Below are 144,179 nucleotides of genomic sequence, written 5' to 3'. Positions count from 1 at the left end.
ATAATTGATTGTAGTAGGAAAAAAAAATGGAAGCCATAGAATTATTTTGTTATTTGGTAAGCAATGATTTCATTTAAAAACCAGTTCTTCATTAAGTTCAAACCCAGATGAATGGGATCTGAAAGGATGCTTGGCCTGGATGCTCTTCAAAATCATGTTTAGACAGAGATAAAGTCCCTAGATACTCAAGGTAGGAGCTCCCTGAACTTCATATTCCTCTCCTGAGACATTGTGAATTATGTTTTAGGGCTTTTCTTCTTTGGAGTCAACAAATTGCCTATCTTTGCTTAACTATTGAGGTTTGGGCTTCTGTTATTTGCAAGAATTGACCTAGTTTCCCAGATTGCCCAGGACTCTCCTGAATATAGTTCTGGAAAATCTCATATCTCAGGAAACACTGCAGTTGCAGTAAAATGGAGATGGTCAGTTATTCCACTTGCTACCAACATGTTCTGGCTATTTTGCTTCTGGATTTCTTGGGATGTTCTCTCTTCATTCTCCCAAATGGGTTCCTAAATGAACCACCATGATTATTTAACTTAACCACATGGGATTCTGAGTACATTCCCCACATATATTTTGAGATGCCATCCTAACCTTCACTGGCTTCCATTCTCACACATGACTCCTGCTTCACTTTTATTCTTTAACGAACACAACCCCTATTCCCTAATTCACAAGCACCTCTAAGTCAGAATGACACTATTAACTCTGTCTCTGCAGATCAGATTACTTGTGTGGCTCATAGTCAGATCAGGCAACTTGTGTGGCTCATAGTCATTGATAACAGAAGCATGAAGCACTTTCTAGCTATCTATTATTACTCCTGACTTAGTATTCTTGTTCAAAGTTGAAGGTCACCTTCTAGGAAGTTAAGAAAGCAAAACAGTTATTACCATAGGCTTTTTTCCCCCTTTCTATACAGATTTTTCCACAATACCTTATGTAACTAGGAGTATATCTTAAGGATTCATTAAAGAAAATGAACAACAGGAATCTTAATCTGAGGTGGATCTTTGTAGAGAGCAGGCTGTGCTTTACTTTGAGTTACTTCATGCTGTATAGACCACTAGTTTTCAGGTTGTGCCTAAACCTAAGTTACGCCACTTTGGAAAGCAATAGTTTGCCATATGCTACTTGCTACCCCGTTTTGAGTTCATGTGCTGAGATGGAATGACTCTACCCTTTGTTTGTACAAGTGAACAACCATCATCTGCCTGGAACAACCATAAGTCACAATCTAAGTCACAATAAATAATTTAATCATGTTAATAAAAATGAACACCTGTGGACTTATCATATTAATCAGAAGCACATGGAAGCACATGGATGCATGGGCATATCAAATTTGTACTGGAGAAACCAGGCCCGGGATCTGATCAAACACATCAGACCACTGAATGATACAACCCCTCACTCATCATGAGTCTTTTTTTTTAATTTATTTTTTTTATTGGTTGTTCACAACATTACAAAGCTCTTGACATATCATATTTCATACATTAGATTGAAGTGGGTTATGAACTCCCAATTTTACCCCAAATGCAGATTGCAGAATCACGTCGGTTATACATCCACAGTTTTACATAATGCCCAATTAGTAATTGTTGTATTCTGCTACCTTTCCTATCCCGTACTATCCCCCCTCCCCTCCCCTCCCTTCTTCTCTCTCTACCCCATCTACTGTAATTCATTACTCTCCTTGTTTATTTTCCCATTCCCCTCACAACCTCTTATATGTAATTTTGTATAGCAATGAGGGTCTCCCTTCATTTCCATGCAATTTCCCTTTTCTCTCCCTTTCCCTCTCATCTCATGACTCTGTTAAATGTTAGTCTTTTCTTCCTGCTCTTCCTCCTTGCTCTGTTCATTCATCATGAGTCTTGCCCTGGAAAACAACAAACTTCAGAATCTCTGTCCTCAGGCTTTAGGGGAGTACAGTTTCTTCTACCTATGTTGACCACCCACAGCCAACCCCAACCTAACATCTTGGGCTAACAGTCGAACCTGAAAGAGAACCAGCCATACATCTGGAGCTTGGCCTGGAATAAATTCCTGTGGTTTGACAGTTCTGTGCCCTGAACAAGTTCTTTTATTGGTTCCTCATTTATCTGACCACATTCAGTGACTCTTTGCACTGTCTCTCTCTCTCTGCCTTTGCTCTCAGTTCAGCCTCCTGACTCCCTATGGCTTCCTTAAGCCTTTCTGTAACCAATATATGTAATTATGTAAAGTGTGATGTGTGTTTGTCCATTGTTCTCTGTGTGGCTCCATTTTCCCCATTACCTATCAAGCGGTTCATTGTTACCAAACCTCTCACTTTAAATTCTAAAGAGATAGGTCCTACTTTATTTAATTCACATCCATAATAACTATCAGGGAAAATCTTGTCTTTATAGACCATCCCTTAGGTTCCTGGCTGTTGTAGTAGTTAAATTCAAGCCATTACTGGTCCCTAATTCAGCAGCTGTGAACTAATTAGGAGTGGAGATCTTGACATGACTACCTACTGTACCGTCTCAGAAGCGTAGGCACAGCATTTTATCTTAGAAACAATAAGAAACCCTGTGACTGGCATACCGAAGAAGATGATAAAATCAGCATTGGATGAATCCACATAGATAATGAGATGCAACTCTAGCCTTTTAGATTATATATTACAAACAGCCAGAAATATTTGGGTTTGAACTTTAGCTTGTTTTTACCAGTTGACCTTATGCAATTTACATTATCTCTCTTGTTCTCATCTCTAAAGGGTAAGATGAGCATACTTGACTGTTGGGCTTGTCATGAAGATTGATTAATGCAGCCTACATGTGCACCTGGCACACAATAGGGCCTTCATAACTACTGGCTTCTAATGTGGACTCAAGTATTTCATTCTCCTATCTCTTTGTCCTCAGCCATCATAACGCACCATGACACAGCACAAGATGGGCTCTTCAATCAGCAATCAGCTCTCTTTTGGATGGAGCACAAACTGGTTGGATTTGGGCATCCAGCAGCCCTCCATCAGTCCTGAGTCTCTTATGTAATCCAAGCACATGATCAGAGATCTTATACCTTAAACCTGAATCATCAATCTCAGTGCTAATGGAATATAGAAAAACGCTTTCCCCTGGAAGATCACTAAAAGGTCACAGTCTTGTTTTCCCCTGATAGATTTTCTGTCATATTATATAGTAATGTTCTGTTGGGTGGTGAGATTACTGTCCTCTTGAGAATAATAGCCATCTCTGTAGCTGTTACCCAAGTCTCCAGCTGGGCTGTGAGTTTCTCCAGAGACGACGTTTGAATCACTGGCCTTTAATTTTTAACGAGTTTTTATCTTAAAGGAACACAGATGAACAAAATCAACTCAACCCTATCCCTCGGTTTATGGCACATTAGCCATTAATATTTCCAAAATTCCTTTTGTGTTGTCTTACTCCCTTCCTCAATCAGTTATTAATTCTTTATCTATATTACTTATTAATTGTATCCTTCATCCACAATCCCCTTTCCCATTCTGCTCCCCACCTTCGTCCTTGCAATGGGCACACGTAGACATAAAGTTCTTTCAAAGCACTTTAACACATTCACGTAAACAAAAGTGTGATAAGAGTTGTTGTATGTATATGTGATTTTTGCAAATAATGCTTATTTCACTAACTACACGTACGTTGATATATGTAAATTCTAATTCTTTAACTTTGGTGCTGAGATATGTACTATGTGCACATATAACTATCACTATCCATTTCTGTAGGGAAGGCTATCCACATTAACCTCAGAGCCTGGCTCTCACAACTAAAGTCCCTTTTCTTTTTTCATGGGAAATACCCTAAAGGAAGACTCCTGAGTCAGAAGGTATACAATTATATAATTTTTCCTGAGTGCATTACAGAAAGGCTCCATTAGTTGTTGATTCCCAAAGTTCACATACTCGCTAGCATTTAAAATGGTCAAGTTTTCAGATTTTTGGTTCTATCATGTCAATATGGTAACATGATGCTTAGTTTTTTATACCAAGATCATTAGCAAGGTTAAGCACACATTCATTCAGTTAAGAGATATTCTGCCTAGTTTTTCATCCAAAGGCTTTCTCATGTTTCTTGACCATTTTTTTTGTATTGAATTATTGGTCTTTTCCTTGCTGATTTACAGAAGTTCTTTGTATTTTCTATATGCAGAGTAAAGCAAAGCTCAATGCCATTAATATGTTAAGTTTACATTTGCTAAATAGAAATCATCAGTTCTGAATGAGGCTTGTCCATTTTCTTCTTGTCCGACTTCTTCTATTAGCTTAAATTTACTTTCTTATGGAAACGAACCTATTTGATAGTATTTTTATGTGCATCTGTAAGGTAGACACATACATGAACACATACTTGGCTCTGCTGGAAGGTCTAGGCTACTTCCATGGCTCCTGTCCTACTAGCACACTTTTTATTCAAATGGTTTTGTACTACGTATTATTACTACCACATATTGAGCTTTATTTTTGGAATTTGTTTAGTAAGTTATGAACTTCTATAATCCATTTCTTAATTTTCCACAAATAAGATGATTGCAAAAATAAAACCTAGCTATTAGAAATAATCTGTTTATATAGATTAATACCTGGAAAGATTATTAAAAACTTTGAAAATACAATTAAAGAAGACATAAAATGTAGGAGAATTAACATGAATATATTGGATATTTTAGTAAGGATATTTTAAATATGCAATATTAAATTTATATGAAAAATTCCTCTAAAATCAGAGTAAAGAAGGAAAACAAAGCATCTGTGTAAAAAAAATGAAGTAGGATAACATCCATTAAGAGATATTAAAAACTTATAAAAGTGGGAAAGTAGAAGGACTCTTAGAATATGAGTTCCAGTCCACAGAATGCTAAGTGCCTAAGTGCAGTGAAGCCAAGGAATAAAACAGAGTATTTACTCCAGGGAGTAAGAGCATGAAGCTTTTATACCATTGAGAAAACAAACATTTTCAGAAATTAAAAATATGATGGGAAAACAAAATATTTTACAGAAAACAGGACAGATAATAAAGAGTAGTTTCTCTCTCCCAAAGTCGTAAAACAACAAACAGATAAATGTTAAGAGAGAAAAGAAAAAAAATGACCAATTTGCAATTTGGGAGAACAAATATCCATATAGCTGGGGTTCCAAAATGTGAGAACAGATAAAACAGAAGAAAGATAAATAACAAGAAAATAATACTAGAAAGAGTTTAGGCATTTGAGGGCAGGAGTTTCCAGATCCGAAGTTCCCACTGAATACCTGATACTAGGTATAAAAGGGAATTTCATGAAATAAACCACTGTGATATTTCAGAACACTGTGGAAAAGAGCCGAAAATATGTTCAAAACATCAGGAATATAAACGGAGTCATTAAAATGTCCTCACACAGCAAATAGTGCCTTTACCTTGCTACTGAAAAAAAATTTCCTCATAGACTTCTATATAACTTAAACAATCAATCTTGCCTAAGGATAGAGTGAAAATAATTTTAGATAGTAGGGTCTTAAAACATATAGTTGCCATTGCAGTATATACTTTCTGAGAATTATTTGGTTACTGAAATGTGACATAATTTTTTTTAAAAAAAAGAGGTTAGTATGATATCTTTAAAAAATTGGTAGAAGCAGCAAAAAGAATTTCTAGGATGATGATAAGAAAAATCTTGAGGATGGCAATAGGTATTAAGCTTTCACTAAATTCAAGATTCCATAGGAAGATTATCTGGGAAAAATGGGAAGTTATTAGTGGTTTGGAAATGTTAGGAAAAAGTGCCTTTCTTTGCTAGAAATTTTTTATGTGGAAGGCTTGATCACCAGCTTGTGGTGCTACTGGGAGGTGGTGAGATCTTTAGGAGATAAGGCCTAACCAGGCTGGAGGCAGATCCTTCAAGGCGATGCCCCCAATGACCTAACTTCCTCAGGCCTTTCTCTTCCTCTCTTTTTGCTTCCTAGTCAACAGGAGGTGAACATGCTTCTCCACCATAATGTACTGTGTTACCTTAGGCCTAAAGCAACCATAGCCCGGAACCTTTAGAAGCATGAGACAAAATAAATCTTTGTTCCTTTTAGTTTGATTATCTCAGGTGTTTGCTGCAGTAATGGAAAGCAAATAACACAAGAGAAAAGTATTTATTTGATAAATTTGAACAACAATTTAATTTAAAATTCATTGACAAGAATATTATGGGAACCAGAGACAATTAAACATAAAAACCTAGATGAAGTGGGAAGTTTTGTGATAAAAAGTTAAAATGACAAATTTGATACCAGAAAAAAGAAAACCATTTCTTTAAAAAAATTGTAAAGACTAATAACAAGTGAAAATACTAAAATTGATCAGATTCTTCCCTGCCCCAGAAGGTGCTGAAACAGACAATATCATATCGGAAAATTCTACCAAAGTTCTGTTTATGTAGCTACTATTTTACACAATCTGTTTCAGAAAATAAGCTTCCAAACTCATTTTCTGAAGTCAGTTAATAACCTTCATACCAAAACAGAGCAAGTAAATTACCATCAAAGAAAATGACAGACTGATTTCATGGGTGAACATACATTCACAAATCAGAGATAGAATATTAGATAATGAAACCAATATTATTTTTTAAATTAATGAAGCAAAGTGATTGTGTAGTGTTGATCCCAGAAAAGTAGGAGTGCCATCAGAGAAGATTCAACATCAAGATTATTTATCAGAAAATCTACCAGTGCAATTTACTATCTGAGTGCATGTAAAGAAGAAAATCACATGGTTTTCTCAATACACTTATAAAAATCATATTAAAATTTTCAGTGTTTCTCACATTGAAAACCCATAGTAAATGAGACTTGGCTAATAATCTGTAAGAACAAATAAGAGCAACTAGCAAAATTGCCATATCAATAGGGCACCAGTGTATAAAAAAATGAATTTCATTCCTCTAAACTAGTAATAACTATTAAGAATATGTAATAGAACTGGGGATGTGGCTCAAATGGTAACGTGCTCACCTGGCATGCGCGGGGCGCTGGGTTCGATCTTCAGCACCACATAAAATAAAGATGTTGTGTCCACCGAAAACTAAAAAATAAATATTAAAAAATTCTCTCTCTCTCTCTCCAAAAAAGACAAATAATTTTTAAAAAGAATGTATAATAGAAATATTTAATTTGTAATAGAAATCATATTTATAAAATATTTAGGAAAACCTAATAAAAATAATTTATGAGATCTGCACAGAGGAAAACAATCTAAAGAACTGAATTTTTTAATTAAAGATTTTTGAAATAATTATAGATTCACCTGCATTTGTGAGCAATATTATATAGAGGGCTTCGTATTCTTTGCCCTCAATTGTATTTGGTAAAACTGTTACAATACAGCCAGGAAACAGACATTGGCACAATCGACTTACCAAATTCAGATTTCCCAAATTCATCTCATTTGTGTGTGTGTATGTGTGTGTGTGTGTGTGTGTGTGTGTGTGTGTGTGTGTGTTTAGTTCTATGCAATTTATCATACATGTAAGTTTATGTCTTTATGACTGTACTTAAGATACCCAATGGTTAAATTATCACAAAGGACCCTAATGTTGCCTTATATATCCAGGCTCCTGCCTCCCCTTCCCCATTTCCACTGCATCTCTAACCATTGTCACCCACTTACATAATTTTGCCACTTAAAAGATGAGATATAAGTGGAATTGCACAGTAGATAGTCTACTGTTATTGGTTTCCTGGATTTATCCAAGTTGTTGTGTGTTTATCAATAGGACATTCCTTTTTATTGCTGAGTAGTAGTCTGTGGTATGGATAGAACAGTTTATATAACTATTTGCCCAGTGAAGGAGAGTTGGTTTGTTTGGGGCTATTAAAAATAAAATTACTGTGAACATGTATGAACATGTTGTGTAAAGATGAGTTTTCATTTATTTGGGATAAATGCCCATGAGTGCAATCACTGGGCCATGTGGTAATCACATATTTGTTTGGTGTGTGTGTGTGTGTGTGTGTGTGTGTGTGTGTGTGTGTGTGTTTTGCAGGGAATGGAACCTGGACCTTGCGCATATTAGGCAATCACTATACCACTGAGCTACATGCCCACCACCATATGTTTACTTTCATTAAAAATTCCAAACCACTTTCCAGAGTACCTGAACCATTTTACATTCTCACCAATGATGAAGGGTAGCTTTTTAAATATTAGCACAAAAAAGTTATGTTAAAACTGCAAACTATGTGAAAGGGTAAAAATATAAAAGCACTTCTTACCTCATTTCTAATTACTGCAGTTAATGACTGCCAACAGTCCCTTGATTAGTTTCCAGAGTTATTTTACCCAAATGGAATCATATTATATGTGCTATTAGCTTCTTTATGAGTGGCTTCTCATATCTTTTCTATATGTACATATCTATCCCATTCTTTGCAAGGTTTCATAGCATCTAGTTTGTGGATATGTCATCTTTTATTCAACTTGGAGTTTAACAGGCTTTTATGGAATTTCTTATTCTTTTTTGTTAATAAGCATAGTACTATAATAAATATTTTAATCTACATTCTAAATGCATGCATTACTATATACTGCAAGATATATTATGAATTAGTAGATTAAATAGAATTCAAATTAAATCTTCTTTTAAAATTTTTTTAGTTGTTGATAGACCTCTATTTAATTTATTTATATGTTGTGCTGAGAACTGAACCCAGTGCCTCACACATGCCAGGCAAGTGTGCTACTGCTGAGCCATAGCCTCAGCCCTGAAAATTAAATCTTTTCCTGATATTCTTAAACTGTTCTCCTAAAGAGTTGCCCCATTTACACTCTCCACAATAGTGTATAGGAATAAATCTTTTCTTAAGCCCCTTAGACTCTGGACTTTATCAGAATTTTTAATCCTTACTAATTTGAAATACTGAATATAAAATCTGCTATGGTTTGGAAAGGCCCACTGTTATAGGCTTGGTCCCCCGCTGGGTGCTATTAAGAGGTGGCCTAGGGAGCATCTTTTGGTCATTGGGGAAATGCCCGCAAAGAAGATAGTGGGACCTTGCCTCTTCCTCTCTGGCTATGTGGTTTTGTTCCCTTCCTGTTCCCACCATGTTGGCCTGCCACAGGCCCAAAGCAAGGGGTCAGTAGACCATGGAGTGAAACCTCTAGAATTACAAGTTTAAACAATCCTTTTCTCTTTATAAGTTAATTACTTCAGGCATTGTTATAGAGACCAAAAGTCAACTAACACAAATCTTAAATTAAGTCAAGGTAGTGTTGAAAGATCATATTCCGAAGTCTCCTTTTCCTCCAATCACATAGATAACATATACAGGGAAACAAAATTTTAAAAATGTGCAGCCAGGCTGCAAAGCAGGAAAATCACATCTGAGAAACCTAGAAAAACAGAAACTAGAGAGCTGATAGAAGCCTCTGGCTCCTGGGAGAAATGGGACATGAGCCATGTCAGTGCTGTGGAATAATATCTTCATAGAGCTGAATGTAAATAACTATCAAAATAGAATTCTATATACAGTTACACTATTTTTTTCAAGGAATATGGGAAGAGTACAAGCCACAGCATCATTTTTTAATCTCTCCTGATTCCCCATAGGTACACAGAAATGGGGATAGCAACACCTCAATTCCACAGACAGCCTCAACAATAGAGCTAGATAACCCAGCATCCCTAAGAGTCCAGAATACAAGAAGGAAACACTGACCTCCCAAAGGCATGTGTAGCTTGGGTGTCCGAGAGTTCTGAGACCTTCAATATAACTATAAAGAGGGTTGTTAACACATGCTTGCCATGCATGAGGCCCTTGGTTCAATCCCCTGCATGCATGTGCATACACACACACACACACACACACACACACACACACACACACAATTAAGGCAGGGCCAATTTTTATGAGCAAGGAAATAGTACTTAGAAAGGGATCCTGCTTGGAAGTTAATGTTCTGCAGTTGCTGTCTAGATTCTTTTTCTTTACAAATAAAAAAAATGTTTTTTGAAGTGCAGGGGATAGAACCCAGGGCCTTGTGCATGCTAGCCAAGCATTGTACTACTGAGCTACACCTCCAGCTAAAGATTTATTCTTAATGATTTTATCTTTGAATTTGCCCAGTGGGACAACAGAGCATACACTGGCACTTGGAGGCTCAGCTTCTGTGTGATTCTATGTCTTGCTGCCTTTCTAGATGATTTCTCATCTTCCACTACTCAGCCTCTGCCTAACAACCATAATTACCCCATGGGACCTGAGGGAGAGTTCTAAATATGTGCACTCCAGGTGCTGAACTGTGAATTGAGGTTCCAGTGCCTATGAAAGTCTGTTTGCACTCAGCCCACAAGTATCTCTGTGTGCAACCAAGTGCAAAAATAAACAGCAGGTAAAAAACACCATTACAAGTTGGGAGAAAAACCACAGAAGACAATTTTTATCTTTTGTTTTCTTATGATTCCATTTTCCACTGAGCCCCCAAATTATGTGGCAAGCCTGGTGATGGTTTCTTTCTGGAAATTTAGAAAGGCCAACTTTTGAAAGCAACTGGAATTGGGAGAGGTTTTCTTACCTGTAAAGCAAGTGAGGGCAGGAGGATCTCAATTAAGTCTCAGGGGACCAGAGTAGAGTAGGTCCTGCAAACTCTCAGTGATAATAAACCAACCTGCGTTGTAGCACAAAGCTCCACAGTGAGAAAAAAATCACTGAGAAGAGCATCCAAATTTAGTTGCATAGGGACAAAAGAAAAAGAGAGTCCTAATACAGGTTTGGGAAGGTAGTATGGTTTGAATATGGTTTCTCTTCTCCAAAATTCATGTTGGAGTTTAGTCCTCATTGTGAAGATCAAGAGGGTGGAAAATTAATCCATCAATGATGCTTAGAGGTGGAAGTCTTTGGAAGGCAATTAGGATTAGGTAGGGTCATCAAGGTGGAGCCCCCATGATTGAATGTTGGTGGTTTTATAAGAAGAGATAGACTAGAGGATGAACACACACACACACACACACACACACACACACACACACACACACACCCGTCTGCTCTACCTCAGGATTCTGCCTGCAAGAGGGCCATAACCAGATGTGGGCAATTGACCTCAGGCCTTCAGAACCATGAGCCCAAAATAAAAAATCTTTTCTTTATGACTTATCAGTCATGGTGGTGTGTTATAAGCAATAGAACAGACCAAGATAGGAGGGGAACAGAGTCAGACTCAAAAAGCAAAATGTAATATTTTCTAACATTTCTCAAAAATAATAGCAGTGAGGATTCAAACAAAGAAGCAGTGAGTGAGCTCGTATGCACATATGTATTTGAGTGTCTGTGTGTGTGTGAGGTCAAATTCTGGGAGGTGGTTAAGCAGCCTTTGTCAGACTACTGTCTTTGCCTCAGATTCTGGAGTCTGATATTCCTGAAGAGCAGTTGGGAAAGGAAGAGGTCTGTACAGTGGAGGAGCAAGAACAAGCTGGAACTCAGGAGCCTGTGCTGGAACCTTGTAAAGACGGACTGAGACCTGTATCAGATCTTGCTACCACTGGTACGGGCAGTACTGGTGTTCTAAGGCAGCCATGGCTCTGTCATGGAGCAAAATTCATACTTGGCTCAGACACGGCAGACTTGCTGGGGAACGCAGAGTCTAGTTTCTGCTTCATGCCAGTATGCATGAGCTACCACATGGCTGTGGTTTCACTTCCTTCTTCCAAACCTCCCACAACAATCTCTCTATTCTAACAAATGGAAACAAAACCAATATAAGTGAAGGGATTTGTCAAGGAGACTCATTACAAAGCCTCCACAGTCCTGCAGAGCTCAGTATGATGGGAGAAAACCTGCTAAATCATGCCTCCTCTGGAAAGATTAGCACAAATTTCATGTAAAGTCAGCAACAGAAAAGAAAATAATCCATACAGAGTTTTTAATAGAAAAAAGAAATTAAAGTATACGGGGTACAAATGGGAGTTCATAACCCACTTGAATCAAAATGTGAAATATGATATATCAAGAACTATGTAATGTTTTGAACAACCAATAATAAAAAAAAGAAATTAAAAAGAAAGAAAACAAAAGATATTATAAGCATGCCAGATAGATATTTTACTCAAAGGCTTAGGAATATATCAATAGATGAAATCTATATCCTGCTATTTTAAAATAATTTATTAAGAAAATGGATACAAAAGACGAAGTAGAATAAATTAGTTGTTAGAACTCAGGAATAAAAGGAATTTAAGGATAACAGCATCTTATAAATAAACACAAGACAAATTCAAATAATCATAATAGGAACCAGACAAATGAGAAAATACACTCCATTTAATTATAATGAGTCAAAATGCACTCTACTGTCATGTGTAACTAATTAGAAAAAATAGGAAATATGTAAAAATAAAAGAATAATCATAATAGGGAATGTCTTAAAAATGTAGAAGAGAAAGCTAATATTTTTCAAAGAATATATATAAAGAATTTGAATGAAATTAATAATGTAAAAGACTACTACTACCACTAATTACAAAAAAAAAATTTAAAACCCCAAATGCACAAAAACAAAAAAAGCAAAATACAGATCAAAGGGGAGATTCAATAAAAGGGAATGAGAGAAATACTAAGGGTTGTAATTTTTAAAATATTTTGAAAACCAAAGGTTTGAAAACATAGAATAAAAGATATTTTGCATACTTGGGAAGGTCACCAGAAAACAATCAACAATACAGTTCTAGTACTGAGTTTTAAAGAAAAAGAAGAATTTGGGTATTCAGGAAAGAAAGAACATCCAATAGGAGAAATATATAAAAGAAAAAGAAAATGATACTATCATCAGACCTTTTAAGAGCAGCATTTTAGGCCAGAAGAAAGGAATACTATACTTCAAGATATTCAGATTTTTAATAAATGAGCCAAGGATTTTATATCCAGGCAAAATGACTTTGAAGTATAAAGGGAGCAAAAAAGTCATCAATATGCAAAACCTCAGAGAACATTTTCTAGGAAACTTTCCTAGGAATGTACAGAGAACAAGCTTTAGACAGTGAGATTACTGAAGAGACATTGGGACAAGGACTATGGTAAACATTAAATGTATATTCCTATGTAGAACAAAGATTAAATATCATATATGGGCATAGAGGAAAGCGTGTATGCGATAGCTATATGTTTGACAATGGATGTACGATTGAACTTTTTAAAAAGAGAGAAAATGAAAAAGAAAAACATCCAAAACCAATTTTAAATATTTATCTGTAGTCCTTTTGGTGACAATGATGCCACTGTTAGTCTGGATATGCTTTGATTGTAATATGAGATAAAATAAATGAGAAATAGATATATTGTTGCAATTCAATTGTCCTAATAACTGTTTTAGAACGAGGGGTTTTATGAACCAAAATTTAAGAGAGAAAAGCTTAAGAAGTAATCTGTAATCCTGAATTTAACTGAGTTACTTTATCATAAATAGAGATGAATGGACACATGGATGGATAGATGGATGGATGGATGGATGGATGGATGGATGGATGGATGGATGGAGAGATAAATAGATTGTCTTAAACCTACCCACCAAGGAGGCCTAAAAATAACATTTACAACCAAAAGACACCAGAGTTTCTTAGAGAAATGGTTGAAATAGCTTATTCCAGGCCTAGGACAGAAAATGTAGGAGATGAGCTCAGGATATTATATTGTAACAGAGGACAGGAGCATCGACATTGTAAGACTGTGTTTAAAGGACCTGGGAGTTCCATCTACAGAATCTCCATTCACCAAAGACTGGGAAATTTGAGCATCAGTAATGTTGTCTGTAATCAAAGCAGACTAAACAGATGTACATCTGTGAGCTCACTATTAGTGCTCACAGATGTACACCTATTAGTATAGATCCACCAAGATAGTATTAAATGCACAAGGGTTGGTTCATGTTTTTTTTTTATTTGAAATGAAATGCCCATGTGGGAGAAAACAGGAAGCGAGCCCAAGAAGTGTGGGAGAGTTATCAGACTTCAATATATATGTGCTCCAAGTGGGAGAAGGAGGGAGATGCCTGGGTGCAAGAGTCCTAAACTACCAGACAAGATGGTTTGGCAGGAGCATTGAGAACCAACTTTGAGACAAAGTTGGATGTCAAGGGAGTTCAGCATCTCCCAGGAACTGATGTCTCAGGAACATGAAGTAGGATGTCACAGGTATGGCCCCAGCACAAACAGGGAGAGAGATTTCATCACTCTGTGGCTGGGTTGAATATGCAACCTGATGTTGGAGGTCTGCCTGGTTGTAGACATATACACACGCAGGTGCACACATACACAGTTTTAGTTAAACTTATACTAAGGAGCCAGTTTTTTGTTTTGAAATCTTGTAAATAAAAGAAACACCTGTCCTGCTTTTATACGCAAATACCACTGAGAAACTAAATGGCAGACATGGGGATATATTTAAAGGAAGAAAGAGTTACAGAATTGGAGCATCACCACTTTTCAGTAGTTACAAGTTAAAGATCTAAGCATTGCCAACTAAAAACCTATGGCTGCTAGATACAAAAAAAAAAGTGATATAAGTAGACATTATATGCCTCTTGACAATGCATTCAACAGCATCAATGAAGTAATCTTCCTTCCAAAATGAAATCTGAGTCAGGTTAAGTTTATAGATTCAACTATTGATTGCAGGAAACCTAGAGGGCCAATAAAAATTCCATACTATACTATGGGAAGACCAGCAGCTGAATCTTAATTCTACAGTTTGATTTCTTCCATGAAATTATTAAGGTTAAAAAGATACAGAGGCGTAGAAGACATATTTTTAAAATCAGGCTGACTTAAATTACAGTGTTCAGGGCTTCTCACTTGAAAGTCACAAAATTATAATAAAAAGTAATCAGAGATCTCCTATAAACCCTGGTGTGGCAGTTACTTTTGTTAAAGGAAGTTGCTGCCTTTCTTGGGAAGGAAACTTGAGCCTCCTGAGGTGCCATCATATGGTCTCATCCATGGGTGGTTAAAAGGACATTCATCTTATCATACACCCTTAGGTGACATTTCATCTGCACTGTTTTCTGTATTCATATGAGTGATAATAACAAAATCAAAATATTAATGGAAAACAGAGACATCTATAAACATATAATAACAGAGCTTACCTATGAAGACACTGAAATGAATACTAAGGATGTATGTTCATAAGAAGAGTAAACATAGAATAAAGAGTGGGTTAAGGAATAATGTTGATAAAATTAAATACTGCCTACCTAAATTATATTGGCAACCTTAGCTAAACAGTAAGTATAAAAAGTAACTCTCAAGAACTACTTACATTTATTGTAGTTTGTAATCCTGATAATTGCCATTCTGACTGGAGTGAGGTGAGATCTTAGTGTAGTTTTGATTTGTATTTCTCTAATTGCTAAAGATGTTGAATATTTTTCATATATTTGTTGATTGATTGAATTTCTTCTTCTGTGAAGTGTCTGTTCAGTTCCTTAGCCCATTTATCGATTGGGATATTTGGTGTTAAGTTTTTTAAGTTCTTTATCTTGGAGATTAATGCTCTATGCGAGGTGCATGAGGTAAAGATTTTCTCCCATTCTGTAGGCTTTCTTGTCGTGGTATTGATTGTAATTATCAAGAATACAAATAACAATAAATGTTGGCAAGGATGTGGGGAAAAGGGTACATTCATACATTGTGGTGGGAATGCAAAATGGAAAGTGGTATAGAGATGCCTCATAAAACTTGGAATGGAACCATTATTTGACTCACTGCTTGGTTTGTTCTGAAAGGACTTAAAAGCATCATACTATAGTGATGCAGCTACATCCTGTTTATAGAGATAAACTCAAAATAGATAAACTATGAAACCAACCTAGGTGCTCTTCAACAGATAAATAAAAAATGTGATATATATATATGATGGAATATTACTCAGCCTTAAAGAAAGATGAAATTATGGCATTTGCTGGTAAATTGATAGAGCTGGAGAATATCAAGCTAAGGAAAATAAGCTAGTTCCAAAATACCAAAGTCCAAATGTTTTCTCTGATATATGGATGCTAATTCACAATAAGTGGGTGGATAGGGAAGAACAGAGTTACTTTAGATTATTAGGTAGAGAGGAATGAAGGGATGGGAGAGGGCATAGTGGTAGAAAGGATAGTAGAATGAATCAGACATTATTACTATCTATCTATCTATCCATCCATACAACCAGTGTGATTCTATATCATGTACAACCAGAAAAATGAAAAATTATATTCCATCTATATGTGATGTATCAAAGTGCATTTTACTGATATGTATAACTAGTTAGAATAATACAAAAGAACCACTTACAGGGAAGATGGAGGAAACACACACCAAGCAACCTTCTTATTCCATGGAATGGGAGTAGAAATCCTGAACAGAACTCATGGGCAGCAATTTGGGAATTTGGAAAAATAAATATCAGTAACAATATCAGAGAAAACTGCCAGAACACAAAGTATCAATGAATTGCTGGTGAGTTTAGCGTTATTTTCCTTGAAAAATTTCCAGTCTGAATTCCATGCAGTAAGAAAAACTAGAATTGTGCACTGTGGTGCAGAGAGTTCCAGTAAATATACTAAAGTTTAGACTGAAAGACCATAACAGAGAAATAGAGTGAAGGAAATCCCTCATTTTTTCCTTGCGCCCTGCCCCCAGGCAATTATGTAATGGGGAAGCAGTCACAGCAAAAGCAGCATCAGTGGAAACTTGAAGGAGTCAGATCCTCAAAAGAAGGAAAATTTTTTTCTAATGTTTGTTTAACAACATCTTCAAGAGAGCAGAATCATGTCTATAATCCTAGCAGCTCAGGAAGCTGAGAAGGAGGATCGCAGATTCAAACCATCCTCAGCAACTCAGTGAGGCCCTAAGTAACACAGCGAGACCCTGTCTCTAAATAAAATACAAAAACAGGCTGAGGATGTGGCTCCCTGAATTCAAATCCTGGTACCAAAAAATAAACAAGCAAACAAAAACCAGAATCAAACCTAGAAAAGTTTTTTTTTCTCTTTGGTCTGTGTGCTCTAGAGAATTTGTAATTGTGAAACTGAGTAGCTTCTGTGTAGAGGAACTTTAGCAAACCAGAAAATACTATAGATAGAGCAGAGTAGAACTCAGAAAATTACCCATAAAGTTGGACTGGATTCACATTCATGGATCTGATGCTAATCAGCATAAAAGACTAAAAGAGATGAGATGACCAAAGACCTGTACTCAGGCCCTTGACAGAACACTGGGTAGGACAGATCAAGGACAAATCTGAATAGCACTGAAGAGCTTAGAAAAATCTGTGGGATACCGTAAACACAGCTTATAGACAACTAAAGCATAAAATATTCTTCATAAGATTTACATAAGAGGCCTGAGGGTGTTGCTCAGTAGTCACAGTTATCTGGCATGTGTGAGGCACTGGGTTCGGTCCTCAGCACCAATAAAACTAAATAAATAAAATAAAGGTATTGTGTCCATCTACAACTAAAAAATATATTGAAAAAAAAAAGAGTTACATAAGAACCAGGATCTCACAACCTAATATTCAAAATGTGTTAGCATATAATTCTGCTTCTTGAAATTACTTTTATATAATTCAATCATAGTAGAACTATGATGTTAAAATTCAAGATAATATACTCTTTGAAGAATAGAAACTGGAATGTAGTAAAAGAAGGGCTTTTGGGGTGCCGGCAATTTTCATTTTCTGGTTTATTATTTTTTCAGTACCGGGGACTGCACCCAAGGGCACTTTACCACTGAACTACAATCTCAGCCCTTTGTATTTTATTTTGAGACAGGGTCTCACTAAGTTTCTTAGGCTGGTCTTGGACTTGAGATCTTTCTGCCTCTGAGTGACCTGGAATTGCAAGCATGCACCACCACACTCAGGCTTTTGTGGTTTTTGATGCAAGAATTACAAAATTATTACTTGATATTTGGTTTATAGGTTATACTTCCATTTTAAAAAATCACAAAATGAAACTTCCTGCAAAGGAAACATCAAATTAGATGGCCTTGCCAGTTAATTTTTCTCATTTCTCATTTCAGGAGGAAATAACACATCTAACACAATGCTTACACAAAGTCCTTCATAGTATAAGAAAATGGGAACTAATTCCCAACTCCTTTTAGGAGACCAGAATAATCTTGACAGCAAAACCTTCCAAGCTTATTATTAAAACAAGAAAATCTCAGGTATTTCTTTCATAAATGTAGATGTTAAGTTCTAAAGAAAAGATTTGCAAAACAAATTCAATAAAACACTAAAAAGCTAATAATAGGGCTGGGGATGTGCGTGCTCGCCTGGCATGCGTGTGGCCCAGGTTCGATCCTCAGCACCACATACAAACAAAGATGTTGTGTCCACCGAAAACTAAAAATAAATAAATAAATAAATATTTAAAATAAAAAACAACAAAAAAACTTATAATACACTAAAACCAAATGGTTTATTTTTCAGGACTACCAGATGGGAAAGAATTAGTAAACAGTGTGTCTGTAACTCACTCCTCCTGTTTCTCAGGCAGTTTTAATTCTGATCAAATGCCTAGCAAAGAGTGGTTGATGATATGTATAGCTATGAGGTAAATAAGAATTCATCAGGAGTTGTTAGGTACTGACTGCTGAACCAGGATTACTTTTAATATGATATACCTGGTTTGTCTATAGTATTTATTATAAATAAATCTGCAATTGATGGGCTACAGATCTGCACGGAATAATAGAAGTTAGTTACATAGGCAGAACAGGGCTGTCTGACTTGCAGGATTATAAAGACTGATGATAACCAAACTCAGCCACTTTCCTGTACTTTGTTCACTATGCAGTTAGCACTCATCTCTGTGGAAGCAGAATACACAGTGAGTAGGAAGGGGGGACTCAGGGAGCTGTTTCTGAAGAGTTCAGTGCCTCCCAGACACAAAGGCAGCATATGGTGCTGCTCTGGCTCCATATCTTCCACTAATCATCAGTAAAGTTTGGTGCTGGACAGGCCTTGAATTTCACATAAGTCCAACTGATAATGTGGGTGTGTGTATTGTATGTTAACAATTAAAAGTGATATGCCTTCATAATATTTTTTTTAAGAGAGAGTGGGAGAGGAGAAAGAGAGAGAGAGAGAATTTTTAATATTTATTTTTTAGTTCTCGGCAGACACAACATCTTTGTTGGTATGTGGTGCTGAGGATCGAACCCCGGCTGCACGCATGCCAGGCGAGCACGCTACCGCTTGAGCCACATCCCCAGCCCCTGCCTTCAAAATATTAACAGAAAAAAGGAGAAAGAATATCACCTTAACAGATGCTTAAAAAGTTATATAATTCTATACACATCCATTCCTATCTGAATAGGAATAGAAGGAAACTTCCTTCTTGTGAAAGAATTATCTAAAAAAAAATAAAGAAAAAAATAGAATCACATACACACACACATAAATAATACTACAGCTAATATTTTACTTAATGGCTGCTGTGAGTTGCATTTTGTTTTTCCCAAATAGATATGTCTAAGGTCTAATTAATTACTGGGACCTGTGAGTATGACTTTATTTTAGAAATAAGGTCTTTGCAAATTTAATCAAGTTAAGATGAGGACATTAAGGTGGGTCCTAACCCAATGCAACTGATTTCCTTTATAAAAAGAGGGGAGTCTAGGCCCAGACAGGCAAGGAGGGTGATGTGATGGCAAAAGCAGAGGCTTGGAATGATGGAGCAGAAATCCAGGAGCAGACAGGATTGCCAGCTACTGGTAGCAGCTAAGAAACCAGGAGGAACACTACTCAGAGTTGCACAGGGAGCATGCTGACATCTTGGCTTCAGACTTTTAGCTTCCTGAACTGTGAGATAACACATCTGAATATTTTAAGTGAACAAAGAAATTAATGTAGTGGTGAATTATTGAAGGCTTCTGCCTGAGACTAAGAATGAGACAAAATATTGTGCTATCCTTCCTACTCAACTGAGTTTGATGGTCCTAGCTAATATCACAGTTAATGAAATAGGTCAAGAAGAAGAAATGGAAGACTCAGAATTGGGAAATCAAACTTATATAAAAGAGCTAAAATTAATAAAAGTGTTCAGAACTTCACTGAATACAAGATATGCAAATATTCCATATATTCATGTATATGTAACAGTTACAAATGAATTTTTTCAAAAAATTATCATTTTTTGTAGTACTAAAAATTGAACCCAGAATGCTCTACCACTAAGGCTACATTCCCAGGCCTTTTTATGTTTTTCTTTTTAATTTTGAGACAACTAAGTTGCCAAGGCTGGCACTGAACTGTTGATCCTCCCTCCCTTAGTCTCCTGAGTCTCTGGGATTACAGGGATGTACCGCTGTGTCAAGCTAAAAAGTGTATTATTTCAGTAGAATCAAAATACATCAAATGTCTACAAATAATCCTTATGAAAATTTCCCCAAATATCTATATTCTAAACAATAAAGTGTTCTTGATAAAAACTAGGGAAGATAGAAATAAATGGAAGAAAACATTATAGATTAGAGGTCTCAGCATGATAAAGACTGATCTTTAATGATCCCCAAACTGGACTACAAATTAAATGGAATCCCAGTAAATTATAATACTATAAAAATTAAAATAGTAAGAATACCTCAGATAAACTTCAATAGAAAAAAAATGACAAATTTGTACTACCAGGTATAAGACCTATTAAAATGCTATTGTAGTTAAGAGAGTGTAATATTGATTCAAATATAAATAGATCAGACCCATATGTGTATTGTTATCTGATACACAAAGATGAAATAACACTGAAGGAAGAAAAATGTCAACTTTTCATTAAATGGTACTGGGTAAACTGAATAAAATAAGAAATCATATAAAACAATGAATCTCTATTCTAGCCATGGCACACATAAAATTTAATTTCATATAGGTGAAAAATCTCACTGTGAAAGGTAAAATCAGAGACCTCTTAGAAGAAGGATAACATATTTGTGACTTTAGGAATAGGCAAAAAGATCTAAAGTAGGAGGTATAGAATGTAAACTGTGGTTGAAAATGTTAAATATATGATGATAATCGTAAAAAGGATGGGAAAGGAAAATGGAATTTTACTATTATTAGGATTTTGAAGTTTACAGTAAATAGTACAGTAGTAAGTGCAGTAGACAGGCACAAGTTAATAGTGAATATTGCCATCCCTAGAGTGGCTGGTTAATAAATGCACAATACCATAATTAAATGCTAAAAGAGAAAATAAAATAAAATAGTATATAAAATTTTGTCTAACAACAAACAAAAAAGGTGGGGGAAAGTAGAAACAGAATTACAAAAATAGATTGAACATCTAGAAAACTTAATAAAATGCTAATCTACTTAACCACAGTTAACCTAACTAGATCAATTATTTCACTGAATGGAAATGAACTAAACACTCTAAGTAATATCTGAGGTATTCAGATTAGAAGAAAACAACACCCAACTGCATGCCATTTTGAAGGTATACTTTAAATATGAAGGTATGAGTTTCAAATAGAAAATTATGAAAAATAGTAAAAGTTATGCCATGCAAATAGCAGGCATAAGAAGACTGATGTGGCTATACTAATATCAAAATAGACTGTAAGAAAAGGAGTATTATCCAGAATTGAAAAAGAATATATCAAAATGCTATAAGAGCCAATTTGTCAGCATAACAACCATTCACACATATACACATACTAACAATTCAAAATACATGAAGCAAAACTGACAAAAATAAAGGGAGAATAGAATAAAAATCAAAGAATCTATAAAAAGTCAAAAATCAGTGACAATAAAGAATAGATAGAGCAACACTATCAACTTCTCTAAATGACTTTTCACCGAACAATTTCAGAATACTTTTCAAGTGCATATGGGATGTTCACCAAGCTAGAACATTTACCATATAATGAATTATAAGTAATCACAATAGAGTTAAAAGGGTTGAAATCATAGAGAATGTACTGTGAACACAAAGGATGTAAGTTATAAATATATAAATATTTTATATCTAGAAATGATGGAACTACTTGAAAACAAAATAACACACTTTGAAATAAACCATTGGTCAAAGAAGAAATCACAAGAAAATGAAAAAAAAAGGAAATTGAAAATTTGAATTTTAAAATGCTTACATTTCAAAGAAATTAGAAACCAGTTGTTTCAGTTTATATCTTAGAAAGTCTGTAAGGTAAGCAAATTAAACCTAAACTAACTATAAGGCAAAAATAATCAGAAGAGTAAAACTGAGAAAATAAAAAATGAAGTTGTGAAACAAAAAAGTTGTTGTCTGGAAAGGTTAATAATATTGATTCATCTTAGCAAATGTGATCAGGAAAAAAATGTGATCTTCAAAAAAGAAGACACAAATGACTGGAAGCAGGAATGAAGAGAAGATGTCACTATCCACATAACAACAATAATAAGAAACATAATAAGCAATCTTATGCCCAAAATCCAGTAACTTAAATGAAATTGACAAATTTCTTGAAAAATACAACTTAACAAAACTTTCCCAAGAAGAAATAGAAAGTTTGAATTATACTATATCTACTAAAACTTGAGTTTATATTTTAAAAAATCTTTATCAAAGAAAACTCCAGGCACATAGTGTCACTAGCCAATCTTACCAGATATTTAAGGAAGAAATAATATATTGCACAGGTGATTTCATAAAAATAGAGGAGAAGGACACATTTACCAATTTAGTTTGTGTGGCTATCATAATTCTTCTACCAAAATTGAACAATAACCACAAGAATTGGAAACTATAGAGTAATATCCTTCACTGAAATAGATGGAAAAATTCCTTTAAAATCTACTAATGAATTAAATTCAGCAGTAGTCAAATTCATAATTAAGGGAAACTGTGGTTTGATATTTTTCATTAATATTGAAAAAAGTTTTAAATTTACTCTTTCAATATGGCTCTTGCCTTATTTTCACTCTCTGGTTGATGAAGGAATCTTGCATTCCTGAAAGACCTGGGTGGGAGGAAGGCAGTCATTCAGGAATGTCCCTTGAATTCTTCAATTGTGATGAGAGGGAGAAATCAACTTTGATAGTTAAACCAATGGAAATTGCAGATTATTTTTGCAGCTGACATTATCCACCATGATCAAAAACTTTAAACATACTAATTCATAGTATTATCTCCATTGGTGGGTATAGATTTTCTGCCTATGGACTTTCCCTTCCTGTTGACTATGTCTCCCTATGATGTACAGTCTGTTTCCTTGAATGCTTTGTTTTTTATTTTGAACTCAGTCTCATGAATACTATGACTTTCTTTTGGAGTTCTGTTTGTGAAGTTATGGAAGTCTTCCTGCAGAGGAATCCTTAATCCTAAACTGGGTGGGTAGTACACATTTGTACTTCACATCTAAACCTAACACACTTTGGAGTACCTTCTTTCTACTAATGTGAGTCCAAGAAGAAAATATGTTTTCCCCAATTCCCTCAAAAATGGTTGAGGTTTTCTGGTTTCTCCTACGTGGAACAGGAAACTTTTTCAGGCTCTGGATTTATGTGAATATCTTTATTCCAGTGCCCCATCTTTCATACGTCCAAGTTCTGGTTGTCTTCCTGGAGTGTGTTAAAATTCCAGAGTCTAATCCTTGAGTATGTATCTTTGGTTTACCTCTTCCTGGGGTTATCATAGCAATATCAGTTTGTTAGTAACTATCTTGGAATATGTTTCTGACCCCTGTTTATAGAAGCTCAGGTATGTATTAATTTTCTGTTCTCTTTACCATTTCTTTATGCTGGGAATGGGAGTGAGGGTGGAGCCTGAGTAGCCCCACTGCTCTCCACTCATGATTTCCTACTCCTTTCTTCACTTTATCAATTAAAACAAAACAAGGCAAAACTGAATCCCAGAGACAGAGCTGAATGTAGTAAAGCTCACAGGCTTACTTATTGGCATGATGGTGAATAAAATTTTTCTATACTCACATCATTCTAACGTGTAAATTGAGTGGATTGTGCTTGTGGGTCCTTCAGGTTCCTAGCAAAGTACAGGGCATAAATGTTTTTGGACCAGTTGATCCACCTTAAAATGGTTTATTTCTAATATAGTTTCTAATTTTAAATAGTTCTAATATTATAGTTCTAATTATAGTTTCTGACATAATGGGGTGCCACCATGGTAAGGAATCATTTCTGTTTGGGAATTACATTTCTCTGGGCTCATGTTCTTTTATGGTGGAAGGCAGGGCCCTTAGACCTTGCAAGATGTGTGCAGGAGAATAAGTTGCACTCACATGAGGTGATGTGCCAGTGAAGATCTTCCAGTTGATGTCTCTGAGCTTTCTCTATTCTGTTGTTGGGTTTTAACTTCCTTGTCTAATACTGCCTTTGTCAGAAGGTTTTATCTTGCAGCTCATTCCTTTGGGAATGCCTAGGGTCGGGATTAGGGGGTTTGGGGAGGCAGATGCCACACCTGTCTGTTGTTCTCTTTCCTTGGCACAACACATGCTCTTTGAGAGACCTGGTCAGTTGTCTCACCTTCTATGAACGCTTCCACAAAAGAATCAGTCTTCCTTCTTCTGGGGCCTTAGAGCAGTTAAAGCCTATACTGTCGTGTGTATACATGTATCAGTTAACGTAAATTTTCTTCAAGAAACCTCATTGCAAGGACAATGTATTTCCTTGAAATTATGGGGGTCAGTACACCATTCCTACTACTACTTTAAACTCAATTACTTTTTTCGTGAGCCTTTCCCTAGTTCTTAGTGTCACTCTAAAATCCCGTCTTAGTTCAGAAACGCGCGAACATTGTTGCTGTTGCCTCCTCCACAGTTGGCGGTTTAGATGAGCTGTCTACTGGACAGCGGACGACAGCGCCCCCTACAGGGGCGCAGGAAACCCCGAATATTTGTTTCTCTGTAACCTGTTTCTGGGAGCGGGACAGAGACTACCAGAGCTCTCCAAGCCCCTCCCTAGTACCTCTCTTCCAGCCCCTTTTCATATCTTTTCAGAACCACACCTCCTCCCCCTCCTCAACATTCAGGACTCTCCCCCGCCCAGATCTCTATGGCTGTCTTCGCTGTAACTTCGTTGCCTTATTAATCCCACTTGGGACCCAAAAAGGCCTAAATAATACCATCAGGTTTTGGTTGTCAGTCCAACAGGAGTTGGAGTTAACTTTTCAATATTCTGAATCTTTTTTAAAGACGAATGGAAATAAATCAAGCTATCTAATGAGAATCTCAAAACATACATTTGCAGCTCCTCTCTTTTTCTGTAGATTGCCTTCCGCACATCCAGAACCCAGCCCAGAATCCAGCTGGTGATGTCCAGGGAATGGTTGCTAAAAGAATACCCGGGGCTTAAGGGATGCTGGAGAGGGCTTCCTCTTTGATCTGTCTTATCCTGTTGGAGAGACTTTCCTAAGCCTGGTTCCGTGTCGCTGCCACCTAGACGCTGATTTGGAGGAGGGAGTCTTGGATCCGAGAATTTTTCCGACTTTCTCGAAGTGGTCGGAGGCTGCTTCTGGTTGAGAGCAGGAGGGCGCACAAAGGGGACAAAGAACGCAAAGAACAGAACCCTGCGTTGGAGAGCCCCTGCCTGAGGCGTGATGCGGGGTCCGCTTAGTGGAAACTAGGATGGGGGTACCCAGAGCGTAAGCAGCTCAAAGTTCTAGCACTTTCACCCGGGCGCAGCAGTTCCGGAGGTAGCCAGGAAAACGCCAGGCCCTCCCCCGAGGGCAGGCGGGGAGGAGGCCGGGGGCGGGGCTCATCACGTGGAGAGGCGCGCGGGGGCGGGCGAGGCGGGGGCGCGCTCGGCTCTTTATAGGCGTGCGAGCCAAGCGGGAGAGGTGGCTCCGCGGCCTCAGGCGCAGGCCCGGGCTGACAGCCGAGAGGGCGGCGCGCCGGCTCGCGGCAGCTCTGGGAACCAACATGCGCGGCACCCGGGGAGGTGTCTGGCTGGCGCTGGTCGCGTCGCTCCTGCAAGGTAAAGCCGACACGTCTTCTTGTCCTCCACTCTTCCGCGGGATCCCGGGCGGCTCTTTGCGCTCCGCTCGGGGGCCAGGTTGGGTATCCCCGCCAGAGAGGGGCAGCAGGGCGCTGCCGGGGCTGCAGTTCTGGGCTGCATGGTTGAGCGGCGGGGGACGCGAGCAGGGGTGCAGGAGGGAAAAGGAAGAGGGGGGCGTGGGGATCTCTCCCCGGGCCTTTCCTGAGCAGCTTGCCGGTGCTCTTTTCTTCGTAAGTGTCCCTGCAAGGCGAGTTCCAGAGTAAGCTCTACAAGGAGCTGGTCAAGAACTACAACCCGTTGGAGAGGCCCGTAGCCAACGACTCCCAGCCGCTCACAGTCTACTTCTCTCTAAGCCTTCTGCAGATCATGGACGTGGTGAGTCCCAGCGCCGGCTGCAGGGATGCCATCTCCCTGTCGCCAACTCCTAGGGGCTGTGGCAGCACAGGGACTGCCAAGCAGTGTAGCTTGGCCCGGACTTCCTAGCTGGTCCCGAACGAGGCGGCCAGCAATCTGACCGCGACTTCAGTTTGCCACGGGCTGCCTTGGTCTCCCCGCCTGTTGTGGAGGGACCAGGTGAAGCTTTTTTTCATCGCCCAGGCTACCTGTGCATGAGAACTTGGGTCTCACCTTTCCCTCAGCTTAGAAACTCAGGGCGAAAGTATTCCATGTTAGGAATCAGTAGCAAGAACAGTGTGCGAATGGTCTCATTCAGTGTCAATTTAATCAGTTCTAGGCTTTTCTGCTGCTACTAGCATGTAGGTTTGTCCTAGGGCGAGCTGTGGATGTTTGGACTCCCCTCCCATTTGAGTAATGGAGATTTTTTTTTTTTACCTTTCTGGTGAATCTTCCTCTGGCAGTGTTCCTCGGAGAACTCAAGGCTCCACACCAGAGATTCACTTGTCTGTCCCTTCAGGCAGCTGCTTCCAGCTCTTATTGAACTCTTCTTGCTTTGCAGCCTTACCAGTACTCATTTCACTTGGCAAATCTGTGCACTGTTCTCTTAATTTTTCCTCTAGACTGCTTTGAATATTCAATATGCATTGGTATATCCTTCATACAGTACTGATACTTTTGCAAAATGTTTGATTCATTATGAATAGGTTTGCATGTCTGGTCCACATAAGGCATTGAATTCTGTTCTGGAGTGCCTGGATTAGGGTAGGGTGGGGCAAAGGAATAATGATATTCATGGAGAGGGAATGATACCATAAGAAAGAGGTGTGCAAGTTAGCCACAACTACAGCTAGAAAGTGCTAAAAGCCACCAGAAGGTTTCAGGAAGAGTGGCATAAGATGATAGTGACATTTCATAATCCTGCAAATAGTTACCCACATGGCCATGCTGATACGTATTTGTCATTTAATCTAGTTAAAATTGCAGTGACAAATGACTTCCTTCTGATATTACATGTGTGTCAAATGTGTACTTCTTCCTATAGGAAGAATCCTGTTTTAGATATTGAATGTATGTGTGATGATGTGGAAAAGTTATCTTGAGAGATTTAGGGGAAGATAGCTACTGTCACCTGGATTACTGGTTTATGAGTTAGTTGCTGTTTATGGAGCACAGGCTACAGAGAAGGAGAGAGGATAGGGATATCAAGTTAGGGAAACAAACTGAAAAAGTTGTTCTAGGTCACAGGGCAATGGAGGTGCAGAGGATTTGGGGTGGAAGAGGCATAGAGACTCCAGGGCATTTGTAAGATGTACTTGCTTTATAGAACAGCTCCTGTGTTACTTTAAGGAGCTCAGGATTTGTTCTTGGGATTTTGGTGCCTTTGGGCTTTGTTGATCTCTGGGTTGTTGATTTTAGGTAAATTTCTTGAGTCTCCTGAGTCTTGACTTTCCTGTAAATAGAATGGATATTTTAGCAATTAATGGGTTATTGTGAGTAGTTTAAGAATGTGGAGATAACTTTAAGAGACCCCACACTTGTGCACATTCTGTAGTCATTTCCATAGAAAAATGACTTGAGGAAGGGCCAGGCAGCTGAGCTAATATACTCCACAAATGGTACATGATAGGGTGAGAAAGGGAAGTCAGTCTCCCTTTCCCTACTTGCTCAGGATCTGCTCTGGTCAGGCTACCTCACTGTATGTTCCACAGCAGCCTTTTATGGGGTTGTCTTCATGCTATCTGGATAGGATGTGATGGTGTAGCAGCTACTTTGCTTAGGAACATGTGTAAGCAAGTGAAGCAGGCCTTCTAAGGCTATGGGAGACTGCTCACTCACAGAGAAGCTGTAAGCTTTTATATCCTGGGTATCCCTGCCTCTGTAAGAGACTCTTTGAGGAATGTGATTAATATGAGGCATTTCACCTTAGAAGAAGTGAAAGCATAGTTAGCATTAATGATGAGAAAAATTCTAAAAATTGTCATGTTTTTAAAAAAGTTAAAATAAAAAAATCATAATCACTGTGTACCCTGACCATTCCAGTGTTATAAAAACATGTGAAGATGACCATCAGCAGCCAGAGGTCATGCAAGGGGCAATCAGAGAAAGTCTTAAAGTCACCTTGGCTGTGGATCTAGCTGTGAATGGATTGAACTTCCCAACCAGGTAATGCTGTGGAGTGGCCTTAAGAAAACTACTTTAGCTTTATAAGCCCTGTTTTCTCATGTGTAAAATGAGAATAATAATATCCACTTCACAGGATTTTGAGAGGATTAAAAAAGTGAAAGTTCTTGACACACACTTATGATTCACTGAAGATTTGCTCTATCTTAATCACAGAATACTTACAGGGCAGGAAGTCCATGCCTAGAAAGGTGTGGTAGTCTGCCTAAGGTCACATAGTGATTCAAGAAAGGGTAGTGAGGAAAACCCACATCTAACTCACAGGTCCTTCTTTCTAAATCTGCAGCCTCCTTTGGACTGGGTAACTTATTTTGTGGAACAAAGTCAGCACAATCTACTTAAACTGACTGAACTGTAACAAATTGAATATGATTGTCCTAACATCCTGGATGAGAAAGAAGTCTCCAAATGAGACAAGGAAATATGCAATCATTTGTATTCTAGTTCTGCTTGGCTTTTCCTTGTTAAGAAACAAAGTCAGGTTTTTCCAGCTGAAATCTCAGCACCCTGGACAGAGACACTATGGTCCTCATAAGGGATCTATGTGGCAAAATCTTGGCTGATAAGGATTCTTGTTACAAATTCAACTCTAGGGGTCATTTACCCATCTGACTGGGCTGTTCTAGACCATAGTCATTTCCCCCCGCCCCCCCCATATTATTGTTCTACTTTTTGTCGGCAAGGAATTCTTAGAGAGCTAGGGAAATGGCATATGTTTTTACATATTTTATTTTCATTAAAGATCATTTACTCTTTTGTCAATTTATTCTACAAATTTATTGGGCTAATAATATGAACTTTGCTAGATTCTGATAATTTACAGATGAGCAAGGAATAATTTCTGTTTTCAGTGATCTCATTATCTGGCTTGGGATACTAAAAAAGTAAATCCAAGCTTACTATATTGATGAAATCTAACATAAATATACCGAGTGCTGCAGATCTGCATAAGGAAAACAATTATTTCCAACTATAGTGGCTGAAAATGGTTTCAAAAAGGAAGTGATTGGCTTTCTAAAAGTGAGTGGAGTTTGCCAGATGGAGAAAGTAGGAATGGCTTTCCAGGTAATGAGAACAGAGAGAGGAAAAATGCAGTGAAGGAGGCACACATTTCAACAAGGTGGGCTCCTGATTCCTGGGTGGTCTTATTTATTTATTTATTGTAGTTGGACATGATACTTTTATTTATTTATTTATTTTTATGTGGTGCTGAGTTTTGAGAAGTTCTAAAAGAGAGATACAGTATTGACCTGGTTACTGACAGCTTTACTGATCCTTTTATTTTGTGTTAGAGAAAACACCTAGCAAGATGGAAGTTATGATTTTTCTTTGGTAGAAGTGTTAATGTGTGAGATGTCTTGAATGCTTCTGCAGAGTTCACCCTGGGCTCTAGTCTGGGTACCTAAGAGAACAGGAGGAAGTGGCATGCCAAGCATTTCATGAAGCTGAAAGACCAGCTTGCTGTAGCATGTTTTCCTAGAAATGAAAACAATCTAAACCATGACATTTTTTATTAAATGTAACAAGTGTAAACTATTGATTACAGTAAAAAAGTGAATATGTTTTGAGGACAAAACAAGAGTCTTCAAAGGAATTGATAAAGCACTAGGTAGAGAGTGGGAAGGTGAATTCCTGAGTAGGGGAGGGAAGTAATCAGATCTGTGTTTAGATGATACTAGAACATTGTGTGTGGGATAGGTTGGAGAGAAGGGAGGAATGTATGTCAGAGATGAGGATGGGTCTTTTTTAGTCTGTTTTCTGTTGCTAAATTGAAATACTGAGACTGGGTACTTTTATAAGAGGTTCTTGAATTTGGAGGCTGGGTAGTCAAAGGATATGGTGCTGGCATTTGCTCAGTTTCTGATGAGAGCCTTGTATTGCTTTAATCTGTGGCAGAAAGCAGAAGGGCAAATAGACACAGAAGAGGCAAAATACCAAAGGTGACCTTTTTTAGAACAACCTGTTCTTGGGGTTACTAATCAGTCTCATGAGAATGTATCCAAAGAAAGCATACAGAATATCCAAAGAAAGGCATTAATCCACTCATGAGTGCTCTGTCTCCATGACTCAACCACCTCTCACTAGCCCTCACCTCCTAATAATGGTGCACTGAGGAATTAAAGTTCCAACACTTGAACTTTTGGAGACAAACTGAAACAACAACGGCAAGGTCAAACCTAAAATGATACTGTGGGAATGTGGAGAAAGGGAAACATTTGTTAAGTGAAAGTACCTCAATTATTCCTAAATGCATACTCTGACTTATGATGATTATTAATTTATTAACCTCATGGGCTTGTCACTGGGATGGGAATGAGATAGTACATAAGAAATCATTTTGAATTGATGCAAATGGAAGATTCTAAACTGCCAACAATTTTCATAATATTTCTCCTTTATTCTTGCCATTTGGTCAGTCACCTGGACACATACATCTAAAGACCTTTGTAAGAGCTGATTTGCATAAAATAAATGTGCATAGTTATGAAATCATGTCCAGAAGGCAAGGTTGTTTAAGATTAATAATATAAATCAATATATAATTAGGCACAAATATAAAACACATAATTATGCACAAATGATTTTTGAAATTTTTATAGATTTTGGATTGCAGGTCCACTTTTTGGAAGTTTTAATCACAGGACAGTAGTGATTAAACATTTAGAGTTTACCTAAATGCAGAAGGCAACAAAGTTGTGGAGCCCAGTATCCTAGGTATCCCAGTATCCCAGTATCCTTGTGGTTCCTCTGAACTCCCCTTGGTGGCCCTGTGCTCAGACTCATCAGATTTATGATTTTGCATTTACTCACTACTGTTTAAAAATGCTACAACTCTAAATATTATCCCATATTATTTATAAAGATTACACTTATAGAACACATTCTGAGAACAAATGCCTAAGGAAAATCTGGAAATTATCCCAGTAAAGTTATTTGTCCACACTTTTTTTCCCCTAGAAGTTCTGGGTTTATAGCAAATTTAAGAGGATGGTACAGAGGTTTCTCATATACCTCCATGCCCACACATGCCTAGCCTTCTTTATCAACATCCCCCACCAGTGGTACACTTGTTACATTCAGTGAACCTATACTGACCTGTCATTATCACACAAAGTTTAGAGCTCACATTGGGGTTTCACTGATGGTGATATGCATATTTATGGACTTGGACAAAGATAGAATGGTAAATTTCCACCACCATAGTGTTGTACAGAAGAGTACTTTTGCTGCTCTAAAAACCCTCTGTGCTATGCCTTTACATCTCTATACTCTACTCCAACCTCTGGCAGCTGCTGAGTACCTTTTTACTATCTGCATAATTTTGCCTTTCCCAGGATTTCACACATCTGAATTCATACTGTTTGTAGCCTTTTCAAATAGCCTTTTTCATCATCAATATGCATTTTAAATTCTCCATTTTCTATGACTTGATAGCTTATTTCTTTTTAGCACTGAATAATATTATATTATGGATATATCATAGTTTATCCTTTCATATAGTGAAAGGCACTTTATTTGCTTCAAAAAATTGGAAATTATTAACAAATTATTAATGAAGCTGTTATAAACGCCTGTATTCATGTTTTTATGTAGATTTAAGTTTTCAAATCCTTTGGGTAAATATCAAGAAGGATAATGACTGGAATGAATAGTAAGAGTATATTTACTTTTATGATAAACTGTCCGACTGTATTCCAAAGTAGCTGTACCATTTTGTAGTTCCATCAACAATAAATGAGAGTTCCTATTGCTCCCCATCCTCGGGAGTATTTGGTATTGTCACTGTTCTAGATTTTGTCCATTCCCATAGGAATGTAGTGATATCTCATTGTTATTTTACTTTGTGTTTCCCCTATGACATATGGTGTGGAACATCTTTAGGTTTATATGCCATCTGTATCTCTATCCATTCAGATTTTTGGCCCAGTTTTGAGTCATCATGTTTATTTCTTATTAAATTTTATGAGAAATATATATATTTGAATAACATTCCTTTACCAGATGTGTCTTTTGCAAATATTTTCTTCCAGTGTTTGTCTTGTCTTCTCATTCTCTTGACAATATTTTTCACTTAGCAGAAGTTTTTTTTTTTTTAATTTTGATGAAGTCCATCTTATTGACTGTTCTTTAATGGATCATACCTTTGGTGTTGTGGATAAAATGTCATCACCATACCCAAAGTCAACTAGGTATTTCTCCCGTGTTATATCCCAGGACATGTATAGTTTTGCATTCTACATTTCAATCTGATAAATTTTGAGATGTATTTTGTGAAGGTCTGTGTCATTTGACTCATTCATTCATTCTTTTGTGTGTGTGTGTGTGTGTGTGTGTGTACACATAGATGGTAGCTGCTGTATCATTTGTTTAAAAGCCTATCAGTTGAATATTTTTACATGGGTCTATTTTGGGTTCTTTATTCTGTTCCATTGATCTATTTGTCTTTCACCAACACTATGCTGTCAAGGCCATTGTGGTTTTCTAGTAAATACAAAGTTGGATATATTATTCCTTCAAATTTGTTCTCCTTCAATATTGTATTGAACTGTTCTGGGTCTTTTGCTTGTTCATATAAGCTTAAGAATCAATTTCTCAGTATCTACAAAATATCAATGGAATTTTGGTTGGGATTACAGTGTAATCTATATAGCACAAGATGGGAAGAACTGACATCTTGACAATATTGAGTTTGTGAAAATAAATTTATTCTCCATTTATTTAGTTCTTTTATATCTTCCACCAGAATTTTGCAGTTTTTCTGATACAGACTTTTGTACATAATTTTTAAAGATTTAAACCCAGATGTCTACTTTTGGCAGGCTTAAATTATGTTTTAAATTTCAAGTTCTTTTGTTCATTGCTGGTACATAGGAAAGTGATTAGATTTTGCATATTAACCTGTGTCCACCAACATGATGTAATGGCTTATTAGCTCCAGGAGAGTTTTTAATTTGTTAATTCTTTCAGATTTTCTACACCGACAATTATGACATTGGCAATAATGCAATTTTATCCCCCCCAATTTGTGTATATTTATTTCCTTTTTGTCTTATTGCATTAGTTGTAATTCCAGTATGATATTGAAAAGAAGTGATCAGAGGGCACATTCTTGCCTTGTTCTTGATCTTAGTGGAAAAGTTTGAATTTCTTACCATTAAATGTGTATCTAGTTGTAGGATTTTTGTATATTTTCTTTATCAAGTTGAGGATGTTCTCCTATATTTTTACTTTACTGATTTTTTGGTTGTTTCTGTTAATCAATGTTTATTTTGTGAAATGCATCTATTTTTCTGCATCAGTTGATATGATTATATGATTTCTCTTTTTTAGCTGGTTCATGGGATGGATAACATTACTATTTGAATGTTGAGTGAGCCTTGCATATCTGGAATAAATCCCTTTGGCTATGGTGTATAATTATATTTATTCATTGTTGGATTCAGTTTGCTCATAATTTTGTTGAGGATTTTTATATCTGTTCATGAGCATGTAGTCCTCATTTCTTATAGTGTCTCTGATTTTGTCATTAGGGTAATACTGGCCTCATAGAATGATTTAATATGTAGTCTCTCTGTTTCTGCCATTTGAAAGAGATTGTAGAGAATTGTTATATTTTCTACCTTTAAATGTTTAGTAGAATTTGCCAGGGAACCCATTTGGGTCTGATGCTTTCCTTTTTGGAATATTATTAATTATCGATTCAATTTATTTCATAAATATAGGTCTGCCCAGATTGCCTATTTTTATGTGTGTGAACTTTGACACATTATGTCTTTCAAAGAATTATGAATTTCATGTAGGTTTTCAAGTTCGTGAACATAGAGTTGTTCATAGTATTTTTACGTATTATTTTAATATCCATTGGATCTATAGTGTTGTACTTTTTTTTCCAGTTCTAATATTGGTAATGTATATCCTCTCTAGTTTTTGGTTAGTGTGGCTTCAAAGAATCAGGTTTTATTTCAGTTCATTTTCCCTATTGATTTTCTGTTTTCCATTTCATAGATTTCAGTTATAAATATTTCTTCTGTTTAGTTCAGATTTGTGGTCTTTCCCACTAAGGTAGAAACTTAGATTTTAGATTTTTCTTTCCTGAGATGTTCATTCCGTGTTCTAAAATTTCCTCTAAGCACTGTTTCTACTAGTTCTCACAAATTTTGATAAGTTATGTCTTTATTTCAGTTAGTTCACAATATTAATTCTTGAGATTTTTTTCTTTGACCTGTGTGTTCAGAAGTTTTGATCTCTATATGTCTTGGAATTTCCAGCTATCTTTGAGTTATTGATTTCTAGTTTATTGAAAACTTAGAGTATACGCTGTATGATCACTATTCTTTTAAGTTGTTAAACAATGCTTTATGGCCTAGAATGTGTTCTGTCTTGTTGAATGGACCGTGTGATCTTAAAAAATGCAGTTCTGCTATTTGATGAAATGGTCTATAGATATTGATTATAGCCAGTTGTTTTGTTTAATGATGTTGAATTCAGCTGTGTTCTTAATGATTTTCTGCCTGCTGCATCTGTCCATTTTTAGTAAACTTGTATTGGAATCTCCAACTATGATAGTAGATTCATCTATTTCTCCCTGAAATTATTAGTTTTTGCCTCATATAATTTTACATCCTCTTGTTAGATACATACATGTTAAGGATTTTGACTTTTTTTTAGAAAATTAGGTCCCTTTGTAATGACCCTTTGAAGGCCTCTATATCTGAAATCAGTATAGTGTTCTTAAATTAGTGTTGGCAAGATATGCTTTCCTTCATTAATTAATCTGAATGTGACTTTGTATTTAATGTGGGGCTTTGTAGACAATGTAAATTTGGGTCTTGTTCTTTTTGGTCCACTTCCATGATTTATATCTTTTAATTGGTGCATTTAGATCATTGAAATTCCAAGTTAATTATTAATACCGTTGGCTTATTATCTACCACATTTTTTACTGTTTTCTCTTTGTTGTCCTTAACCTTTATTCCTGTTCTTCCAGTCTTCTGCCTTTTTGGGCTGGATATGAGCGTTCTACATGATTCCCTTTTCTTTTTTGGTATATCAGTTATACTTTTTTTAGTTCTGTTTTTCACTTTTTCAGTGATTTCCCTAGAGTTTGCAATATGCATTCAGCTAACCCAAGTTCTGCTCTTTTGTTAATTGTTGGCATGATATGTTTTTCTCCATTTATTGCATTGTTACCACTTCAGAGATAGTGTGATTACATTATAGTAACAAAATAGTCCTGATACATAAACAAATACATGATTGCTAACCAATGTAAGAATAAGAAAAACAAATATATGTATCTTATACATTTTTTTGCAATCTTCCTTTTTGTAAATTTGAGTTTCTGACCTCAAATCTACTCATTTTATTTCTCTTTAAAGAACTTCTTTTAAGATTTTCTGAAATGAAGGATATCTGGCAACAAATTTCCCCAACTTTTGTTTGTATGGGTTCACCTTTGTTTGTTTATAAATGTATTTATTTTATGTTTGTTTGTTTGTTGGGGGATTGCAACCAGGGATACTTTATCACTGAGCTATATCTCCATTTATTTATTTATTTATTTATTTATAGGCAGAATCTTGCTAAGTGGTCCAGGGTGGCCTCCAATTTGTAATCTTCTAGCCTCAGATTCCAGAGTCACTGGGAATATAGGTACCCAGCTCTTCTTCACTTTTTTTTAAAAAAATATTTTTTATATATATAGACCTTTATTTTATTCATTTATTTATATGTGGTGCTGAGGATCGAACCCAGTGCCTCACACATGCTAGGCAAATGCTCTACCACTGAGCTGCAACCTCAGCCCTCTTCTTCACTTTTGAAGGATAATTTCTCAGGGTACAGAAATCCAGTTTGGCTGGTTTTGTTGTTGTTGCTTTTTCTCTCAACATTTTAAATATCCACTCCCATCTTCTTGCTTGCCGGAGTTTCTGAGAAGTTGAATGTAATCATCTTTTTTTTTTTCTTCTTCTCTATAGATAAGGTCTTTTTTCCTTCTTGCTTCTTCCAGAATTTTGTCTCTATTTTTTTATTTTCTCTAGTTTGAAAATCATACATGTAGATGTATACTTTTTATTTGATTGGCAGTTTATCCTACTTCACATCTTCCCTGCAGTTATTGTCTATGGTTTGGTGATTGACAAGAACTTGGGGGAATTGAGGGTCATTGTTGTTTCAAGTATTCTGTTCCTTTCTGTTTCTGGTACTTCCATTATGTATACATGATTTGTTTTCTTGTCCTACAGTCCTTGGACATTCTGTTCCTTTTTTTTCTTACTGTATTTGTTCTCTTTTTGTTTTAGTTTTCAGAATTTCTATTGATATATCCTGAAGCTAAGAGATTTCTTTCCTCACATATGTCTAGCACATTATAAGCCCATGAAAGGCATTCTTCATTTCTGATACCATGTTTGTGATTTCTAGTATTATTTTTTGGTTCCTTTTTAGAATTCCCATCACCCATATATTCTTGCATGCTTTCTACTTTATCCACTACAGCCTTTAGTATATTCATCAGAATTGTTTTAAATTCCTGGTCTGATCATTCCAAAATTCCTGTCGTATCTGTTTCTGATGCTTCCTCTGTCTCCTCAAATTGTATCTGTTGTCCTTCAGTGTATCTTGTAATATTGTCTTAATAGCCAGACATGATGTACTAGGTGAAGAAATTCCAAAGACCTTTCCCAATAGGTATGAGGTATGGGAGAAGGGGAAGTGCTCCATGTCCTGAGGTTAATCAGGTCTCAGTGGTTTGCCTAAGCCTCTGGACTATGACACTCACAAGTGTTTCTCAGTAATTTTCTCCATCTTCGGACATGGTGGCTAATACAGACTTCAGTTGGTATTTTCCTTTCCTCAGGCAAGTTAGGCTTTGTCAAGAAATCAATAGTTTAGAGACATGAATTTATTCTTCCTCAGAGCAGGCTTTGTTTAGAGTAGAGTGGTCTGGTGTATTTCAAAATGGCTCATTTGGCCCTTCCCTGCGAAGGACACAAGGGGGATTTTTCTTTGATCTTTACTGGAGGAAACCTAGTCAGGGTCCTGGAGGTAAATCCTACAATATCATGGGGCCCCTCTATGACTAAGTCTCTCTGCAGTTTTTAACTCTCAGTGTTGACTGAATTGGACCTTTAGCAATTCATTAATTACCAGAAAGATTTCCTGCCTCCCACTGATTTCCACAGTGGTTTTTGCTCTGAGTCTCTGTTGTGAACAGTGGCTCTCTGTAATCACCTGTCTGTTTCCCCAGCAATCCCCTTTTGGGGTCTAAGAAGAGCTATTGATTTTTTTTTTAGTCTGTTCAGCTTTTACTTCTTGTTAGGACACAGTGGTAGCCTCCTAGCTCATTACATGCATAACTAGAAACCTGACCTAATAATGTTATGAAAAGTAACATTTCTTAAAATTTACAAAAGAAGTATATGTTTTATATCATGAACCAAAGTAAACTAAAAAAAAGAATGGGTGTGTGGATCATCCAGATCACCCTTGCCCAAGGCGTTCTGGTGCAGCTGTGCTATCTTTTCTTCATGTTTATGGATGTGTAGAGAAATATTTAAAAATTAAAATGGTGAGAAACCATGTATGGTGCCTTAATCAATATTAACAGGCATTAATTTTAAAGTGATGCAAATAGGCCAAGTTGTAAACAACTGCAAGTTTTAAAATCAAATTGTGTTTTTTCCCCATTATTGTATAACTTCCACCATCACTTTCTGTTCAATATCTGTTCCTTTTTAAATTTAGAAATCATCTAGGATTGTTTCATTGTTTACTTGTTAGCAGTGCAAAGATGTATTTTTCTTTTTTAAAAAATTCCTTATTTGTTCTTTTTAGATAAACATGATAGTAGAGTGTACTTTGACAAATTATACATACACGGAGTATAACTTCCCATTCTTGTGGTTGCACATGATATGAAGTTTCACTGGTATTGAATTCATATATGTACTTAGGAAAGTTAACGTCTGATTCATCCTACTGTTTTTCCTCTTCCCATCCCCTTCCCTTCCCTTTGTTCACCTTTGTCTAATCCAATGAACTGCTGTTCCCCCATTATTGTGTGTCAAGATCCACATATCAGAGAGAACATTCGAATAGATGGATTTTTTTTAAAGCTTTAGTTTGATCATCTTTGTCTTTGGCGATCTTTAATGTGATTACTGATATCGTTAGGTTTAAATCTATCCTTTAGTATTTGCTTTTGCCCTGTCTCTTCTCCATTCATTTTTTCTCCTTTATTACATTCTTCTGCATGAACTACTCATTTGATGTGATTCCAGTTTTACCTTCTTCTAGCTTGTGAGTCATACATTCTTCTTGTAGTGGCTTAGAGATTATAGCAGGAATCCATGAATAATGAAACACTAAATTATAACTGTTTCTGTATAATATGAGGACTTAAGATCACTTCATTTCCATTTCCATTCCAACCCCATAATTCTAACTTTTGTGCAGTTATTGTCATATATTTTATTTGTATCTGTTTTTAAACTCTGTAATACAGATTATAACTATTTTATACATTAGCATATCCTTTTATATTTACCCAAACTTTTAAATTTTGGCTACTTTTGTCCCTTCCTATATCTTTCTTTAGAGAGAGAGAGAGAGAGAGAGAGAGAGAGAGAGAGAGAGAGAGAGAGAATATTTTTTAATATTTATTAATCAGTTTTCAGTGGATACAACATCTTTATTTTTTTATTTATATGTGGTGCTGAGGATGGAACCCAGTGGCCCATGCATGTCAGGCGAGCACATTACTGCTTGAGCCACATCCCCAGCCCCCTTCCTACATCTTCTAACTTTCATCTGAGATCTTTTTCCTTCTACCCTTTAGTGTTTTCTTTTGTGTGGGCCTGGGAGTAGCAAGATCTCTCTTTATTTGCTTTTTTTCAAAATATATTTATACTGCTATCTTTTTTTAATGTTGCTGCTATCATTTTTAATAATTTAGAGATAGACTCTGGGTTGACAGTGATTCCTTTCAGCACTTTGAGGTACCACCCCATTGTTTTCTGACTTCCATTGACTTTCTAGGGATCAGCTGTACGTCTTGTTTTTGTTCCCTCAGGGTTACTCTTGTTTTTTTTTTTTTTTTTTTTTTTGGTCTGCTTTTAAATTTTACTTTTGATCTTTGGTTTCTAACAGTCTTACTATGCTGTACATAGGGCATTTTTTTTCCTACTTGGGATTCATAATACTTCTTGAGTCTATTACTTGTTTTTTTTTTCATAAGTTTTGGAAAATTGTCACCAATTATTTACTTTAAGTATGGATTCTGTTTCATTCTGCTTTTATCCTTTGGGATTGCAGTCATGAATTGGTCATAGTTTGTCACTTTATCCCAGTGTTTCTCACCTAGAAACAGTATAGTCCCTGAGGGGATATTTTTCAGTGTCTTCAGACATTTTTTGGTTGTCTAACTGGAGAAGAAGGTGGTAATGATATTTATTGGGAAGAGTCCAGGAAAGGAATGCTTTTAAGTATCCTAAAATGCATAGGACAGTCCCCCCAAGGCAAAAAAAAATTGTCTGGGCCCCAAAATGTTAATAGTGTGACGATTAAAAAAAAAGCAAACAAACAAACAAACAAACAAACAAAAACATTGTAGTCCCTATATTTCATATTCTTTTCTATAATTTTTGTTATTTTCTTTCTGGGCTTCAGACTATTTTCTGTTGACTGATAGATACAATGAGATAATTTATTTCTAACTATTTGTTGTTAGTTCCAGAAATTATGGAAAAGAATATGAAATACAGGGAATACAATTGGTTTTAAAGTTTCAGATACTGTATTTTTTACTTTTAGAATTTATATAGATCTCAAGTTTGTCCTAAAATTTCTCAAATACATCAATAAGAATAATTTTATATCTGATGACTCCATCCTTGTGATATTTTATGCTTCTGTTTCTATTTTTGATTTTTCCTCTTATTTTTCAGTCACATGGCATTTTCACATGTTCCTTCTTAGACTGATGGTTTTGTAGTTCATTTCAAACAATGCATATGAAAAATTGCAGGGATAATCTGAGGGTATTGAAAATACTCTTACTCCTGTTTTATATTTGCTTCTGATCAAAAGCCAGCCTATGAGCACCAGTAGTAACAGATTACCTCAATCCATGTAGGAATTAAAAAAATAAGAAGCCAGGCTTCAGTCTTTGCGAAGTTGGTTCTTGTATCTACATTCTAGGGTGTAAACCTAGAGTTTACTAGAATTTTTTTTTCATCTTCAGTAACTCCTGAACTCTTATTTTGTCTTCCTTGCTCTTGAATCTAGGTCTCCTCATTTTTAACCTCTTAGGAATTTTTAAAAGAATCACCATATGGTTCTGCAAGAGTAACCTACATCCTGTTGTTCTCTCAGGGTATTCCTTTGCTTCGGGAGCTTCTCTACAATTCCTTACTGCCTGTGAGTTTTCTGGTGCCTTCACACACACGAGTTTTGCATTTCTTCCAACTTTCCTAATTGTTCTCATTCAAGGTTTGGTTAACACTACCTCCTTAACATTGCTGATAACATTGTTATTCTTGCTGATAGCAGAATTGAAATTCTAAATTAAAACTTGTTTACAGTGCTCCTTTATAATTGATCCATATTTATTGCAGTAGAGTTTTATCCCTGTCAATACTGCTTTTGGCTCTAAGAACATAAATCTACATTTTTTTTTTTTTTTTTACTGTTACAGGCTGAGAATTATGGGCAGTTTTACTAAAGGAGACTTTGTTGTAAATGATACCCTTGAAGTCTACCTCTGAAGGTTTCCCCCCAAAGAATTCACTTCTCTCAGAGCTCCTGGTTCATTCCTGACATGCTGTTAAAGAAAGAGAAATAGTCTTGTTATGGAAGGATGCCATTGAAAATCTCTGCTCTCTTATTGGTTTATTTTAAAAATCAGGATTAGGTAGTGTTTTACAAAAAAGAAAGTTATTTGGAATCCTTTTTTCATTTTATTTATTTAATTTATTTTGGTGCTAGGGATTGAACCTAGGGCCTCATGAATGCTAAGTATGCTCTATCACTGAGCTATATCCCAGCGCTCATTTGGTATCTTCTAATAGCAAGTCACATGCTCTTCATTTCAGTGATTTCCTCACAGTCAACGTCAACTATAAATGACTGTGGCAAAAATGATTCCAAAGTATCACAAAATAGTGTACATGTGTCCATATTATCCTTACCTGTTACCCTTTACTTTCACTGCTAAATATCATTTTTAGTAGAATAAAGCATCACATAATACAGTTATTCATATTCCAAGATACCAAATTGGAAGCTATATAGTAGCCTCAGGTCACAGCTCCTGGCAAGATGAAATAATCAACTGAAACTAATATGAGATCCAGTTGGAAGTTATGTAAAATCTGGTATAATTCTATAAAAATCAGCAGAGGAAGAGGCCTGGATAAGAGGCCTGACCACCTGTTCTGAGTCCATTGCTGGTGCAGGAGCTGATGAGTCTTAACTGTTGGTGGCAGAGGGAAGAGGGAAGGAAATTGCCATTGTCATTGTTAATGAATTCCACAAGTAAGAGATCCTCAGTGTGGGAAATTTACTCTTGGATCACTGAAAGCAAATTGTAAAGATTCCTATCTTAGTTTATAGGCCAACTGATATCCAAAAGGTTAAGATTATCAAGGTGAAGCAACCAAATGCGTATTATATTGGGGATTAGGGCCACAGCACAGCTATGAGGACTAGGATTTTTTTTGTTGTTTGTTTTCAGTCCCAGGCATTAAACCCAGAGCTTTGAGCATGATGGAAAAGCCTCTGCCACTGAACTACGTCCCTGGCCCTAGGACTAGGATTTCTGAGATCTTTTTACCATAAGCACCCAGAAATTTTTTTTGTGTGTAGGAAAAATATTGGTTTAGTATATTCTGTAGCTGGAGTAGAAAGGGTTTGCCAAGATAAAGTACTCTCTAGTTTAATGATGTTATAACAAGAGTCTGCTTTGCATGATTGTCTGTTTAACAATATGATAGACCATCAATAAAATTTTAAAAAAAAGATTCCTGTCTTGAGTCAAAAAGTCTACTTTAGAGGAAGGAAAACCAGTTTGCTTTAGTATATATAGAGAAGGCAAGCATTGGAGTGGCTTTCAAGTTGGTTTCAAGTTTTAGAAATTTATTATGAGTTTCTAATATGTTTTAAGAAGCTCACATATAGAATAAATTATGTTTGGAAATTTTGATTAAACAAATTAGGCTAAGACTGACTGTTCACTGATTGCCAGAATATATTTCATTAAATTCAAATTGATAAAATTTTCAATTGAAATCACTAATTAGAAAACATTAGTTTGTTATGTTTTCTATGAAAACATTTTATTGTCACTTGAAGTAAACTTTAACTCACCAGCCAGCTCAGGGAGAGACACAAGCTTTAATTTTGGAAATTATTCCTTAACCAATTTAAAACTTTGTGTATAATAGATATGAGCAAATGCACCATATCAAAAACAACTCAGTAAGTTGACAAAAAGGAAGCCCACCTAAGGTAACACCACCTACACAGCTTTTCCCTCATTCAGAGTATCTATCTATCTATCTATCTATCTATCTATCTATCTATCTATCTATTTTATTGCGGTGCTTGTGGTCAAAACTGGAGTCTTGCAAATGCTAAGCATTGGCCCTATCACTGAGCTACATCCCAGCCCCCTTTTCTAGAACTTTATATACAAGCATACAATATGTAATCTTTTGAATCTGGCTGCTTTTGTTCAATTTATTTTTGTGAGTCCCCAAGTTGTTGCCTGTAGCTCTACTTTATTTATTTTTGTTGTAAGATGATAATAAGTTTTCTTATTTTATCTATGGATATTTAGGTTGTTTCTAGATTTTTCGCTAGTATGCAGAACACTGCCACAAATATTCTTTCAGATGTTTCTTTGAAATTTACATCCACATCTCTAAATGAAATGCTCATATTGCCACTTTTTGGTGTAAGCTATGTTCAACATCTAAGGACTTATCATTGCCGAAAGTGAGGATTTAATTCTTCATTTTCTCCCCACTTCCACTGCCACACAGTTGTCAAATAATTATCTCCCTGTCTTCCCACCTTCCCACAGTGAAACTACATAATCGGGTTTTGTTAAATTAATCTGTAGTATTGATATGAAAATCTTTGCAATCACTTCACATCTGAGCCATGGAGTAAATTATGATATATTTGTTTTCATTAGAGTTAATACTACCTTTTCCAGTTGTTGACTCTCTCATATAATCCCTGTTTTATCCTGACTCTTCAGTAGAAATATAAATCTCTTTCCTTATGTTAAGACACATGTGGATTCCTATCTTTATCATTATTAGAGACTCTTGATACATTTTGTTCTGTTAGAAACTAGATTTGTTGTTTCCTAGGCCTATCCTACAGCTGTCAAACTGGTGCTTATTTTCACTTTTGCCTTCTGTCAACAATTCTGACACCAAGTGGGTGCCTTATAATCCAATTTAGCTCTGACACTACCCACTTAGCCTCAATTCCCACACATTAAAGGGCAAAACTCCTCAACAACACTGTCCTTAATTCAGATGTCAGTCTTTCTATACAAAGGGTTTGCATTTCTGTCTGGTCTGTAGTTAGTAGTGGTAGGTCATAGGTTCATGATTTTAACTTTTCCAGATGATGCCAAATGGTTATATCAGTTAACATTTCTACCAATAGTATTTGAAGGTTTTTGTTGCTGCTCATGCTCCCTGAAACTTGGTATTTTCAGTCTTTTAAATTGTCATTCTGGAGCACTGGATATAACTCTATAGTGTAGAGCTTGCTTACCTAACATGCTCAGTGTCCCGAGTTTGATCCACAGTACTGCAAACATAGAAAAAACATAAATTTACCCTTCTGATGGAGTGATATTTCCTTGTGATTTTAAGTAGTGGCTCTCTGATTACTAATAAAGTTGAGGACATTTTCATTTTTTAGTTTTGCATTTGAATATTTACTTTCAAGAAGTGTTTATTCATATCTCTTGTATATCCTCTTTTTTACTTATTTGTAGGAGTTTTTCTATTTTGAACATGTTGCTTATTTTGTGCAGCTGTAACAGAATACTTGAGACTAGGTGTTTCTTTTTATCTTTATTAAGGCTGGAAAGTCAAATATCAAGGTGCCAGTATCTAGCTAGGGTCTTCTGTCAGTGTCATAACATGGTGGGAGGCATCACATGGCATAGGAGCAAGAAGAGAGAGCAAGAGAGGGTAGACCTACTACTTACTCCTGCAATTATGGCATTAGTCCATTCATGAGGGTGGAGCCCTCATAACTTCCACCTCTTTAAGGTCCCACCACCTAATACCATCATAAAGGAAATGAAAAAGTAAATTTTGGAAGGGATAAATAGTCAAACCATACTAATCAGTTACTTACTTTGCAAATATCCTTTGAGACTCTTTGGGACTCTTTGGCTTGTTGGTTTACTTTTAAAAATGTTCTTTCTGTTTTCTTTTGAAAACTTTTAATGGAAGTATAGTATACTTGTAGAATATGATGTCTTCTGATAAGCAGAAATTCTTTAGCATGGCCCAACTTAGAAATCCTTTCTTATATGTTCACTGCACATGATGCCATGTTTTAAAAGTATTTTTTTTTCCTCACATTCATTAAGATATTTTTCTTTTTTTGTCTGTGCTGGAGATTGAACCCAGGGATTCAGATACACTAAACATATCTTTTCCTGCAGAGTTTTACTCCCAGCCTAATTCTATACATTCTTAATAAGGTTTTTGTTATTGTATTTTTATTGTTCTTATTTATATCTGTATTGCATCTAGAACTGAATTTTTGTGTGGTTTAAAGTATATTTAAGTAGCTTTAGAGAAATCTTGACCAATGAATTCCTTTTATTTTTCAAGACTAAAGGGTTACTAGTGTGATGAATGAATGATTGTCAAACTAAATCACATTTATACATCATATTATCCACTATGGAGAAAATATATTAGCTGAGGTAGTTTTTAATATTTAGAAATGTTGAAATGACATAATTATTTACAGAGCTAACAGTAAAGAAGGATTTATGAGAAGCCTTGGACCCTGTCCTAGGATTTCCCATTGCTGTATATCTTCATAAGACAGCTAGTTTTTACAGCCTCTATTTCTTGTTATTATGACTATTTTAATACTCTTCTTATATTTCTATTTCTTGATTTATTAAAATATCAAAAAAATCTAGACTCCTAAGATTAAAGTGCTTTAAGCATGGATATTCTTCAGGGATATTCTTATTTTTAGAGGGGATTTTGTTAAAAGAAAATTTACTGAAGTTTATTGGAGCAAAGAAGCATTCATGAATCAGGCAGGACTGAATGCTAGAAGAGGTTCAGAGAGTTTCACCCAGTAGCAAGATTTTATAAGCCAAATGCAGAAGTAGAAAAATCAGGAAGGTTTTATAGGTGGAATGCAGAAGTATAGAAATCATCTGATTTGCTACAGGTGGGCATTTGCCTATGTGGGCATGGTCTTATCAGTTGGTTACCTGTGATTGACTGAAACCTGACTGGTTATCATTGGGTGAAACTTTGCTGTTCATTATACTTCCAAATTAGATTTCACTATGGTTGCTTGGGTTTGTTAGGTTGCTATTTGTTACATAAGAAGTAACAGTATGGGGACAGCCTCTAGTCAATGGTCTCTTATTTAAAAATTTGTTTATTAGGCATGACAATGTGTCCCTCAAAGCAGGGTCTGATAATGAAAGGTGGTGGCTCATGAATGAAATGGAGATGGTTTTTTTTGTTTGATCTTATAATCTGCCTCTGAAGGAAAATCAAACTAAATGTTTGCAAAGTGACCTAGCACACCAAAACCTAGCTAAACTGATTTTAAAGATGGTATTTAAATAGGTAATGCAGTTTTGGGTATGTAATCTTGGACAACCTTAACTTTATACCTTATAAAGTAAAACATATTTGGGATTTAAAAATCAATTAGTTAAAAGCTTTGAAAACACTATTTTAAAGCAACACTAGGATTTCTTTATAAAAGTTTTATATTTATTACAAAAAGTATTCTACATTTTTATTAAATGTAGTTACTCAGCAAATTTGTGGCTGAATCAATATTTTACATTTGCCTAAAATATCTGTATATTAAAGATCAATAAAATTTCTTGTTTGAAATTTACAGAATAATAAATACGTTGATTAAAATGGATAAAAAGTTCATAGGATCCTGATATTTGCAAATATTCAGGTGTTTATGTTTGTTATAATTTGTATCAGAAATGTCCCCTAAAAGCCTTTATTTTGAGGGCTTGGTCCTCCATACATGGCACTGGTGGGAGATGGTAAACCTTTAAGAAGTGGGATGTAGTGGAAGAAACTTAGGTCTTTGGGGGCAAGTCTTGAAGAGAGATCTTTCCTTTCTCTTTGCTTCCCAGCCACTATGAAGTAAGTAGATTTTCACTATATGTTCTGTGCTGCTGTAGGTCCAAGTTGACTGGGTCAATCAACCATGAACTGAAACCTTGGAAACTGTGAGTTAAAATAAACATTTCTTCTTTTAAGTGGACTATCTCAGGTATTTTGTTACAGTAATGGAAAGTTGACTTACATATCTGTTTTATTTTTAGGGGTATATCCTATAGATAGTTGAAAGCAGTTAGGTAAATTTCAGGTAGTCTGGGATATTTCAAGCAGGAAGATCTTTTCATATCTGGCTTTGAGACTTTCCTGTTCTTCATGTTCGTGGTGTTGTATTTTACAACTCCAGAATAAGTAGAAATTGCAGCAGGTACTTTTCTCTCAGCAGTGAGGCTTGGGAATAGCATATACCAACTGATGACTACAGGAACAAGAGGCATTGAATTGAGGCTTCTGTACCCAAGGGCTGAATGTCACACAGCTGAAGGAAGTTTCTATAGGATTCTCCATCCTGTTCTGTGAATGTAACAGTTTAACACAGTGATAGTGATCCAGGACAATCTTTTGATAATAACCATCAGGCAAGTATTAAAATGGCAGCATACAGATGGCACCTTCATTGTTTCTGACAGGGAAAATTATGGGCAGTGGATTAAAGTACAAAGTGGAAAGCAATATTCATGACAGGAAATGTTTCCTTCCAGTGGCGTTTTGTTCCAGTGAGGAGCAGCTGGTCATTGATGTATTAGCACAAAGGCAGCTTTCCCTGGCTTCCTGGGTATTCTAGATATCACTTGAAAAGCACATTGAATTAGAAAGAAGTACTATTAAAATGCTTCAAACTTACTGTCAGGGGAAATGCTCTAGATGAGATACACCCTGTACTTTTGTCTGGACTGGGAGGATACCACTTATTTCAGAAATACTGCTCTTTTGGAGGGAAAGCAAGTCTCCTTTTGATTTGCTTATTGAATCTACTAGGTACATTGGAAAGGGCTGTGAGTGTGGAGCCAGGGTGTATGGGGGATTCAGGCCTGTCACTCCTATAAGTAGGTAGCTTTGGTTGTATGACATTGAGAGTCTATGTCACTGTCTGTATTTGAAAAGAGCTGTTAAATGCATCATCTATGTATACATAACTTGAAAGTTTTCAAACAGCCTCACTTATGTGTCTTCAATGATCACATGGGATGTTGTTTCATTATTATGAACAGCTTGTCTAGGTCGAGGACATTTGGGGATTTCAACCCAATCCTCTTTGTGTGTTTTTGTTTTCAGGGTATTTTATGTTTAGCTGTTCATTTTATTTAAAAATTATGAAGTAGTTAACCTATTTAGATAGGTGACAATGAGATTTTATTTGCCCTTGAATTACTGATTTTTTTTCTTTTTGTATTTAATTTGTTTTGTTTCATTGTAGTTATTTTTCTTTCTGGATGCTGACATTGTCATTTGGTTGGCATCTGTATCTTAGTGTTGTGGCCTCCATGACCCTTGATAATTTCTCTATGAATTTCAGGCACAAGATAATATGAGAAACCCCAGGCAAAAGTGTGTGTACCTTCCTCCCCCTACCCAGCCTTGGGATTTGCCTTGTCATGGAGTCCTTCAGTGGAAAATTGTATTTGGAAACCATTGACTAAAAGTAGATATTGGAATGAATTCTGACTTGAGTCTGATTTTATCTCAATAACTGAGCAAATGGGAAATATTGATGTTTTTCCTTTTAGTTTCTAGAGTTTAAGGGAGACATGCGGCTTAAATGTAAAAGATCCATTCAGTATTTCAATTTCATTCCACCAAGTATGAAGAAAAAATCTTATTCATCCAGCCGAATAGAGGAAAACCATTCTCTAAAAGAATGAGCTCATAATATCTTTCTTATCAAAAAATACAGGACTTGATAATGTCAAAGCTCAGACAGGAAAGTACTTATTATCCTAGACTCTGCAAAGCCAAGAGTAGAAAAGCAAATGTACACACACACACACACACACACACACACACACACACACACACACATATATTTTTCCCCCACATATATAAGGAGTCAAAGTTCACTACTCACAAATTATCTGAAAGAATTTCTGGAATAATGTATTGCAATTATGTAAAAACAGAAAAAAGCCCTAAGCAAAATAAGTGTGCATAAGAAATACAAGTTGTCAGAGTCCAGAAAATTTGTCATTAAGCCTAATTGTCAATCCCTGAAACAACAACAACAACAGCAATCTATCCCAAATGATTAGATCTTATCATTGTAAAAAATAGTCCAGGAGGGGTGGCAAATCGGGTATTTCAGAGGTAGAAAAAATTGGGGAGTAAATATATTTCTCTCTGTCTCTATCACCTATCATTTATTTATATCTATAACCAGTATATATGTTTGTGTGTGTATGTGCGCTGACTTACGTAGGCATTTGTAGAGAGAGTAAGTAAATTATGGGTTTTAAAAATTGTAAATAACTACTATAAGAATAGAAATAGGATGTAAAATTTTCAAACCTTGAAGAGAATAATAGGACAAAGAAAATTGAACAATCCATTAAATCTAAGAAATGGTTTTAGAAAACACATCAAAAGACTGGTAAACTGGTGACACATTATAACAACAGAAACAAGCCCAGTCTTATCCATAATCATCATGTTATGAGTGTCACCCCACATTCAGATTGGAAAGTTGCAGCCACATGCCTCTTTCAATAGGAGACTTAAATCATATGTACTCGGGCAAAAATAAATATGTAGACAGGTAGCTGGGGAATAACTGCACCAGGTAGACGCTAATAGACACAGCTGAGTACCTTGTTGTAATGGAAACTCATAAGGAAAACCCTCTGCAACTGGTCTCAGAGGGAGGGGCCCTCACTGAGGTGTGAGGGTGATGGTTGCTTCTTGAAGCTGGCATCAGAGCATGTAGGAGCAGGATGAGCATATGCAGCAAGGGCTGATAGGCAGAGCTGCGTACCCCAAGGAGCACTGTGAACCATGAGAAGTTTGGATTTGCATCATGAGCACAAGATGAGATGCATGACAGCAGGAGCCAAAGTTAGGGCTGATTCTGTGGTAAGCATCTCTCATTCAATCCTTCACCCACTCTGTTGGATATGTTGTTGTTAGTATTCTTATATTGTTTATTGTATACCAAATCTAGACCAAATTCATAGTATTTATTATAGTACAGTAGACCCAACATGAACAGAAAATGATAGGCAGTTTCCAGCCATATGGGCACAGGAAATCCCTGCATCCAGAGTCATATAGTTGCAGTACGTAGTGCCATCTTTTACCCAGGCGAGGCCTGGAAGAAGGCCAGGTGGTAGCAACAGAAGAGGAGAGAGGAAAGTACTCCAGACACTTTCCTACATGCAAGCAATAGCCTGGGATTTCTTATGATACTTTCCATAAACAGACTTTTAGATCCCTTCCTGTCAGAATTAACTATTTTAGCTCCCATGATATAGAAACACTTATTTGCAAGTGGCTAGTAGGAAGATTTAGAGAGATACAAAAGATTTGGAATAATAAAAGCAGCATTTAAAAAAAATTGTGTGATCTCTGAAATTCCACCAAAAATTAAAAATGATAAAAAATTCATTCTTAAAAATGATAAAAAATTCCCATGATAGTGTCACAGTACTCTTGTGATTATTTTAGTCAGCTTTGTATCACTGTGACCAAAATACCCAACAAGAACAACCTAGAGGAGGAAACATTTATTTTGGCTCTTAGTTTCAGAGGTTTAGTCCCTGGTGGACTGACTACATTGGTCTGGACTCATGAGGAGGCAGAGCATTATGGTAGAAGGGTATGGTGCAAGGAGGCTGCTCCTCTCATGGCAGCAAGGAAGCAGAGAGAAGTGGAAGAAGCACAGGGCAGATTCACCTGTCTAGGGTACACCCCTGTGATTCACCACCTCCAGCCATGCCCTGCCTTGCCTACTATTCCCACCCAGTTAATCCATTCAAACTGAGAGGGACTGATGTGATTACAGCTCTCATGATCGAATTATTTTACCTCTGAATGTTCCTGCATTATCAAAGAAGCTTAATTTGATAATTAAGTTACCCTCATCTCTTATTTGTATTCTTATAATTCTTTCCCATAGTTTGAAAACTGGGTTCTATGAAACTTATACTTCTGCCTCCATTTACATTTTTCATCGACAACCAAATATACTTCTTTTAGCCATTTATTTGATATTTACATTCATATATCTAAATGAAGTACCCATAATGTTTCTTTTTTGGTATAGATGTTGCACATCTTAGGACTTCCAAGTACTGAAGATGAGGACTTAATTCTTCATTCACTTCCCACCTCTGCAACCACGTAGTTATATGTCTTCTATCCTTCCATAGTCCTCCAGTGAAATGACATCATCAATTTGGGTTGAATTAATCTGCAGTGTAGAATAATCCATAAAATCATTATTGACATCTGAACACATGTAGTGCACTATGATTATATTAAATTTTTTAAAGTTAATACTAATTGCCTTTTTTCAATTGTTGGATTTTTTATGTAATATCATTATTTCATCCACAAACTCTCCAGTAGAGCTATAAGTTTCTCATCTTATGTTCAGACCATGTGAACCTCTACCTTTTATATTCTTAGAGACATATTTTTGAAACGGTTTGTCTTCCTGCTTGAATACCAATGGATTGTTTCTGAGGCCTGTCCTACAACTGCCAGTTGCCTCCTGTCAACAATTCTGACATCAAGTGGGTGTCCTATAATCCATACCAACTCTGACACTAACTACCTAGAGTTAGCATCAGATCCCACTAAAGGGTGGGTTCTCCAACTAGATGGTCCTTAATTCGGATCCCAACCACTAATGGTGTCACCAGGGTGCTTACATTTCTGCTCAGTTGACTTCAAATTTAATTTGGGGCTTCTTGTAATTCCTCAGTTTTTTTTTTAATTCACTAGACTCACAGAATTCAGTATGTGCTATTTGTACAATTATCATTTTATTATAAAGGATGCTAATGGCTACCCAGATGAAAGTTACTTAGGACAAACTCCAGAAAATCCTGAGCACAGGAGCTTCTGCCTCTGAAATTGGGTGGTACCACCCTACTAGGACATACATGGTGGTGTTCATTAACCAGGAAGCCCCCCCCTATGCTTTGTCTAGAGTTCTTAATTGGAGTTTCATTTTCCATGCATGATGGATTAAATTACCAGTCACATATTTGAATTATCAATCTATAATCTTTATTTCTCTAAAGTGAACCTGAAAATTCCATTCTTCCAATCATATTGTTGGTTTTTCTTGCAACCTGGCCCTATCCAGGAACTCTTCAAGGGACCCCTGTGAGTCACTTCATTATATATAGTATAGCAAAGCATTTTTATCACTCAGGAAGTTTCCAGGGTTTTTGAAATTGTCAGGAACTAGAGACAAAGTATAGTTTCTACTTTATGTTTTACCTTCACACTGTCATAAAGTTGAAAGGTCATGAATCGAGTTACCCACAAAGCCTGCATTCTTTGTGGTTCCAATTATATGACAGTCTGAAAAAGGAAAATTATGGAGATGGTAAAAAATCAGTGGTTTTCAGGGTCTGGGGGTAGGCAGAGATGAACAAGCAAAGCACAGGCGATTTTCAGAGCAGTGAAACAACTCTGTAAGATATTGTATTGGGGTCTATATGTCATTGTATATTTCTCCAAACCCAGAGACTACACCTCAAGAAGGAAGGCTCACATAAACTCTGGACTTAAGATGATATGTTTGCCAGTTTTTTTTTTTTTCATCAAGACCAAAATACCTGACAAGAACAACTTAAATAAGGAAAGATTTACTTTGGTTCCTGGTTTCAGAGGTTTCAGTCCTTGATTGGCTGAGTGCATTGTTTTGGGCCTAAGTGAGGCAGAAGAGCATATTAGAGGAAAGCTATTCAGCTTATGACAACTGGGAAGCAGAAAGACAGAGCAAGGGCCCAGGACAAGATATAGTCCCCATAGCATACCCCCAATGATCTCTTTCCTTCAACCATGTCCCACCTGCCTAGAGGTTCTGGCAACTCCCAGTAGTTCATTCACCAATCAGTGGATTAATCTAATGATCAAGTGTTTTGATCATCTTTTTCATCTTTGTGACCAAAAGACCTGCGAAGAACAGTTAGAGGAGGAAAAGTTTATTTTGGCTTATGGTCTCAGTCCATCCATGGCTGACTCCATAGCTCTGGGCCCAAGGTAAGGCACGATATCATGGCAGAAGGGCATGACAGAGGAAATTGACTCAAGGCATGGCAAGCAGAGAGAAAGCTCTGCTTACCAGGGGCAAAAATATGTACCCCAAAGGCATTGCCTCAGTGACCTGTCTTCTCCAGCCACATCCTACCTCCCTAAGGTTATTACCCAGTTAATCCATATCAGTGGATCAATCCACTGATTATCCATTGATTAGGTTACACCTCTCAATCATTTCACTTCTTAAAATTCTTGCATTGTCTCACACATGAGCTTTTGGGGAACACCTCATGCGTAAACCATAATATCAGGTCAGAACCCTCATAAGCTAGTTCAGATCCAATTTGGGAACCAGTCCTTAACAAAAGCCCCTTCTCTGAGCCTACTTGCTTTGGGCAACTTTCAACACATGGACCTTTGGAAAACATTTCAGATCCAAAGCATAACTTGGTAATATTGTAATAATTCTGTAGGTTCACTCAGTTATAAAAAAAAATGAACTCTGATGGCGGATGTTGATAGTAGAGGAGGTTGTACATCTGTAGGAACATTTCACTCATTTTTCTGTAAACCTAAAACTACTTTAAAAATAAAGTTATTTGATATCCTGCAGACATCAAAGGATAAGAGAACTATGAAGAATTCTGTGCTCATAAATTGGACAAATGAGTTGAAAAGGCTTGGATCCTCAAAAAACAACTATCATAAATCAGTTTATAACTATGAAGGAAACTGAAATTGTCATTTTTAAACTCTCAAAAGCTGTCTACAAGAAACTTGTATCAAATATAACAGCATAAGATAGTTAAAAGTAAAATGATAGAAAAAAGGCACAACATGCAAACCTTAATCCAAAGATATAGATATCATCTGTGGCTGTGTTAATATCAAAGTAGACTTCAGGGCAAAAAAAAAAAAAAGAAAGAAAGAAAGAATTACCAGAGACAGGGGAACACTATGTAATGGTAAATGTGTCATTCCACCAAGAAAACCTGGCATTCCTTAATGTATGTGCACCAAATAGCAGAACTTCAAAACACAGAGGGGAAAAAACCAATGAAACTGAAAGGAATAAAATAGAAACATCCATCTATTTCCATCCATCATTGGAGATCTCTATACTTCTAACTCAGTAAGTGAAAAGAAGCTGACGGAAATTCAGTAAGGATACAGACAAATTTAGTAATAGCAACTAATAGAATGCAATCAACATTTATAAAATGCTCTACTCAAGAAATACAGAATAATTCCCTTTTTGAGAGCCCAAGAAACATGCACAAAGGTATAACATAATTTGGACCATAAAGCTCAGTACACTACAGTGACTGAAATTATGCAAAGTATCTTTTCCAGTCACAATGAAATTATAAATTAGTAATAGAAGGATAATAGGAAAGTATGTGAGACCATGTGGCCTCATTTTTGAGGGCCTCTGGCAAGAGTGACACAGCATGGCAGGAATGCATTAGTGGTTCAGCCACTCAAATCGTGAGGCAGAAAGTAGGGAGACTAGTGACTAAAAGATTGGTGTCCCACAGTGTCTTTCAAGGGTACACCCCAACAACCTAAGAAGCTCCCACTAAGCTCCACCTCTTAAACACCTTCAACACCTCCTAATACTCCCTGCCCTGGGAATTGAGCTTTATTACATAAACTTTGGTGGGATGTTATCCATATTCAAACTATTGCAGTATTCAGAGTCTAAAACACACACTTATATATAATCTATGGATCAAATAAGATGAGTCAAAATTATTTTTAAAAATAAATCTTGTAAATGAAAGGTAACATTAAAATTTTGGAACAGAAATCAAGTTCTAGGAAATATATAGCACTAACGCATATATGTGAAAAGATCAAAAGCCTCAAATCAGCAGTTTAAGCTTCCACATAAAGAACCTACAAAAAAGGGCAGAAATACCCAAAACATGAAGAGTAAAGGAAAAATGAAGACAAGAGCAGAAATCTATAAAATTAAAAAGAAGCGATTAAAAGCAATGAAACAAAGAGCAGATTCTTTAAAAAGATCAATAAAATGGATACATATCTACCAAACTAACAAAGAAAAACTATTCAAATAACCAATGCCAGGAATGAAATAGGATATAAATATAGATCCTGAAGACATCAAAATATAAGGAGAGTACCTACATTCATAAATTGGACAAATGAGGTGAAACAGATTGATTCCCTCAAAAATCACAAACTTTCACAAGTCATTCAACATGAAGTGGATAATTTAAAATCCCTGTAACTGTAAAGGAAACTGAAATTGTCATTTTTAAACTCTCAAAAAAAGAAATTCCCATACCTAGGTGAATTCACTGAATTCTATCACGTTTAAAAGAGATTTTAAACACCAATTGTAACCATCGCTTTCAGAATACAGAAGAAGAGGAATCACTTCACTTCATTTATGAAGCTAGCATTACACTCATTAAAAATCAGACAAAGTACAAGAAAAGAAGAGGGCTGGGGATATAGATCAATAGTAGAGTATTTGTTCTGGGTTTGATCCCCAAGACTACCAAGAATGCATAAACAAACATAAAAGATGGAAAAAAGATGAATATATCTCATGAATATAAACATCAACAAGAAAAAGAATCCTTAAGGAAATGTTAGCAAATGCACAATTAACAATATGTAAAAAGAGTTGTCATGACCAAGCAGGGTTTATTATAGAGATTCAAGGCTAGTTTAATATTTGAAAACTAACCTATAAAATACAGCAATCATATCAATGACTGTGAAAAAATTTAATACCCATTATAAAAATTTCAGAAAAATTGTGAGTAGAGACAAACTTCAACTTGATAAAGATAATTAACAAAAAGCTACAGTTATATTCAGTGATTTGATAACCAATAATTTCTCCCTAAAATGGGAAATGGGTCAAAGATGTTTACTCTACACTGAAATTCAATGGCATACTTGGAAGTTCCACCCAGTGCAGTAAACTGAAGAAAAGGAAACAAAGTATTCAGATGGGAAAGGAGGAAATAAAATTGTGGCTATTGGCAGAAGACAGAAATGTATAGGAAATTCAAAACAAACAAACAAAACCCAAAAACAATTCTTAGAATAAATAAGTTCTTCAAAGCTGCAGGAATTAATTAAATCAATCTATTTTTACGCACTACCAATAAACATGTGGACACAAAAATTAAATATGATACCTTTTATAAGTGCTTACAAAGAAAATAAAGAAGGAAGAAAGGAAGACGGTGTTAATCTAACAAAGTGATAAACTGGATTTGTGTAGTGAAAATTACAAAAGCTAATGACAGAAATCAATGAAGATCTAAGTAAATGGAGAGACATAACATATTCATGAATCGGAAGACTAAGTGTGTCAACATTCCCCCAGTTGATATACAGGTTTAATGCAATTCTTAACAAAATCCTTGTGAGATATTTGTACATGGACACAGATTATTCTAAGATTTATATGGAAATATAAAAAGCAGGAATTGCTAAAACAATTTTTAAAAAGAATATGTGGGGGCCAGGGTTGTGGCTCAAAGGTAGAGCACTTTCCTCACATATGTGAGGCAATGGGTTTGATCCTCAGTCTGCAATAAATAAATGAATAAAATAAAGGTCCATCAAAAACTAAAAAAATATTTTAAAAAGGAATATGAGGGACCAGTTTAACAAATTTGAAGATTTACAATAATCTAGATTATGGTAATGGTGGAGAAATTAACAAATAGGTCAACTAATAGAATTAAGATCTAGCAGTAGACCCACAGAAGTGTGGTCTCCTGATATTAAAAACGTGCAAATAAAATTCAGTGGAGAAAGGATCACCTGTTTAGCAAATGAGGCTGCAGCAATTGGATATTGGTATGGGAAAAAAATAACGAGCTTCAACTTAAATCTCATATTTTATACAAAAATTAAAGTGGATTACAGACTTAAACATAAAGATATAAATGTTTCAATATCATGAAGTCCTCATGACATTGGTCTGGTGAAAAGTTCTTGAGCATGATGCCAAAAACATGATCTATAAAAGAAAAAAAACAAATAAATTTACCTCATTAAAATTAAAACATTTTTTTTCCTAAGAAAGATGTTGAGTGGATTAAAAGCCACTCTAAAGATAAAATATTTTCAGTCCTTATATCTGACAAAGAACTCATCTCTAGAATATGGAAAGAGCCTTCAATATTCAACATTTAAAAATCCAGTTAGAAAACGAGCAAATGAATTTGTAGTGACAACTCAGATCAGTGGTCATCTGGGGGTTCAGGCAAAGTGGGCGTAAGGATGGAATTAGATGAGGCAAAGAAAATCCATATGGATGATGAAAATGTTCATTCTAGACTGTGGTGATGGTTTCATGAATATATACATATTTGTTTAAACTTAGTATACTTAAAATAGTGGGTACATTTTGTATGTAAATTATTATTTCAATAAAGCTAGGTTTTGTAAAGTTTAGATTTCTTTTCAATAGAAATCTATTAAGAATCCATCAAGACATGGGAGCAGTTGCACATGCCTGTAATCCCAGCAACTTGGGAGGCTGAGGCAGGAGAATCTCAAGTTCAAAGCCAGCCTCAGCAAAAAACGAGGCACTAAGCAACTCAGTGAGACCCTGTCTCTAAAATAGGGATGGGGATATGGCTCAGTGGTTGAGTGCCCCAAGTTCAATCCCAGGTACCAAAAACACAAAAACAAACCCACCAAGAAACATTTCTTCAACTGAGATAACTAAAATAAGCGAGAACCACTAGGTACATCATTTTAAGTTCAGAGTATTTGCTTTTTATTATAGCACAACCACCATTTCTGACCAAAGTATTTCATTGGATATAAGACTATGAGTTGTTTTTTAGACATTTGAAAATGCTACTATGGTTCTTCCTTTTGGTCTGTTTGGTTTCTGTAGAACAATACTCTTGCCATTGCTCTGTTTTTGTCCTATGGGCAAATACCATTTTTTTCTCCCTGCTTTGAGGATTTTTCATTGTTTTTAGTTCTTAGAAGTTTGACTTAGATATTCTTGGTGAGCATTTCCATATATTTATCCTGTTTGGGGTTTGCTCATTTCTTGAACCTCTAGATTTGTATCAGTTGTCAGAGATTGTGTCAGCCATTATTTCTTCCTGTACTTTTCTAGCTTCACCCTTTTTCTTTTTAGCCAGGACTCCAATTATACAACTATTAGAACTTTTGTTTTAGTCTCATAGGTCCCTGTGTTTTTATTTATTTATTTTTTGGTTTATTTTATCTCTGTCTTTCAAATTGGGTAGGTGCCATTGTTCTGTCTCAGGGTTTCCTCCTGCTTTTGTTCTGTCCTCTCCCTTCTGATGTTGGGTTCATGCATTTAGTTTTACTGCTTCAAGAGGTCTGATAATTCTGAGTAAAGTAGGTTGGATGTTTGATCAGAAGATTTTAGAAAATAATTCATCACTGAAATAATCAAATCACATTCATGAGTAAATAGGATGAATAGTATGGAGATCACAGGATAGAATGTAAGCAGTTCTTTAAACAATTGGATAATGGTATAAATATAATTTTATGAATGATATAAATATAATTTTCCCCTATATTTTAAATGTTTCATGATTATATTCTTTTGAAAACATATTTAAATTATATAATATTTTACCTCATGGATATTTAGCAATTTTTTTTACTAGGAAGTTAGCTTGTTGACAGTGTTGCTAGCATTATACATAACATCATAACCAACATTTTCAGACTTTCATCTTTGTTTTGATGGTCTGATTACTTAGGGTCATTTGTTAGATGTGGAATTACAACCCCAAAATGTAATATATATATATATATATATATATATATATATATATATATATATATATATATATATAAAATATATAATGTATGTAATATATATATGTAATATATATATGTAATATATATATATATGTAATATATATATAGTGTATGTAATATATATATAATGTATGTAATATATATATATATATATATATATTACATTTTGGGGTTGTAATTCCACATCTAACAAATGACCCTATTATATATATATATATTTTTAACTCTTAAAGACAATTAACTTTAGATTGCACTGAAGAAAGCCTGTGATAGTTATACATTGGCTCAGTATAGGAAGCTGTCAGTTTCACCCTCATCTGCTCTGAGTCTTACTTTAAAGCATTGATTTGAATGGCAACTTAGTTATTTTTACACACATCTATGTGTAACTACAGATTTAAAGAAATGGTCTACAGTTATGGAAGACAATCAATCTTTCATTTTTTTAAGGATCATTGCCTACTGTCTGTGGTGAAGAAAATCCATGAATCTATACCCAGAGGAGGGAAGGCATTCAGAATGTGGAAATTTCACAATATTTGACAAGTATATACATTATTTATAAATTTGAAGTTAGAATGGATCCAGGGAGATGAGAGAAGACAAACATACTGAAAATCTCTCACTTTTCTCTTATTTGTATATTTTGGTAAGTTTTGTTTTGCCCTCTCCCCTTCACAAAGCAGCAATACATATTCATGACCTTGTGAGTATTATTCCTTGTCTCTCCACTTGTGAGTTTTTTTGAATAAGATTTGCCTTGTTGGATGGTGTGTTTCCTGCTGTCTTAATTTCCTTCCCTGTTGCTTCTGCCTTTCTGATGGAGCTTCCACTGTCAGAGCTCTGGGGAAGCACTCTGGCTCTAAGCTCCAGGTGGAACAACTTAGGTGGGACTTGAAAAGTTCTTCCTGAGGCCTGAGGGAGGCGAGTGAGTATTGTGACTATTGTGACATGGGACCATAGGAGGGGAGGTTAGGAAGTGTCTTTGGGAAATAAGAGAACTTAAAATTCTTAGACTTAAAATGCCAAAGGACTCTTCCATTCCTGGGAATTTCTTCTTATTATAACCTGATTCTCTGTTAATAACCTGACTATAAATCTAAGTTAGGACAAATACATTCCTTGGTTAAATTGAAAAGAAACAGATTGGTGTTCTAGGTTGTAATGAATATAAAAATAGATGCAAATTTATTTTGGTCCCTATGTGATGGGAAGGTGTAGGAAGTAGAGGGCTGTGGGATAGAAATTCGGTGGTAGCTATTTTATAAAGTTAAACTTGGGCATTGCCTACATTGAACAATTTTTTTTTTCCGCTTCAGGGCTTATTCTGGAAAAAAAAATCTCAGACATATCAAATGGTTCATACATAACAAAAGGTCATTTATAAAGGCAGTTATTACTTTAGAAATTTATACAAACTATTTAATCACCTAAGTTATGAAAAAGTGCCAAGGTAATTCTGTCCCTGACTTTGTGATAGGAACATTATTCTTGGTAATTGGTGTAGAATGCTTTATGGTATGACACTTCATTGTACTTCTCAGAAGAGAAGAGGTTCGTGACTAGTCTGAATTTGGTTTACTTAGTTCCTCATTTTTCCTTGTAAGAGAGGACATCCAAATACACTCTGGATTCCAAGTGAAAAGGAATTTGGGGGCAGGGAGAGGTGTAGCTTTTTTTCTTAGTGTCTCAACTGCAGTGATTAGAATGAATACCCATGATATTTCTGGGCACCAGTAATTTATTAGCTTTCTGGAAGTCTGTAGGAGAAGAATTGGAGCCTAAATATCTTAGCAAACCCATTATTTATAGATTTTACATAAAAACAAAAAGGATTTATAAATACATTTGGGAACTGCAAGTTTAATTAGATTCTTTGACACTTAAAATCCTCCTCATAATAACAGTGTGAACTAGGAGTTGGTAAGAAAGGAGTTGCTTCCTCTTCATTAATGTCAATCATTGGGGTGGCACCCTTTTAGCCCACAGGTCCAGTGTGGCCCCAGCCTAGTTTCCTAAGACAGGGATTTCAGTGCTGTCTTTCTACTGTGCCAGTTTGTTCCTAGCTTTGGAGAGCAGCACTTGGGGGATGCCTGGGTAGCAATATGGATGACAACTTAAAATCTCAGAACAAGCACTTGGGACCATGAGCAGCAGGGCTAGACCCATGGTAGCACCAATAGAGGGCTGAAGGGTTGGTGTATCTTTCTTCAACTTCCTGCCTTTCTCTGAGGTATTATTTTAGAAAGCACTACTTAATAAACATGAATCACACCAGTGTTGGGCAGTCTGTCCCAGAGTTGGCTGGAAATAGAAAACACTTTGGGCCAGCTGCTGTGCTTAGGCTACTTTGAGGTCAGCCCTGCCTACTGCTTATGCTTGTGCATCATAATGTAGCCATGATGCCAGGCTGGCACTGACTGCATGACCACACCCACACCCACTCTCAGCCCTGGCTGGCCTCTGACTTCTGTATGGGGTCCAATAATGTGGATTTGTTTTCCTATAGGAGTTGCACCATCTGACCCAGGGTCTAAAGCATGCTGAGCATGTACTCTACCACTGAACTATGCCCCTGCCCCATACTGTATCACTGATTGCTTTAAACACCCATCTTTCCCTTTTTGTTATGTTTGTGTTGAAATATTTGGGAAAGAACAATCTTTCCTTTTGGTTGTTCATATCCTTCTTTATTAAGGAGTGCCAGGAATGCAGGATGACATGAAACCAGGAAATTTAAAGACAGTTAAACATTTTTTTTTGTAGTAGGGATAGAAACTAGGGGTGCTTCACCACTGAGCTACAACCTAGCCTTTTTTATTTTATTTTGAGACAGGGTCTTGCTAAGTTGTTTAGGGCCTAGCCATTCTCCTGACTCATTTTTCTGAGTCAATGTGATTATAGGCATGTGCCTCTGTGCCAGGTGACGAAGACTCTTATTATCTTTTCCTGAGTTACATTTAGTGCTCTCACATCACCGTTATGAAATCCCTTTTTCCCCCAGTCTCATTTCTTACAGTTAAGTAATATGTTCCTATAGGTTATTGCTACTAGCTTTCTCTGTTTAGGTGAGTTTAGAGGCATCTGCAAACTTAGAAATTTCAGCCTTTGAGATAATTTGTTAACATATCAGTGTTGATTCTGGTAAAAATTCCTCATTTAGGCCCTTTACCACACTTAATGATTTTCAAATGTTAGACTGTATGACTTTGAGGTGGATTGTTAACAGTCTCTGCTATTTCATGTTTTCTGTAACTTTCATTGTCCGTACAAAGAAACCTAATGCCATATTCCATTCTTTTCACCTTTTAACTTATTTTTTTAAATAGTTTTTTTAGTATTTATTTTTTAGTTATAGATGGACATAATATCTTTATTTTGTTTTTAAGTGGTGCTGAGGATTGAACCTAGTGCCTCACACATGCTAGGTGAGTGTTCTACCACTGAGCTACAGCCCCAACACCTTAACTTATTTTAAAAAATCAGTTTATTCTGAAAGTTGAATACATCTTAAATTTAATGAAATATGAAATGAATATTTATTGAGGATAAACAATGTAAAAGAATTACACACACACACACACACACACCTACACACACATAAATTGAAAAGGGTTTTTCTAAAATTGTTTTCAGAGTTTTGATTATGTCAAATTAATGTTTTATATTCCATTTTTTTTCTTTTAAATGTAGTGTTTATGCTTCCAGGATAATACCTGATAGTAAGTACTTTAATGAGGTGGTGTCAGTAACAAAATCTTTATTAATTTGAAAAATGCTTTTATTTTGACCTTACCCTTGGATGACAGGTTAGCTGGGCATAGATTTCAAAGTTGATTTCCATGATTACTTTATATAAATTGAAAATGTCACTCTGTTGTTTTCTGGATGCTATTATATTTTGCCATCTGCTCTCAGGGCAATTGTTATTCCCTTATAGATAAACTCTGACTCTGTGCTTTTAGGATATTCTTTTTCATAGGGCACAGTGACACACACCTGCCATTAGCTAGTCCCAGCTACTCAGAATGGTGTGAGGTGGGAGGATTCTGAGTTCAAGGCTAGCCCAGGCAATATAGCAAGATCTCTTTTCCAATAAATAAGTAAATAAATAAATATTTAATGTAGCATGATTTAGTTTTTTTAATGTAAACATTTTATTTTATTTTTGTGGTTTTGGAGATTGAACCCATGGACTTGTGCATGCAAGGCATGCACTCTACCAACTAAGTTATATCCCCAGCCTAACGTTTTATTTTAAAACTGTATTATATTTTGATAAAACTTACTCTACAATGAGTAAATAGAAGATAATACACTGAGCTTTCACATACTCTACATTTAGTTTTGTCTGTTATTTTTATCTTACATTTATTAGAGTGTACATTTTGTTAAAATAAATGAATGAATACTGGCATATTTTTTTTTTATGTCCCAGGCACTTATTGTGTCCTAGTTGTTATCTTCCCTCTTGACTTGGGCATCCCTGAGGCACTCTGCGTCTGCAATGCCCTGGCTCTGATTCATAGTGTTACTGATTAGGCTGAACCCTGTGGGCATGGTGCTAAGTGGGGCAAGGTAAAGTAACTTATGATCCTGTGTTAGACTTCTATTTCTGTTTCTAGTGGCCAGTGTCTCTGGGCTGTGTTCTCTAGTGGCATATAGCCTTTCTCCCACTTTAGGCAAGACAGAAATGCTATGGGGTGCTGGAGGGGGCACGATGCCTTTACCCAGCAAGGTTAAGGCTCTAATAAAGCCAAGACTATAGGCCTCTGTTATTGAGACTGCTCTGGGGCATCTGTTCACCATGAATACTCCTCCCTTCCTCTTGCTTCAACTGCAGATCCATCATAGGAGTTTCATGGGGTGCCTAGAGGTGAAACCCATGAAATTAGAGGGGCATCCAGAAGACTGGAGCCCTCAGAGTTTTCTACTTCTGTTAAAGTACACACTCAACAGCTGGAGAGTCATCACAATTAGCATGTAAGTATTATCACAGTTTTTTCTATAGCTCCAGGGGCTTCTGCCTCAAGTCAACAGGTGTTGGCTGTGCCTCTGAATTTGCTCTCTCTCTCCAATTTCAGCGTGACCCTGAAATCTCAGTCCTCCTGGTTCCAAGAAAACACTAATTTTTCAGTTTGTTCAGTTTTTGGTTGTAAGTATGGGAGTAGTTCATTCTAAGCTGGTACATGTTGAAGCTGAAAAGTGGTTGAGCTTTGACTAGTTTTTGGTTCACCTTTACCATTTAGAACCTCATACTACATTAATTTGAAGGTTTAATGGTTCAATTCTATAAACTTCTCAACTATTTTCTTCCCTAAATTTTTCCTTCTGTTGTTTTTCTATGCATATGAAATGTTTTCATTGTACCCTTTATGTCTTTAAAACATCATAGTTTCTGTTTATCATTCTGAGCTACATTTCAGATTATTTTATTGTGTCTGTTGTCAGCTTACTGATTATCATTTGTTTTTCCTTACTTGATATTTAACCTGTTCATTGGGTTTTTATTGCAGTTACTAAGTTATTTTTTTTATAATTTCATAGAGCTCATTTTTTTCAGATCTACTTTCCCCCATCTTCTTTTAGTGTATTTTGATATCTTTAATGTATTTCAGATGTTAATCTACTTATTCATTGTTACCCTCTCATATTTCCCTTGCCTGGATTTATGGAGATTTACTTCTGCTTATTCATTTTCTGTCTCTCGCTTATGAAGAAATTTCACCTACATTTCTCGTTTGAATTTTTAGGAGTTTACTCTGCTCACTTGGTTTGTTTCTCGTTCGTAGGGAAATTTTCACTTATATTTAACAGCAGGAGCACATAATCACAATTATAGTTTTCTGGGCAATTTTTTAAAATTTCATTTGGTTTGCTTATTTGTTACTACATTCTGGTTGCCTTAGGTTTTACTCATCTAGAACAAGATTTATGCTCTTCAATGACTTGCATAGTTCTCATATATTATATATTATTTATGTTTGAATTCTCCATCAGAAGAAAAACCATGCATTTTCAGGATTATTGTCCATCTTTGTTTCTCTACTTTCAGCCCAGATGGAAACATACAAACTTCTTTGTTCTTCCAGAGGGCACTTCAGTATCCCCCTGCTGCCTGGGTGGGGGCTGTTGCCCTCACCTTACCTGCACCTGTGCAGTCAGCTTGTCCTCAGGACAGTGGGCACTGGCCAAACTTGCTGTCTGAATATGCGTGGCCACAGCTCTCCCTGCCTCTGCAGCTCTTCCTTAGTCATCTCGTGCACTTATGTTTATCTTGATTTCCCCTTGAATCTTGTTTTTTGAGGTTTTCTGTTGCTTTCTTGTGAACTTTGATTTGCATTTTAAAAGTCATTTGACTTCATCCAGCATTTGCAGTTCTGTTAATAGAGCAGTATTCAGGTGAAGGAGTCTACTGTTTTGTGTGTTAATCCCAGAGGACTTAACTAGTGTGCTCTCCACCCACTCTAGTTGTGTCATCTTTGTTTTACCTCCATCTCCAGCCTTTTGTCTCATCAACATAATCTATTTGTGATAGTCCTCTGCACAAATTGCGATTACCTCATGCCTTGCCTTCTTGCCAGTAAATCAATTTCTAACTGTGTCTGTTTTGTTTCTTTCTGTTTCTGATTTATTAACTATGTAATAATGTCATTTGGTTTCTCAGTTTATTTAACTCTGCAGTCTTCCTTCATATTCCACTGTCATTTTGTTATCTCTTTTTGAAATTATGTTTAATTTGAACCAAAGTTTATTAAATGACATGGAACAAAGAACTCCTAAGAAGCATGCCTATCTTGTCTGGGTTTTTCCAGGCTATACATGGTATATTGTTGTGCCTGCTGCATGCCTGTTTGCTTCCTTTTAAATATTATTTATTTACAAATACACTTATTTAATTCTTCATTTTTTATTCATAATCATACCATGATCATTAGCAGTCATTCCAATTTTTTAAAAAAATTTTCTCAGGCCTTGTGTGTTTCTTCATTAATTTTTGTTTTCAGTGTTATAATAGGAGTAAATTAATTTACATGTCCTTATTTCCTTATTTGGGATCCTTATTTATTTTTTCTTAGTTTATTAAACAAATGAATCTATATTATTTTTAAAAATTATTATAAATGTTCAAGTAAAATACACCAAATTATACTATGTTCATGTACACCACAATGAATCTGACTTTTATGTGTCATTACAATGGCCTAATAAAATAAAAAATGGTAGTGGTGGGGACCAATAGAGTAAAGGAAGGGGATGAGGGGAAGGAAGGAGATTAGGGAAAGAGGATGTACTGGGAAATGAGGTTGTTCAAATTATATTATGTGCATGTACATATATATCACAGTGGGCCTCGCTATTCATAATTATAATGTACCAATAAAACCGTTAAAAAACATCAGAAAAAGTTACCACTTCTAAATCCAATTTCCAGGGGGAGGAGGAAGGATACAGAAATGTTGGTCAATGAGTATAAGTTGTCATTAGGAGCAAGCAGTTTGGGTGGGGTGGGGTGACTATGGATACTAATAATGCACTGTACATTTAAAAAAGTTGGAAAAAAGGTGTTTTTTTTTGTTTGTTTTTTTGTTATTGTTGTTTTATTTTTGTTTTCGGTACCAGGGATTGGACCCGGGTGCATTTTACCACTAAGCCCACATCCCCAGCCCTTTTTTATATTTTATTTAGAGACAGGGTCCCACTGAATTTCTTAGGGCCTCACTAAACTGCTGAGGCTTGATTTGAACTTGTGATCCTCCTGCCTTAGCCTCCTGAGCCATTTGGGATTACAGGCTTGGGCCACAATGTCAGCCAGAAGAAATGTTTTTGATGTTTTTGCCATAAAGAAGTGGTAAATGAGGGACATAGAAATGTTTCACCTGATTTAAACTGCACCATGTATACATGTATTGAAATATCACGTGATATCCCATGAATATGTATAATTTTATGTGTCAGTCATAAAACAAGTTTAAATTTAAAAAATATTAGACAAATGAGTCCTGCTTCTAACTTCTGTTCATGTATCTTGTCCCTTCCCATCTGTCCTTTGAGCCCATTTTCTTCTGGTTTCACACCAGGACCTTTGTTGGGATCACTATGTCTCTAGGTCAGTTCTTTGATGGGACATATCATAATTAGGTTTCTAACAGAATTTGTTGGAAGAGCCTGATACTGAGCTACCCAAATCTGTCCCTAAAGCTTTTGTGGGAAGTATGACTCAGTGCAGTTGTTTGCTTTCAGTCCTGTCAGATAGAACTTGTTATGGGCGCCATGTTTGTTGTAGATGGTGCAGGAGATACCTGCAAACTGATCTAGTCCAGATGATGGCTTAAGCACAGAGGGGAGTTGATTGTTTTTATCCAGGGCTACTTCAGATGAAGCTTGATTCCTGGTCCCCACCGTGTGCCTGGAGCTGATTCTCTCCCTGTGTGTCTTGTCTCCACTGTGTTGTCTTCCTGTCACCTCTGCTCCCTAGCTTTGCTAACTGGGGAGGTGTTTCCATCGCTGTTAGTTTCTGCTCTCTGGATCCTCTCCCAGGCTTCATTCCTCCAGATTTGGAACCTGTGGAGGAGGCAAGGGAGCCCTTCCTCTTCAGAAGGAAGCTCTTAGTAGCAGTTAAAAGTATCTGCTTTTAACTCTTCCTCATTTCCTGAGAAGGGTGGGCAGCTCTCTGGAAATGGGCTTCACTCTACAGGATCTAAATGGATGCGAGGTAAGGGGACAATTCCCTAGGAGAGCCTTCCTATCCGTGCACGCACAGGCAGCTGGCGTATCTTAGCGATACATCTTTTTCCTTCAATTTGACATTGAACATTGGGATTCACAGGGGAAGGAAAAATCAGTTGGTATTGCTGGGATCAAGGACCTAACCTCAGAGACACACCTGCCCCAATGTATCTGGCATTTATTCTTCCCAGAAGAGTCATTCAGCCTAATTGGCCAGTTCTTCAGTTTGTTTTTATGTGTCTGTTTTGGGATTATGTCAGTAAGGAATTACACACCGATATGTTGGGAGTGGGAGGGAAGAAAACTTGTGTTATACTTGGGTCTGATTTCTAAAAATCCCTTAAGCCTTTCTGTTTGCATTGTTCCCAAAGAGTTTTTCTAGAGCTATGCAGAATTAACTTTGATAGTTAAAAATAGAATCAAAAAATTAAAATCATTCTAGGGGCAGAAGTTTCCCAAGGATTGCAGTCTCTGTCTCAGTGAGGTTAAATAAGGAAATTGAATCATGGAAAAGCTCAGGGGCCTCCCCATGTTCATCCAGTCAGAGAGTGGCAAAGCCCAGGTCTGACTGTGATATCTAGACTTTTTACATTGCACTCGAAGACACATACCCTGAGTAGCCTCAAAGTAAGTGCAGGGAGGGAGATGTGATCTGTACTCTGCCAAGGCCAGGCCTGAGGTAAGAGAACCAGGGTGTCAGGAATGCCAATATCTATGCCAGTGACTCTGAAACTTCTAGATTTCAGGACTCCTTTACTTTCTTAAAGATTATTGAGGATGCCCCAAATTTTGCATACATCTATCAATATTTAACAAGTCAGAAATTAAAACTAAGAAAACTTTTTGCAGTTTATCCATTTAAAAAGACAATAAACTCATTACATGCTAACAGGAAAAGAATTTTATGAAAAAGACACTATATTTTCCCAACATAACACATTTACATGAAGGGGAAATTGTTTTAGTAGTTTGCAAATCTCCTTAATGCCTTACTTAATAGAAGGTAGCTAGACTTTCTTATTTGCTTTTACTGATGATCTACTATGTTCTGTTGGCTGTGCAGAACTCCAAGCAATGCTCATGAGGAAGGAGTGAGAAAGAAGGAAATAATTTCCTATGAGAAAACAAACAAACTAACTAACTTACTTTCTCTCTCTCTCTCTCTCTCTCTCTCTCTCTCTCTCTCTCTCTCTCTCTCCGATTTTCTCTCTCTCTCTGAATTTCTCTCTCTTTCTTTCTTTCTTTCTTTTTTTTTTTTTTTTGCATTCTGGATCAAACCCAGACCTCATGCATGCTAAGCATGCCCTCCACCACAGAACTACATCCCGAGTCTCATTGAGAAAAGTTTTGAGTCACTGATCTAAAACAACAGTTCTGCCCTCATCTCAGAAACCCAGGGGTTCCCAGCCTGTGCTTTGAGAACTTCTGCTCTGTACAAATACCAAAGAAAACTTTTTTTCCATTATCATAATCAAAGTGCCCATGGTTATGGCATAAATGTCAGGATGAAATCGTGGTTAAGAACATAATCATTCAGCTAGAAGAATAAGAGGTTGGATCTCAGCTTTTACTTTTGAATATAAAAGCCAGGAGTTTATTTTGTTTTGTTCCACAATTGATTATTTAAGCATTCCCTTTTCCCTTCGATTATAAAGGTAATATATACTTACAACAAAGGATTCAAACAGAACAGAGGCAAATAAAATTAGTAATTCTCATTATTAAATGAGAAAAAACAATTCTTTTAGCTTTGCTGAATTGCCACTAGGCCAAAGTGAGTTACACAGTGTGCACATGCGTGTCCATATATGTATGACATTTACAAGAATAAAAACTCTGTTTAAAGGTTAGCCGTGCCCTGTTCAGGTATCATAGAAATTCTGTTTAGTAAAGTGCTTGTTCATCTTTTGCCCATTTTTTTCTGTTGGATTATCTGCCTTTATTCTTATTGATTTGTAGGAGTTTATTTCTTACTCTATCAGTCTTTTGTCAGACTTAATATGTTGCTGACACAGAAAAAAATCATAGACTCTCAGTTTATTATTCTGTAAAACTAGGATAAAATATGGTTGGTGTAAAGATTAAATTGGACAAAAGAAGCCATCCTTGTTATAAACTATACAGTGCTACAAAAATGTGAATTTATATCATCCAGTGGTCTTCCCTGCAAGCAAGAATTTAGACATGGTTAGATCCAGTGTTACGTATTTTGTTTTGTTTTGTTTTCCTCAGCATCTACTCAAAAGCAAAGAAAGCAGTGAAATAATGTTGAATAATTCTTTCATAACTTCCAAAAGAATAGCTGCTGTAAGAATGCAAGATAGCACATTACACATCATCAGAACAGTTGTACTTAAATAAGATACACAATTATTCAGAAACATTGATTTTTTTTTAAAAAAATGTGTTCATATAAATCAAAGTGTGCTCTTCAGTGAAGTGCTCAAATTAAAAAAGAGGGAGGAGAGTCAGGCCACTTGACTCTGGGGTACGGTGCCACACTGACCTTCTTTGCTTCCATGATAGGCTTCTCCTGAGTCCTCAAGGCAGACAGGAGCATGTTCTTCAGGGAGATCCATGGGCAAGCAGCTGCACAGGGACAGCTGCTAATGCCGAGTGACATTTCATGGATTGAATGGTGTTACCCTAATACCACTGGCTATAGGAGGCACATAGAGCAGCTGTTAATATTCTCATTTCCAAGGAGAGAAGATTGAAGCCCAAAGACTACAAGTGCCTACTGGCTGGGTAACTGAGATTAGACCCAGAGATCTTTCTGCCCACATGGTCTGTGACTCTTCATTGCTGTCCTGCTCAGTGTGGACAGGGCAGTAATAGCCAGATGGTTGATCTGGAATTACTGAAAACAATTTTAAGAGTGCTATGGTCTGAATATTTGTGCCCTCCCCATTCATATGTTGAAATCCTAAGCCACAAGATGATATTGGGTGTGGGCTCCTTGGGAAGTAGTTCAGTCCTGAGAATGGCTCCCTCACAGATTGGACTAGTCCTCTCATAAAAGAGATTCCAGAAAGTCGATTTCACCCCTTTCACCATGTAAAGACACAGGCAGAAGACCACCACTTATGAACCATGAAGCAGGCCCTCACCAGACAGCAGAATTCAATTATACCAGCACCTTGATCTCAGACTTCCATTCTCCAAACTGATAAATAAATTCCTGTTGTTTATAAGCCTCTCAGTTTATATTGTTTTTAAAACATCCTAAACAGGCTAAGACACAGAAACTGCACTGCTTGCTAATTACCAGCCCTGGGGTACCTGTGGGATGCTGTTTTCCACCTGAATAGAGCCTTGGCAAGCTCCCCCATTTTATCTTCCAGGAGCTCAGGAACAATGTTCAATTACCACATTACATATCAGGCCAGCATATTGCCTGAAACAGGAAGTGCTTCATAACATTTGTTGAATGAATGAATGAGCAAACGAATGAATGAAGGAAAACTTGGCTGGACCACAGAGAAAAGGCTTGTGCACTGAGTAAGGGATTTTTGACTTGATCCTTTGTTCAGTGAAGTTGAAAGAGGGTGAACGGATTATGTTTGTGTTCAGAAAGCCCCATGTGGATGTGAGCAGAGGACAAATGTGAGTGTGTACATATGTGTGTATCCATGAGTCAGCATATTGCAGGTGGGAGAAAGTGTGAGACCTTGTCACCCTATGCGTGCGGCCCTGAGCCAGTGAGAGGAGGAAGGAGATGCATTTGGAGAGTGGAGCCCTGCGACTACAACGGGCTTCCTTTGGAGCCTCAGCAGAGGACCCCCCTTGGCATTGCTGTACTGTCAGGTGGTGGCTGGCTGCTGCTTGTTGTTGATTACAGATTGAAATGCTATACTTCGGTCCCATGCTGCCACACAGCACAGAAATCCAGTGTCACTCTAATGAGGTTTCCGTTTGGATGCTGGAAAGAAAAAAGCCTTTTAATTAGGTTGGTAGTAATTGAGCTCCCAAACCGCAGAAGCCTTTCTCTCAGGAGAGGAAGACACAAATGCAATTAAAAGAAGAAAAGGCACCTAAATGTGGAACCTTGCTAATTCTAAGTCCATTAAAAACAACAGCTGCTTAATAAGTTGAGGCAGCAGATTCATGTCCTGAAGAGCTTAAGGAATAGGAGACCGAACTGGAACTGAGCACGTGTACAGTTTTAACATATGGCTCCTCGTGTGGAACACGGAGAACTGTGAGCTCTACAACTTTTTACCATGAAAATATATTGGCTTGTGTTGTTTTGGAAAAGGAAATGTCTTTCCTCTGTTACAGAACTGTCAGTTTCTCCTAAGCATATCCCCTGTCCTGGAACCCTCTGAGATATAGTCCACTGGGAGCAGTATCCTCTCTGTGGTATCTGCCCAACCCCACCCGTCTCACCCTCAAAGGCACTCAGCAGGTGAGCAGCAGGGCACAGGGGCATGGATATGTTAGAGTGTCCCTGCCAACTTCTTACCTGTATACCACATTTTTATTTTAATAAGAAGCAGCATTCAATTCTCATTTGCATCCCTGCCTGCAGACTACACCCTGACAGATGCTAGGTGCTTTCAATCATTGGGCCTGTTTTTGGTGACTTCGCATTAGTGAACCAGGACAAGTAATTCGTATTACAGGGGAACTTGAGGTCTTAGCTTCCAGCCAAGTCTTCACGCTAACATTAATAAATACTTTCCCTGGAGAGGGTGTTAGTTGCTAATATACGGAATCCTTTAGGTTGCAGTTGAGAGGATTCAATACTAAAACGACAACATTCTAATATAACTATTGTATAAAAGTTGCTCAGTTGCCTCTTTGTGAATTGTTTTTTGCTAGACCCTGCTGGACTTGGCCAGTGATAAAGTACTGCTTGCATCCCAATTGTAAAGGGCAAGTTTGACTAGACTCTTCTTTACATGGTATGTTAGTTCACTTTCCATCACTGTAATAATACCTGAAGTAATCATCCTACAAAAAGAAAAGGTTTATTTTGGTCCATTGTTTTGGAAGTTTCTGTCTGTGATTGGTTGGCCTCTCCCTTTGGGACTGTAGCAAGACAGCTCATTGTGGCAGGAGCATGTGGTAGAGCAGACATGCTCAAGAGCTGCCAGGAATGAAAGAGAGGAAGAGGAAGGGGCTGGAGTCCCACTGTCTGTCTCCTTCAAGAGCAATCCCCTAATGACCTAAAGACTATCTACTAGGCCCCATCTCTTTTTATTTAATTTTTTTTTAGTTGTAGATGGACACAATAACATTATTTTTTTAATTTAATTTATTTATGTGGCACTGAGAATAGAACCCAGTGCCTCACACATGCTAGGCAACTGCTCTAACACTGATCCACAACCACAGCCCCTAGGTCCCCACCTCTTAAAAGCTCTAGTACCTTCCATAGCTCTAGGCCTTTGAGGGATACTTATGATCCAAACTGTAGTAGATGCTTGGTGTTTGAACAACGTTGATACACTGTGCTGGGCTCAGTGGCTGATGCACAAACTTGATACCTTGCTGGATCCCCATGCAGAAAGGTATCTTGGAAATGCAGAAAAATGGGTCCTGGAGTCAGACATATCCCAGTGTGAGTGTATTCTTTGTAAAGTTGCCTTACTTTTCTAACCCTTAGTTTACTCAGTTGTGTAGGATTTATTTTGCAGATGTATGGCAGGGACCTGACATGTTGATTGGCCAGGTAGAGAATATTAGAAGACCCAGACCCACAGGGATGTGGCAGAGCTATAGGCTACAGCATTCTCAACATAGGGTGGGGCTGCTTGACATGGGGCCATGCTTTTTTGGGAGGGAAGCATTGAATATTTATATTTGTTTAAAAGTACATAAATCTAGCAATAAAACTGCCTTTAAAAATTAAAATTTGCACCCAATTTTTAAAGTATGTAAATTATAAATAAGATAAATAGCACAGTCCTTAGCAGACATCATTTCTGGATGGTAGGGCTGCCCAATTTTAATTTCCTTCTTTATACTCTGCCATCCTTTGTAAGTGCTCTATAATAAATGTGTATTACTTCAGAATGAATAGAAAAGCTTAACTCTGGGGAAATGCTGCTGGCATAGATTTGGAAGTGCTTGGTGCATTCTAATTTGCACATACAACAATGATCCCAATAGTCAAATTTCTACATGAATAATTGTATCATTCCTTCTTTTGTAAAGTACATAAGCTGTATTTATGCTGCTTTTTTTTTCTTTTTTCTTCTTTCTTTCTTTCTTGTTTTTCTTTTTTAGGATGAGAAGAACCAAGTTTTAACCACCAATATTTGGCTGCAAATGGTAAGTTAAGACAGTGGCATCCTTGCTTCTGTGTCTGCCTATTTATGCTTCTGGGATGCATGTGCTTGATCAGCAGGGAAGGCAGAGGTTCTGTGAGGAAAAGCCCAGGCTGTCACCCCTGACTCTACACCTGCCAACAACGAATGCTGGAGGTGTCATGCTGCAGACTATAAATTTCTGGCTTAGAGAGTCCTTTAGGTTGGCATTGAATATTCAATACTGAATATCAGCAGGGCTTGATGTGTGCTTCTATTGTACTACTGGGTGATCTGGGGACATTTCAAAACCACTTCAGGCAAGAAAAATAATAAGATGCAGGGCAGCATTTAGATGGTCCCAACCTGTGCTGTAGCCGCTCCCTAGTGCTCTGCAGCACCTGCGTGTCTTCTGTACCCTCAAGAGATGCATGTTTGACTCAGTCTGAGAGTTTCTGTGCTATAAGTCTTCACATTTCATGCTGTAGTGACTTCTGCAAAAACCTCTAAAGATTATATAGATTGAGCATCCCTAATCTAAAATCGATAGTCTGAAATGCTATGAAATCTGAAACATTTTGCACATGACATTCAAACTCTTTCAGATTTCGGATTTTAAGTTTTTAGGTTTTTCAGTTAGAGATCTTCAACCAGCAAAATCTACACGAATATACCAAAATTAAAAAAAAAAAAAAAACTTCAAAATCTGAAATAGTTCCCAAGTATTTTGGATAAGGGATACTCAATTTGTTTTATATTCCTGGATTTTTAACTTGATATCTGTGATGCTAATCTAAATTCAATTAATTACAGGTGATATTGTGCCATCAAGTTGTAAATATTGAAATTCAAACATAAAACTGTTAGTCTTTATTTCACATGGAATCTTAATATCATCATCATAATAATTAACTCTGTGTCCATATCATTTCCTTAAAAAACAATATAAGCAAACCCTTCTTTTTGCTGTTTAATGTTTTACATATCCTCTTTTTCTCCTTGCATCTGCATTTCTGTTATGCTTTTCATGCAGGGTTTTATAAATAATGCAAAATAATTTTGTATTTGAAAGACTTTTATTAATCACTATAACTCATTTTTTTCTCAAATGTAAATGTTTACATAGAAATATTCCTTCAGACCATAAGTGTTTAAAAAGTTCTTCAGATTTGACTTAATATTGCTATTATTATTGGCACATTTTTATTGGTATAAATTTTAATACATAATAATACTTTTTATATTGGAAATTCATGTCTGTGTCAAGATGGAGGTTTGTTTTAAATTAATTTATGTATCCACAGGTGATTCTGTTATTTCTAGACACAAGAGAACAGAACAATACAGTTGTCATCATGAGTTCTTTAACTTAGTTTGTTAATAGATGCAGCAGCATCTTGAGTTGGTAATGAAAGACTTTTGTTAAAAAAATATTATTCAATTCTTTGAACTTCTTCCAGATTTTATGCACAAAATAACATTGTTTCCATCAAATGCATCAGTTGGCAACTTAATTAGTTTCTTCTTCATTTTTATTGAAAGCAAAAAATAAAAGGATTACCCCCTCACCTTTTAAATTATTTGTCACTCAGTTTTTTAAGGTAATTCATACACAGAGACAACTGCAGGCTGATCTTTATTGGTTCTTTGTATAGTCTCCCAAGATGAGTTAAGTGAAGAATGCCTTTCTTTGTAAAGTGGAGTGGGGAGGAGAAGTAAAAATGAGGGCCTGTGGTATTCCCAGGTGAGTCTGTGGGAATGCCATGCAGAGCTGAGAGAGAGAAAACAGATCTGCTTAAATCCATTTGCTAAGTGTCCCAGAGGTGCACTAAGCTATGCATGAGACCCCTTGCAGAACCTGCCCATAATGAGTAGGGTGGAGTCTAGGAGTTTTCTCCTGCAGCATTTAAAGCAGTATGTATGCTTCAGTAGGTAGATCCCATCCCTTTTCTTGTGCCCACCTATTCTAGCTTCCTTCCTTTTCCCTGGGATGCATGATTTGTTCCGCCCTGGAAGGCTAGCCCTGCCTCCAGTGGACATGCCCCATCCTCTGGCACCCGCTGAGAGCATCCCTTTAACAGTTGTCCCCACTACCTTTCTCTTCATACGTGTATCTGTGGGGCATTCACATTCATGCCTCTTTCCACAGTCACCCTTGTCTGGGTAGGGTAGATGGCAGTCCCATTATCCATCTGCACAACTCAAAAACCTCAGTGTCACCTTTAACTCTTGTCTTTCACATCTCACATCTGTTTCATTAGCAAATTCTGACATCTCAACATTTTAAACAGATCCAAGATCTAACCACTTCACATCTGGTCTAAACTGGCATCTTGTCTCATCTCCCGTAGTGTGGAGTCTCCAGGCCAGTCTTCTGTGCAGTGCTTGCCTCCTCTAATGATGTCTGTTCTCAACATAGCAGGCTGTGTGATCCTTTAAGATACAATGAAGGTTAGTCACATGCCTCTCAGGCTCATCTCTTCAGGGTGTCCTGCCTCCCTGTGGAAATTAAGAGCTAAAGTGCCTTAAAGTCAACTTTGATCACCCCCTGCTTAGACCATCCTTCCTTTCCCATCTTCTCTGTCTTCTTTCCTAGCAGTGTTTCCTGCCCTCTTGATGTAAGTAATGCAAACATTATCCAAATACATGTCCACCTCCGGGCCTTTGCATTTACTGCTGTCTCTGCCTGGAAGGTTCTTAAGAACCTGTTGATTTGCTTGATAACTTCTTATTGGTCTCTTCCTAAACAATTGTTTCAGTATGTCTTCCCTGAGCTCCTGTGTATTGCCCCAAACACTCCCTGCTACTTCCAGCCTACACTGTCCCCACTCTTTTGCAGTGCTAGGGGTTGAACCACAGGACCTTCACATGCTAGGCTAGTGCTCTACCACCTATCTACATACCAGCCCCCACTGTATTCCCTTTACATTGCTTCAATTTTTCTTCCAAAGCACTTCTTACCATCATACATATTTTGTATTCACTGGTGTTTGTTCCTAACCTCCAAAAGTTCCTTGCCTTGCCTCCACTAGCATGTGTGCACCAGGAGAGCAGGGCTCTAGCTAGATTTGTTCACTGTTAGGACCCCTAGCTCCTAACCCACTGCCTTTCCAGAATGGCCTAAGATATTACAATACAACATAAAGCCAACACCTGCATAACATTGGGACACTTCAATATAAGGTTAAGCTCTGGCAACTTGGGGGATGATACAGATGCTTTCCCCGTGCCCTCTAAGGAACAAAGCTGTTACTGATGTTTTTCTTACAAAATAAGTGCCATGGACAGCTCTCTCTCTCTCTCTCTGGTGCCCACCTATCTTAGCTCTAAGTTATTGGTTTTCAGCAGAGTATATGATACAGCAATATTTTAAAGGGTATTGGTTTTCAGGAAAAAATATATCTGGATTATTACTTACTGTATTGAGTTCAGGTGCTCCATAAATAAAAATCTTTGCTTTGGAGGATGTCACCAGAGATCTCTAAATTTCTTTGAAGCCCATCTTATTTCTAATTAATACTTGCATTTTCAGAAGCATCTGCAGCTTCATTTATAAAAAGTCTCCTTTACCTACTCAACTTACCTTTGGGAGCACCTAACGTGGAAAATACTTAATGAGGCCATGTGAGGGCACCTAGAAATGTAAGACACAGTTTCCACTCTCAGCCATTTACAATCAGGTTGTGTAATTAACACATTTAAGGAAATGTTAACCACTAAGAGATGATAAATGTTTGAGGAGATGGAAATGCTAATTACTCTGATTTAATCATTACACATTGTGTACATGTGTTGAATTATCACACTCCACTCCATAAGTATGTGCAGTTATATGCCAATTAATTTTTTTAAAGTCAGAAGAAAGTAGAAAAGCTTGACATAGCAAGACCAAGTGGTTTCTTAGAAATATTGCAGGGGACAGACTGATGGAAGGATGGAAGAAGTCAAAGGTGGGAACAATCCTGTTTTATAGTAATGGGATACAGGTGAAGTCCCAGACTCCTCTAAATAGGAAGATCTGGGAGCACTGGCATTCCATCATTAATTGATACTTCTTTTCAGGTGCCTGCCATATTGAAAACCAATTCTCTTATGGCAAGTGCACTTATAAAGCTGAATAATGACATTTATTTGGAATGGTGATGCAGAAACTGTGAAAGTACTCCAACTAAATTTTTAAGGCATCCCAAGAATCTTGGGTTTAAAACAACTCTTAACAGTTCCAAGGTTCAATCCTGTGCCTCTGTGTCCCCGGCTCCTGCTTGGTGCTTCAGTCTAGAAACCCTGGTGTTCTTATGTGTCACACCATGGACTTGGGAGATTTGGGCAAGAGATCCTTAACCAAGGGCAAGCTTGGAAGCTTCCCCCAAACCATTTCTAAATGGTCCTTGTTTTTGGGTTTCATCATGAGTGATCAGCCTGGCGTAACCTAGCCTGAGTAGTGGACATGTACAGGAACCAAAGCTAGATATTGAAGGCAGAAAAGGCAGAGTATCTGGAAAAGTAGTAATGTGGGCAGGAGGTAAACAGATTCAAGGAAAAGGCTCTGAGTCATGGGTTTTTATTTTCCACAGTTTTATGTTGCTGAATTCCTGTTCTGAAAATCTGAATCCACATAACTTTATCTCTAGGGTATTTAAACTCTGAGGTTAGTTTTCTGCAAATGATAGTTTTCCTACACATGCAAAATGGAAGAGGCAGAAGAATAAAAAATAATTAAATTCTCTTTGACCTAAAGTTTGTTGATTTTATTATCGTTTCTCCCAGTTGTCCTTGATTTTTTTTCTGAGTTTCAGATTATTCGGATAACCTTAAGGAATATGAAGTTGCTGATCTCTCTATTTAGTTCTTCATATTCCTAGGAGGAAGCAGTTGGTATATGGTCTCTGTAACTGTTTTATCACTTTGGGAGGTCTAACAGACCTAATCTGATTTAATGTATCAGAAGAAATGACAGCAGCCATTTCGTTATCTAAAGAGACACATGAGCCATTCAGAGACTTACATTTGCTTTGTTAAACTCTGTCTTCTTTTGATATCTTGCTCATTCTTCTCTTTAGATTTCCCAGCCTTCTTTTGTTTATTCTCTATTTTTAACCTTCTAATTTTAATTATGGTACTAATTGCATTCAATCATAGAATGTTAGATTGTAAACCAAATTATTTCTAAAATGTTTACCTTTTAAATTTCTGCATTTATTTTCTCTAACACATTAAAACGCAGCACATCATGGTCATAGTTTAGCCAGCCAGTGACCTGCTTAGGACCTTGATTGCATGCAGAGGATTAGGGTGGGGTGATTAAATCATTATATCTCACTGGGAAAGCAGTTTCGGAGCCAAGAGATGGAAAGAGGCTCTCTTTCCTTCTTGGTGATCAAAGTAGTTGATTGGAAGGGTTGTCAAAAATAGGATTGGATGGTGTTTTCTGACTCCAAATATGTGATATCTTTTTCAACAGCAACAACCAACTCTACAACACCAGCTGGGTGTTGAACAATTTAATTTAGTTCTGACACTATCTACCTTGAGTTAGCGTCAGAACCCACAAGCTTGAGAGCTCAGTCCCACAAGGCTGCCTCCACTTCAGACACTTGCTGCAAGTGGGGTGCCTAGGACACCCGTACTTCTACCTGCCTGAATGTACATTCAGGTGTTTCTACAACCCTCCTTCACTTTAGATTTAACATTCTTCTAGAACAGCTCACAGTTCTTGGGTGAATACTTAAGTTTACTGGTTTATTCTGAAGGATGTATCTCAGGAACACACAAATGGAAGAGACATAGGGCAAAGGATGGGGAGGGGTGAGGAGCTTGGACCTTTCTTGAGTGCACCATCCCCCATGCATCCCTGTGTCCATAGCCCTGAACCAGAAGTTCCCTGAACCTTTCTGTTATAACCCAGTTTTGTTTTATAACCCATTCTCCTGGAGTTGGGATGAGAAGAAATTGAAAGTTCCCACCTTTTAATAATATGATTGGCCTTTCTGGTGACCAGCCCCCATCAGGAAGCTACCTAGAGACCTAAACCTAAATCACTTCATTAGCATAAACTCAGGTATGGTCCAGAGGACCTCTTTCACAAAAGACTCCTAGCACCTAGGAAATTGTAAGGATTGGGAAAACCAAATATATTTCTTATTATACTAAAAGGTATATTTTTTAAAGGAAAGAAAATTTTCCCTCCCCCCTCCATTTCCATGCTGGTCTGTATGCACACACACACCAAAAAGTCTCCTATGACCTCAAGGTAGGTCTAATAGGGCCCAGGTGTCAGAATCACAGAAGAATCTAGACTCCTATTGTGCTTTTTAGATCAACAGCTCTTGTTCGCTGCATATCCCATTTATAATCCCACACCCTCTTCTCTTGAAGACTCAATGAGAAGAAATTCCAGAGGGAGAGAAGGAACAGAATATTCTATTGTATGGGAAGATCAGGGATTATTGCCATCTCTAGGTTCATTGATGCTGCTTTCCAGGTGCCACCACATGGAAAAGGTGCCAAGTGTTGTCTACAGAGATGTTGCTCTGTGCTTCGCCCCTTAGGGATCTAACTTCTAATTGGAAGCAAATGTTTTGAGAGGATAAACAACATATATCTGAAACTAGACTGTTGACAGGCCTTATTCTATGTCCTTTCATAGGAAACCCATGGAGGGCAGCAGAAGGTTCCTGCTCCAGTTCCCAACATCATGTTGGCCCTCACTCTTCTACATCTTTGGCCAGAGCTCAGTTATTATAGTTCAAGCATCCTGTAGGATTTTATATAATGGAGGAGTCTCTTTCTGTCTTTTGTTATCATTTATCACTTGACTACTAGAATTTTTACTTGCCACTGCACACATCATCTCATCTCATTCTTGCCACACTATGAGTTTTGTGTACATACAAGGAAGTTGCCACTCGGAAAGTGAGATTACCTATTTAAGCTCACACAGCAACACTGTACCAGAACCTTGGCACAAGCCAGGTCTGTTTGATTCCCAAACTCCCTGCAGCTCCATGTTTCTTTCTGTGGGCCAGACTGGCTTTGGAGTAAGGGAGAGCAACATGAGCAGTTGGTCAGCACTTTTAGAGATAGCATACAGTCCATGCTTTCATGGGGGCTGCCTTGTCAGTATACAGATTGAGTTAGAAGAACCAGCTCTGAAACAGTGCAGAGATCACTTTGCTTGAGATCATGTAATGCAATTGAGTCCTGACCCAGTGACTGCTTCCAAAGATACAGGACTCTGAGTCTTAGTCTCTTGTAAATAAGAATAGTGATCATGCTCTCCTCCATGGATTGTGATGAACATGGGCATGCACGTGATGCTGTGCTGCCACCTGGTGAGGCACTGAACCTGAGGAATATACACAGCTGGGTGTGCACATGCAGGAGGAGGTGTGGAGTGTTGGGGAGGTAGCATGCAGCCTGGACTGCTGCCTTTAGATAGGTCTAAGCTTGACTGACCAAGCAGTTTCTTTCCCTGTCTCCCTTCCATCTTCTGACCATTGTTTGAGCACATGGAAGAGTCCAGTAGGTTGCATCCCATGACTAAACACTTAAGGTCACTCCAGGTGAACTGGGCTGGCACGAAATAATCGCACAGAGTGATACCTTTTTATTTGGATCCTGTGACAGCTTCTCTGACCTTAGGGGTCTGTGGAAAGAGAGAGAAAGGAACATGTGCTGAACCCTTTTATTGGGAAGAAGCCATTCAAATGAGGCAAGGGGTAGGATTACAAAGGAATAGGTGAGTGTAGCTCAACTCCCACGGATGATGCCTGTACCTGAAGACCTGCCTTGCTATCTGAACTGGGACAATGCCCAAGTCACCACGAAATGTAGTGATTGGTCAGAGCCTAGTGATTCAAGACTGGAAGGTGTGGTCATTCAGAGTGGCTTCCCACACCAGTGCTTGCTTATAACTTGCTTATAACTCACCTTTCCGAGCAACTCCTGGATTCCTAGGGCCCTGATTAGCATTACTAATAGTTGCTATAATTGGCTTTATAATAATCAGTGACCAATCCAGAGATACATCCCAGGGTGAGATATAAAGAAAGCATAGAAATTGGTATGGAAGAGCTTTGTGCCCAGAGCAGGGAGAGAAATAAAGAGGAGCACAGGGCCAAGGGTCCTGAGAAAGATCAGACTTCAGAAAACACCTTTGGTGGCACCCAGATGTTCCTGACAGACAACTTGAACAAGACCAGCCCTTCCTCAGTGTTCTCCTCCCATACCCTCTCCAATAGCCCTTGTCTAATTAGAGACCATAGCAGGGTACTTCTCAGTCCTAAATACCCCTGATGAGGCTTCCCAATGATATTTGTTAACATATTCTCATTCTCTGAGGTCCCTGGCTGTAAAATGATATTATTTACCTTAGTATCTTCTCCTGTCTGACTTCAGATTGTTTCAACTCTCAGATAACCTTTGCAGATATACCTGCCCTCCCCAGAGTTTGGTTAGATGTCTGGGACATGGCCTTGGGCCCCTGTTGCCAGTATCAATAGTTCTAAACCCACCATGCCTCATCTATAATTCCTGAATTTCAACAGTTCTGAAAATTCATTTCTCCCTCTTCCCTTGATATTTTTGTAACCTTGCATCAAATTCATTTGATCTGAAATGAAATTGAAATTGATGTGCAATTGAAGCATTTATTTATCTCTCAGTGTAAATATGTAAGTTTCAGAGCAAAAATAACAGTGTTTGATTAAGGGACATCTGCCTTGGTTCCAGCTGGAGGTGTTGTATAGGGTACCTTTCTAAATATTGGAAAGTCTGTTCCAGAACATGGGTGGTCCCAGGGGAAATGAAAACAGAATGGGGCCTGATTATGATACAGTTGTATTATCTGCTGGGCCCACACCTGTCATCCTTGAGATGCCATGGTGGGTAGAGTGCTGGTTTCATGACACTGGTGGGGAGCTAGGGTTCCACCTCTATGGTCCCAATAGAATTTGGCCCTAGAAATGGCACGTTAGCACCTGATCCTGGGATGGAGAACCCCAGGCAAGAGCCTTCCTCTGTTTGTACAGTAGACACTCAGGAATCTAAATTAATTCCTGGACCTGAGTTTGTGCATCTATGAATACTTTCACATTCCTCACCTGCGTCCTTCTATCCTGACAGTGTCCCACTGTCCAGGCTCAGTGTTTGCATTGGTAGGTCCTGGTTTTAGAAGCATTGTTGTTGTAACTGAAGCAATCCAAATCTAAGAATATGCCCTTAGAATTTCTGAGAGTCTCCCACGCATTTGCACAGTACTGTTTTCATGGAAATAAATGGTATATATTTCCACAACCTGATTTTTATTCCAGTTGAAATAAATAAATTTATTTTTTTTCAAAATGTCCTTAGAATGAAAACTTGAAAAGCAGAAGAGTTATTCATTTGGCTAGAAGGAACCCATCACTGTGGGAGAGAAGGCTCCAGGGCATGCAGTGGGTTGGAATTAGCTTTAATGTTACCATCTAAATGTGGTCATGGTGACAGCAGAAACTTAAATGTGATTTTTATGCTATTCATGATCATTTTGGAAGGATTTATTTAATTCCCAGTTGCCTAATATTGTATAGACAGCAACTCAGTTTGTGTAAATATAAATGTCTGGAACTCTTTTTCACTTTGAATATACCTAATAATCTCTTACAAGAAATATAAGTAGGCCAGGAAGCAAAGTGCTGCTAATGTCATTGTCTGTGTGCCAGTCTTGGACAGATCACTATTTACAATGGAATATGTCAGAATATCCAGGCGTGAAGACTGTTCGTTTTCCAGATGGCCAGATATGGAAACCAGACATTCTTCTCTATAACAGGTAAGAACTCTGGACAAAAGGAAAAGTGATTTTTTGCTTGTATATATGTGGCAATCAAGCATATTCGAACATTTTATAGAAATGCTGGATATGCTATCTATAATTGGAACCATTGCTCCTCATGAAGTTTTGCAAGTGACCAGGACTTTGAGAAGCAGCTTTGTCCCCACCCCACCCCACCCCACCCCGGCTGGTATTTTCTGTGTTTGCATGCAAGTTCAGGTTTTCCCACATGTTGTCCAAGGTCACCTTAGGGGTCATGCATTATAGGTGCATAACACCTTTTCTCTGCATATTTGGGTATGAAGCATTCATGTGTAAGAGTACATTTGCTCTCTGAATGGCAGCGGTTGCCATCAACAGCAGAAAGTATGTGCCTATGGGATGTCCAGGTGGAGTCTTCTTCATTTGTATTAGGAGAGCTCTGTTGCAAAGGTGACTAAGTTCATAAAGACTCTCGCCTTTAGCTGGTCAGGGAAACAAGCAGCCCATGTTGCCCACTTGACATAAGTAAAGTATAATAATATTCTACTAGTTTTTCTCCTGAGGGCAAGAAACAAAGGATTCATCAATAAGTCAAGGCTGTTTGTTATGGAGAGCAGATGACTTAGAGCAAGAATCTAGGCAAGAAAAATTTCTAGGAGTAGTAAAATTATTTGTTAAACCACTTAGCCAAATAAAGATATCTAGACTATCTCTTCTATTTTATACATGATGACTAGATTAAGATAAAATAAATTTTCTAATGAGGCAGACCTCTTTAGTTCCATCTGGAGGGAGAACGGAGTCTGGACTTTTCAGGATTCAGAGAATGGTGTGACCATCTATCACTGTCCTCCATGGTCACTTAGTGAGCCCCCTTGAGCCAGCTAATAGGTTCATCCTATATTGCTCCTTCCAGAAGCCTGAACAATTCTGTTTCTTATGGACTTCTAATTCTGTTTTTGCTGCTGGGGTCTTATTTCCCTTGAATCATTGGACCTGTTTTTAGAAGAATATCTCCTCAGCTGCTGGCATTTTCTGCAGCTTAAATAAAGATCAAGAGACTAATGGGAAAGGCAATGGGAACTTTCCCGGGTACTGCTAGGCAATGTTCTTCACCTAAGTGGTGACTGCAAAGATATTTATTAAAAAACACCTTTAATCTCTAGGTACTCTACTTAAATATATTTAATATTTTAGAGGTGGGAAAAAAACAGTTTGGACAACTGAGCTTTGAAAACTGTCTAATGTCCAAGTATATAATCCCTTTTTGAGGGGATGAAGCATGTGAACTTTTATGCTGGACTTTGGGTCATCTCTTTCTTAGGGTCTGTATGAGTTTGCTAGGGCTCCTGTAAAAAGAGTACCATAGACTGGATGGCTTAAAAAAACAGACATTTGTTTGCACACAGTTCCAGAGACCAGAAGTCTAAGATCAAGGAGTAGGCAGGATTGCTCTCTTACAAAATATTTAAAACTATTTTAAAGTAACTATAGATTCATAGTAAGTTTCAAATATGTGTACAGGGAGGCCCTGTGCACCCTACACCCCACCTTCACCCATGTTGGCCTCTTACTTTAGTATAGCACAATGTCAAAACCAGGGAATTGACATTGGCAAAATTCACAGAGCTTGTTCAGATTTCATTTGTTATGTATTTGTGGGGGGGAGTCCATGAAATTTTATCACGTGTATCTTTGTGTAGTCACAATTGTGATACAGAACTTACCATTATCATAAGGCTCCTTTGTGGTACCTCTTGATAGCCCCTCCTGCTGTTCCCAACCCATGCCCAATCAGAGTTGGTTTCTTCTGATCCACTCTCTGCAGCTTACAACTGTCCATCTTCTGTGCTTGTCTATGTCCTAACCTTTTCTTAATATAATAGTTTTTCTCCTGAGGGCAAGAAACAAAGGATTTTCTGATTATACATCAGTCAGATTGGACAGTGACTACCCTAATAACCTCAATTGTTTTAAATTACCTCTTTAAAGGCCCTATGTACAAATATAAGTCACATTTTGAGGTACTGGGGTTTAGAATTCAACATACGAATTTTGGAGGTAGCAATTCAGATAGTAACAGGCATTATGGCCGACTGCTTATAAACAAAGCTCTGAGGTTGAACAAATCAGGATGTAAATTATAGCCATAAAATATGCCATATTTAAAACTTTTGATTATTCCATTTGTCCTTTGCACAGTGAAGGAAATGCCAACTTCACAGAGTTCGGAAGGAAATCTCTATGGATGTTTGTAGCATGTTTAATGTGGTACTTAGCAATGATAAACATTTAGTCATGGCATGTGTATTAAGAGAGTATTTTAACAGTTGAAAAAGAATGTGTTTCACAGTTCCTAATTCAGTTTTCTTCATCTGGAATCAATAATAGATTTTATAATAAGGCTATAAAAGATGGGTTTTTATATCTGTGTGTAAAACTGTTAACTCCCAAATATAAAAAGTTTGATGATTCAACTATTCTGGCTAAAGAAGAGTTGCTCAAGTGTTCTGTATAATTGAATTTGAAGGAGCAAAGATACAGTAGTTTCTGCCTGACATATGACACAGGCCCTCAGGAATAATGCCATATTCTTTCTATGCCTGGCTCAGAATTCTGTTTTTCTCACATCTGCCTTTAAGCTCTCCTTAGCAAATTTTCTCTTTCATCTTCTGCTCCTTTCCTGTTGACAGAGTCTTCCAGAATCGCTGATGGAGCATATAGAGGCTGTCATGCCTTATGCTTTAATTTTTCTGAGCAGTGGGATGTAGGACTTCTTTCTGAAGTAAACTGCTAAATGTATGGCTTTCATGCTCACATGAATCGTTTACAGAGAATATTATTTAAGCCTGTCTTAGACATGGCACCCATAATCTATTGCTACAGAACAAACTACCCTAAATTTAGTGGCTTAAATAAACAGAAAACTCCTATTATTCTCAGGATGCTGTGGACTGACTGGACCCATGTGGCTGGGCTGGTTGTCTATTCCATGTAACACTTTCAAAGAGTAGTCAGCTGGAATTAGAATACCAGGGAACACAGTCACACTGCTGGAATAAGCTGGCTGGCAAGAATGTTGGCAGTGGCTGGAAGCTTAGCTGGGGTTGAGTGTTGTGCCACTTGGGTTTTCTTTTCCTGTCCTTTTCCACAGGTGCATATGTCCCCCCAGCTTGGTGGTTGGAAACAAGAGGAAAAAAGTAGGGGCTGCCCGGCGTCTTTGGGACTGAGCATGGGAGTCCCAGAATGGTCTGTCATCCATTCTGTTGGGCAAAGTAAGCAGAGGTGCAGAGTCAAGGTGGGGGGAATTGGTCCCATCTCTCTAGGCCATGCAGGAAAGGATTGAAGCAAAGGTGAGCTCTAGGGGAGATTAGCTGTCAGATGCTAAAGAAGGAAAATGATGAAATTGTGAAGGTCAGATTAAAAATTTGGGGAGAACAGGAAGAACAGACTAGGCATGCATATTGAAAGTACTGGCTAAATGGAACACTCAACTAAATTCATTCTGTAAGAGGATTAGTGGGCTAAGAGAGATTGTTTCAAACTAAAACATCGTTGGATAATTCCTAGACTCTATTCAACAGCTTCCCTTTGCTGGCTAGACGTACTGCATGGGCCCCCAGGTATGTATGGACTGGCCCACCTTTCTAAACCTGCTATTCCCTAGCCCCACTGTCTCACCTCATTGATACATGCTGAGTCTTCTGCAGACAGGCTATTTAATCAGAGTTCCTCTTTGGGTGAGGAATTCCCACCTCCCTTATCCTTTCAACCTAACAGAAAGGGGTTCGTGTCCCTACAGCACTTAAGGGCTTCTCTTTCTCAGGGGACCTGATAGAGCACTTAATACATATTCATGAACAGATAAAGTGGAAGGAGGATATAGGAATTAATAGGAGGAGGAGCTGAGAGGATGTTGCTAAGAATGGCCAGAGAAGAAATAAAGCAAAGAGAATAAATCATATTGGCAACCCAGAAAACATTGAAATATGAAAGAGTCCAAAAATTGACATTGGAATTAGCAAAAATGGGTTTGTCTTTAGTAAGATCCTGACCTCCTGATATTCTGTACTTGGGGATTTTGAGAGATGCCAGCTTAATATTTCTTGCCAGCTGCCAGACACTCATAATCCCATGTTCTGCTCAGAGACTCATTTGTTGGTTCATTAGTGTGTGAATGAGGGTACAGGGGCTTTTACTGAAGGAGGGGGTTAAAATGCTATCACTCTGAAAGCCAGGGTTTTTAAGGAGCGTTGAGTCCAGTGATGCCTCACAAACACGTCTCTTATTTCTCAGTGTATTCCAGGTTGATATTGGAGCCCACGTGTGAGCCACTAATGGTTTTTGAGATATAATGCATTTTCTGTGCTTTGAAGAGGCTGGGTCACTGCAAAACAGCTATCTCTGCATCATTTCTGGAATAGGTTGCTGAATTTTCTTGATGGATGGGGAACCAGTTATGTGTTCCCAGCCAGCTGGCCAGGCTCTGAGGAGAGGATGGGCGTTAATAAAAGCTCTGCCCAGTGCTGATTTCAGTAGTTTCTCGTTGCTTTATTTTGCTTCACTTGAAGCCATCAGCTCAAGGATTTTTCTGAACACAATATTGCTCAAAGTGAGTAGCAATTATAGATGGTTTGTCACGATGGCCTCTTTTGGATGGAATTGAAAGCCTTGCCAGTATCAGCAGTCAGCTTGCAGAAGGTCTGAATCCTAGGGACATGGAGGCCACCCTATGCCATGCAACAGCAGGCAACTGACTCAACCCCTCTGGCTTCATTTTTGATGAGCATATTTAAAGATGTTTTGTAGGTTCTGAAATTTGAAAACAGTGAAGAGTGCTAATCATCCATTTCACAGACTGTACAAAGCTGCATTTGCCCATCTATAGGTTGATGTTTTTCTTTACACTTTTATGTCACCCTGTGATGATAGCAGAGCCTTGGAAGTGACAACGTGTACAGGGCATTCTGGGTGCGTTGTAATATAGCTTTATAAGAATTCTTAATTGTGCTAATCAATGAGGTGCCAATGGAATCAATTTATTCCCTTTCCAATGGTCTTAGGTTCCCCCAGAAGTCAAGCCCAGACAGATTCATGTGTTTTTTGGGGGTAGTCATAACCGAGAAGCACTATTGGGGTAGGGGTGGGGTGGGTGGTTACTAAGGCAAGGAAAGAAGGAAAACCAATCAAAGACCCATTAAAAGTTGCTTTGTGGGCAGTTGGGGTCCACTCCTACTGGGAACCTCTGAGAGACCATCTCAGAGATGCTTCCAGAGATGTGAGTTTCATGGCATGTCTGGCAATCCTACTCCCTGCATGGACCAAGTGTGCTTTGGTAGTCAGAGCCTTGAGCTGGGTTGCAGATCCCCAGAGGAAACAGCTGTCGGGGCCTTGGGTGTGGAAAGGATGGTTGTCAGTATGGCCTTCCATAGCACAGATGGGCCATATGCTCAAATTTCAATCATTTTCACCTTGCTATGATTGTAGATCCAGTCTTGGCTTTCTGGGACACACAGCAAGGATGTGAGTGGTAGGGAGAGTGTCTGAGGACTCTGGCCAGCTGGGTGTCCTCAGCCAGAGCAGAGTAGGCAGGCAGGTTGCAAAGGTAACTGGGCTAAACAAAAGTTCAGGCCTGCTGAGTATTTCCTGGGGGTGTCACACAGGGTCTGCATGTGGAATGGGATCACTCACTTTCAATGTTGTCACTGTTAACATCGCCTAAATCATGGTATTTGTGGACCAGAATTAAGTTGGCCTGCTGGTGCTCAGAGACCCATAATGCAGTCATGGTTAGCCTTGAGGTGGGAGGGTGCTGAAGGCATTGTTAAATGGTTGTCAGGAATAGTTCTTGTATGTGGTAGGAATCTTCAGGTGAGCAAAGATAGTTTTGCTGCTGCATTCTCAGAGAAGAAGGCTTTAGCAATGTACTGTTGGGATGAATCTGCATTATCAAATATTCAGACCTAATCTGGAGAGAGGCTGTTTCTAAATAGTGTGTGGGCAGAAGGAGAGGAGGAGAAGCAGTCTGTTTTCAAGAAGTGAGTGGAGCCAGCCAATCTATATTTACATCTCTAAGATCATCATCCGAATGGTTCATCATAGTCTCTCCTGATCATCCTGGGTTCTGGTGCTGTTTGTTTTTCATTTGTTCATCAATCCAGTCAATATTGGATGAAGGCTCCTTCACTATTATTGTACACTGTTGGGGGAACTGAGGGTGCAGCCATGATGAAACCAGACCAAATATCTGTCCCTTAGAGAAAGAGAAATGGAATTTTCGAGGGGAGAGCATGCACCAATTGAAGGTGCTCCCAGTAAAACAGCAGGGGAGGGGGGAAGGGGATGGCATAGCAAGAGCTAGGACCAGAGTCAGAGGTGAGACCCACAGAATAGTACATCATGTGATGTCAAGGAGGGGAGTGTTCCTGACAGAAAGAGCAGCCAGGGCAAAGGGCCTGTCAGGAATGCTTGTGAAAGACTTGGAAATTCAAGAAAGAAGAAGACAATTGGGCTTTTACTGAGTTCACACCTTACTGGTTATCTAATTCTGCAGTGAACTGTGCCCATCATGGTCTTCCACCTATTTTTCAACTCTGTAAGTTCTAGAAAACTGGTAGTGAAGCAAATGATTTTAGTCCATAGAGAAGCAAAAGGACTTTGTGAGGTGGTAGGTTCCTCTATTAACAGATTGAGATCAGCATTCCTAGATTCCTGGTTACATTTATGTGTGTCTCCTGGGTGCTCCTCAGAATGGTTTTAGCACCTTGAGGTTCCCTCATGAATGAGTGACTTAAATGCTGTCTTTGACACATGTTCATTTTATACTTGTACAAGTGCCATGGTTTTATCGTTTAAAAAAATGTATCTTTTATGGTTGCCTTAAGGCAGGAATATGTCATCTAGATCTATTCTAGGAACAGAAGGGGACTTTGTGGCTGTTAAGGATGGGGAAGGGGACAAAGTCAGTCACCAGAGTGGGTCAGAGACGGGATAGGGAGTGGACCAAGTCTGGGAGTTCTTGGGTTTCACTCTGAGTGAGGTGGAAGAGGCTCTCACCCTTTTTCTTAGCATTTTCATTTCACTTCTTTTTTGCTTTGAATAATTATAAAAAGATTTATTCTCCTTCCACCTTGCTGTCAACTGACTTCCATCAGGTGATTTTGTCTAGAAGTTACTCTCTGTTCTTTTCTGCATTGTTCTCTCAGGGCATGGCGTACACATGTTTTACTTTTGTTATTTCCTCTGGCCTCTCAGTAACACCAAGAGGGGAGGGAGGACAAGTGAGTCTGCACCATAAGCCAACCACTGTGAACCCAGCCATGGGTCCACCTTTGACCAACTGGGAGCCATTTGTCTTTCTCCATGATTCCATGAACACAGGCCCAGAACACAGGCCCACACTTATTACTTCGGCATGTTGGAGCCAAACCCTTTTTATTGGGCACCCACCTAGTTCCAGGGCACCAAAGAAGCTTCCTTCTTTCTTTGTCAAATTGATATGCATATCCACTTTTCTCAAGATAAGAAACAGGTGCTCAGTCACATTCCTGAGGCCAGCCAGCTTGGCCTGCCTGACTCTAGATGTTGGCTTACTACTTGCCTGTCTCTGGTCATGTCTGGAAAGTCCATGTACTTTTAGTGCTCTTGTGCTTTGTTTTTTTTACAAGTTAAGTTATAGTGTGCTATTACACAGTAGGGTGACTACAGATAACAATAATGTACTTGAGTTGGTAATTTTTCACCACTGTAACAAATATATGAGATAAATAAACTTAGAAGAAAGGCTTATTTTGGCTCACAGTTTTATCATGGGGGGAGCCTGTAGCACAGGAAGCCAAAAGGGAAAGAAGATAACTCTGGGTCCTGTAATCCCCTTGAAAGCATGCCACCAGTAACTTAAACCCTCCCACTAGGTCCCATTATTTAAAAGCTTCCACCACCTCCTAGTAGCACTGTGGGTTAGGGATCAAGGTGTAACACATGGGCCTTAGGGGGGCATTCCAGACCCAAAATATAACAGTATTATATATTACAAAGGATGTAGAAGAGAGGATTTTTAATCTTCACCACAAAAAAAAAGAAAGAAAAATATTTAAGGAGATAAATATGCTTATCCTGATTTGAGCATTATACAGTGTTCACATGTATGGAAACATCAAATGGTACCCTAAATGGGTATTACTTTTTGCATATAAATTTTAAAAACTAAAAATGAAACAAGAGGAATAACTCCTTTCTCCCTCTGTCTGGATGTGGACTGACTTCACTTTCAGGTCTTCTCTGGGACACTTTGCCTGCCTCTGCCTCCACCTTTCCTTTCAATTCTGGAAATAGTGAGTGTGTCTCTTCTGGAGCTGCTGTGGGATTTTCGTATTGATGCCTTTAAAAAAAATAATAATTATAATTTTGATACTAGGGATTGAACCCAGGGCCTTGAACATGCTAAAAAGTGCTCTACCTCTGAGCTATATCCTCAGCCCTTTTTTAAAATGGTATTTTGGGCAGGGGTCTCACTAAGTTGCCGAGGCTGACCTCCAACAGCAATCTTGGTTCAGTCTCCCAGGGAGCTGGGATGACAGGTTTGTGCCACCATACTCGACCCATCCTGATGCTTTATTATGACTTTCATTCAGCATGTGACACCTACTTTTTCTTTGACCAAATCCCTTGCCTGCTATTGCAGGCCACAGAGTAACCCTATGACAGAACAGAGAATGGAAAAATCCAACTGCTGTCTAAGAGCCTGAGCAGAATCTGTAGCAGAGGGCCAGGTGCTACTGTGAGTGGTGTTTTCTGGGGATGCCTTTGAATCCTAGGTGGCCCAGGAAAGGCTGTCTTCCTGCATGTGGTATAAGTCTATTCCACAGAGCAGCCCTGCACCCTGAGGGCCACAAAACCAATCATGCCCAGCAGCATAGATTTGGAGATGAGCTTATTGATCTTTGTAGCAATGAACAGAGCCAACAGGATTGTAAGGGTCTGTGTAATAAATATGTGAGACAGGAATTCAATGGGGAGTTCAGTCATCATCATGAGCTGCCTGAGGGAAGGAGGATGGGTAGCGTAGGTGGGGCCAAGGTCAGTTCCCACCCTGCCTCCTCCTTTGGGCCTGCTGTGGGTGTCCCTGTGCATTTTCACTATCTGCCATGGCTGTTTTCATCTGCTACCTGCATGAGAGGAGGACATAGATAATTGTGGGTCCCAGGGCAATTAATTCTTCCCTTCACCCTAGGACCTCAGCTACACAGGGTGAGGGCCCAAGCTGAAAGTGCCCAATGGCATATTTCAAAATCTGGAGAAACTGAGGCTTGTGTGCCAGGGCCATGGGGCTGGTGTGCTGAAGCTATTTGCTTAGCTCAGGGATATTGTTTTGAGGACCCACTATGCATAAGATATAGTTTCTAAGAGGATGCACATTCACTGCTCTCAAGGCATGTATAATCAGCAATAAATCACTTCACCCTATGTGGTTTCATCTGATTTGATTTTGTGGCAATCAGTGAAGTGATCTGGAATGACTCCCCTGTGTTCACAATTGAGAAAATTGTTTCTGAGATTAAATGGCTTTTCCCGGGCTTTGACTGCAAGCCCATATGCATTTTCTAACACTGGCCAGCTTCTTCAAGGGTGTCAGACAAGGGTCCCAAGAAGTATCCTCCAGAGCAGGAGATGATGGATGTGTCAGGGATATAACAACTTATAAATATCTAGAAGAGAGAGAGATCTTCATTCAAGGGCAGACTGTGAGATTTTTTTTTTAATAGTAGGGGGTCCACACCATTTAGTTTTTCTGGGATTATTCTGGTTTCTGCCTGGGGTCCTGGAACAGCTGTTAATTGAACCCTTTTTTTATATATATGTTTAAGAGTGACTTGGTTTAGATTGGGGGCAGTAGTGTGTGCCGTAATCTCACCTACTCCGGTGACTGAGGCAGAAAGTTCTCTGGAGCCTGTGAGTTCAAGGCCAGGCTTGACAACATAAAAAGAGAGTGACTTTGTTCATACAATACTTTATTTATATGGGTCCCCTTACCTTAAGATGGCAAGCTACATTGACAGAATTGTTATATTAATGCATGGGAGCCAGCAAGGTGGAGAAACAAGTAAACTAAGCTATAGCACGGGCTCTGAGAGTGGTGGGACATATCTTGGAAGGTAGCAAATAAGGTAGGCTCTCAAATCATTTACTTAACTCAAGAGAGAGGATAAAGAATAGGAATCATGTGATCAGGAGTAAACTAAAATGTAAGAAATTCAGCGCAACTCAGTGAGACTTCTCCTCTAGGAATCTAACACTGACCCATGGCCACAGTCACCCCTTCTGGGGTGCTGTGTACCTTGAAGGATGTTTATTTGTAAACATTGCATGATGTGGCAAATGCAATTGTAACACTTTTTGTTATTCCTTAGTGACCAGTGAGCATATATATATATATATATATATATATATATATAGAGAGAGAGAGAGAGAGAGAGAGAGAGAGAGAGAGTTAGTTAGTTGTAGATGGACACAATATCTTTATTTATTTTTATGTGGTGCTGAAGATGGAACCCATTGCCTCATAAATGCAAGGCAGGTGCTCTACCACTGAGCTGTATGGCCCCAGCCCCTCTCTTCACATTTTATAATTCCCTAAAAGTTAGCATGGCAAGAGCATATGGAAACCAGCAAATTCCAGTGAATGAATGAACTTATTAGGGCTGTTACCATGTAACCATGGAGAGTTGCAGTTGGAACTCAAGGTTTTTTGATTGATCCATCTTCTCAGCAACAAAAAATAAAAAATAAATGGATTGGGGGCAAAGGTTTGGGATATGAATAAAATGTAAGAAATTCAGCACAACTCAGTGAGACTTCTCCTCTAGGAATCTAACACTGACCCATGGCCACAGTCACCCCTTCTGGGGTGCTGTGTACCTTGAAGGATGTTTGTTTGTAAACATTGCATGATGTGGCAAATGCAATTGTAACACTTTTTGTTATTCCTTAGTGACCAGTGAGCTATATATATATATATATATATATATATATATATATATATATATATATATATATTAGCTAGAGAGAGAGAGAGAGAGAGACAGACAGACAGACAGACAGACAGGCAGACAGATACACACACTCATACTCACACACAGAAGGCACAAGATGTATTTCCCAAGGGCACAGCCCCAAGGAACCACTCTCTTCTTCTAGGTCTCACCTCCTATTTGCCACCATTTCCCAATAGTCCATTCAGCCATGAGTCCAGAAATTGATTGGTCCTCATGATTCAATCAATTCCTAAAAGCCCCACCTATAAATATTGCTACATTGGTGATCAACCCTTTAATGCACAAACTTTTGAGGGCCATTCCAAATCCAAACCATAACATTTATTTAAAACAGATTTTATGCTCTTGGATAATTACATCTTTTTTTTGATGGATCTTTAATGGTCTTGGAGTGCCATACCAAAAAGTTACAAATTCATTCAGTTACAGTTTCTTCTAATACTTTTTGATAAACCAGATAGTTTAATTTTTATTTTGTGGGTTATCCTTCTGAAATTGTTGTACATGTTGTGGAGTGTCTAACTTAACTTTTCTTTAAGGGTTAGAAAATAATTCTAACATTTATTGAGCAATATATCTTTTCCCTGCTGAATTGCAATGAGATAGTTATATTCATCTATTCATGTGTCAATACCTTACTGAGTGCTGAGCAGAATGAATAAAAAGATGTATTATCATGCTGAAATTTTAAAACATCCAAGATAAAAAGAAAACCCTTACAAGCTCTGCAAGTGAAAATTCATAGTAATAGGAAACAAATTTTCCTAAGTTAATAGAGTATTACTTTTAAATATTGGCCAGAAAATTATTCTTTTAAACAAATTATTTTACTAAACTGAATTTCCTAGGCAAAAATTAAGGCAGTTTCAAATATGTAGAGATTCAAGTCTAAAATAATTACTTAGAATATACTCTAGCAAATTGAAATTAAGAAAAAGGCAAACATAGCCTTAGTCCAGCTTGTGCCACTGTAGCAGAATTCCTGAGACTAGATAATTTATAATGAACAGAGGTTTACTTCTCATGGTTTGTAGGTTGGAAAGTCCAGTATCAAAGGGACAGAATCTATTGAGGGTCTTCTTGCTAAATCACAACATGACAGAGAGTACATGAAAGAGTGCAAGTACAAGAGGGACCAAAACCACTCCCACTGCAAGTAACCCACTCAGGAGTAACAGCATTTGCTTTTATCTATTCATGAGAGCTGAGCTCTTAGACTGAAACACCTCTTAAAATCCCACCCACTAATATTGGTATGATGGCAACTAAATTTTAACATGAGTTCAAGAGAGAACAGACATTCAAACTGTATCATGTTGGCACCAAGAGTCATAGTTAAATCTAAATATTTGATGATATTTTCAATATAAATCATGACTTGGGGATTTGAATGAGGAAGAGATTGGGGGGGTGAAAGTAACCATAGAAGTTTAATGTAGGGCTTCTCTGGTTTGGATATGATGGAAATGCCCTAGTTACATACAAAATGAGAAAGGTACAAGTAAATATAGGTGTTAAATATTAGACTACCTCTCCCAGGAACAGAAATAGTATTATAACTTCCAAACCATCTGACATTAAATAAGAAACACAACAGTAAAAATGCAGTCAACATACCAAATGCAAGATCAGAAAAGTGAGAAACAATAGAAGTATTGTTTAGAAACAATAGAAGTATTGGACCCCAGAGTTAGTATAAAGATTATTTTATTTCATTGTTGATGTTGTTATTATCTGGTGGTGGGTGGCAAAGATCAAAACTAGGGCCTTGCACATGATAGGCAAGTACTCTACCACTGACCCCTATCTCTGATGAATACACTAAAGACATTTGGGATTCAGTGGTGACAGAAGTCTTCTGGAAGCTTCTGTCTACTGACTAAAGACAGAAACTTTTGGGAGTGAGGACACCATAAACCCCTTTCCAGTAGAATTTTAATGTCCAAAAATAATACAGAGAAAGCCCCTTGGATATACATAAACAAACATTATCTGAAATTTCTTACCTCTTTTTGTTCTCCTACAGACCCATTTATTCTTCCCATGGAAGGCCCTCAATCCCCAACCTCCCCTTTAGCTGTTTGGAAAGTCACCTATTTCTGCATGTTCCTGCATGCACCATGAGCAAATATCTGTTTATTATTGATAATTTGTCTTTTGTCAGTTTCTTTTGTAGCTCCTTCACACTAAATATCAGAGATAGTGGAAAAAAATTTTTTTCTCATCCTAAAAGGCAGAAAGATAACTAATAGGATGACAGTAGTAAGTAGTAAGTTTTAAAAAATCACTAATCAAAGAATGCAAATGAGTTTAAATTCTATACTCCCAAACAAAATAGACGTACAGATAGGGCAGTAAAACAAATCCAAATCCAAATGGTGGATATATACAGACAACATATTTGAATCAAAATGTTGTAGAAGATTGAAAAGGAAGGAGTTGAAAAAGTCACATCTACTAAACACCATAAAAATAAACCAAGTTTAGCAGTAATTTTTTTGAGAAAATGCATGAAAAGGGACATATGGACATTTTATATTTCTAATACTAAGTAATTATAAATATCCCAAGTGACTCTTAATGTATGAATGGTTAGGTGAACTGTGATACATCCACACCATGGATCACCACCTGGCCAATCTCAAAAGGAAGCAAACTGTATAAATTCTTGCCTACAATATTCTTGAACTGCCATAATCATGAGGGAGTACTGCTAAGTCTTTTCCAGGCTTAGGGACATACAGAATGTGGTTATAATGAGATAGTTATGAGGGATCGTTGCAAAAAATGATACAGTTCTTAATTATAGTGGTTGTTATACAGATCTACATGTGTTGTGGCATTGCATAAGATCATGTATATGCAGAAATTCATTCATATGAACCTGGTGAAATCTGAACAAGCTCTGTAGATTATACCAATGTCAGTTTCTTGATTTTGATATTAGTTACTTAAAATATTACTGTGGGGGAAAATTAGAAGGGATAGGAAAATGTGCCTCTCTATATTTTTCATTTTCTTATGAACTATAATTTTCTCAAGACAAAGTTTTTAAAAAGCTGACACCAGATAGCCACAATGGAGAAATGGACCAAATCTGCTCGATAGAATATTATGTCCCTGATAAAATAATGATTAAAAAAGCAGTTGGAAACAGAAAATGTTTATGAGGACCAAGAAATGCAGTAATTAAAAACACAATAAATGTATTGTGAATGGACCAATAAAAAGATAATATAAAATGAAATTCAGTTGTTTGGGGAAGGTGAAACGGAAGTTAGGCAATTTGGCTTTGCTGTGGCAACTGATCCTCATCTTTTGAAATATGAAGTCTTCTTTCTTTGCCTTGTCCTCAGTCTGGAGTTTGTTTTTATTATAAGTGAAGTCAACAAAGTCAGTTACTAAAATGTATGAGTGGACTACCTTGTGCGAGTCCCTGGGTTTGATCCACAGTACAGAAAAGAAAAGGAAAACAAAAGGAAGGAAGGAAGAGAAAAAAAAGAAAAGAAAGAGGATAACAACTGGAAAGTTAGGAAGAACTTCACCTGAAAAACCAGATGGTACCATTCCAGGTTTTCTAAGGAATCTCCATACTGCTTTCCAGATTGGTTGCACCAATTTGCAGGTCCACCAGCAACGTAAGAGTGTGCCTTTTTTCCCACATCCTCGACAACATTTATTGTTGTCTGTATTCTTGATAACTGCCATTCTGACTGGTGTGAGATGAAATCTTAAGAGTAGTTTTGATTTGCATTTCTCTAATTACTAGAGATGTTGAACATTTTTTTCATATATTTGTCGATTGAATGTACATCTTTTTTTCTGAGAATGTCTGTTTAGCTCCTTAGCCCATTTATTTATTGGTTTGTTGTAACACAGCATCAATGTTTATAGCAGCTCAATTCACAATAGGTAAGCTGTAGAAGCAACCTAGATATACTTCAGTAGAAGAATGGATAAAGAAGCTGTGATATATATATACACACAATGGAATATTACTCAGCATTAAAAGAGAATAAAATTATCTAATTTGCAGGTAAATGGATGGAGTTGGAGAATATCATGCTAAGCAAAGTAAGCCAGTCCCCAAAACCCAAAGGCCAAATGTTTTTTCTGATAAGTGGATGCTGACCCATAATGGGGGGGGCATAGGAAAAATGGGGAAATTTTGATTGGGCAAAGGGGAGGGAGAGGTGAGGAGGGGAAAGGGGGCAGGAAAGATGGTAGACTGCGGCAGGACATCATTACCCTAGGTACATGTATGATTGCACATACAGTGCAACACTACATCGTGTACAACCAGAGAAATGAAAATTTGTGCTGCAGTTGTGTACAATGAATCAAAATGCATTCTGCTGCTGTCATGTATACTTAATTAAAATAAATTAATTTTAAAAAGATTTAAAAATCAAAAACAAACAAAAAACCAGATGGTACTTACCATGGGTCTCCAGTAAGCTATGAATGGACCCGTGAGTACAAAATACTTAAGTTCAGAATAATAGCCTTTAGAAGTATCGTCTTGGAATCTGTGAAATGCATCCCATACCATGTTCTACTTTCTAAGAGCAAAGAAACTATGTCAGAGTTACATCTTTCGTATTAACTAAAAAATGCATATGGAATCCTTCAATGATTTATTAAAGTTTATAGTACTCATGCATCATAGGAAAGATAAGAAGCTAAGTAAGTGCCTGGGGAAAGTATTCAGGTGGTTAACATCAAGTTCCTGATCATTCTTCTGCCATAAGCCCCATGGTGAAAGCACCATTCATCAATCAGTTGGTTTTTCTCTTGGCAGCAGGAGGGAGACAAGAATGTAATTGGGGTTAGAGCATGGGCTGAAAATCACAACTTCCAGCCACCAAATTCCTCCTAGCTTCTACCTAATTAAATGAATGCAAGCTGGTATTCATGCCTAGAAGGCAGAGTTTTTTAAAGTTTGTTCCAGGGGACCACTTGCAGCCAGCAGATTGTTGAGCTTTATATTCCACACTTGCCATATTAGATCTGGTGCAAAGCAGAGATGGAGTCTTACATGTTAACAAGCGCTTGGGAGCTTCTAAGAGACATCAGAAAATCAAGGTATAAGTCAAGATGATCAACAGGCTCTCAAGCACCCACAAGAGTGACAAGGTTCAAAAGACCACCTAAGAACCATTATACTGTCCTGGGAGTTTTCAAAGAAGGTCCCAAGATACCTTTTTGATCCCCTCCATCTGGTGCAGAAGGCTGCAGAGGAGGCTCCTGTACTAGGTAGCCCAGCAGAGAGTGGTTCTGGAGCCCTGCCTCCAAAACCTTAGGCAGTAATTCTTCTGCAGCACTCAGCTGGCTTTCAACATACCAGGGGGATGCCCAGGGAGGAAATCCAGGAAGAACACATCTGCTGCTTCCGAGCTGTAAAAGTTGCCAGAGAGCTCTCTTTCAGTTGCTCTGGCAACTTTTACATTTAAGTATGTGGTCTAATATGTTAATTATCATCCATTATTATGTATCTGAAGTTTAGAGGTTTATCTTTATGCCTATGGATTTCTAATTGCTCTGCCTTCCTTAGTTAAAAATATTTATTTCTTCTCTGAAGTGATTCATACCTTTGCAAAGATTAGTTGAGCATATTTGTGTGGGTTTACTCTTGGGTTTTCTATTCTGTGTTATTAATCTTATTTCTATCCCTCTTCCAATATTATGCTTATCTTGTTTGCTTTAGCCCTTCAGTAAAGCTTAACATCGAGTAGGGTGTTTCCTGCCACTTCATTCTTCTTTTTTAAAATTGCTTTAGCTATTTTAGTTCATTTTCCTGTCTATTTATAAATTTCTATGTCTAGAAAATCCTGGCTGGGTGTTAATAGGAAATTTGTGAAACCTAGAGATCATTTTGAAAGAAATTGGCATCTTACTATAATATCTTCCAGGCAGTGATCGAGATATGTGTCTTATTTAAATTGCCTATGATTTTTTAGTTAGCACTTTGCAGTTTTTGGCATACAATTTCTATACATGTTTTATTAGATTTATATTTCAGTGTTTCATTTTTGGTTTCCCTTGTTTAGTCCCCACATGTTTATTGCTTGTATGGAAATAGATACTTTTTGTGTGTCAATTTTATATATTTTGACCCTGATACACATACTCATTAATTTAGAAGTTTTTAATTTGGGGGGATTCCTTGATATTTTCTACATAGACCATCAGGTCACCTGGCAATAGAGGCAGTTTTATTTCTTTATGATATTCATTTCTTTTATTTCCTTTACTTCCCTAAGAAGAGTTTAAGAATTATATTAAAAGTAGACATCTTTATCCTTTTCCTATTTTAGGGGGAAAACATTTTCTTTCACCATTAAATATAATGCTAATTGTAGTTTTTAGTAGTTCTTTCTTTAGATTGAAGAGATTTCCTTTTATTACAGTTTTATGAGTTTTTATTATGAGTATAAGCTGAAAATGGTCACTTACTTTTACTGCATAAATGGGTATGATTATGTACCTTTTCTTCTTTAGCTTTTTAAGAAAAGGGTGTATATTATATGGATAAATTTTCAGTTATTGAACCAGCTTTGAACACAGTGAATAAACTTCATTGGGTCATGTGTAAAATTCTTTACATATACTGTTGAATTGTATTTGTTCAGATTTTCTTAAGGATATTTATGTGTATTTATGCGGATTGTGGGCTACAGTTTTTAATCTTAACCTTTTTATTTCTACTATCTGTGGTTTTGGTATCAGAATAATACTAGTTTCTTAGTATTACAAGGATTTCCTCCTTTTATGTTTTCTGGGAAAGAGTTGTAGAATGTATATCCATTATTATTTAAATGTGTTAGAATTTTTCAGCAAAACCATCAGGATCTGGAGATTACATTTTTAAGAGTCTTGAGAATCATGAGTTCAGTTTAATTGCCTTCAGGGTCCTCCGCTTGCTCTGCCATATCTCTTGGTTGGGTGTTAGTAGTTTGCACTTTTCAAGGAATTGATGCATTTTTATTAAGTTGTTAAACGTGTGTATGTAGAGTTGTTTGCAGCATTTCCTTACCAGCCACTTGATATCTACAGAGTCTATAATGACACATTCAGATTTATTCCTGATATTCATTTCTCAATTATATTGATCTTTTCAAGGAAGGACATTTTTGCTTCATTGATTTTCTCTATATTTTTCTATTTATTTTTTCCTTTCTTATACTTATTACAGACTTTTCTTCTTTTTCCAGTTTCTTAAAGAGTAAGCATATATTACAAGTTAGAAACATGCTCTTTCTAATGTGAGCATTTACTATTATACTGTTCCTATTAGGATTTTATCCTAATCCAACACATGTTGATACCTTGTATTTTTGTTTTTAATTAAGCTCAGTGTATTTTTTTTTAGTTTTCTTTTTTTTTTACAAAATATGCTAGTTTATATAATATTCAAATTTCAACCATCATCATTTACTACAGCATTTAAATAAAGCATAAGATCTCAATTAATGCAAAAGTGTTGATAAAATTGAGATTAACCATATTTTACAAAGAAATTTCAAAAATCTTTATTTTAGTTTTCTTGAGATTTCCTTTTTTACTCATAGACTCTTTAGAAATGTGGCACTTAGTTTCCAAGTATTTGGAGAGTTTCCTGTTACCTTATTTATTCATGTCTACTTTGATTTTGTTGTAGGCAAATACCACACTTTGTATGTTTTTACTTCTTTTAAATTTATTGGGGTTTGTCTTATGGCTCATGATATGGTTGGTCTTGGTCTCTGTTCTAGAGCAATGTGAGATGAAAATGTATTTTTTGCTGCTATTGTTAGCCATTTGTCTAAATGCTTGTGAAACCCTGCAGGTTGATGGTGTGTTAAGTTCTTGTACATCTTTGTTGGATTTCTATCTAGTTGACCTGTCATCAGTTTCTGAGAGAAGAATGTTGAAGTCTCTACATATAATTGTAAATTTGTCTACTTTCTTTCTTTTTTTTTTTTTTTTCATTTCCGTCACATATTTTGCAACTTCCTCATTCGGGAAAGCAATTTTGATTGCTGTGACTTCTTGGTGGATTGAGCTTTTATCATTATGTAAATTTACATCTGTCCTTCTAATTTTCTTAGCTCTAAGGTCTACTTTATCTGATAATAGCATAGTCACTCTTGCTTTCTTTCTGAATCGTATTTGCAGGGTGTATATTTTTCTCAGATTTCCTCTTCCCCGTCTTCCTATGGTTTACTTGAACATTTTGTTTAGAATTCTTTTTTTGTTTGTTTTTGAGTGTGTCCCTTTGTTTGACTGTTTCAAGGTTGCTGTAGGCATTATATTTGTTCTACTAGTGTCAATATCTGACTCAAGAATAGACATTTTATCTTTCTTCTTTTTTATTTTATCTTTTAAGAACTTCCTTAAGGCACTTTTTTTTTTCTCCAAGGAAATCTGCTGATAATGAGTTCTCTTAGTTTTCCTTCATCTGAAAATGTCTTGACATTTCTTCCTTATTTCTGAAGGATATTTTTACTGAATATAGACCTCTGCTTGACAGGTATTTGCTTTTAGCACTTAAAAAAATGTTATGCTTCTGCTTTCTGGTCTCCATGGTTTCTGATGAAAACTCTACTGTCATTCTACTGACCTTTGTTTAGTTTAATTTAAATCCCTTTATGGATCATTTCTCTCTTGCTGCTTCTAGAGTTTCTCTTATGTTTAGTTTTTAGATGCTTAATTAGGATAAGTATTGGCATGAATTTCTTTGGATTTATTTTTTGGGGGGTTTTACTCAATTTCTTAGCTCTCGAGATTTATATCCTTAACTAAGTTTGAAAAAGCTTTCGCCATTATTTCTATGAATAATGTGCAGTCTCTTCTTTCTCCTCTTTCCCTGAGACTCTCATGACACAAATATGAGATCTTTTGTCCCAGAAGCCCTCTCCCCATTTAAAAGTAAATACACACACATATATTTATGTTATATATATATATATATATATATATATATAATCTTTCACCTTTGTTGTTTAGATTGGATAATTTCTGTTTCTATTCTATCTTCAAGTCACTGAGTCTTTCCTTTGTTATCTCTACTCTGCTCTTGAGTCCAGCCTGTGTGTTTCTAATCCCATTGGCTATATTTTTCAGTTCCAAATTTTTCATTTGGTTTTTCCTTCTATCTCCTTTTTTCTTTACTGAGACTTTCTACTATTTTGTTTGTTTCAGAGCATGTTCCTCATTGCTTACTGAAGCATTATTATAATGGTGGTTGTGAAAGCCATGCCAGAGAATTCCGGTATTCCAAGATGTGTCATCTCAGTTTTGTCATCCGCTCATTTTCTTTCTTTTTTTTTTTATTACATTTGAGATTTTCCTGGATTTTGGCTTTATGATTAATTTTAATTATATCTTTGACACTTTAAGTATTATTTTATGAGACCCACTGTCTTCTTTCACTGTTCTTTTCTATACCTCACCTCCTCTGATACTGCACTAATGGAGGATGGCACCCCTATTGTCAGGTGGAAGTAGTGGTCCAGGGTTCCTGCCTAGCCTCCATTGACACCTAGGAGAAAGAGGGGCACCTTGTTACTTCTGGATGGGGGGTGTAAGTCCAGACTTTACAAGTGTCCTCTAGTGATATGGCAAATGGCACTTGTTACCACTGAGTCAAGGCTTAGTCCCAAATCCTTGGCCTTCTCTCACATCACCTTGTTCAGATATAGGAAAGGGTACCTTATTTTCACCTGGTGAAGTTAGACATCGTCTTCACTGGGCCTTTGTTGATGAGGTTAGTGAGCACACTCATTTTTTTTCCCTTTGGTGTTTAATTGGGGTAGAACTATTGTGTACACAATATTTGTTTGTCCAACTTCCCCTTTTCTGATCTTTTCGCTTTGCTTAGGACTTTATGTGTTCCTGTTTATATTTATGGGGGAAGCCTTCTTTAGGACCCAGTTGGGAATATGTGAGACAAATAGAAAACCCAGGGAGCTCAGCACCATGTCATTCATTTTTAATGTCATCTTATCTCTTCCACCTGCTTCTCTGCAGTTTTTCATGTTTATTTTTGTCTTATTTTCATAATATTTTGTCCAACTTAATGAGAATAATAGTATTTTAGTCAGCTTGGGTTGCCATAACAAAATAACAGATTTGGTGGCTTTAAATAACAGAACCTCACAGTCCTGGAGGCTAGGAATCCCAAAATCAATGTTCAGGCTGATTTGATTCCCTGGTGTGGGCCCTGGTTTGCAGGTAACCTTCTTCCTATTGTGTCCTCATGAGAGAAGGTTTGGAAGGAAAGAGAGGGAATGCTTGCTCCTACATGTGCACCCACAAGAGAGCAGGTAGGGACACAGATTAGATCCAGCTTTGTTTTCTTCCTTTTATTTATAAGGCCACGATCATACCAGTTTAGGATCCCACCCTTGTAACCACATTTAATCTTTATCAACTCTTCCTTACCATTTTAACCTTATCACCTCCTTATCATTTTCTTTCTTTTATACTGTCATAGCAAGTAGGTTTTTTAATAAAAACATAACACTTCATTTATTTGGATTTTATATTTATTCAGGTTGATATTGGTCAATTTCCATACTTGATGTAAGAGGAAATTCACTCTCTTTAGAAATATCAGTCTGAACTGGGCATGGTAGCACATGTCTGTAATCCTAGCTACTTGGGAGACTGTTGAAGGAGGATCTCAAGTTTGAGGCTAGCCTGAGCAACTTAGTGAGACCCTGTTTCAAAATTTAAGGAAGGGGTTGTTCTGGGGATGGATCTTAGTGATGGAATGCTGGCCTAGCATGCACAAGGCCCCTGGGTTCAAATCTTAGCACACACACAAAAAAAATAGAAAGAAAGAAAGAAAACAAGAAAACAAAATCAGTCTGATCAGTTTTTAGTCAGTTATAGCAAACCTCAGGCATGAATTTGGGACCCTGAATAAAATTCCCTTAACATCAGGTCAGCTTTATTGCTGGAGGACAAACTGCCATGGTACAACATTGTTATGTTTGCCTTTATATTTTCAGGTGACCCTTGACTGATATAGATGTATTTCCACATGTAATGAATACTCTTTATACATAGGAAATTAGTGTCAGAATATTTTCTCTTCCACAGGTAGACATGTTTAGTTTTCTTGCTTTTTCTTTTTTCTTTTCCTCACAGGCCCAGGGCCAAATATAGGTCACATAGTTTAAGAACTTTAATTAATTATGTTTAGTTTATGAACCCATTTATATCAAGTTACACAGGCTACACAGAGCTTTGTGATACAAGGGATGTCAAGGCCCCAGATAGACTCAGGAGGATAGAGTCTAGCACTAAGTGCTAGGGAATTCACTGAACCATCATGGGTCACAAAACTAATTTCCCACCAAGGCAGGAGTAAAGTCTGTGCTTCTTCTTTCTGGTTCCATACAAGGTGGGGAGAACTGAGCAGGCCAAGACCCTCAGAAGGTAGCCGACTCAGTCAGAAGTTGGAAAGGGGAAGAAAAGCCTACTCTGCAGCACAGGAAGATGGGAAGGAACTTGATTGTGTTAGGGTGTGCTAGGAGTCAGCTCAACAGCTCCCTTATAGATTTCTAACAGGTGGAGTGAAGGGTTCCCTCTGATGCATCTGAAGTTTGTTTTTGTTTTATTTTTAATAGCCAATACTACCTGAGAAAGCCCTGCCGCACCCAGCATTAGAAATGGTTGGGTTGAGCTGGAAGGTTCTGAGGCAACCTGCTAGAAAGGAGCCCAGGGCATCTGGAGAGAAGGCCCTCCAGCCAGGTCCACAGGATCACTATGGAAAGGTAGCAACCCTGGCCTTACAAGGATTAGAGTTTCATTCTAGTCTGTCCAGCCAGTAAACTAAAGCTATGGGGATGCAAGTTAGCCTTTGAGTTATGAGATTTTTATAACCTGAAAATGGTCCCTGCTATAATAAGTGCCCAGGAGTGGATGCCATGCAGCTTTGAGGGAGCCCCAGAGCCCTGCTCATTTCTCCTTCCTTGCCTATTTTTCCATGACTGCACCTGTGTCTTTTAATCCCTTCTTATATATTACAAAAATGTTACATACAAAGGCTTTATCAGGAATGAAACAGTACAGAAAATATGACCAGGATTCAATTAAAAAAAAACTGCTGAAGATGAACTGTATGTTAAAAATTACAAAACATTCTTAAGAATCCATTTGAATTTGAGCAGGCAGCTACAAACACAGCAGAAGAAAGAAAATTAAACATAAAAGAAACTAAAAACACACACAAAAAAACTTTAAAATGTAGCTTTGAAAAGAATCAAGTAGGATTAATAGAGGTGAGAATTATAGCCATCAAAATCTAAAAATCTAGTGCAGGCTAAGGATGCCAGATGAGACATTATCATTTAAATTGACAGAGACAATTTCCTGTCAATCAAGGAACACTACATAGATGGAAAATAGGAAAGAATGTTAAATTGTAGTTGCAAGAATATGATTTCTAACACTTCTTTTGTGTTTTTATATCCTAGGTTCTATTCCAAATTCTTTACACATATGAATAAACTTTTGGGGAAAGTACCATTATTATTTGCAGATAAGGCAACTGAAGCAGTGTGTCCAAGGTCACAAAGAAAGCAGGTTTAGAAAGCCGAATTCTTATCAAAAGAGTTCCTCTCACTTGAAGAAGAGGTATTTCCACATACATTGTCTAGTAATGTTGAAGACAATGACAGAAAGAATGTAGGAAAATGGTTAAAAAGATTATTTTCAGAAAACAGGTAAAGTCATAACTCACAGATATAAAAGTGAACACCTGTCAGAGAGTTTATTAACTCATATGATATGAAGGAACCAGGCAGATGTTATAGTCAGTTCAGTGGAAAAGCCAAACCAGTACAAATTTATATGGCATTTGGGGATTTTGAGATGACCTGGAAATGGACACAAAACTTGTTCATCTGCAGTGGGTGAACATCGATAATTTAAATCTGTGTCCTGTAGAGAATATTGTTTTCCACTGAAATATGGTGCTTTTTCTGTAGAAGCCATGTTCCAAAAGAGTGGCTGAGAATTTAATAATGTTGATGAGAAACACAAATCCTCAGATTCAGGAGACATAGTCTGAGGAAACAATGTGTAATAAAAAAGGAGCCCAAGAAATGTTGTGTGGGGCGGGGGGGGGGGGGGCAAAAAAACTAGAATGTCTGAAGCCAAAGGAAATCCTGGAAATAATGAAAGAAAAAAGCTTGCTAACGAAGGAATGGCAATTAGGTAGACTGCAGACCTTTTAAAGGCAACAATAGGCGCCAGAACAAAAATAAAATGAAATAATGTCTTTAAAGTACTGAAAATAATTGTCAGCCTCGAATTCTGTTACAAGCAAAACAATTCTTTACACAGAGGGCAAAATCAAGGTACATTCAGGAAAACAAAGACTAAAGGACCTTACTGTGTAAAGTTTGTACTCATATAAAAGAAATGACCAGAAGATAAAAGTGGATCAATGTATGAAAAGGAACAATAGGAAGGCAATTGGTAAACATTTAGGTACATGCAAATGGGAATGCATAACATCATAAAGATGAATTTAGGGTATGAACACAAAGTGGAGGGCTGGGGTATGGCTCCATGGTAGAATATATACTTAGTCTTTGCCAGTCCTGGGTTCTGTACCATCCACACCCCCAGGAAAACAAAAACCAAGTGGGATTAAAATATTGTAAATAAGTGACATGAAACATGTTTCTTGGAGAGTACTTGGAGGTAAAACATTCAGGTGCACTTACGTTGCCTAAAAAGACCACACACATAACAGCTTTATGTAGAATATACAAGTTAAAAATGTAAGAAGAATCAACAGGCCCATAAGACTAATATATTTAACTTCTAAACAGGTAGAAACTAAGGGGAGAAGAAATAAAGAAAATGTCAGAAACTTAAAGGAAGGAAAAAATCCAAAGCACAACATGAGATAGTAGAAATAAAACATTATAGTCAGACCAAGGTTGTGGCTCAGTGGAAGGAGCTTGCCTTGCATGTGTGAGGCACTGGGTTGAATCCTCAACACTACATAAAAATAAATAAAGATATTGTGTCTATCTACAACTAAAAAGAAAAAGCAGTCTTAAAAAATTATAGTTGGAAGGAGACCCTAATTGTTATACAAAATACATGTATGAAGATGTGAGGAAAAAAAAAAGAATAGCATTACCCTAGATAAGGTAGAGAGAGTGATGGGAGGGGAGGGGAGAGGTTGGGGAGATAGGAAGGATAGCAGAATGAAACAGACTTTATTATTACTGTGTGTATATTATTACTGTGTGTATATAAGTGAATGCATGACTAATGTGATTCTGCAACCTGTATACTCAGAAAAATGAGATATTATAACCCATCAGATTCAAATGTATGATATGTCAAGGTCATTGTACTGTCAGTGTAACTAATTAAAACAAATTTTAAAAAAAGAAAAAAAAATAAAGTAAATGCTTTTATTATTTTAAAAAAGTTATACTCAACAAGACAAAATATCTGTTAAAAAGCAGGTATTTCCTAACAATAATTTGTTTTTTAAAAAGATCGAAGTATAGACTATTTAAATGGAACTAAATCACATGTACGCAAGAGATGAAAACAAAAACAGGAAAAAATAAATATTAAGTAAATAAAAATAAATTATTTTATTTATTATAAATTATAAATTATTTTTAAAAATAAATATCTGAAATATGAAACATCTAAATGTGAATTAAAAAAAGAAAAAAACACCTTTGATGTGTATGGAGTATGTGTAAGGAGATGGACTGCAGGCCTTTCAAAGGCACACAATGAGAAATACATAACCTTAAATATGTTAGAAACAATTTAAAAAGGAAATTTGTGAATTAACTAGCCAATCACAAGATGTTAGAAACAACATTAAATCCAAAGAGGAAAGAAGGAAGAATAAAGATAAAACTAGAAATTTGTTAAATAAGATAAATAAAACACATATTGATAAAAGATAAGTTTTATTTATTTATTTTTTAAAATAACTACTAATAACAATTTGGGAGGCGATTAACAACAAAGTAAGAAGGCATAGGAAAGTGTTTACTAAGTATAAAAGGTATAAATTACTAGGTTTAAATATGATCATTAAATCAGAATATTATGGGAGTTTGACTCAATAAATTTTGGAAATTTAGACAATATTTAATACTTTCAAACAAAATAGAAATATAGACCAAAAATTAAGTGAAGTTTTAAAAATGTATATTGTTAAAGCAAATTTAGTTTACAGTATAATTGAGTGGCAAATATAGTTTCCATTTATACCCATTGCTCCCCACCTCCACTGACTTCCCTGTTATCAACATCATCCACCCAGTGGCACATTTGATGAACTTGCATTAATTCATCATTATCATCCAGAGTCCATGTTTTATATTAAGTTTTACTCCTGGTGTTGTACATGCACTAATTCATCATTATCATCCAGAGTCCATATTTTACATTGTTTCACTCTTGGTGTTGTACATTATAGTGTCCTATGGAGACTATTCACCCAAATCTTCTGTGCTTAATCTATTCATCTGTCCCTCCCACTGACTCCTAACATCACTAATCTTTCTGCTGTCTCCATAGTTTTTGTGTTTTCCATAAAGTCATATAGTTGGAATCATACAGTATTGTTACCTTTTCAACTTGGCTTCTTTTATTTAGTAATGTAATGTAAATTCGAATGTAATATAGATTTAAGCTTCCTCTGCTTTTTTCATAGCTTGATAGCTCATTTCTTTTTATTTCTCTATTTTTAAATTTTATCATTATTACTTTTTTATTTTATTTTCTTGTTTTATTCTATTTTTTTTTTTTTTTTTTTGCAGCTCTGGGGATTGTATCCAGGAACTTGCACATGCCTAGGCAAGCGCTTTACTACTGAGCCACATTTTTAGCCAACTCAATTCTTTTTAGCATTGAAAATGTTTTAATATCTGGATGTAGCATAGTTTATCCACTCATCTACTGAAGAGCATCTTGGTTGCTTCCAAGCTTTAGCAATTATGAATAAAGCTGCTTTAAACATCTGCAGGGCAGTTTTTATGTGTATGTAAATTTTCAGCTCCTTTGTGTAAATTCCACAAATCAAATTTAAGAGTATATTAGTTATGTAAGAAACTGCCAAAATGTCTCCCCAAGTGACTGTACCAGTTTACAATGAATTTTCAGGGGTGGAGGGATTCCTGTTATTCCACATCCTTGTTAGCATTTGGTGTTGTCATTGTTCCAGATTTGGGCCATTCTGATAGGTTTGTAATGGTATCTCATTGCTATTTTATCTGTATTTCCCTGATGACAGGATGTGGAGCCTATTTTCATATGTTCATTGCCATTTGCATATTTTCTTTGATGAAATGTCTGTTAAGGTCTTGAACATGTTTTTCAGTTGAGTTATTTGTTTTCTTATTTTTGAGTTTTAAAAGTTTTTTTGCCTATCCTATTATTTATAAGTTATGCTTTTTGCAAATATTTTCTCTCAGGCTGTGATTTGTCTTTTCATTCTCTTGATATATTTCAGAAAAGCAATTTAAGCTGGGCATGGTGGTATGTGCATGTAATTTCAGCTGCTTAGGAGGCTGAGGCTGGAAAACAGCATGTTCAAAACCAGCCTCAGCAACTTAGGAAGGCCCTAAGCAACTTTGAGACCCTGTCTCTAAACAAAAATATAAAAAGGGCTGGGGATGTGGCTTAGAGGTTAAGTTTCCCTGGGTTCAATTTCCAGTACCCAAAAAAAAAAAAAAGTAATTCAAAAAGGTGGGTTTTACGGGGAAGTCCCATCTAGCATAACACTTAGAACATAAAAATGTATGAATATTAATTAAAATACTAGCACACTAAATCTAACAAAATTTAACAATAAATATTAACAAAATTAGTTTTCTATTAAGAATGCAAGTTTCGTTTAACTTTCAAAAATCTACTAATACAATTTAATCTAAAACAATCATCCTGGTAGTTGGAAGAAAAAAATTAATTGATATTATTTAATACCCATTTGTGTATTAGAATAAAAATCACCTAGATTGACACATGATCTTTACCAAAAGCTCAGTTAATGCTGAAACATTAATGTTTCCCTACACTAGTCCTTTTGGATGCACTTTTCTCAGTTTCAATTGCCATGGTCAACTGTGATGCAAAACTGTTAAACAGAAAATTCCAGAAGTAAACAATTTTATTACAATACATTGTTAAAACTGTTCTATTTTATTATTAATTGGTGTTAATCTTACTATGCCTAATTTATAAATTGAACTTTATTATAGGTGTGTAATTACAGGAAAAAGCACAGCATGTATAGGAGCTAGTGCTCTCCATAGTTTCAGTCATCCCCCAGGGCCTTGGAAATTATGCCCTTGGATAAGAGGGTCTACTGTGTGTGGAGCAAAGGAAGGATATCATTTGTCATCACTTAAAAAAAAACAACAACCAATAAGTAGTTAAGAATTAGGAATCAACTAGATTATCATCCATAGACTGTATTATTTTTATATAGAAAACTCACAAGACAAAATATTTTGGATAGAAAACAGAATCAATATAAAAGTATTGAATGTATTTCTATTCTCTTACACAACTGGAAAATGTAATACAGCAAGTTTTATGTCCAATATCTGTACATATTAAAAAGTATTAATACACACTAAGAAATATTTATATAAATGTTGTATTATATCAATATATGCCTCAAAAATCTCAGTAACATAACACTGTCAAGTTTTCCCAAGTTTAATTTAATGTGATTCCACCAAAAGTCTCAACAGTGTCTTAGTGGGACTAGACAAGCAGATCCTAAACTTTACAATAATGAGCAAAATGTCAAGAATAGCTAAAGCAATTTCAAAGAAAAAGCACTAGTTTGAGGGACTTGCCTTGCCAAATACCAGCACTTTCATAATTCTGTAATAATTAATATGATGTTGAATTGTACTGGGTCAGGAATAGGCATATAGCTCAAGGAACAAAATAAAGAACCCAGAAACTTGAAACATGTGATGATAATATCCCTATGCTATTTAGAAAATTGTTATAATCCATCCAATGTTATATCCAATTGTTTGATAATAATATCAATGTTATGGATAATTGAACGTGTAAATTAATAAAGAAAGGATTCTCCTTTGCAAAATAAATTTCACTGTGTATATTTAAGGTATATAGCATGATATCGTGAGATAAACATGCATAGTAAAAATTATTGTAGTGAAACAAATGAACATACCCATCATCTCACATAGTTACCCATTCTTCTTAAGTTTGTTTGCTTTTGTAACACTAGCAGATGAAGTCTACATTTAACAGGTCTCCCAAATACAGACAGTAATCCTCTTGTTGTATATTAGGTCTTTAGGCTCCTTCATCTAACATATCTGCTAATTTATGTTTTTGGAATCTCCCTACTTCCTTCCTATCCACTTCCTTTCTGCTTCTGATAAATACAGTTTTATTTTCTTTCTTGAATGGATTCTTCTGGAAGCCTTCTACTGATGACCCAGACATAACCTCCTGGAACTTCTAGCAGCTTAGAAATGACCATGAAAATTTGGTTCTACACAAGCTTTTCATCACAGACTGTAATAGGCCATACAGTGGGTCATAGAAGAAATGTTTTAGAAGAAAACATGGAACTTAATCAGAATATCTATGACAGGGTGTATAGATATAGGTACAAATGTATAAAATTCATCTAACAAAATCCATCTATTTTAAGCAAACTTGTTTTCCCTCTTGAAATTGGGACCTACCTTGCATCAGTAGTGCCTTTACCCTGTGTCTTAATATGTACTTTACAGATTTTTTTTCCTTTCTTTAGAAATCTAAAATAAATGGTGTCTTAGAACCATTGTCTTCTGAAATGTATGGGCTTCTCCTTCCTCCTGTCTTACGTATTTTCAGATAAGAGCATTTTCAACTAGTCTACTCTTCCTTCTCATAGTCTTTCAAGGATATTAAATGCTCAGATGGGATGGGACTGATTTCACTTGAGACTTCATTAGTTGGGGGTCATTCTGAACCCACACATGGTGTCCTCTTTGTACAGTATACCTGGATTTTTTTTTCAAAGCTTCATCTGTTCCTGGATGCACATTCTTATTCTGTGGAACACATATTCCATTGGGACTTGGACTTGCTGATACTTCTTGATGACTGAGCTTCACTGTTTTTTATTTTTATTTTTTCTCTCTGGTGGTCCATTTCTTCCTTCTCTGTGGTTGGCCCAGACACTCTCCCTTGCATGATTATGGTTGAGCCTCTCAAGCTCAGTGGTGGTGCTCATGGCAACAGGGCAAGTTGAGGAGTTTATCCTGAAACTGGGATCAGAGGGATCTAATTCCAGGGCTCTTTGCAGATACAAAATACAGTGAGGCACTACATGGGACCCCAAGGATATGAAGAAGGGAGAGTTCCAACTTCAGACCCACATGATCCACCTATGCCCTGTGGAATCTCCCACTTTATGCTTTCCCTACATCTGAAAGCATTGTTGGTCATCCCCTTAGGTTGGGCCCCTGAACCCTGCTTGGCACAGCCACCCTCAGTTTTTCCCCAAGCCCCTTTCTAGCCTCACTGCTTAGATAGTTTTTTTTTCCCTAGACCATGGGTGAGAAAAACACCCATGGTCTAGGGAAACAGAAGTTCCTGAAGCCTCCATCATTTAATTTTATCCTCAGGAACATGATAAGATCATGTCCCCTTCTAGAAGCATGGCGGAACTTTGTAGCTTCTCTGCCCATCTCTAGAGTCTGTGTAGGGGCCTTTCCTCCTGACCCCTCCCCTAAGGACAGAACCTATATCCTGAGTATCCGAGTTAAATTTGTCCTCAGTGAGTGCCCCCTTTGTGGTTGGTGGTGAGACTCAAAGGTCTCCTTACATCAAGATGGCACTCTGGTCATCTCTGGCTGGAGGAGGATGAAGGCAGCCAGAGGAAGGCAGGAAACCTAGGGACCAGGTTGGGCATCCTCAAAACTCTATGGATGCCTTGTGTCTTTCAGTAGTCAAGGAAAAAATGCACATATATATATATATATATATATATATATATATATATATATATATATATGCATTTCAAACTATTTAATATAGAAAATTTCAAATATACACAAAAGCAGAGAGAGGAATGAAGTGATTCCCTGTGGACCAATCTCATCTCTGTGGTTATCAGATTTTCCCAGCAGGAAGGCTTCAAGATCACATGCACTGTGGTTGCTGTGTTCTGGCATCTGTCGGACATTTCTGTGTGCAAAAGGCCAGGCTGTGCAGCAGACTGTGGATTTTGTGGCCACCCACAAAATGAGTGGCTTTAGCCATTTATATTTCAGAAAAATCTCATTATTTGTCTTGGAGAGCTATGTTCAAACTCAGTGTTTTGCAACAAGGTCCCTTTTCAAGTCAATCTTATCTCCAGCCCTTATGTTCAAAACAGATGAAAGTACTTTTTAGCACACATCTGTTACATGAGTTCACTTTTGTATTATTTATTGATAAAATCAACTCGCCTATGGGAAAGAACATTTTAACTGCTATCATGTATATTGATTTTCGAGTTTTGGTAACAATTGCAATGTCACAATCCCATGTATCTCAGTATTCTGTATGGATGAACAATACTTTGAAATCATGGAGTAACACAGGTAAGCTGTTGCTAATGGCAACAGTTTTTTAATCTTGTTTTAACCTATTACCCTTGTGGTCTTAAAAATCTCTTTACTTAAATTGGAATAAATGCTTGGAGAAAAAGCTCGTAGAAACTGCTTTTTTTTTTCCAGAGTTGGATCATTGATCTAACAGATGCTCATAGTATTTATTATAAATATAAAAACCAGGAAAGAAACCCAAGCCTAAAATACACAAAATTTTGTATCCTGTGGCATGGCATCAGACCACACTTTCTGTTGTTGCTGCCAAGGACCATTGTCAGTGGCAGAACACATGCCAAGTCTGGTGTAGATTCATTGTTATGTAACTATAGACACAAACTTGCATTTTTTAAAAGAGTAATGCAAAACTGAAATCTCATGTGGTGAATCATTTACAAGAAATTCAAATGTGGTGTACATTCATGGCAAGAGAAATTTCAGTTTATCTCTCACCCAAAGGGGAATAAAATGACCCATAAATTAATATTGGTAATCTCTGAAAAGTTAAAATTTTATGTATAATCATTTGATTGCATGGACCTTGATTCGTATTTTAAAAATACAAAGAAAAGAAAATATTGGAATCAAGCATTTGCAGAAATCTCAAAAGACTTCCATAGTATGTTAGGGTCCCAGAGAACCTAGTTTGAAAACCATGGTGCTATTCTGAGTTGCTACATTTTTGAAGGTTTGCATTTTTAGCTATTTTATGCCCAGTTATGGTTTCTGATATGACTCATTAACGCAGTCAGATACAGACTACAATCAAGCAAGAATATTTACATCCTTATCCTACTTCCTCTCTGTCTTTCCTTTCTGGTGTTTGGATGTTACCAGGTGGATGTGTTCTTTATTGTCTCAGTGGATAATTCTTTTATGTCAACTGAGCCTCCATCCCTCCCTCCTTTTCTTCCTTTAAAATTCCTCATATTTATCATATTCAAATCATGACTTTCTTATGTACTTTTTTCCTTCAGCTTCTGGTTCCTGTTATTCTTATTTGAAGATGGTTTTTAATATATTTTAAATCAAATCCATGATGTTTTCCAGCCTGTTATTTCTTTTGTCTCTTGCTCTGCATCTCCATTTCCTAGGAGAAATCTCTAGCATCTCTCGTTGGGACTCTCTGTTCCTGGGCTCCTGTCTGGATTGTTGTGGTGATCCTCACCTCTGTTCCCAGGTTTCATCTAAAAGTTTGTTTCTCCTTTCTCAGTTTCATCCTCATTTTTTCTGAAGCTGACCAAGGACACATATGTGGGAGAAAGCTCTTTGAGGCTTCAGTATTCTTGAAAATGCCTTTCTTTGCCTTCATGCTCGAATGGTTTTTTTTCTGCTCTGGAAATTTTTCTTTGTGTGATTTCTTTAGTAATTTTCTCCCTCCTACTCTCCTGTTGTCTCTGAATGGACTGGAGCTCTCCTGGCCTTGTCCTTAGGAGGTGTATCATTTCTGTCCTACTTGTCATCTCTGATTTTTTATCAGCCAAACCTCCAAATATTTATTTAGAAAATTATTTCATCAATTTTAGCTTTAATTTCCATATTGCTGTTTTCCTAATTGCAATATCCTCTTGAATTTTGGGGGAGAATATTACAGTTTTAAAGAAGTAATTTTGTATTCTTTTCATGGACAGATCTCTTTGGATTTTTAAAAGATGTGTATCCTTGATTGTAAATCTCATGTAAAGACTGATCACAAATATGTAGTGGTTCTGTGTTTTCTCCTGAGAGGACCAAGGCATAGAAAAGGCTCACTGAGCCTCTGTCCATCCATGTGGGCAGCCCTTACTAGAAGTTTTCTGGTCATCAAAATGAGGGGCAATTTGACTCTGTGGAATGAGCATCTTTTTTTTTGCCTAGGTTTTCTTGAGGCAGTTTATTATTATTTATATGTAGAAGGACTGTGTTTTAACACTACCCAGGATTTATTTTAATCAATATGGTAAGACATATAGACACAGAACTGACTGTTGCTAAGAAAGAAGATTTTATTCAAAGTTTCCTAACAACAAGAAGCATAACTCACCCCTGAGTCAGGGATACAGGGGGAAGTGCCGGATTGATTATAAGGCAAAGAAATCAAGGAAAATGTAGATAGATAGGAGCTTTTATTGTGGTTTGCCAGGGAAGGAACAGGTCAGGCAGAATAAGCAGGTTTATAATGGGCTGATTTGAATACTTTCACATCCCTGGGGTGATTAGGGCTGGTGGATAGTGACCCCCAAGTGTGAGAGCCTGATAGAATGGGAGTTGAGAGGTAGGCTCTGGATTGATTGATTTATATTTGAAAAGAGGTCTTGAAGACTTGTTTACTGTTTCTAGGAATTGACTAATCCCAGGAGGGGCAGTTCCTCCAGGTCAGCAAGGCCTCAGATGTGAAATGTCAGAAAATAGAAAAGCAAGTCATGGTTAATTTAGGTTTTTACTTTTAATCCTTTTTTCCCCCTTTTAGGGGTGTGTGTATGTGTGGGTGTGCACGGGTCCGTGTGCGCATTTATCTAAGTTGTCACTGACAGGGGAGGGTCTTGGGGCACATTCATCTAAAACTTGTGCTAAATTTGCTATCTCTTCCTACCCCCACCTTCATCATTACCAGCTGTGGACCAGAGCCCCTTTGGGATTCTGTGTCCAGCTCCCTCCTGCACCTGCAGTTTCAAACATATGGAGTACATTTGTTAATCCTCAGCAAGTATTGGGCCCCTTTGAAGAGATTGGAAGTAAAGCTTTGAACATAGAAGGTTATGACCTGTCCTGTGAGGTGAACGGGGTGGCCACATGCACCTATGTTCCTTATCTCCTGTGGAGATGTTGAGATTTTTTTTCCCATCTACAGGTGTTCTCCTTAATTGATTTTAGAGACCTGGGTACAAACAGGAGCCCCTAGAAAGCTGCTACTGTTCTGACCAGGGGCTCAACTAATCTAAGTGCACTGAGGAATCCACAGCCTCATAGCACTGGCTCACAAAACTCCATTTTCTGATTCTAGTGCTGATGAGAGGTTTGATGCCACATTCCACACCAATGTCTTGGTGAATTCTTCTGGACATTGCCAGTATCTTCCTCCAGGTAAGACCCATTTTCTTTGTCTTCTTCCAGTTGGAAAATTTAAGCAAGTAAATTAAGCAAATATCAGCCCAGTTGATGGCCCACCTGAGGGTCAACTGGCTCTTACATGCATCCTGCTTCCTCCTCTTCCCTTCTCTCTGTGCTTTCACGGTCCCCTCAAGACTGCCATCTTTCTCTTTTTTTCTTGGAATCCTGGCTCAAGTGGTCTTTGCCAGCATGTGCCGGGGGTTCTTATTTTCTGCCATGTGCTCTGTAAAGTCAGTCCATAATTAAAGCAAGTCTTCCTTGTTGGGGATAATCTCCAACTCTCTTTTCTACCCATAATCCAGATACTCAGGTCCTTTTGTCTCCATTCCAACATGTAAGTCAGATAAACATGCCCTTTCTTCCCTCTTGTGACCCACAAGTCTGATATCCAAACCATTTTTTTCTCCCTTCCAACCAACAAATCAGACAATCAGGTCCCCTCTCCTCCACTTCGGTCCTCCTCTTTCCTCGACTTCCTGTCTTGGCAGGTGTTCCAGGTGTTGGGGGAGATGGTGGGAGTGCTGCATGGTGTATTGAGTTCATGCATTCAAGAGCACTCAAGGGTTAGATGTTAGGTTCAGTGCTTTCTAGGGAGCTCATTACTGACTTGTTCCTGAACTAGTTTTTTTTTTTTTTCCTTTTCAGCTTTCTCATGGTGAGACACTTTCTGGGATAGACCTCCACCCCCCATCCCCAAACCCATTATTTCTTGGGATTTCTAAGGCCCTAGGCTGTTCATTGAGTTATCCACAGCTTGGTAAATTCAGATTTTTGGCCTTGAGGCACAAGGTGGATTGTTTTAGCATATGAATATTAACCAATCTTGGGTTTAGCTTTTAGAACTTTTTTTTTAACATATTCTTTTCAAGGATTTTCTCCTATACTGTCTGGTTTACTTAACTGCCTACTCAAAAGGAACCTGCAATTATCTCACTACCAGCTTGCACACACTCATACCACCCACACACAACCACACACACATCACATATTCTCACATTACACACACAGACACACACACACACACACACACACACACACATACACCCCTTCAACAGTCTGTCTTACTCATTCCACTGCACACAGCAAAGTCAGCCAGCTTTGCTTTTTGGGTTGTTGTTTACATGCTCTTTCTGTCAGCTGATGATAAACATCCTCTAGACAGAATCTGTGTTTGCTCACCTTAGAATCCTTGGCTCCTCAACCATGTGTGGCCCATGTGAATGGATGAGTGACTGAATCTATCAAAGACATACACCTCCCTATAATATTTGTATAGATTGAAGAAATCTAGCTTTTCAGGCTTTCTGTCTTAACACAACTGTTCTTGGGCAATTCCCCCCATTTTTACTACCCTAGCCTTTCCTTCTGACAGTGGGTCCTCTGTAGACCGGCTGTGGAATGCCTTCCAGCACATCTGAGTTCCTTTTCAACCGGCCTGCAAGTTATAGCTTCTGTTATGAGTGCCATTATAAGGGCCATTTTAGAAGATGGTGTCCAGTAGTCTCCAGGGTAGAGGAATATGTTGCTGCAAATTGTTCTTAGGACTGAGTTTATCTTCAGCTACCAGGGCAACACTCTGGACCCTCAAATGCTCTGAATGCAACAGACTCTGTGAGACTCCATCCTATGACCCTTCCTCAGTGGCCCTGGGAGTCTGGTCAGGATGGGACACATTGTGTTGTGACCTGGGACAATACCTTACACTGGAAGGAAGGGTACAGAACTCCCTGTGCCTTGGGGTCATGTAGGGCTGGTTCTGGGACACTGCTCTGTCCCTGCTTAGTGATGCTTAGTGTTACATGGGTATAAAAGAGTGTTTTGGGTGTGGGGTTTGAAATAGAGACTTGATTATAACGTGACTTTTCCTGCTTCATTTTATGCATTTATTTTTAATAGCTTTATGGAGGTAGAATTTACATATCATACATTTTAAGTACATGATTCAGTGATTTTTAGTAAATTTAGAGTTGTGCAACCATTACCACAATCCCTTTTTAGAGCATTCCCTTCCCTCCACAAAGATCCCTTTTGCCTATTTGCAGTTAATTCCCACTCCCACAGCCAGCCCCAGGCAACTACAGATCTGTTTTCTGTGTCTTTCTTGGATTTTTTCATAGAAATGGAATTGTATAGTTATAGAATGTTTTAACTTGCAAATAGTCTGGGTTTGGGGGAATCCACACTACTAATGGAAGGGGAGTGTCAGTTAAGACTTCCAGATTCCTATAAACATTTGAAATAATGCTGCAAATCATGTTTAGAGGACCTTGAGGGGGCAAATAATTTATTATCTGTTCACAACTTGGCTGTGAGGTGAAGTCTGGGTTTTCAAGGCACTTTGAGTCCCTGCCTCCCTATGGTCTTTATTTAACTTGATAGTTGACATTTACAAAGTACCTGCCTTTCCCCACCAGCAGTGGGACACTTAAGCCAATCATGCCTTCTAGTGTTGCTCAATCTTCTCTGAGCAGGGAAGAGAACAGGGCATAAAAATAAAAACTAGAATGATTTCATCTTCATGACCTTCTGGGAAATTCACTTTCAACTTAACAGAGCCTGAACTTCCTCTTTCAGTGGAAACCCTTCCTTGTATTCTCTTGGGCTTACACCTGTCAGGTTTTGTTGTATTTTTATTTTTATTTTAATTGTAGATGGACACAATATCTTTACTTATTTATTTTTATGTAGCACTGAAATCGAACCCAGTGCTTCACATAAGCTAGGCAAGCGCTCTACCAATGAGCCATAACCCCAGCCTGTTGTTCTATTCTTGATCTAGAATCCTCCACATTTATTTCTAGATAACCACATATTTTCCCAATTGGTTAGCTAAATAAAATGCCTTCCCAGACCAAACATACCCACACAGAAATACATGCCCCCATACTTTAGATTCTTGAGCATTTTTATTAATTCCTTTGAGGGTTTTTTTTTATAATGTTCTTTATTTTTCTCCTACTATTGAGTCTGATGCACAGAGCAAACACAAGTTTATAAAACTAATTTCTTTGCACAAAAAGCCCTGAGAAGTCTTCTTCAACAGAAGCTGTCATGGTTTTTGAATTTCAGAAGACAGTGAAGCTTTAGGTGAGCTGCTTGTCTAGAGGTTTGCAAGATAGATTGATAGATCAATAGATTGATCAATTGATAGATAGATAAAATATATACACTTTTTTTCTGGGTAGGTTTAGAAGCAGTTTGAAGGTGCAACATGGTCTCGAGGGACTGCTGTGTATTTTGAATCCATCTCAGTTGTCTTCCACTTCAGCCTTCTGGTTGTTTTCATCACTAACACAGGCATATTCAAGAGCTCCTGCTATATTGATGTGCGCTGGTTCCCCTTTGACGTGCAGCATTGCAAACTGAAGTTTGGATCCTGGTCTTATGGAGGGTGGTCCTTGGACCTGCAGATGCAGGAGGCAGATATCAGTGGCTATATCCCCAATGGAGAATGGGATCTCATGGGTAAGCCCAGCAAAGATACAAGACTTGCAGCCTGGGGGAAAAAAAAACTGCTTTCTTCCTGTTGAAGTTTAAAAGTTAGGGATTTTCCACTGACCTTTCCAGTGTGAGCATTTTTTGAACTCTGCAGCATTCTTCATCATTTACTGAGAGCTATAGGATGAGAAACCAACAACAATGAGTGAATCTAACACTTTCAGGAGGAATTTGCAGCTTGGTGAGGACATGTTTAAACAAGTCAGTGCTGGTGACATCTTCAAGTCCACGCCATTGCTAAAATATGATTGCACAGCAACTTTCAATCAACAGTGTGAATGTCATAAATGAGGTTCAGATAAAGTAAAAACAGTTTTATTCAGGAGCAAAACACATTTACAAATATTGGGAAATGGGTTTGGCTACACACTGAACAAGTCTGCTTAGGGATAGTTGAGCTTGGGGTTTATAACAAGAAGTGGGTATAAAAGCTTAGCATTTGGGGAAAAAGATCAACAAGATTGAGGCAACTCTAGTAGTTGGAAATGGATGCAAATCAGGGTGATCATAAATTTCATAGTCCATTGGATTGTCAAGCTCAGGAGGCAAACTGGTCATTGTAGCATTCCTCACATCTTGCAAGGAATTGTTAGATTATGAAAAAATTGTTCCTTCTGTAAGATTCAGTTCTCAACATGAAATTTATCTTGCAATCTACCCTGTCAGCAAATCTCTAAGACTTAGAAAAACATTTTTTTTACTACTCTGCAGTCATTTTCACTTTTATTTTATCAACAGCCATTTAAAATGGAAAAGCAATGTAGTTAAGATTCACTTAACACTGAATAAATATGCATTCTGAAATGCTTTGTTGCATGATTTTGTCATTATGCAAGCATCATACACTGTACATACACAAACTGAGACAGCTATAGTTCAGTAGGTGATATAAAACTGAAGCACATTTTTTATCAATTTCTTTTTTTTTTAAAGAGAGAGTGAAAGGAGAGAGAGAGAGAATTTTTTAATAGTTATTTTTAGTTCTCGGCAGACACAACATCTTTGTTGGTATGTGGTGCTGAGGATCGAACCTGGGCCGCACGCATGCCAGGCGAGCGTGCTACCGCTTGAGCCACATCTCCAGCCCTCAATTTCTTTTTTATTTGTTTGCTTTTTGGTGCTGGGGAATCAAACCCAGTGCCTCATGAAAGCCAAATGGGTACTCTACCACTGAGCCACAACCCCAGATTCACTTGTTTCATCTTTGACAGAAGCATCATTATGTGGCTCATGACTATAATTACTTTTATAATGATAAAAATTGAAAGTGCATCATTTATTATTATGTACTTTTATGTACTTATAATCCTTCAAAAGAATATTTACCCATTTGCTTAAGTATCACTGAGATATCTTAAAACAATTTTATAACAAACTAGCAAGGGTTTGTTCAAACATCAGTTACCAGGATTTTTAGTACTTAGCAAACTCCAGGGCTATGCTCGTGTGTGGTATATACATGGAAACAAACACAGTAATTATGTTTTCAAATGATAGTTCCTTTTCTCCTCCTCCCCATGCAGGAATTCCAGGCAAAAGGAGTGAGAAGTTTTATGAGTGCTGCAAAGAGCCATACCCAGATGTCACCTACACGGTAACCATGTGCCACAGGACACTCTACTATGGCCTTAATCTGCTCATCCCCTGTGTACTCATCTCAGCTCTGGCCCTGCTAGTGTTCTTGCTCCCTGCAGACTCTGGGGAGAAAATCTCCCTTGGTAAGTGCCCATATCTTTGGCAAGAGTCTGAGACTGGAGGCCCTTCCTTTAGGTCAGCTCTGGAGGGTTCACTGTGGATGGTACAGGGATGTATTTTGGGGTCCCAAGGGCCTGCCTGACTTATTCTTCATGAACCTCTTAGACCAAAGCAGCTCCAGAGTATCATAGGCTCCTGATTTGTGCTCCAAACTGGATGGATGTACCCTCCTGAGAATAACACAGGATCCTGGAATCCTCTGATCCTACAAAGAGTATGGATTCACCCATGGAGGACCAGCTAGTTTGATTATGCCCGGAAGTGCCTGTGCTTTTTCTCCATGGTGGCAACAAGTCAGCCTTCATTGTGGACAGGGAAGAGTTTAGCTCGGTTTCAGCTTGCATTTTTCTATTGTATGCAGCATGATTCCTTACAGTTGCTTCCATATGAAGATAAGTAAAGTAAAACTTTGAATGGTGAAATGACTTTTTAAATATCTCAAAGAATTTCTCAGTGTCTCAGTTCATCAATCACAAACATTTCACCTTCTGAGTACAAGGTTCAGAACATTACATAACTTTTCTAAGATCACACAGCTAGTAAATGGCAGAGTCAAAACCTGAAACCAGGCCTTCTGACTGCAAGGTTTCTTTTCCCGCTGTGTGGAGGTACCTCTCAATAATATTGCGGTAAAGAAACTGACAGATAATTGTTCTGTGTTGATTTCTCCAAATTTCTGATTCCAAAACTTGTCTTTGTCAGAGATTCTTTTGGGACTTTGACAGGTGATAGAGACTTTCTTCCAGAAAAACATTTAAATGCCCATATGTAAGAAACCATCTGTCCCAAAGCCTTTCCCCAGCAACTCCTTAATTCTTTGAAACTCAGGTTAGATGACCCAATTACTGGTAGAGGAAATTTAGAACTTGTTGCCTGTTTTGTCTGAGGATCTTCTGTGTGTTTGTTTTAGGGATCACAGTTTTACTGTCTCTAACTGTCTTCATGCTGCTTGTAGCAGAGATTATGCCTGCAACATCTGATTCAGTGCCATTGATAGGTAAGTCAAGAGTCAGGCTCCTTTCTAGAACTACAGATTTAGAGAGTCCCTAGCATTTCCCAGTAGATGCAAAGAGTAGAAATGTGTCCTTCATGCCCTGAAGAGCTGTATTGCTCCCTCACCTATTGCCTCTGTTCACTTGGGCCCAAATAGTGGGAAGAGGATATTCAACTTTGTGGTTAGGCTTTAAGTTACTGAAATGGCTAGGAGTGGCGGTGTGCCACTGTGGTGCTAGTACTCAGGAGGCTGAGGCAAGAGGATCACTTGAATCCAAGAGTTCAAAACCAACCAGGGCAACATAGTGAGACTCCCATCTCAAAGAAAAAAAAAACATGCAAAATTGCCTATTATACCATAATTCTCCCACTTATTCTTGCTTTGAAGTCAAAGATTTTATCATTAGAGATTCATTATTTTGGTTGAGACCTTGTTTGTCTACAAATGTTTTGTTACAAAGGGAGAAACATACAATTTACCTCTTAGTCATTGTTTCCAGGAATAACTCAGGGTTTCCATATAATAAGTATTTGGGGGAAATATATGTTTTGTCCAAGACAGGTATGAGGCATGACCTTCTGCTCGGGGAGGAATGACAGGTGCTTTGCACCTTCCTGTATGGAAATAAATGGAACCATACAAAAGGATACCCAGTCTAGTGGTTAGAATTTGATACTCTCATTACTGCAGCTGGGGTTCTATTCCTTGTCAGGGAAGCAAATCCTCCAATTCAGTTGTGAGGCTGCAAAGCAGCATTCTGCCAGCACCTATGAGGTTTATTATGGGAGGTACCACTCCTATACAGTGATGGGAAGTCAGGTCTTTGGGTTCTAGGCTGCCTGCTTCCCACCAGGGGTGTGGGCAGTGGGCTATAGGCCTGGCCCAGACAGCCAGTCACTGACAGTAAGAGAGCGAGGTCTGCACACTCCTCCTGTGACTTTCAGTGCTCCTGGGGCCTCAGATCTCACCCTGTGTCTGTTCTCTTCACAGCCCAGTACTTTGCCAGCACCATGATCATTGTGGGCCTCTCTGTTGTGGTGACAGTGATTGTGCTGCAATATCACCACCATGACCCTGATGGGGGCAAGATGCCTAAGTGGGTACGTTCCTCTCACTCCCATGGAGTCAGAGCCCCTCCCTAAAGCAGAGTCTTCATATGGTTTATCTGTTTTAAAAACCAGCCCCCAAAGTAGCACTCCAAAACAAATGGGTCTGTTTTTCATATGACTTCACCTCTCTGACTTCAACCTCTTTTCAGAGAGTGTAGTTATGGTGAGTGTGCCTCTTAGTATCCATCCTATGACAGTGTTTTAACCTGACATCCCAGAGCATGGCTCACATAACTGGCTGCCTGTGTATTTTGCTAACAGAGTGTTTCTAAAAACTATTCTTTTGCATGGCCAAATTGGAGAATTTTGCAACAGTAGAAAGCAACTGATGACACAGACACTTAGCAACTCGGTGAGGGCTTCACAACAGAATGAGCTATACAAAAACATAGCTACCCTTTCGTATCTGCAGAAAATTGATTTCAGGATTGCCTGTAGATATCAAAAATCTTTTAGATTTTGTTTAGAGAATAATGGAAAAACAAGTCTGTACATGTTTAGTACAGATGCAGTTATTTTCTTAAATGTTGGTCAAATCCATGGATATGGAACCTGCAGATATAAAGGGCCCAAGTGTACATACACTTAATACACATAGAAACATAATCTAATGGAAACCCTATAATGTAAAGGTAGATAGGTTACTAGTAGAGAAAGGAAAGGGGATGGGAAAAAAATGGAATAACTTGATTAGAACTGAGCCAGGGCCAGGAGTTTCCCCATGTCACCAGAACAAAACCTGAGTTTTCACCTCCCATGCTCATGTGGACCCTGCAGACCTTCTTGGTCTTCCTGTCCAGAGTGTTTAGTCTAGGATGGAAAAATCTCTTCTATCCCCAAAGGAACCTGTCTTTAGAGACCCATTAGTTTGTATTTAAGCCCAGAAGAGAGTCTAGGAATCACCACCATGTTAAACGTAGCATAAAGTATGAGATGCATTTATATACTCTCCAGGAACAGAAAGTTTCTGGGCTTTCTAAGAACATTCAATGTGCAGTAGTTCATAGTTACCTACAAGTTAACTAAGGGAAGATCACTTTTTTAAAATATTGGGCTTGCAAATTTATTGTTTCCCCCTCAAGTTCCTTTTCATGTACACTCTTCTCATATACTTAGTAAAAACTCACCTGTAACTTATAGTGCCAGCAGCAGTGTCACTCAACCTAAAATGATGATGCCTCCTGCATAGGTCACATTGCTACCATATGTGAGACTTGTTTTGAGAAGTACCTACCCCCTTTAAAAAATGGGATTCATTTGCACGTATGCAACTACATTCTCATCTGACTTTCTCATATATTTGACACACTTGGAAAAGATGCCAGGACAGATATGAGAGTAGGCTTCTAGTTTATTTTTTGTCTGTCTGTCTGTCCTTCTTTCTGTTTGAAGCAGATGATACATTTAGATACATTTACCTGTTTCAAAAGTGTACATCATATTAACACTATACCTAAGAAAATTGAGCTCCTATTCCCACCCTTCACCCTGCTCCCACCACCAATATTGAAACATTCAAATGAATTTCTTCTTTTTTCCTTTTAGTGTTTGTTTATGAAAATATGAACACTTATTTCTTATTAGTTATTCAACTGATATGGAGATAAGGGAATGAAACACAGATGCAAAACCATTTTTAATGACCTGATAACACTCTGCTCTTGTGAAAAATCTTAATTAAAAGCATATGCTAATTTTTCACCTCTTAGCATAAGAGCTTGTTAGAACCAATTGGCTACAAATGAAATATAAAGTGTATACATTTCATTTTTATATAGCATACTACATTTTTCTTTTCTTCCATGTGTTTTTAAAACATAAACAGCCTCCAAGGGACTCTTACAATGATCTGTTGCTCTGAAGAAGATACTGCTGAGTGCAGTGGCATTATGTGACATTTGCACAGTCAGAAACAAAACTATAACCTAACAGAAGAGGTCACGAGCACAGTTTGATAAATGCCAAGAGGATAATTTCATCTTTGGAGATGCTTTGGCCTTGAAAGCTAATAATTCAGGCCATGGAATTAAAAATAGACTTGGCAATGTGGATCATATTAGCTGGATTTGTGCCTCAGGGTATGTGCAGATTCAGTCATGGCTGGAAAAGTGCCTGACCCTGCTTGGCTCTCATGTGCACAGTTGCATCTGGGTATAGTTGCAATCACTATCGGACACCTTCCCTCAAGGTCTGGTGAAGACTTTGTGGTATTTCCAAGAAGGAGTTGGGCTAAGTCACTGGAACTCAGAAAGAGCATGTAGTCTCTGACTGATGAAGCTACAGAGGTCTAGGTACATTACCTGGTGTAGCCACTTGCTTATTGTATGACCTTGAGCCAATTAATTAGCGTCTTGGAGCTTCATTTTATCTGTGTGTAAAATGAGAGAATTAAGCTCACTTCCTAGAGCTCTTAATGGCCCAAGTGAGATGACATGTCTCTTGAGGGCCAAATTCACCCTAGATGTTTTCACAGAGGTTTATGTTTTCCTCCTCCGCACAGATGGTGAAAAACACTCCAGGGTCAGGAGACCCAGCCTTCCTAGCATATAGAGTGCCACCTACTGTGGAAAGCACACTGTGAAATGAAGGCCTATCTTTGAAGCTATAGTGAAAATTATTTTAGTGTTTCTTCTTCTTCTTCTTCTTCCTTCTTCCTTCTTCCTTCTTCTTCTCATTCCCTGCCCCCAGATCTTGTTTGCTTCAGTCACCTTTGATAAGATACCATAAAAATGAATGTCAGGAAAGACTTTCCTGCAGATATGAGCTTCACAACTTACCATCTCTATCTACATGGAGATAGATCTGCTAGGTTGCTGATGAAATTTTCCCATACTCAAAAAATGAAATAGGTATCTGGATGATTTTAGGAAAAGAGCTCCCTTTTTATATACTTATCTAGGGAAACTTACAAAAATTATATAGTTATCTAGAGATGCCTTCAAAAATGCTTCCTTTTTTTTTCTTATTTTGGGACATTAGCTGTCTCCCCTCTTTCCAAGAGAGTTAAAAATAATATAAACTCACATGGTAATTTTTCACAAACTTCTTCAGGCACATTAGTACCAAATGTGTATAATATACTTGAGCCAGAGTTTGGCAAACTGAGACCCAGCTGGTCAGATTTAGCCCACAAACTTTTTAAAATACAGTGTTATTAGAAAATTGTTATACTCATCTGTTTACATCCTTTCTATGTTTGTTACTTCGTAAGCTGAGTAGTTGCAACAGAGATCTGTGGCCTGCAGATCTAAAAATGTACCATCTGTCTCTTTATAGAAAGTTTGCCAACTCTGCTTTCAACTTTCAATATAAGTACTTTCCCAGACATCCTTTTATTTGGTGTTCACTGTAGCCTAAGGGATCCTAAGATGAGGGGCTCTATGACTTCCTTGGTCCACAGCACATTGGTGTCTCAGGAATTTTTCCACAGAGCTCCTAGACCTGAGGAAATATTCCCCAACAGTGTCTTTATTACATAGGTTGAAACAATTTAGCTTTTATGTCTTAACATCATGAGAGCCCCTGTAGGGTACATTCAGCACATCCTCTTGAGTCTTGGGATTAGATTGGAAACCACTGTCTTCATTTTTTTGTTTCACATTGGAACTTGATTTTTTTTTCAGGGAAACTTGGAAAACCAGTGTTGCAAAGATATAATGTCATCACGAGATGTGACCATCTAATGTTGAAAGCCTGAACTATTTCAAATCAGTGGTCCTTGTGTTCAAGGGCTGTCCTTAAATGTTAAAATCTCCCAGTGCCTCTGTGATTTACAGTGGTCTTCCAGGGTGCCTTACACACAGTATGGGAGATAGAGGATTAGACCTGAAGGTCCTTGGTTACAGATGTGTGAAGATCAGAGAGGGAAAGTAACTTTTGTTGTTTACCTATCCCAGAGGTATTCTTACCAAGCCAGGCCTCCTCTGACAAGGCTGTCTTCTTAAAGAATGCAGCATGTGTGCCCACCCCAGGGAAAAAAATCAGCTCATAACCAGGGTGATAAACCTGTTATAGCTTTTATTCTCACTTCATGTTTGACTAACAGTTGTTAGGCTTTGGCACCGCCTGCCCATATAGAATCACTGGGGAGGTGATGAAACGTGTTAGCCCCAGGATCAACAAAGTCAGGCCTGTTATGTAGGATCACAGTGCTGTCAGGATCAGTTAAAATCCACTTCTTGGCCTCTCTTAACATTCTCTTGTCCCCCCAGACCAGAGTCATTCTTCTTAACTAGTGTGCATGGTTCCTGCGCATGAAGAGGCCCGGGGAAGACAAGGTCCGCCCAGCTTGCCAGCACAAGCAGTGACGCTGCAGCCTGGCCAGTGTGGAGTTGAGTGCGAGTGCAGGGCCTCCTACCAGCAACGGGAACCTTCTGTATATCGGCTTCCGAGGCCTGGAGGGCATGCACTGCGCCCCGACCCCTGACTCTGGGGTTGTGTGTGGCCGCATGGCTTGTTCCCCTACACATGATGAGCACCTTCTGCATGGTGGACAGCCCTCAGAGGGGGACCCAGACCTGGCCAAGATCCTGGAGGAGGTCCGCTACATTGCCAACCGCTTCCGCTGCCAGGATGAGAGTGAGGCTGTCTGTAGTGAGTGGAAGTTTGCAGCCTGCGTGGTGGACCGCCTGTGCCTCATGGCCTTCTCAGTCTTCACCATCATCTGCACCATTGGCATCCTCATGTCAGCTCCAAACTTCGTGGAGGCTGTGTCCAAAGACTTTGCATAACATCACCCAGTTCTATACACATAGGAAATGCACAGATAGGCAAAGTGGTTGTTGGTGAGAATTCTGTGGTAAACTCACAGCAGCATTAAATGTGACAACTCTGATGTATCCTTTGTGGCTGTCAATCCTGATGGTTACAGGTTTCCTTGTTACCTTCAGTAATAGGATCTTAGTATTTTTCTGTTTGATATCTTATGCATACCATTGGCACATCACTATGTTCAGCAGGGCCACTGTACAGTCATTTTGCCCATTTGTTCTCTTTCTGGAGAGCCATTTAGAGAGATCTCTGTGGCTCCAGACTGCCAGGGCAGGCCTGTACAGTTGGTTTTGCATGCTTGCATGTCATTTGCCATAAGGCCCACATAAAAATTCAACGTGTGCTTTTGCCTGTGTACAAACCTAGATTAAAACTAATGATAATAAACCACTCACTAAATCCATTCTAATAATTGACTTGTGAAAGAAAAAAAAAAACTAAAACCTATCTGCTGGCTTTTCTGTAGTTCAACTATATATTTTTTCTCTACCGATGAGAGTCGGTAGAGAGAAACAGTTGTATGCTGTTTATAGAAGAGAGTGAGACAGACACTGTTTGTGTGTGTATGTGTGTGTTTCTTGTAAACTATGTTTATACCAGCTGACTAATTTTTACAAACCTATTCTTTTGAGAAAAATCAGAGGGACTCAAGTTTGTGTCAATTCCAATATAGGACCAGACCCAGTCAAGTGTGCATGAGAGGCTGTGTCCCCTGTAGATCCTAGATGACTCCCAAGATTCACGTGCTACCCCTCGACACTGTTCTGTTCTGCAAAATTCAAAGGACAAATAGTGTTCTGTGAGAAATACCAGCTCGAAGGAATAACTGAAGCTAAGTTACACACTTTAATGTGCTTTTTTAAAAATAAGAATGTCTTAGATGCTTCATACTTGTTGGAGATGATTCGTTTTAGAAGAATGTCCATCCAAATGCACACCGTAAAATGAGCATATTATTTGGCTTTTTCTCCATGTGACAGGGCCAGGAGGCAGGGACTGGGACCTCTCTGGGCCCCTGTGTAGTAAGAACTGGGGAGGGGATGGTGGCTTTCCGAGATGCCCATCAGTAGCAGTCAACATGGAGGAGCTGTCAGAACATCAGAGGCTGCACAGCAATAAGCCCTGGTTTCTGACTTTTGGGGTTCTGCCTCCTTATAGCTTGTTCACCCCAGTTTCAACACAGAAAGTTGGCTCAGGGTTAATGGGTGATTCACTGGAGATGTGTTCTAAAGACAAGAACAATTTCAATTTTTTAACCTAAGAGGGGACACCATATCCCACTGAGATTAGCAGGTAGTAATCACTATTGCCTCTTCTTGGTTGTTATTGTTTTTAATGAGATCAGAAGGTAATTCACCAAGAAAAACCTCTGTGGTTCTATTGTGTCATTCAGTAACTGCTCAAAGCTCAAAACTGTGCTTCTGAGCTCCTAGAAATCTTTAATCTGCATCCAACCACTGAGTGGGGCACATCATGAAAGATTAGATTTTCAGATCAAAAGAAATTGCCATCCATTTCACTAATTTCTGAGTAATGCCTATAAATTCACTTGTTTAGAGAAAATGAAGGTTTGTGTGTATTATGTGTGCATGGGTGCGTGCATATGTGCATTTCACTAATTTCTGAGTAATGCCTATAAATTCACTTGTTTAGAGAAAATGAAGGTTTGTGTGTATTATGTGTGCATGGGTGCGTGCATATGTGCAAGTGCCTGTGTGTGCAACTTGAGAAGAGAACTTGTTTACAACAAGAAGGTTGATAAACCACGAGACTCTAGTAAAATGCTATTTGGAGCAGGGTTGTTTGGCTTTTTTTTCTTTCTTTTTTTTTTTTTTAAAGAGAGAGTGAGAGAGGAGAGAGAGTGAGAGAGAGAGAGAGAGAGAATTTTTAATATTTATTTATTTATTTTTTTTAGTTCTCGGCGGACACAACATCTTTGTTGGTATGTGGTGCTGAGGATCGAACCCGGGTCGCATGCATGCTAGGTGAGTGCGCTACCGCTTGAGCCACATCCCCAGCCCCTTTTTTTTCTTAATTCATTTTCTTGTGCATGTCAGGCTCTTCTCTTATGTCTGGAAATATTTTAATTTATCATTTATCTTTTGATGTGTTTATTAGTTTGCTTGTTTATTGGCATATAGAATGTTTATAATATTATGTTGTAAATTTATCTGTATTTTTCTTTGCAGATACTGGGATTTATTTACAGTTTATTTAAATGCCTTCCTGATTTTGAGATTATAAATAAACTTACTTTTTCTTCTAAAATTTTGTGGTTTCATTTGTTTATATCTTCTGACTTCGAGGGAATCTTTTATTGCAAGAAACAGAGGTAAAGACCCTATTTCTTCCCTCCAATCTGTGATCAGTGGTGTCAATCCAGTATATAACAATGTGTTTCTGTAATAAAATAATATTCTCCCCACTTGCTCAAAATGCCACCTTATGTGTAAACTTAGTTTCTTTAAGCATTTGGGTCTATTTTTCTTCTGTTGATCTCTCTCTCTCTCTCTCTCTCTCTCTCTCTCTCTCTCTCTCTCTCTCTCTCTCTCTCTCCCCTCCCCCCGCCCCTTTTCTAAAGCTTTATTCAATAGTTTCAAGTTAACACACTCATCAACTGCCATTTTCTCTTTATTTTTCTGTCATATGCATCATTTTTTAAAATTGTACCTCAATTTATAAATTGAGTGTTGCTATTCAGAAACACTACAACTAGGCTTGTATTCAAGTCAAATTTTAAGTCACTCATTTGAGTTTTATGGGTTTTTTTAACAGGTTCTATGAATCTCTTGTCTATTTACAGATATTTTGTTTTGCTTATCATTTTCAATGGAATGACTTTTTTTCCATTTTTTCAAACTGGATGTTTAGAAAAGTCATTGGGTTTTCTACATTATGAATCTCTTGTCTTTTTACAGATGTTTTGTTTTGCTATCATTTTCAATGGAATGACTTTTTTTCCATTTTTTCAAACTGGATGTTTAGAAAAGTCATTGGGTTTTCTACATTAATGTCATAATCAACCACTATAATTGTGATATTTTTTCTCAGATTTTCTTTGGACTTCTTCCCAATATTACGCTTCTTTCTTTCTTTATCCAATTGCATTTGTTAAGTAACAATGATTCACATAGCACACTTGTCTGTTCTTAATGTTAATGGGATATTTTAATGTCTCACATAATTCTGTTTGTATGAAGACATGTATTTTCCTTGTCATAATAAAAAGGTATCCATTTAGTCTCTCAAACTATTACTGCTCCCTTGGAAAAATGTGCATATTAGATTTTTGTCAAAGCCTTCCCAGTATCCATGGAGATCATCAGATACTTTCCCCCTTTGCTCTAGTAGAATGTTTTATTATGTTAATAGAATCCTTAAGAGTAAATCATTATTATATTCCTGAGGTGATTGCTACTTGGTCTTATGATTTTTGCTATCAATAGTCGTAATTATGATTAATCATTCCACAGCTTGCTTTTGTGTGCATCGATGGATTCAACTTACTGTGGATGACAAATATGCAGGAAAAAGTTGCATCTGCTCTCTGAACACATACAGATTTTATTGTCACTATTCCCCAGTAATACAATATGGCAGCATTTACATAGCATTTGTATCATATTAGGTATTATAAATAATGTAGGAATGATTTAAAGTAAAGGGGAGAATATGTATAGGTTACATGCAAATATTGTACCATTTAATATGAGGGAATTGAACAACATCATATTTTGATATCTGAGGAGGGTCCTGGAATGAAACCCCTGAGGACTACTCTACTTGGTTTTAGAATCATTTTCTACTTAAGTTTGAGAGAACCATGTGTGAGATCTCTGGGCTAGCACCATTATGTTTCTGGATTTCTCCTACCAAGCAGGTTAGGTCCTCAAGCACTTCTGGAGTTAATTTCAGTTACATATTTTAATATAAAATTAATCATATCTATTTTTCATCTTAGAATAGTTTTACAATATAGGTGTTTAGGATTTTTAATGTATTTTTTTCCTCCTCTAATTGTGTACGTGTCTCCTGTGTTCATTGATTTGACTTGACACAGTTTTTTTTTTCTTTGACATTTCTACTTAGCAGCTTGGGGACCTAGATGCTGAGTCCCATTGGTCCCTGTGCTGAGGCAGTCTTCCTGCTGATAGCAGGAATCAGGGTAACCCAAGCCACAGGTACAGAAGTGTAGCCTTCTCCTGCCCAGCTTCAGGGACCCAGGATGGGAACTTTTGCCTTCCATGGGCACTGAGAGCCAGTGGAACAAACCTGGAAGGACAACCAGACTGTATTAGATGTTGCTGGTCATTCCACTCACACTGGGAACAGTCCTCTAGAGAACAGACCCAAACAAACTTTTACCAGAAGCCCTCTTGCCATGTATTTCTCAGGAAATAACGCTTTCTTGCATAATTTACCATTCATTTCTTTATTCTTTTCCTACAAAACACCCCTTCCATCCTCCTTAGACCTTGGTCAAAGAATTGCTGCCTCACCACTGGTGGATTCTTCTTCTAATTTCATTTAATTTATTTTTATATGGGTTTGACCTTCTCATGTAGTATATCATGAGTTGGGGAAGTGGTTCCAAAGTAATTGATTTAGGCTGCTGTCTGCAGTTTCCATCTGTATGAAACTTTGGGGGCAGACTCCTACTATGTCCACAGCAAACCCCACTTTAGGAGTTGCAGGAACAAGGAACAGTTCATAGTTTTAACATCTTTTTTTTTTTTATTTTGTTGCTGGACTTTACACATGTTAGGCAAAAACTCTACCAGTGAGCTACATCCTCAGCTCTTAACCACTTTTAAGAGTGCAGGTCAGTAACATCAAGAAATTTTCAAATTGTTGTGCAGTCATCACCTGCATCCATCTCCAAGGACATTATCATCTTCCCCAGCTGTAATTCTGAACCCATTAAACACTAACTCCTCATTTTGCCTACCCTTTGCCCTGGCCACCACCATTATTTTTTCTATCTATGCCAATATGATACTCCAGGAGCCTCATGTAAGTGGAATTGTATGACATTTGTTCTTTTTGTGACTGGCTTCTTTTTCTTAGCATAATGTCCTTAAGATTCATCCATGTTACAGTTTCTTTTCTACTTTGATGTTGTGATGTATTTTTCTGTTATTCAGAAGATTCCAAATTCCTATGTTTCTGTGTATTTTTATTTAATCAAATGAATACTTTAACTTTCAAATTTTATTATTCTAATCAAAGATTTAACAGCCATCTCCACGTTTTGATACATAGTGTTTTATTATCTTCATTTGGTAAATATGAGTTAACTTTGATGTCTTCTTCTACTGAGCTTTAAAGAATGTTTTAACATTCTCAGTTTTATTGAGTTAAAAATTTCAAATTTTATTCCACTTTTCTTTGAACACTGTGTGTGTGTGTGTGTGTGTGTGTGTGTGTGTGTGTGTGTATAAAAATGAGTTTGTATAAATAAGTCCTATTCTGAATGGGACCCTGACCCCCATCTGGATTTCTGTTCCCACTGCCTTTGACTACTTGTCCTGTCACAGCCTGGCATTGCTTCTCTTTGAATTTTCCTTCCATTTTCTATATGCTGTTTAACAAAATCAGATTTTGATTCTCCTGTAAATCTTCATCTTGAATTCATACTTGATTGCTTTTAAAATCAGGCCCATAGGGGCTGAGGCTGTGGCTCAGTGATAGAGTGCTTACCTAGCATGTGTGAGGCACTGGGTTCGATTCTTAGCACCACATATAAATAAAATAAAGTCCTTTGACAACTAAAAACAATATTTAAAAATTAAGGCCCATAGATTTTCTGAGAAGATGCCTAGTGTATTCTTACCTACTGATGGGGAAAACAGGCTGTATATTCTCTACATTCACACAGCACTTCCAGTCTTCAGGTATGCATGGTTTTTCCCCACTAACCAAGACACCTGCTTGGAGTCTTATAGTTTAATCCAATCTGCTACTAACTGCCTAGAATGAGGGCAGACTCTACAGGCAAAAGTCTCATCCCACCAAACTGTCCCTTGTCCCACTTCTCTACCAAGTAGTGGTCCCAGGTATCCACAACTTCTGTCGGATTTGGTTACAAATTGGAAATTCCCCTTCTAAGTTTCAATCATGTTCCAGAACTGCTTATATAACTCAGAGAAACATTCTACTTACATTCACTCATTTATTGTAAGGGATACAACTCTGGAACAGCCACATAGAAGAGAAGTATATGGAAAGGATTGAGGTATGGGATGAGGTATGGAGTTTCCATGCCTCTTTGGGTATGCGACGCTCCTGGCACCTCCACCAGTTCACCAACCTGGAAGCTCCCAGACCCATCCTTTAGGAATTCCTATGGAGGTTTCATTCATGGGTCTGATCAATTATTGACTATGTTTCCAATTCTTCTTCCCTCCTGTGGTCAAAGGTTCCAGGTTTCTAATCATGGCTTGGTCTTTCTGACTTCCTGCCCCCATTCAGGAACCCAACAAGAGTGCTACCTCGTTAGGACAAAAAAAAAAAATCTTCCATCACACAGAATATTCCTAGGACTTAGAAGCTATGTGCCAGGAACTGGGTCAATTAACAAAAAATAGATCAAAAGATACTCTGTGTTCCCCTGTCACTTAGGAAATTACAAGGATTTTTCACACTCATAATTTGTATTTCTTTGATGCACTTTTAGATTTATCTGGAATATGAATTTACATTTTAATATAACAGATATATTTACTTTTAACAATTTTAAACATTTTAAAATTCATATTTCTTTTGCTTCCTGTTTGGGATTTTCTTTCTTTTTCTTCCTTTTTGGTTGCATGGCTTCCTTTTGTTAAAATAAAGAAATATTTTTGTGTGTCTAAGTGGTTACCTATATAATATTTCATAATAAAATTAAACGTATATTTCATAATTCACCAACATGACAGCATCTATTCATTTTCTATTTCTCATCTCAAAGACTAGCACATTATTAGTTATCTTTTTTGTTTTTAGTCCTTCTGCAAACAAAGTTTCCTTTTATAGGCTTACATAATGTTTTAATATTTATCAATTCTTAACAGTATCTTATACTACTATTGAGGGCAAAATTGGAAGATATTAAAAGGGATGTGAAAATTAATTCATTTTGCATGCAATCTTCTCTTTCCCCAATTTTGATAGTGTAATTACCTTTGTTATTTTTACCACTTCACAAGTTGTAACATTTACTTTATGAAAATTCATTTCCTGCCATCACATACATGGTATACTTATGAACACCCCATATTTTCTTTATTTTGGCTTATAGATGTGTCATTCTTCTCTATTCCTTGTAGAGATCTGAAACTTTTCCTCTATGTTGCTAACATTTTTTTTTCCCTGACATTATCTATTCCGTCCTGCCCTGACCCTTTATTACCTATTCCAAAATGATGGTGGTTTGGGTTCCTCATTTGTTTCTAAAGCTCTGCAGTTCACCTTTCATCTCTTATTAGTTCCGTTTGTTATACATGACAATAGGATTCATTTTGATAAAATTACAAAGGCATGGATTACAATTTGCTCTCATTCAGTCCCCAGTACTTCCTTTTCCCCTCCTGTTCCCCCTTCCCTAGTTCCTCTCTCTATTGAACTTTCTGATATTTACTTATATTTTTTTAAAATTACTGTCTGTGGACGTACATGGTGGTGACATTCACTGTGATGGATTCATATAGGTATATAGGAAAGTTAGATCAGATTCATTCCACTTACTTTCCCTATCCCATTTTTCCTCCCTTCCCTTCAACCTCCTTCATCTATTCCACCAATTCCAGCTTTCTGCTCGTTTTAAAGAAAAAAATTTCTCATTAACTTCCTATATAGAAGTTGGAGAATTTTCTTCTCTCTTATATTTCTTTGCAAAATAGAATCTTTCCTCACATGCCACAGTTTATTCTTTCATTTCTAATCTCCTTTAGTAAGTTAGCATGAACACCTCCCCATTTATTTTCATTTAATTTCTTTTTTTAATTTTTAAAAAAATACTTTTTAGTTGTAAATGGACATAATATCTTTATTTATCTATTTTTATGTGGTGCTGAGGATGGAACCCAGTGCCTCACCTGTGCAAGGCAGGTGCTCTACCATTGAGCCACAGCCTCAGCCCCATCATTTAATTTCCTTTAAATAGAAGGTCTGTGACCCTCTTCCCAAATTCTCAAATTATTTTCTCATAAGCTCAAGTTGAAGACTCAGTATTCCCTCTTCATTCTGCTTTTTTTTTTTTTTTTTTTTTGCTGAGCTTCTTAGAGGAAGGTCAACCTCCAGCATGGAAGTTCTGAGCTTTTCTGTTTAAAGTTGTTGCTGCTGTCATTGGCCTATTAGTGCCCATAACATCTCAGGTATTGCTCTGGGGGGAGATCTGCACTGTCAGTTATCTTTGTACTCCAGCATGGAATTCTGACCTCTTTGATCAGCAGAACTGGTTCTTCAGCTTTCTCCTTTTACCCTGATCTTCCCAGCAGTGTTTTCCAATACTTGACCTCAAATCCACCTTTAGTTAGGACAGAGGAAAGACAAGATTTCCATGCATTTTGCTGTTAGGACTGGGAGCTGGTGGGATGGTGTGGGGGCACCCACATTTTTCCTGATTGTGCCTTGCAGGTGGTTACAGTGGCATCCCTTTTCCATTCTGTTCATGGAAGGAAGACACATGAAGAGCTCTGGTAGCTTTTCTGCATCTGCTGGGATCCTTGGGATTTTGTAGGGGCTTCTGCACTCATGGGATTTCTTGAATTCTTTCCAATTTAGAACTTCTCAATCAAATCTCATTCCAAATTGGCAATGGAGGGTGGGAAAAAGGGAACAGCTTATAAGCAAAGCTCGCTGTAGGATGTCAATTATTTTCCCTTGTGACAGAAGAGATGTCTGGAATGGTGGCTCACAGCATCTGCTGAGCATTCAAAGTATTCAAATGGCATTATCTCTAGCCCCAGGATTGGGGTGGGGACAAAATTCCCAAGTCACAGTAGGGTATCTATAGAATATGCAATCATTTTGCATTATTGCAAAATTAGAAAAGCATAAACCAAACCCTCCAAAGTCAAGGACTGTCTACATTTCAGGTGGAGGCATGTCTAGGGTGGGGTGGGAATGCACTGAAGCAGGAGCCATGCTCAATAGATACAGCCGCTCCATTTTTCTTAGTTGCAGCATTTTGAAAATGTGGCATGAGGCTCTGTCTCTTCACATAACTGCTGCCGTTTAGTATTTTGCTGGTTATTTTAGGAACATCTCTGACCCTTTCTTCCTCTCACAAAACTTTCATAAAGCCATTGAGCATATAGTCAGAAAAAATGGGGAACAGTGGAGGTGTTAGACATAAATACCAAGGCTAGTGGAAAATTATAGCCTCAATAATTTTAGAGTATCATGGCAGATGTTTTTAACTTCATGCTGGAGCTGTTGATCTTTCTGTTAAAGGACCTTATGTAGTTGCACAACTTAATATTTTTCCACCTACATTTTCCCATTTTGCTTTCTGTGATAAATGATAATATTAAAGAGCTCGCCATTTCTTATAGTATCCTTTTATTAACCTCATGCATGCTTTTCAAGATAAATTACTTTAAACTATCAAAGAAAATAAGGATAGTCTTATATATGTATTTTAAGGTTAAAATAGAAATTTTGTTAAAATTTTTATCGTGATAATTATTCAATCATATTAATTGTACAAATTAATGGGTTTCCATGTGCTATTTCCATACGTGTATATATCATGCTTTAACCTATACATTTAAAAAATTAGTATACAATATAAAAGCAGCTGTTACACTTTTCAAATATAAGAAGTCTCAAAAACTTAAATGGCAAGTGTCCCTACTTACTGTTGCTCCCTTTACTCTGGGCATTCTTGGCTTTCTGTTTCCTCGGGTCAGGATTAACTCCTGTGGGTATCCTCGTTTTCCAGGCTTCATGCTGTCCACAAAGAGAAATGTGGCTGTAGTACTTTAGAATGCAGGGTTTCAAATCCTTGGTGAAAAGAGTTCACTCTACTCAACTCGATTCAGAATTTTCAAAATATATAAAGGTTTAGAGCTCATCTATGCCATCAGGTTCTAAACATACTTAATTTTTTTAAAAAAAATTTAAGCAAAAGAAATAAGAATCACTGCTCTGGAGTTAAGGATTGGGAGATTTCAGGTTTGGCCCTAAAGAGAAGTAGCAAAAGAGGAATTTTAAAAATGATTAAAAATTGGCTCAGGAGGCAGTGGACCCTCGAGGGAGGAGGCACGGGGTCTTCTAAGCATCTCTGTTTGAGGAAGTAGGGGCCTCTTGCTGTCGGGAGGGCACCTTGGTGGTAATGGCCAGCAGTAGGTTTTTGAGTTCTCCTGAGATTGTTCCAGACTTAGAAATAGACAGAGAGAGAAAAACACAAGCAACTGGCTAAGGCCAACCTACAGCTTGAATTCAGATTGCACACTGATGTGGCATCATGGGAAACGTGGCACACACTCCACATGTTCATCTGAAACGCTGGACCCTGTCACACACTGACCTGTGTGCTTTCCAAATTCATGTTGAAGTCCCAGGATCTAAGATGAAACTTATTTGGAGATAAGGCTTTGAAAAGAGGTTAACTAGTTAAAAACAAGGATGTGTGGATGAGTTGTAACCCAATCTGATCAGTTTCCTTATAAGAAGAGGAGAGTAGGACACACAGAGAGAAAAGACCAAGTAAGAACATAGCAAGAAGGCAACCACCTAATAGCCAAGGAGAGAGGCCTCAAAGAAACCATCCTTGATCTGGAATGTGTATTTAAAACTATGAGAAAATACATTTGTCGCTTAAACTACCCAGTCTTGATACTTGATGATAGCAGCTATAGAAAATTTTTATCTTATGCTGTCACCATTTCCAGACACTAGGGGTAGACAGTCATGAGAAAGTGACCCTTAGCTAGAAGGACCTCTTTCTCAGTAAGCCAGTTAGATAAGGAAACAGATCAGGGCCACACAGTGAGGAACCCTAGCCCTGGGCAATGACAGAAGACCTCCCAGGCTTAAAAATCAAGAAGGTTAGAATCAAGAAGGAAGACGGAGACCAACAGTGACTTGCTCAGTCTCACACAAACAATTGTGCCTTATCCAAACCTCATTTCCCCACCTTTAAAAGGCTAAGGACTAATAGTAGCGGCTGATATTTCAGCCCAGCCTGGAACAGAAAAAACACTGGGACTAGAAACTCAGTGTTGACACTGCTTTTGTTTACACCAAATATACCTGTCTTCACTTGTTTGGAAATGGCAGAGATTGAATTATGTCCTATCTTTGAATATCTGGAATGAAAGGGAAAGATAGGGACACTCTTGCTGATTTGCCTTCATTCAGAATATCATTTTTGTTACTGGTAAGTGCTGCCTTTGGGAGCTGCAAATGAAAATTTTTGGCTGAAAATATTCTGCATTGTCAGTTAACCCTTTAATACCATGATTCTTGGGACACCGGCAATCCCTAAAACTGCTTTTAGTTAAGGCATGAGCAAGGGTGTCAGCTGAGAGTGAATGTCCAAAGGGCCATGGAGTTAAAACTTTCTATAAAATATTTTAGAGTGGTGTTAAGGTACCACAGAAAGCTTGAGTGAGCCATAATTAAGAAAACCTATGTGAGGCATTTTCCAGCTTGAGATATTCTGTCCCCTCCACACCCCTGCAGTACTTCTAGTACATCAGTCATAAGTGGCCATCATGCTCAGCTGGCCTTACCACCAAACAGAGCTCTGCCCCCACTGACTGATCTCCCACGCTCTACTTGACTTATCCAAACCTCATTTCCTCACCTTTAAAGGGATAATAGTAGCAGCTGAGATTTCTATGTAGAGCCCATCCTGGAACAGAAAAAACACTTAGAAAATGTCAGCGAGGTCAAGTCTGCATACACTGCATGGAACCAGCCTCCTCTACCCGCCACCACCTATGTTCTTGTTCTCCAAGGCTTTCTGACACATGAGGTTTCCTTTGGAGTTCGCAAACAGCTTTTGTCACTGTGACAGTAGCAGCAACAAGTTCTCCAGTGAGGAAAAGGAAAGTTTAGAGACGTTTTCAGTTGTCTTTTCCCTAGTGATATTTTTCAGACTGCAAATGCTGAAAAGCAATGTCAAAAATGCAGTCTTTGGCAGTGTCACTCAGAAGAAGTTTGCAGGGTCATTAGAAAGGAATCCTCACACATGAAAAGCATCAGGGACCATTGACAGAATGAATATTTGTCTGTGACATGAGATAAGAAGGGGGAGAAACATTGCCATGTGGAGTGTGAAGTCTGGTGAACTAGCCAGCAGACCCATGGAGACAAGAGAGTAACTGTAAGTGTGACCCTGTGACAGATGGCCTGGAACTGTGGAATTCAGAGGGGACAGGATTGGCTGGATGCCCCAAGGCAGCCAACCAAGTTGCACAACATGAATCCTGAGTCAGAATTACCCAGTAAGGAGGGACAGCAGGACAGCATAGTAGAAGAACTAGGGAGGGGATTATGCTGGAAGAGCCATTGGAATTTCCTATTGTTTTTCCAAAGAGTGATAGGGAGCCATTGAAGTGTCTAAGCAGAGGAGGGGTATAATCCAATTTATGTTATTAAAATAGAACTAAATTATTGAAAAAGAGCTCGGGATTCAGCATCTCTCTTTCCTCCTTCCATCCTAGAAAGATTTTATTGAGCACCATGCTGGGAGGCGGAACAAATCTAATTGCAGGAGGTGTTATCTCTCTCCTCCATTTTTAAGGTGAGTTAGAGGGTAAGATTTTTAGGTTATGTATGGGATGGAAAAGTGCAGCCAAAAAGACTTGACTGATGAATGCATAACCTCTGGCCAGAGCTTGGGACAGAGGGATCTAGGAGGAAAAATGTCAAAAGTGGTTTTGAAGCATTTTCCAGGAGATTGTGATATAAACCCTCTTCTCCATCTTCCCAAATGAATACTTTTTAAACCCCACAGAGCCTCTGTCATCAGTCAGTGCAGATGGGAGGCAGAAGCCACACCAACGAGGTCAACATAGACTCTGTCTTAGGAAGAATGGTTGAGAGGGCAGAAAGTAGCCAGCCACGGCAAAGAAAGCAAAAGCTCTCAGGTCTAACTGAGGCAGCAGCTAGAGGAGCCTGCCCTGGAGCTGAGAGGAAAGGTCTGAGATTCTGTAGGGTTTCATTCGCTTCAAGAGAATTTGTAATTATTGAGGCATTTATTTTTAATGGAAGCTCCTTTAAAGTCCTTGTTAGATAATGCTGACATCTGATTCATCTTGGCAGCAGTTGATTATCTTTCTTGCTCAAGATGTGATTTTCTTGATTTCTGGCATATTGAAAAGAATTTTTAATCATATTGTGGACATTTTGTCTGCCAAGTTAGGAGACCCTGGGTCCTATATAAATCTTTTACTTTAGCATAAGTCACCTATTTTTTTTTTTTTTTTTTAGTTTGGTCGATGGGTCCCAGTTTCTTTTGGAGGCTATTGTTCCCCAAATGGTCTAACTTTCAGAGTCTCTTCTGTGTTATTTTCTTCGTGTAGACTTGTCCCAGAGGCTCCTGCCACCTTTGCTCATGCCACCTGTGGGGCAGGAG

At 37.6% G+C, this 144,179-nt stretch overlaps 1 pseudogene; it reads left to right on the top strand.

Moving 5' to 3' along the window:
* The first annotated feature begins 25,792 nt into the window (after positions 1 to 25,792).
* On the top strand, positions 25,793 to 132,874 carry LOC144374646 (neuronal acetylcholine receptor subunit alpha-7-like; annotated as a pseudogene).
* The last annotated feature ends 11,305 nt before the right edge of the window (positions 132,875 to 144,179 follow it).

The sequence above is a fragment of the Ictidomys tridecemlineatus genome, unplaced genomic scaffold (assembly GCF_052094955.1).
Source record: "Ictidomys tridecemlineatus isolate mIctTri1 unplaced genomic scaffold, mIctTri1.hap1 Scaffold_80, whole genome shotgun sequence".
Taxonomy (NCBI): Eukaryota; Metazoa; Chordata; class Mammalia; order Rodentia; family Sciuridae; genus Ictidomys; species Ictidomys tridecemlineatus.
This window is presented reverse-complemented; position numbering and strand designations above follow the sequence as displayed.